The 135,233-nt window shown below is 36.8% G+C and overlaps 3 protein-coding genes and 1 long non-coding RNA gene across 12 annotated transcripts; 2 read left to right on the top strand and 2 right to left on the bottom strand.

Moving 5' to 3' along the window:
- Positions 1-2,171: 2,171 nt before the first annotated feature.
- Ntaq1 (N-terminal glutamine amidase 1) lies at positions 2,172-19,503 on the bottom strand. Of its 3 annotated transcripts, none has more exons than XM_021724360.3 (7): positions 19,186-19,503; positions 14,360-14,459; positions 13,339-13,389; positions 10,400-10,606; positions 7,876-8,024; positions 7,135-7,259; positions 2,172-3,151 (listed from the first exon to the last, which is right to left on the bottom strand). In XM_021724360.3, the coding sequence occupies exons 1-7, from the start codon at positions 19,266-19,268 to the stop codon at positions 3,045-3,047; spliced, it is 822 nt and encodes a 273-aa protein (XP_021580035.1). In that variant the 5' UTR covers positions 19,269-19,503; the 3' UTR covers positions 2,172-3,044. The 3 variants fall into 3 exon arrangements, with proteins under 3 accessions (XP_021580035.1, XP_040149622.1, XP_005316239.1); XM_040293688.2 differs by having other exon boundaries at positions 10,442-10,606; positions 19,186-19,502; XM_005316182.5 differs by lacking the exon at positions 10,400-10,606 and having other exon boundaries at positions 19,186-19,498.
- Positions 19,504-31,477: 11,974 nt separating this feature from the next.
- On the top strand, positions 31,478-89,194 carry Atad2 (ATPase family AAA domain containing 2). 5 transcript variants are annotated; one of them, XM_040293690.2, is made up of 28 exons: positions 31,481-31,785; positions 40,542-40,690; positions 45,169-45,218; positions 46,268-46,433; positions 47,314-47,416; positions 47,926-48,013; positions 48,831-49,004; positions 49,595-49,712; positions 55,965-56,072; positions 59,365-59,473; positions 60,125-60,240; positions 61,129-61,303; positions 62,316-62,404; positions 67,544-67,703; positions 68,708-68,798; positions 69,521-69,835; positions 70,094-70,223; positions 70,531-70,717; positions 72,068-72,253; positions 75,278-75,332; positions 76,545-76,741; positions 77,267-77,426; positions 79,407-79,529; positions 79,626-79,769; positions 82,459-82,851; positions 84,680-84,813; positions 86,866-86,994; positions 87,688-89,194. In XM_040293690.2, the coding sequence occupies exons 1-28, from the start codon at positions 31,618-31,620 to the stop codon at positions 87,730-87,732; spliced, it is 4,062 nt and encodes a 1,353-aa protein (XP_040149624.1). In that variant the 5' UTR covers positions 31,481-31,617; the 3' UTR covers positions 87,733-89,194. The 5 variants fall into 5 exon arrangements, with proteins under 5 accessions (XP_077872858.1, XP_040149624.1, XP_005316240.1 ...); XM_005316183.5 differs by having other exon boundaries at positions 31,482-31,785; positions 75,278-75,413; XM_078016731.1 differs by lacking the exon at positions 31,481-31,785 and adding an exon at positions 32,006-32,366 and having other exon boundaries at positions 75,278-75,413.
- Positions 89,195-102,123: 12,929 nt separating this feature from the next.
- On the bottom strand, positions 102,124-104,577 carry LOC120892903 (uncharacterized). The gene is made up of 2 exons (XR_005737717.2): positions 104,438-104,577; positions 102,124-104,035 (listed from the first exon to the last, which is right to left on the bottom strand). It is a non-coding gene; the product is annotated as an uncharacterized LOC120892903 (long non-coding RNA).
- Positions 104,578-104,657: 80 nt separating this feature from the next.
- Zhx1 (zinc fingers and homeoboxes 1) lies at positions 104,658-128,908 on the top strand. Of its 3 annotated transcripts, none has more exons than XM_013357253.4 (5): positions 104,658-104,796; positions 106,606-106,672; positions 111,919-112,032; positions 121,320-124,169; positions 127,351-128,908. In XM_013357253.4, the coding sequence occupies exon 4, from the start codon at positions 121,545-121,547 to the stop codon at positions 124,164-124,166; it is 2,622 nt and encodes an 873-aa protein (XP_013212707.1). In that variant the 5' UTR covers positions 104,658-104,796; positions 106,606-106,672; positions 111,919-112,032; positions 121,320-121,544; the 3' UTR covers positions 124,167-124,169; positions 127,351-128,908. The 3 variants fall into 3 exon arrangements, with proteins under 3 accessions (XP_013212707.1, XP_077872860.1, XP_077872861.1); XM_078016734.1 differs by having other exon boundaries at positions 111,919-112,028; XM_078016735.1 differs by lacking the exons at positions 106,606-106,672; positions 111,919-112,032 and having other exon boundaries at positions 104,729-104,796.
- Positions 128,909-135,233: the final 6,325 nt, after the last annotated feature.

Genomic DNA, 135,233 nt, shown 5'->3' on the forward strand with positions numbered 1-135,233 from the left:
GGAAATCATAAAATTGGATGGCAAAGAGGAGAGAAAGTTTGCTTTTCACCATTTACTCTTTTATACATTTTTAATTCGTACTATGTATGGGTAACCTCTGTTTTTTAAAGAATTAAAAATTAAACTGAGGGGTTGAGGGTATAGATCAGTGATAGGGTATTTGCCTAATATGGACAAGGCCCTGGGTTCAATGTCCAGGCACCAGAAAAAAATTTTAAAACTGAGAAAAACCACATACAAAAAAAAAAGTTTGCCTTTTTGCTACTATTAAGCAACCCCTCTTTGGAAAGACATAATTTTCTTAAAAGCTACATAGTTTTCAATCAGGAACAACCAGTTCTACTAACTTGAAAGCCATTTTATGTTTTCATGTTTGCTTCCCCATTCTGGGGTATATCAGATTCTCAGAGACACTTTATTTCTCTTGTTTTCAATTTACAAATTCTGTCCCCTGCTTTTCTCAAAAACTCCTCTGTCTAGCACACCTGTAATCCCTGTAGCTCAGGAGGCCAAGGATTACCAAATCAAAATCAGACTCAGCAAAAGTGAGGCACTAAGCAACTCAATGAGATCATGTCTCTAAATAAAATGCAAAATAGGGCTGGGGATGTGGCTCGGTGCCGAGTGCCAACTGAGTTCAATCACCCGTACTCCAAAAAGCAAACAAAAAAATCCTTCTCCTTCCAGACAGTATTTAGCTCTCCTCAACGTCTACTATAAAAGCAAATCTTTCCTCAAAGAAAAATTAGCACAGAAAGATTCAAATAACATTTCCTAAACCTTGTAAAATAAGAACATCAAAGAAAAATCTTCTAAAGGAACTTTGCCTTTCAGTTAAAACTGACAGAAATCCAACTTATATAAGCTGAAGAAGAAGGAATCCACTGGTTCATAGAGTTGGGCAGCTCAGAAGTTGGGCTAGCTTCAAGCACAGATTGATCCAGGGCTCTTGCACCATTGCTGTCAGCTCTGCTTGGTTGCTTGCTGCACTTAGGCCCTTCTGCAGTTTTCACAATGCTCACCAGTAGCCCCAAACCTCTGGGCCTCTAGCTTAGTAATCCCAGTAGAGGGAGAAGTCCTCCCTGAACAGGAAATCCAGAGAACATTCTGATGGATGAGTCTTGAGCTTGTCCAGGGTTGGGACTCAAGCCCGGCCTAGCTCAGACTATATTCTAGTACCACACCAAACAGTGCAAAGAACAGTACCCAGGAGTGCTGGGTAAGAAAGAAATAACAGATGTCCTTTGTCACTTCTAACAAGTTAAAATTACGATCATGGATATTTTAAGAGGCTTGAAACTATAAAACTTTGCTCCCTACAATGTGCAGAGGTGATGGGTTTTCAATTTCAAGGCAAGGTGGCTGGGAAGTTCAAATATCCACACAGACATTACCTAATCTGTTATACTCAACATACTTTTGAATACCAGAGTGGAAATACGCTTATAAAATAGGCCAAAACAAAACAAAACATCCCAAAAATGCAATTTGTAAATCAGATTACAATCCTTTGGTCCCCATGAAACTTTTTGCTCAGGATAAAATATTTCTGTGGTTCGACTTGACAAAATTTATCTTCTTCATTTTAGCCATGAACTTTTTAAGTAATTGTGAAATTCAAAAAATATATCTAAGTGTGGGGTCCATATTTAGTTTTTTGGTTTGTTATTTTTTGGAGGACAAGGATTAAGGACAGAACCCAGGGGCAATATGCCATGAGCCACATCCTAGCCCTTTTTATTTTTCAGAAGCAGGGTCTACTAAGTTGTTTAGGTCCTTACTATGTTGCTGAAGCTGGACTTTTGTTTCTGATCCTCCTATCTCAGCCTCCAGAGTCGCTGTGATGATAGGCCTGTGCCACCATGCCCGGCCACATTTAGCTTTAAATCATAAAATAACCTAAGAAGTTCTATTTGCATTATTTTTACCAAAAGTTCACCTATTCTCTCTCCAAATCTTCCTGGTTGGCTGAACCAAGTGACTTTTCCTTAAACTTACTGATTCTTGAGTAGATGACCAGTTTTACCCTTGAATGCACAACACTCATGTTGAGTAAGTTCCTTAATAAGAAAACTCATCTGAGGACAAGTTTGGAAACCCTTCCATATGAAGTTGTTCATCTTTACAGTAACACAATGAGAACATGAACAAGAGCCAATACTATATGCCAGTGTAATTATAAATACCTTTTATTTGGAATTTTACAATTAAAGCCACATTTCCAAGGCATCTTCAAAAAGGCAGACATGATCAATGTGTTTTAAAGCAATGGTTCTCATCAATGATTAAGACATTCTTAGGTGTTTTGGATCACCAAGAGCAACACAAAATCTTCAAAACAAAACTAGTTTTAAATCTATTTTATTTAAAACAATTTACAAATAGGCCAAATATCACTCAGCCTAAGAGAACTTCAACCTTTTTAACAACATCATAGTCCAAAAAGACTAATACTTACTGCTGATTCAGCTCACAGTATTATCCCTTCCCAGGCAGCAGCACCGTCTCTAGAAATATTTTATGGGCACCTTCTATGGGCATCATATATTTCCACAGCCACAGGCATGGCCCTGCCCACAAGAAGCTTAGTGTAGCCAGAGAGACAGGAAACACCCATATCAGACAAACGGAGCTGGCTCCAGTCCACACCTCTATCTTAACAAGAGCTATCATCCACATAAGTCATCACGTGTTTTAGCAAATAAGCCACAGGAATAACCTAGCAATTACATGCTACATCAAGTTTCAACTTGACATTTTGTTAAAAAAGACTACATTTTATTTTATATTTCTGAGTTGCTGGGGATGGGACCCAAAGTCTCACATATGCTAAGCAAACATTCTACCACTGAGCTACAACTCCAGCCCAAAAAAGGTTTTATTCAGTTCACAGATATTTGTGCTCACTCATGTTTCCCCTCAATTGAATCAAAAGAAAAATGTAACTCCAAGCCAACTGTACCATAATGTTTGCTGTCCTAAACGAAAGAATGGCTTGTCCATGTCCTAGAATTTCTGCACAGTTCCACATCCTGATGTCAAATTCAGTAGTTACTGCTAAACCGATGTACAAATTCAGACAGCGTGTAGACAGCGCCCCATCCTACTTCAGGATCCATGCTGATGAAATCATTCAAGTTCATTTTGGAGTCTAGAAAAATATATGAAAGAAACATCTGATGAAAACATAATTTTGACATAGCAGCAATAAAATCCAGAGACCAAAAAGCAGGAGATATTATTCAAATGGATAAGGGTTCAAGGTCATTTCTGTGGTTCAAGGTCATTTCTATGTTCAAGACCATTTATTCCTGCTTGTCACAGATTGGAGGAGACATGACAACTAAATACTAAGTTTCAAACAAATTGGAAGAAAAAACAATTATGACTTCATGAAATAACTATAAATGTGAAAACAGACTACATAGACATATGATAATTTTCCACATATAATAATGGTATTATGGCCATTTTGTTTTAAAGAAAAGACACCCTTATATTTTAGAGATACACTAAAATAGCCAGAGTTAAATGGACACACTATCTCACTTCAGAGTAATGCAGGTGGCCGAAAGTGGCTGAGATATAAACAAAACCACCAGCCATGAGCTGTTGGTGTTGGAAATCGAATAAACTATTGTGTCTGGTTTTGTATGTGATTTAAATTTTCCACATAAAACGCCTTTTTGGACTAGGGGTATAGCTCAGTGGTTGAGAGTTTTCCTACCATGTGTGGGGCCCTGAGTTTAACCTCTAGCACCCCCACAAAAAAAAAAAAAAACTTTTTAAAATTCATGCAGCTTCCTGCTTCTGTCCCTCAAAGAACTGTTATAGGAACTGCATTTCTATCACAAACCACCAGAAAACTAGACAAAAGATACAAAGGGACTGGACAATGGGCAGTGAGTGAACAATGGTAGCACATAACCATGAATTTCAAGGATCAGACATAAGTAAGGAGAGCTGGGAAAGGACTCACAAACAGCCTAGAAGGGACACACAAACAGCCTGGCAGTCTCCCTGCATGAGAAGACAGAGGCTGAAGTTCAGGAAGGCCCCCAGGAGCTAGGGGTGAGAGCATCACAGCCCAGGGGAGCTGCAGAGGGACCCCCTGTGTCTTTGGACAAGTACTGAGCTTTGGACAAGTACTGAGCTTCTCTTTCATACTGGATGAAACAAGTGAGGACAGGGAGAGAAGCAGCAGGAAGCAGAAAGTCTGACAATTTCCAGAACTTCCACAGTGACAATTCGCATCCCTCAGTTTCCTTACCATGGGGAAAAAAGGCTCTTTTCTTTAAATTCACTAAATGCAAAGTGGGAAATAGTGGTGAACCTCCAGACAGTCAGGTAGCCACTAAAATTTATTAATGCATATGCTTAATCATAGCCTACAACATGTCAAAAATAATAAATTTTCAGTTATAAGAGTCACTTCTGACTGGAGTTATGTAGCTCAGTGGTACAGCACTTGCCTATTGCGGGAGGCACTGGGTTCAATTTTTAGCACCCACATAAAAATCAATAAATAAAATAAAGGTCCATCAACAACTAAAAAAAATCACTTCTTGGGGCTGGGGATGTGGCTCAAGCAGTAGCGCGCTCGCCTGGCATGCGTGCGGCCCAGGTTCGATCCTCAGCACCACATACAAACAAAGATGTTGTGTCCGCCAAAAACTAAAAAATAAATATTAAAAATTCTCTCTCTCTCTCAAAAAAAAAAGCATCACTTCCAAAATTATGTGCAAAAAGCTGCATATAACTACTCTTCTTAATGCATGTGTTTGGACATGCCTTCATGTAAAATTTGACTTCGAGAATAATTTTTTTAAACCTTCTTTATTTTTCACAAAACACCACTCATTAGCTAAAAGTAAATCACATTTATCCTAACTTCTAATATATCCTTTTAAAAAAAATTTTTTTAGATATTGATGGGCCTTTATTTTATTCATTTATTTATATGTGGTGCTGAGAATCACACCCAGTGCCTCACATATGCTAGGCAAGCACTCTACCACTGAGCCACAACCCCAGCCCTCTAATACACCCTTTTGATAAATACAGCATTTGAGGTAATAAATTCACCACATGACAGAACATTATAATTCAGTTACATAATTACATGAGAAACCAACACATTTACCTCATGCTCCACAGATCTCTTTTGTTGGTTTTTATTTCTTTGTTGTTGTTATTGATTTGGTCCTGGGGCTCCAGAGATGCTCTATCACTGAGCTACATCCCCAGCCCTTTTTTTTTTTTCTTTTTGGGGTGCTGGGGTTTGAACCCAGGGCTTTGTTCATGCAAGGCAAGCACTCCACCAACTGAGCTATATCCCCAGCCCCCCAGCCCTTTTTATTTTTTTTTATTTTGAGACATGGTCTTCCTGAGATGCTCAGGAACTCACTAAGTTGCTGAGGCTGGCTTTGAACTTGCAATCCTCCTGCCTCAGTCTCCCAAATTGCTGGGATTACAGGTGTGCGCCACCATGCCCAGCTAGATTTCTTTTTAATTCAATCTCAAATTCAGAAGGCCCCTGATAAGTTAACTACAAATGAAGCCCAAGACTCCTCTTGAAGAAATCCTTTCTCAAGCACTGTGCACTTACCTGTAACCAGCCCTGCTGCTCTCCAGCTGTGTACACTTACACAAAGGGCTGAATCTCATGCACTTCTCTCTATCCATCTAGCCAATGAAGAAATCACACTTGGCTCATTGGGTTTTAGTGAAAATTAAATTGAACTAATATGTTAAGGGGATGGCCAAAGCCTGGCACAAAATGGCACCTAATGAAGAGGAGTCATCTAAACCAAAGAATGGCCCAAAGAGGTCCAGGGATGACCAGGTGGGGTTTACTAATTGTCTGTCATGTGCTAGCCCCTTAGGTGCCCACATCTAAAAGAAAAATGAATAGTTGCTGAAGGCACAGTATGCCCAGACCAGACCCCATGCAGCAGAGAGTAGTCTGCTAACTTAGGAGCCTGCCCAGTTCTAACGCCCAGGCTGGGAAGCAGGTTGGTATACCAATAAGCAATTGCACATTTTTTTTTTTTTTTTTGTACCAGGGATTGAATCCAGGGGCACTTAACCACTGAGCCACATCCCCAGCCCTTGTTATTTTTTATTTTGAGACAGGATTTTGAGACAGGGTCTCACTAAGTTGCTGAGGCTGGCTTTGAATTTGTGATCCTCTGAAAGTCTCCTGAGCCACTGGGATCACAGGCTGTGCACCCAGCACTTTTTCCTTTATTTTTAATTATAAGAGCTTTTTACAGCCTCAAAAGCCAGAGTCTGAACCTTCTTTAAGTGTGCTCTTCCTTCAAACATGACAAATAATTTTTTTAATATTTTTATTAGTTATTGATGGATCTTTATTTATATGTGGTGCTGAGAATCGAACCCAGTGCCACATATGCTAGGCAAGCGCTCTAGCACTGAGCCACAACCCCAGCCCCCAAATAATTTTTTTCCTTTCTTCCTTGATGAACTATTTATATGACTGTCCTGTCTTCCCAGCATCCTGCACAGCTTTCAAGCACTTTCATGCAGACTGTATTAGCCATGTGCTGGGATGATCTCACAAACAAGCAAGAATGTTGTGAATGACTTCCAGTCATAAACAGTGTTTCAAATGCATATGAATGCCAGACAATAACAATAAGGAGAGCAACCCTCCATCTTCTTAAATCTCAGGAAATTATCAACTGGACTGCTGCCTAGAAGCCCATAAATGAAACAAGTGGCACACCACACCCTGCTGGCTCTCACCTCCCTCCAGTTCAGGGTTCATCACAAAGTCACTGAAATGACATTTCACACATGCTGAGGATGCACTGGGGATTTCTTTCACCATAACATGAAACGCTACCATGGCAAATGCTACTCATCCCACTATTAAGTGACACAAATATGCAGACCTTTGGCATCCAGCATCAAACAGTAGGAACATACACTAATCTGGCAGAGTGCACGTGCATGACTCTGCTCCTTAACAGCTTTCCTCTCCCAGGAGTTCTTATGCCTTCCAGACCTGTCCTCTGTGCCTCAACTTCCCAACCTAAGAAACACACAGAACTAGCACTTCCTCTTCCTTCCTCACCACTCAAACCCCTGGGAAAGGCACCCTTGGCTCACCTCCAGTTTCAATGCAGGGGTAGGGTGGAGGAGGCTCTCTCCAGTTCCCACTGGAGTCTTTCATGTGAGATCGGTCAGAAGCAAAGTTCTTCAGGTAGGAATCTGCACGGATCACTCTAAATTTCCTGCAAATCAATCAACAGAACTTTTGTTAGGGAGATGTCACATTGGGAATTCTAACTCAGCTTTTAGATAGCCTCATCTTCTATGACATGCACAAAACTACTCATGCATTTTTATCCTGTTAGTAATATAAAGATTTATTACCTATTAAAATACTCTATGGGAAATGACTGAAGTCTAAAGATATGAAGGTACAGAAATATACCTACCTAGTTGCCTTTATTTACTCAATTGTGATTCAGGCAAAGGGCATGATCTTCTGGAGTTGGCCTCACAGTTCTCTTAATTTTGGCAGCATGAGAATCCCCACCCCTACCCATCAAAGGAGAGTATGAGAGAACCTCCCAGGGTGCCCCCCAAAACATGTTTGAGATCTCATCACAAATTTTTAAGACTGCCAACCTTTAATATGATGTATAACCTTCAAAGCTCTAACATATTGTTTTTACTCTCCTGTGTAGCAAGCACATCATTCTCAAGTATCAACTTACTACTGAGGCCAAGCAAGGTAAGTGATCTTTAGAAAACAAATACAAAAGAAGGGAAGAAAAAAGAAAGAACCTCTGTGCAATTGCCAAGGCCTTATGTCAGACACTAATTCATCCTGAATGTCCTCACCTCCTAAACTGTGGATGAATGTCATCGTCAGACTTAAAGGCCTCTTCTACGTAAGTGTCAAAGGGGCAGGGAAATGGCAAAACAGTATCGAGATCATAAATGAAGCTCTGTCCTCCACTTGACACATGAAGCAAAACAACATGGTAATCCTAGAAGTAAAAATTGCTGATGTTAACCAAGTTACTCTAGGATGACAAATTGCAAGGTCCCATGAGCAATGCACATATATTATCACAAAAACAGATACAAGACGAATACAGCCCTCCTTAAAAACAGCAAAATTTTTAAAAAGCAAACAAAAAGCCCTGAAAATAGACTAAATGTCCACTGATAGGGAAATGGCTAAGAAATAAAGGAAATGTTCATTTATGTTAAATGCATATCCTTCGACCCAATAATACTACCTCTAGTAAACTGTCTTACAGGGAAATGGTCATATGCGGGCAAAGGTATATGTACCAAGAAAACCTCTGCAGCATTGTTAATAACAATGAACATTCTGAAATAGCCCCAAGTCCTTCAATAAAACAGTGGTTAATAAACTATGATACAGCCACATATTAGCATACTATGCAACTACTGAAACAAATAGGCAAATTTATATGGAAAACTGAAAAATATCCATTATCTATTATTACCTACTATTATTAAAACTATATGTATATTAGGACACACATGTGCACTTGGAAGTATATACACATGCATGTGAAGTAGAGGGAAAACTCTACAAGGATACCCTCTGCTACAGTCTGGATATTAAATGCCCCCCAAAATCCCATATGTTAAAGGCTTAGACCCCAGAATGGCACTATGAGGAGGTGATGGAACCTTTAAAGGCAAGACCTAGTGGGAAGTCTTCTGGGCACTGGAGATATGCCTTTCATGGAGACCATGGGACCCCAGCCCTTCTTTTGCTTTCTCCCCTCACCAATGAGGTAAGCAGCTTTGCCCCACCATGCACTCCCGCCTTGACGTGCTGCCTCACCACAGCCCCAAAAGCAACTGATCATGAACCAAAACCTCTAAAACTGAGAGACACAATAAACCTTTGCTCTTTATAAGTTGATTTATCTTAGGTGTTTGTTAAAGTGACAGAAAGCTGACTAACACCCTCCAAATTTTTAACAAAGGGGACTTCTTGAGTTTAGTGTGGAAAGAGTCTAAAGGACTTATATATCCAGTTTTGTACTACTTTTCTAATTAAAACAAAGAAAAAAAGTACTTTAAAAAAAAGTCAGCCATGCCCTCATCTGTAGCCATGAAGGGAGAAGGATAAAAGTTGTGCCACCCAATTTTGTTACAGAGCAGATATTACTTCCTACTCTCACTCCCAGACACAAGGCACTACTAACACCAGCTAATAAGGGCCAAAAGGGTTTCCGGATTATCAGGGGAATATGAGTAGACTGGTGCTTTGGCCCCTCAGGAAAAAAAATGCTCTCCACAGACAACAGCACACCAAAATAAATCTCAATATAACAACATTAGTAATAACATCTTTTATTCCTGCAGTACTTTAGAGTTCACAAGGCACTTATTCCATCTGAGCCCTGCAAAGTCCCTGTGAGGTGGGAAAGTTAATTGAGACTGGAAACATACCATCAGCATGAAAGCTTCCCTTGGCTCCAACTCCATCCCTAGTAGAGCAGAAATAACATCAGAAATGGATGCTTCCTCCCTGCACTCCTTTTATCCTTCAAGATAAATGGACTAAAAGCTTCAGCCCCTTCTGGCCCACCACTTCCTTCCGCTGGGCTTGCTCGTGTTACACATTCCCCCACGGTAGCAGCAACCTTCTCCACCTCTCTCCACCAAACAAGCTCTGGCTCAAAGGCTTTCTCTCTCAGGAATGTGCTTTTCGTCTTTCCTAACCCCTGCCAGAAGTAATCTCTGCCTTACCCAAAATCTATTTCTGTTAACATCTTCAATTCCTATCATTAGTTTTCACAAGGGTGAAAAAAATAAGTCTTACCCTCAGGGGTCAGTAGAGAAATGTAAGGTAATCAGAAGAGAATGGATGCAATACCGTGTGATGAAGAGAAAGAACAGGAGTACACACATCTTGTACGGGGAAGAGCCTGCCCAAAGCTCAGTCCCTCCATTTCCCAGCCTCAGCTTCCTCTTATAAACTGGAGATAACTGGAGTGTCTACCTTGTAGAGTTAATGGGACAGGGAGTATGTCAATGCTCATCCTTTTCTAAAGCCAATCAAGAAACAGAGGGGACTGGGATCCACCTGCCCAGGACAGTATCACTCAAATCCTGCTTGAGAGCTTTCCAGAAAGAAGACAATCTGTGGAAAACCAAGAGCAATGACCAACCACACCCCAGTCAGTCAGGCCCATATTCCTACTCAGCACGTGGCTGCTGGGCTTGGGGGGAAGAGGTCTCACAGTGTATATGTGGAGTCATGAAACAAACAGGTGGTTCAGTGTTTGCCCAGCTGCCAGGAAATAACCCACTGGGCTGGAAGCAGGATACCCCTCTGGGAGGGGATCTGCTCCTGGAGGCTGGATTGCCCTACCTGGTCAGCAAGGCCAACCCATTTCCTATAAGAGGACAGCACCGAGACAAAGATAAATCTGCCAGGCTGTGGGGAGACTTCCTGCAGCAGGACTGTGCACCCTGAGCTGCCATGAGATGTGGTGGAAGGGATGTGTCCACAGGTCCTTTCCCAGGAAGGCTCCACAGACGGGGAGCAGCTGAGCAGTTCAGCAGCAGGGTTGAATTCCTAGAGAAGGTGGACAGCCTGCAATAGGAGTTATGTAGCATTGCCAACAATAGCCACCAAACACCAACTTTAAAAATTTTTTTTTCATATTGAAGATTGCATCCAGGGTGCTTCATCACCAAGCTACATCTCCAGCTCTTTTTATTTTTTTTATTTTGAGATAGGATCTCATTAAGTTACTGAGACTGGTCTCAAGTTTGTGATCCTCCTGCCTCAGCCTCCCAAGTTATTGGGATTACAGGCATGTGCCACCATACCCAGCCCACCTCTTCTTAGGTGTCCTCTATGTTCCCTCATTTAAGCATTACAACCTCACTAACACCAAAGAGACAGGCTATGTAACTAGTCCAAGTCCCACAGACTGGGACTTAAACCCCTGCTCCTAACCACAACAGTGCTAGGTTTGGGCTTTGATGTTGGTATAAAAGATCAAGATAGAGATAGAAATTCTGTGAGTCCCCAAGTTTTAGTCTGCTTTGTGACTGCTATATAAAAGGCACCAAATAACCTAAGTGAAATAAATGGAGACAATTCAAACGATACATCATATCTTGAGTAGGTATGTAGAAATTAGGAGTTTGTTACAATATTATTTATAAAATTCTTCTTTAATTTTTTCTCCATCATTACTAATAAACAATTCCATTTTTCAGGAAGATAGGTTAAAATGACACACAGAGGTATACAGGAAAGAACCCAGGTCTAAGACCCAGTTCTGCCACTGACCTTGAGCTACTCACTCGCTATGCCTTTCTGTGGTTGTTTTATCATCTGAAAAATGAAGACACTGGAGTGGATATCTCTGTGTGGGTGCATGCACTTGTGTTTTGTCTTTTGTTTTAGATCCATGTCTTTCAAATGGAGATGATGTTCAGCCAGGAGTGTATTAAGAACACTATTTATGAATCTCTTTCTAGATGAACCAACCCAGGAATCTATAATTTTAACTACTCTCCAGATAGCTCTAATATGCAGCTGGACTGCATACTGATAAAAGTTCCTTTCAGGGGCTGAGGTTGTAGCTCAGTAGTAGAGCACTTGCCTGGCACATGTGAGGTCCTGGGTTCAATCCTCAGCACCACATAAAAAATAAATAAACAAAATAAAGGTGTTGTGTCCATCTAGAATTTAAATTTTTTTTTTCTAAAGTTCCTTTCAGTGCTAAAAGGATAATTCCAGAAGATCACAAATATGTCTCCTATACTGGCCATTTAAAAATCATTCCTAGAGCTCTCTTCCTGGAAGCAGCCTGAGACAATCTGTGAAAATGGTTTGCTACCCTCTTAACTCAGAAAATCCCACAAAAATCATGCAAATCAAGACGTTCAAATCTTCGTGTTCACTTTATACACATCTGTGAAACTGCCCAGGCCATCACAGGTGTGTGTATCTGAAAAGACGTACATATCTGAAAGATGTCCCTTTAGGGGCTGGGATTGTGGCTCAGCGGTAGAGCACTCGCCTAGCATGGGCGGGACCCAGGTTCAATCCTCAGCACCACATAAAAATAAAAGACATTGTGTTGTGTCCATCTACACCTAAAAAATAAATAAATAGGGGCTGGGGATGTGGCTCAAGTGGTAGAGCGCTCGCCTGGCATGGGTGTGGCCCGGGTTCGATTCTCAGCACCACATACAAACAAAGATGTTGTGTCTGCCAATAACTAAAAAATAAATATTAAAATTAAAAAAAACAAAGATCAACACTATTAAAATTATTTAAAAAATAAAAATAAAAAATAAATAAATAAATATTAAAAAAAAAAAAGATGTCCCTTTAAAGAAGCAAGGTGTACGATTCTAGCATTACAATGATCAAACAGGTAGTTATGCTAAGGCCCAATTGGGTCTGGACACAAGGTCACGGGCCCAAAAAGAGTGCTGAATTTTTGTGCACATGCTTAAAAATGCAGAGAATTATGCTGAACTTAAGGGTTTAGATGTGGATTCTCTGGTCATTGAACATATCTGGGTGAATAAAGCACCCACAATGTTTAACAGCCCCTGGCCAGATGAACCAGCAGGTATGCTTCCTCTGCCACCTGAGGTAATCATTATTAGAAAGAAGAAATTGTTCCTAAACCAGAAGAAGAGGCTGCACCAAAGAAAAAGATATCCCTGAAGAAACAAAATTTATTACGCCAGAATAAATTTAGTATAAAATAAATGCAAATAAAAGCATAAAAAATAAAATCATTCCCATAATAATGCCAAAATAAAAATTAAAATATGCCTGTAGTACTTCTACCTTAGACCAAATAACATCTATTCTCAAAACAGTGAGAATAAATACCATTTATATAAATAAACTTATAAATTTAAAAATACCATTTATATATATATACACACACACACACACACACACACCATTTAATAAATATATAAGTAAATACCATTTATAGCTGGGTGAGGTGGCACACGCCTGTAATCCCAGCGGCTTGAGAGGCTGAGACAGGAGGATCATAAGTTCAAAGCCAGCCTCAGCAAAAGCGAGGTGCTAAGCAACTCAGTGAGACCATGTCTCTAAATAAAATACAAAATAAGGCTGAGGATGTGACTTAGTGGTCAAGTGCCCCTGAGTTCAATCCCCAGTACCCCCCACCAAAAAAAGTCTATTTATTAGAAATTGCCATAGCCTTTCTCTCCTGTCCCTCTCAATTCTGCTTTCCCAAAGTGTACAGACCACTCAGGGGTCACAAGAAACACTGAAGGCTCTCCAAATGGACATCTTACCCAGATCACGGGTCCATTTCCAGGTCTCGCCTGCTGTTTCCAGATAGGTATCTATAAAATATAGTATATCCCATAGTTTCAGTTAAACCACTACTAGATCATTTAAAGCAGTATATAAATAAGAAAAAAAATATTTCTGAGCAACCAAAAATCAAGGTAAAAGAATAAGTTAATGAATAAGAATAAATTCAACTCCTTCTTAGTATCCTCAATAATGAAAGCTCATAAGAGCTCAAGTTATTGTAAAGTCTTCTTTGGAGTGAAAAAGTATCTGGACTAGGACTCAGAACACTTGGCAGAACATGAGCACAGTGGCACAGGCCTGTAATCCCAGCACCTCATGAGGCTGAGATTTAGCAATTTTGCAAGGCCCTAAGCAACTTAGCAAGATCTCATCTCAAAATTTTAAAACAAAGGGCTGGGGATGCAACTCAGTGGTTAAACAGCCAAGTTCAACCTCTGGTACCAAAAAGAACACTTGGCAGGTTCAGATTCAAGTCTTGATTTCCCATTGTATTATTCACAGGACCATTCTGAGTCTTTATTTACCCTCCTCTAAAATGGAGAAAGCTGTCCAAACTTTGCTTCCATTGGCATCTAATGAAATGATGCCTACAAGAGTATGTTATAAAAAGAAGGGTTCACTTTTCTAATACTTTCTATAGGTTCATTATGATTCTCTTCAAAACTCCAGAGACAAATCTTTTCTTCAAACCTAAGAATTATGTGGTTTCCATATAAGCACTTAAAGCTCTAAATTAATACCTAAAGGGATTTAATCTGTGTGAGTGTGCCATAATATACTTACTCCCTCATCTACTATTTAAGTAAGGAACAAAACTTTTCTAACTCAACTGTGTCCTTTAAGAGAAAAAAAAAAAATCTCATTCAAAAACACTTTAAAATGTTCCTGTATTTTATAAAGCACATCTTAGAATAGTACTGACTGAACCCATGCTGCATTCAACTTCTACGCTCATCCTAAATCTCATTTCCTTTCTTCAATCACTAACCAACTTACCATCTTCCTCTCATTTGATATGAAGACAGCATAACACTCTTCCAAAGGATACTGGTTGTGGTTTTTGATGTATTCACAGAGTTTCCAAATATTTTCTTCACTGAAATAAAACAACTGGTTAATCAATATAATTAAAAGCGAACTCTCTTTGTTATTCAAATTTTAATTAAAGACTAATGATGACATAAAAAAATTGGAAGAGACTTTAAACACTTTCTAATCCAACAACTAACATTTAAATCTCCTTCTGTACAGGCACAGTGGCACATACCTGTAATCCCAATGATTTAGGAGACTGAGGCAGGAGGTTGGTAAATTCAAAGCCAGCCTCAGCAACTTAGAGAGACCCTAGGTCACTTCGCAAGACTCTATCTCAAAATAAAAAATAAAAATAAATAAGAACTAGGGATGTGGCTCAGTGGTTAAGCATCCTTGAATTCAATCTCTGGTATGTATGAACACATGTATAAATATATAAATAAATAAATGTCCTCAAAACATCACCAACAAGCTGCTGTCCAACCTGCACTGAGGTGGCACCTCTGCAGACACAGGGATCATTGCCCCATAGCACTACTTGTCTATGGAGAAAGTTTACAACCAATAAAATGCTATGTCACAATTCCATAAGTGTCTGGTTGAGAGACTTGCAATGCAGCTAGAATTCCAACTGAGCCAATTACAAGGTAAGAAGCATTGACTCTCTTGATCTGAGAATCTCCTTTGCTCATCTGTAAAATGCACATAATCATATCATATTGTAAATACTCAATAAATCTTAGTTAACACTGGTTCCTTGCTTGCCTTAAATAAAGGGCAGGTTGGGTGTTTTGGGGAACAAGGCTCCTGGCTGGCAAGGATCAGGAACAGTTCCATGCTAGGTCCAGGAAAGAGTCCCTGTGAGTGGGATTCCCTGAGCCCCTCTAGTAAGGAGGAGGTCTTGACTTTTACAAAGCCCTTACTCATACTGAACTAAAACCCACCTTCCTACATATCTACCCTGGATCAATCTCTCTTCTCTATGACAAGCCATGAGTGATCCGAAACAGTAACCAGAACAACCTAAATAAATTGGTGCCTAGTGCATCAAATAAGCAACTGAACCACACTCCAGAGTAACTAAGCACACACAGGCAGTAACTAAGCCACACTCCCAAGCATGGGCAAATATAGCCGCCGTTCAGCCTCTGAGCTCAGCCTCTTATCTAATGAACCACACAGTACCTTTGCTCAAAATGAGATACACTCATAACTATGTATAACGCAGTAATTAAAAAAACTAGGGAAAAAATGAGCTACACCAACGCTCTGCTCAGAGCACATGACTCAATCTGTCAAGGATGAATTTCTAGTCATCTACACGAAACTACCTGAAAATGAAGCAAGACACAAACAACATTCTCTCCATTTGGTACAAATACACACCCTTTCAATTCACACATCTTGGCCTTGTCTACCTGTCTCAATGCTCCACACAATTTAAAACACCAAAATCTGACATCTGTATTTTTCTCCTGTGGTTTTGTTTTTCTCTAAAATAACAAGGAAATCTTGAGGAGAAAGTGATATTGGTGGTGGCAACAAAAGGAAGCTTGCAATGACTCCTTCAACATGATCTATATAATAGATAACAAAAATTCACTTGACAGTTTCCATACAACAAATGGCATGCAGTAGCTCAAACTTTTCAAATCCAAGTTTTGAGAAGACATTTATCTGTCTGGCCTACAGAAATTTTTGAAGAGTTTAACCAAAACATCTTCAAAAGCCTGTGAGGTACAAAACACTAAATTAAGTGCTTGGAGGATATGATGATAAATTAAAGCTTACATATGCTGAGAGGAGATATAAAGATCAATAAACAGCAAGCAGCACAGAAAGACAAAATGATACATACCAAAAGCCCAGAGGAGGGAGTCATTATTTGGAGAGATATGGGAAGATGCAAGAGATACAGGACAGCAGTTTTTCCTTGTCTGTTCCCCTATCCCTCATCTTACAGGTGGGAACAGAATTCATGAATCGACAAGTACTACTTGTAGACTGAATTTTTTTTTTTTTGAACCAGGGATTGAACCCTGAGGTGCTTAACCACTGAGCCACATCCCCACCCCCTTTTTTTAAATTTAAAGACAGGGTCTTGCTGAGTTGCTAAGTGCCTCACTAAGTTGCTGAGGCTGACTGTGAATTCACAATCCTCCTGCCTCAGCCTCCTGAGCCACTGGGACTACAGGGGTGCACCATAGTGCCCAGCCAGTACTATTAATTTTTAATACAGTGTGAATATTACAGAGAGAAAAAAATTTGAACATAGAGTTTCTGAATTTTATTCATTCTCTTTTTATCATCAGATCATAATATGCAGAAAAATCTCATGAAATTTTTGATGCTAAAATAAAAAAAAGAGGTACTTATATTTGAAAATGCAGGGAACCACAGTTAGAATAGAACAAACAAAAAGGGTGATGATACTGTCCCCAAGCTGTCAAGTGATCATTCTAAAAGACAAAAGCCTAACAAAGCAGCATAAGGACTGAGACTGCAGGGGTTACCCATAATGGGCTGAGGCCAGAGAAGCAAGCTGAGTGGACATTCCTGACACACAGCAGGTACTACACAAATGTTTGGGAAAAAACTAAACAATTAAAACAGAATCAGAAATACCCTAGGGGCTCAGGGTGTAGCTCAGTGGCATGCTGGGCAAGCACAAGGCAGTAGGTTGATCCCTACTGGGGAAATAAATATTGCTGTGCAAACCATATAGTCCCATACAAACAATGGCCACAACTCTTATCATTAAATGGGGTTGTGAAATACAAGTAACATCTGACAGAAACTAACAGAAGAAAAAGTGTTTATTTCAAATTAGAAGAACCTAATAGAGCAGAAGCAAAGTGCACCGATTGATGTGCTCAGACAGGATAGAGCACTGTTTCCCAAGCACAGGTGACCATGTCCCCAAGAGGACATTTAGCAATGTCTGGAGACATATTTGGTTGTCACACAACTAAGAGGAGGTTGCTAATAGCATCTAGTGGGTAGAGGCCAGGGATGCTGCTACACATTCTATTCAAAAAAAAAAAGACCATCTTCTCAGGAGACATTTATCTCTTGCCATTCTCCAACCAGATCACTCTCCCAGAATTGTATCAGTCTCCCTCCTATTTCTCGAATACTGACTGCATGCTTCCTTCTCAGGGCCTTTGCACCTGCTGTTCTCCCTGCATGAAATGATCTTCCCCCATTAGCCACAAAGCACTTGCCCTCTTTTCCATAGATCTCTGTTCAATATCACCTTATCAACAATATCTTCCTTAAGTATCCTAACATAAAAATAATATTAGTCACCAGGCAGGGTGGCACAGACCTGTAATTCCAGCATCTTGGGATGCTGAGGCAGAAGATCACGAGTCCAAAGCTAGCCTCAGCAAAAGCAAGATGCTAAGCAATTCAGTGAGACCCTGTCTCTAAATAAAATGTAAAATAGGGTTGGGGATGTGGCTCAGTGGTGGAGTGTCCCTGAATTTAATCCTTCATTACTTCCCCAAAAATGGTATTAATCATCACCTTTTGCTTTTTCCTATTTTTCTCATAGCATTACCACTACCCAAACATGAATCACTTGTCCTTTTCTGCTTTCCCCCATCAAAATATAAGAACCAGGAGATGTTACCAAGAAAATATCAATTTTGTTCACTGCTACCTCCCCAGTGCCTAGAATCACACATCACATATTCCAAGTGCCTAATAAACATTTATTGAATGAATGAATGAAATAATGAATGTCTGCTAGGAGTGAGAATAGGATTTAGGAGACAGAAATACACTGCTGCAATTGAGAAGCAGGAACTTCAGCATCACACAGAGGTTCCAGGCTCAGTACCATCACTTAGTAGAGGGGTGATCTTGGACAAACAGTCTTTCTGTGGCTCAGAAAGCAAAATGAGGATAATATAATCATAGAATCAATCTCCTAGGCATGGATAGAAACAGTTGGCATTGGGCCTAACTGAATTAATGTTAAACTCTTGGTGGTATTATGGTCCTGAGGTTTCTTGCACGTTGGGGAAGAAATTATTACTGAGGAAAGGCATAGAGGAGTTGAGACCAAGGTAGGTGTGATGCTTCAGCTGCTGAGATAGCCTAGGTAAGATATACAGTGCCTTGACTCCAGAGCCAGACTCCCGCCTGCAAATCCCCATTTTTCACTCAGAAGCTGTAAGAATCAGGCAACTTATTCGCACCCCTCTGTGCTTCACTGTTCTTTGAAATGTAGATCACAACAGTACTAATTCTCTTGGGTTACAATGGGGCTCAAACGAGTTAGTCCACATATCCACCAGTAACAATGCTCGGCATTTGCCAAGCGCGATGCAAATATAATCATTATTATAATGACAGCAATTCCTAGCTGTTAGCTGGGTGACCTTGGAAAAATATTTCAAATTCTCTGTGCCCCCATTCTCTTCCAAATTTAAAATGACCTGCACCTCAGTCTGACACCACACAGGCTTCTGCAGATAACTTCCAAAGCGGCGCTCTACCCTCACTCCCCTTCCGCGCCCCCAACCACTGAGATCTGCTGAGCTTGTCCATCCAAAAAGCGCCAGACAGAGGTAATGCACCATCGAACACACCACTCCCATCCCATCCCACTGCCCACGCTCTGCTCCAGAGGCAGGGCTCGCGTTCCCTCTCCCTCCACCCGGCAAAACAATAGAACCTTCCAATCTAGGCCCCGCGCGCCCAAAGGGGCAGGAAGGAATCGGTGGTCCACGGCGGCGCGCTGGGCCAGACCCCGGGTGCAGTGCCTGCACTCGCCTCACCAATAGCAGCTGCTGTAGACACAGGCGTCCCGCGGGGGGCTGGCTGGCTGGTAGAGGGTGGCGGCGGCGACGTCCCCCTCCATAGCCCCGGCCTGGGGCTCACGAACAGGACCCACCAAAGGAATCCGCCAGTGCGCAGCAGCTGGCGCCAGTAATCGAGCAGAGTGAGAGGAGCCTGGGGCGGCCCAGGCAGTTTCCGGCCAGTGGAACCTGCGGCCAGTGGGCGGGGCCTGGGCGGAACCAGAGGCTCAGAGTCCCAGCGCGCGAAGCCCGGGACAGAGCTGGCGGACCTCTCAGTGTAGGGAGCTGGGAAAAGGAGGTGCTACCAAGGGGGTAGGACTAAGTGGGCGGGACCGGGGTGGGGCTTGCAGCGAGATTTCCCAGTGGGCGGATCTTGGGATGCGAAGGCCTGCGTGGTTCCGGATGGGCTGGGCCCTGGTGCGTGGACTCAGGCGGGGAGGGGCAGAAGCGCGAGCTCTGGTGGGCGGAGCCGGGAACCTTGCGCGTTCCGGGTAGGTGGAGACTGACCGAGTGGGTGGAGCCTAGACGGGGCCAGAAGACCGCGCGCGTTCTCAGGGGCAGGGCCTGAGCCCGGCTGACTGAGCGACGGAGGCTGTAACCGCCAGGACCCGTCAGGTGGGGAGTAGAGCTGTCGCGGGCCGCTGAAGCGCCGGCCTCAGCAACACTTGGGTGAGAGTTCCTGGAGACACCTCCATCCCAGGCTGAGGTTGCCACCTGTGGAAGTGCCAGATTAGACGTTGAAATAAGACGCTTGCGTGTGCAAATCAAACTCTTGGCACTCAGCGTGGAGTCCGCAGGATCCCGGAAGAGGAGGGAGGGAGAGCTTAATTCCCTCATTGAGGGATCGCACCCCAAATTTCACCATATTGTAAATTTTTAAAATTCGGAGATCATCTTATGTTGGCTCAGGAAGATATATTGATTTCTTGATATAATAAAAGAAAAGGTTGTGGTATCTGGTTTTGTATTAACCATATAATTTGCTGGCAATATAAAAGAAAGACGCCAAATATTAGAACAGTGTTTAGCGGGCGCCCTGAGGAACGGCCTGTAATCCCAGCAGCTCCGGAGGCTGAGGCAGAAGACTCGCAAATTCCAGGCCAGCCTCAGCAACTTAACCAGGCCCTGAGCAACTTAGCAAGACCCTGTCTCAAAATAGAAAATAAGAAGAACTGGGCTGGGATCGTAGCTCAGTGGTTAAGCTAACCTGGGTTCAATTCCTGGTACAAAAAAAAAAAAAAAAAACAGAAAACCGTTGTGCATCTCTGGTGAATAAAGGATGTAGAGGACTTTGACTAGTCTGAATTTGCAATGGACATATGTAACTGATCAGGGAACTTCATATTATAAAAAGTGAAATTCCTAGGTTGGTTATAGGCCTAACACGTCAGATTCTCTGACTTTTAAGAGTTCCAAAGCTCATAAATCAAAGTCATAAAGACTTTGAACATAAGTCCTTAATGTCCATTATCAATTTATTGCCTCAGTTCTTTATACTCACTTATTCTGTTATTCTAAATAACAGAATTTCATTAGATCTTTCTCCTTTAAAGTAAGGATAAGGTTCAGTGTTCTAAGCAGAGTGTGGGAGGGACACTGCAGGAGGAAGAAGCTCTCTGCTGTTTGGGGGAAGGACAGAGACCAGAGTTGGGGGTGTGATCATGAGTACCTCAAGTGGAGTGGGCTCCAGCCACAGGCTCATAATGTAGTCCCTCTGTGGCTTTAACAGCTTCACCTCATGATGCTGTAGAGCAGATTAAATCCAGTAATCTACTGGGTTGGGGGGCAGCATAATGCCTGGCACAACATAGATACTGTCAAAGATAAAGTCAGACATAGTTAAAGCAGTAAAATAGGTTTTATTCCGTGAGTACTGAACCTAGGGAACAGAACTGAACTCCATTCTGATTTGTGCTGAGGTGATTTACATCTAAATCAAAAATTAAAAGGGAGAGGGAATGTGGGAGTTCAGTAAAAAGAAGTGAAAATTACCCAGGGTGTAAATCTGTGTCTACTGGCTGGCAGTTATCTAAGTCCGGGTTCTCTCCTCCCACAGAGACTGAGATGGAAGCCCTAGCCTTCCTGATGATTACATTTCAAAGAATGGCTCTCAGATCTTAAAAGATACCTTTGAATTGCTAAAAAGACAAATTGACACTTCTAAGCTCTTTAATGCTCTAAGAAAAAGGAGACCAGGGGCCTATCATTAGGTGTTGGTGAGAACAAACAGTAAATTTCCCTGGCAGGGTTTGGCTTTCTCTTGAAAGCATTTTTAATGGGAGGTGGGGAGGAGCTGAGGTCATCCTAGGGACACAGCCTATGCTGCTAAAAACCTTAGTAATGTGTGCCCAAGTCTCTTAGAACAGAGATTTGGGTGGAGTAGTCCTGTTCGGAGAATTCTCAGCAATCTATGTAATAAAACTGCATAGTTTTGCAGTTATGATCATTAACATTTTATATCTTTGAGCAGTATGCCAGCATTATGACTGGCATAAAAGGTTCTTGAATTAATTATATTTTGTTAGTTAAGATACATATGGTTTTTCCGTAACTAAGAAACCCCAAAATGTAGCAATTTAAATTTGAGATACAAATGTTTTTCTCATAGAACACTCTGAGCACTGATACCTTATCTCTTTAGTCCACTACCCAGGCTCCTGGTATTTTATGCTAAGGGCATGGAGCCTTGCCCTGGTCAGCATGGTTGAGGATGGATCACCATCCCATCTGCTGCAATTACATTCTGGCTAGCAAAACCAGGAAGAAAGGATAAGTGGAAGATTTAAGGACAAAATCACTTCTGCTCACAGTTCACTGGTGAAAAGATACTCATAAAGTCACACCCAGGTGGAAAGGAGATTAGGAAACATGGGTTTTTTCTGGGCAATCCAGCTAACCTGTGAGTTTCTCAAAGAAGAAAGAGGGCATGGATTTGAGAGAGAGCCAGCAGTCTCTGCCATATTGTACTTACTTTCTTTTCTTTTTTTTTTCTTCTAAACTTTCTCACAAGTAGGAGGTTTTTTTTTTTTTAATTGGAAAAAAAATAAATCATAGAAGTCAGTCACAGGCACATATTTATAACCACAATGGCTCAGGAGACTGAGGCAGGAGGATGACGAGTTCAAAGCCAGCCTCAGCAACTTAGCAACGCACTTAGCAACTCAGCAAGACCCTATATCTAAATAAAATATTTAAAAGGGCTGGGATGTGGCTTAGTGGTTAATTACCTCTGGGTTCAATCCTCAGTACCAAAAACAAAAAAAAAATAGATCATAGAAAAATACATGTGATCCTATAGTAGAGACTATAAAAAGGGAAAGAAGACCAGGGATGGGAGGAAAAGAAGGAAAGGGGAGGTACTGGAGAACAAAAACAACCAAATTATATTGTTATACTGTGTGCATGCATGAGTTTATAACAATGAATCCCACTATTATGTAAAATTATCACACACTGCTAATTAAAAAAATGAGGATATGACTTCCAACCAGACTCTGACCACAAACTCCAATAACCCCGATTAGGAAGAAATAAGAGATGCACTCATGGAAGATGACAGCCCATGAAATTAGGATATTAAAGGGCAGGGATTTAGAGGAGGGACATTTGACAAAGGAAAATGTAAGAAAGGCCACAGGCATGGAAAGGAGATTCAGGAAGTCTGCAGCATACAATACTTTAAAAATCAAAAGAGGCTTTTTTTATTGAGAAAGTGTATTTTTAATGCTTAGTATTAAAAGCATGAAGTAAAAGAAAGAGATAATCCCATGGCTTGAGACCATATGGTTTGCTGTGATCAGACAACTGAAAGGAACAGAAATATTCAGTGCCTATTTTGCTTGCATTTTCTCTAACAAGGAAAAATGATCCTTGAGCTATAAAGAATAAGGAAATTAGCACTAAAAGGAAATTAAAGGCCAAGATAGGGACAATGATAGAAAGCACTAAATTATCTTAAGTGGATTGAAAATCTTCAGACCCAGAGTTATATTCCAGAATACTGAAAAAGCTTTAGGTTACACCCTCCTAAGACTCTCTTACAGCTCTTTAAGAAAATATGATGGAGGAGATGACACAAAATTAAATATGAATGTTTGCTGTCTTGAGTTTCATAAAAGGAAAAAGAGATATTCCAGTCATCCCATTACATTGATGAGCTTGATATCTATTCCCATGGTCATTTTTGTCTATTTTGTTTTAAAAGTGAAGGGCATAAATCCTTGTTGAAATAATGATTTTTTAAATAACTGATTATTAGAAAAGCATTGTGGCTTAGAGTATACCTTGAATCCAACAAAGCACCTGGCTCTGCTACACTAGTCCTGATTCATGTCCAGTTCAAAGTCAAGGCTGTTATTATCTCTTGTAACGAGAACAACACTGAAATGGCTCTCAGACACAAAGGATGAGCTACAGGGTCTCAAGGGATGTTAATCAGGATCACATCTCAGCCCTTCTTTCTCCCCATCTCTCTGCTTCTCCAATGCTTGGCTTCATTCTGAGATCAACTTTTCACTTCTGCCCTGTGGCAGCCACTGGCAGCCCAGTATGCATATTTTCCAGGCTCAGCAACCACAGTGGAAAGAGAAAGCTTCTTTTTCATTCTAGCAACCATATGGAATGACTTGTGCCTTCATTTTTTACTTCTGTGCTGCCTGTACTTTTTCCATGTATAACTTTGTAATAAATATTAAAAGTAAAATGCTTCTAAAGAATTAAATTTATGGACATTAATATAAATAACTGTGTGTGGGTAGACTATTGTTCACTTAATTTTCCCTACTATTGGGCATTTAGTTTGTTTTCAGTATAATAGTATACTAATATAAGTAAAGCTGTAATCAACATCTTTGTACATAAATCTAGTCCATACCTATGATTATTACCTTTGACGTGCTAGAAGTGGGATTCCTGATCCAAAGTTTTAAACATTTTTCAGGACTTCTGATGCATGTTGCTTTATTGCTTTCAAGAAATGAGCCCATAGCTGGACGTGGTGGCACACACCTATAATCCTAGAGGATCACAAGTTCAAAGCCAGCCTCAGAAACTTAGCAAGACCTGAGCAACTTACTAAGATCCTGTCTCTAAATAAAATATTAAAAAGGACTGGGGATGTGGCTCAGTGGTTAAGCGCCCTTGGGTTCAATCCCCAGTCACACCCCCCTCCCAAGAAAAAGAAATGGGCCCATCCCCCAACACTACATTGAAGATTTTTATTTAAAAACAAAACAAACAGGGCTGGGGTTGTGACTCAGTGGTAGAGCACTTGCCTATCAAGTGTGATGTGAGGCACTGGGTTCAATTCTCAGCACTGCATATAAATAAGAAAAAAAAATAAAGGTCCATTGACAACTAAAAAGTATTTTTAAAAACAAACAGGCAAAACAAAAAAATTCTGAAATTCCCATTTTATTTTAATTTGAACTTATTTTCTTATCATTTTCCCACCTTAAAGATATAATTTCCATACAAAGCAATAAGAACTAAAATAACAATGTACTGTGTGAAGCTGGCTGCGGGATGGGGTAAGAGGGAACCTCACTATTGGGGTGTGAAGTTGCTGGGGCTAGAGCACAATAGACCTCTCTGACTTATGTTGGGGAGAAGCAGGCACAATCCATGTTTCTCTGCATCAGGCCATACCTATGCTTTAGACTCACTGCTGTGTACCCACATTTTACATGGGAAAATTGACAAATTGAAGTATATTCAAAGGAAGCAAATAAGGGATAAGGCCTGAAAAACCACAAAAGAATATTTCTTCTAGCGGGGCACCACAGTACATGACTGTAATCTCAATCACTCAGAAGGCTGAGGCAGAAGGATTCTGAGTTCAAAGGCAGTAAGACTCTGACTCAAAATAAAAAAAAAAAAATTAAAAGGGGTGGGGGTACTGCCCAGTGGTAGAGGCCTTGGGGTTCAACTCCCAGTACTAAAAAAATAATAAATAAAAACAATTATCTCTATTTAATCTGCTTTGTCAACATAAATAATCTAAATAATATCTGCCCCTGCATCTTTGGACCATTCCTACAAAAGGCAATAAATGTTCCAGATGGTTAAGCCAAAGTCACATGCCTGAACACTAGTTGCCAAATTACCAATGAAACAAAGTACACCTCCCTGCAGGATTTTCTCAGAAGAAGGCTGGGTCCTGCCAAAGCCAAAAACAACTCTAAAAGAAAATCTTCTGGAGAGAAAGGCTATTATTTAAGTAAACTATTTAAATTATTTACATATTTTTTAAATTCAAAGTAAGGGGTTAAGGGTAGAGATCAGTGGTAGTGTTTGCCTAGCAGGTGAGGCCCTAGGTTCACTTCCTAGCACCACAAAAAGTATAAACAAACAAACCAACCTGGCTTGATGGTACATGCCTAAAATCCCAGCTGCTCAGGAGGCTGAGGCAGAAGGATTGCAAGTTCAAGGCCAACCTGGGCAGTTTAGCAAGACTCTTTCTCAAAAATAATAGACTGCTCGCCTAAGCAAGCATGGAGCCCTGGGTTCTCAGAGTAACTTAAAAAAAGAGCAGCTGTCATCTACGAGTCCCATTACCTTCATGTTTCCCTCTTTTGTGGGAGATCAATGAGATTAGCTATTGAATTTAGCTAAGGTCACTTTTACAACACTCCTGAAAGAAAGCCCTGTCTGAATTGATCTTTGTCTTCTAACTTTGCTACCTACCATTGCTACCAGATCTTAGTTCAGCCTCTTTCACGTTACATATCAAGTGAGGACACTTGGACCTTTTTGATGCAGTCATGTGGTGTGGGCAAGATCCTCAGTTTCTATTGCCTCTTGTTTTCCTAAGTCAAGTCACTTCCATCTTAAGTGACTAAGACTAGATAGAAAAGAAAACAAATCTCAGCAACAGAAGACCAATCCCAGACCAGCTATGTTCCTTTTCCACGGGCTGCCAGATGTACCCAAAGACCACACAGTGGTAATAGTTTTAACACACACACACATACATACACTCTTATTCTTTCACAGTCCAGAAGTCAAAGCATGGGCCAGGTTATATTCTTCTGGAGAATCCAAGGAAGAATCTGTCCCTTGCCTCTCTCCCAGCTTTTGGTGGTTGCTGGCATCTTGCAGTTTCTTGGCTTGTAGACACATCACTACAACCTCTGCCTCTATCTTCACCTCACCACTTTCTCCGTGTATCTTTATGTGCCAAATCTCTCTCTTTTGTCTTACAAGAATATCATTGGGTTTAGGGCCTACCCTAAAGCAGGATGATCACATCTCAAGATATTAATACATCTGCAAAGACCTTCTTTCTAAATCAGATCATGTCACAAGTACTGGTGTTTAGATCTTGGATATACATACCTTTTTGTGAGAACAGAGTTCAACCCACTGCACCAAACAAAGGCTATAGCCAGTGTGGTAAATGGTACTGTTTACTACTGTTGGGGGAAAATAAAGGAAGAGAGAAAATCTTTTGCTGTCTCTGTCTTTTGGCATTCTGAAATTTTAAAAGAACCCAAATGACTGCTATAAGTGGAATGGCCAGGCCAAAAATCACATACAACAGAAAACTACTGCAGAGGGCAAGTTGGTCATCTCTAGCAAAATCATAAATGTATATGGTTTTGTAGTGGAAGTCCTTCTTATAACTTTTTATTGCTGTATAATATACACAGAGGAACATGTGAATAGCCAAAAAGTTCAGCTCTATTAACTCTCACAGCTTGAATGCACTTGACAAACCATAATCCAGTTCAAGTTCCCTTCATGTTTTACTACCCCAAGGATAACCAATGACAGAAAAAGTTTTGTCAGTTTTTCTTCTTCAAGAAATTGTACATTTTCCATGTCTGCTTTTCTTTTGCCTGATATTGTTCATAAGATTCATTTATGTTATTGCATGTAGCTGTTGTATGTGATTTTTGGCCTGGCCATTCCACTTCTAGGAATTTATTCAACATACATAATGCCATATGTTTGAAATGGCATTTGGGCCAATTTATTCACAGCAGTTATGCAAGACAATGGAAGCAAATGTTTATCTAGTTAAATAAATTATGGTAGGTCCACAAAATAGACTAGTGTATTACTGCAAAAAGGGAGAGCTGTCATTCTGAACTCAAATGGAAAGATTGCTAGACTTAGTCAGAGATGCAAAAGCACAGTATAGAACAGGATGGACAGTATGTTACCTTACATGTCAATAAGTGGGAAATGAATACACACACACATAAACACACCCTGTAGTATTATAGTATGGATCAAAGATTAAAAACCTGTGATCTACTCCTGTCAGAATGGCAATCATCAAGAATACAGGCAACAGGACTGGGGTTGTAGTGCAGCAGAAGAGCACTTGCCTAGCATGTGCAAGGCACTGAGTTCAATTCTAAGCACTTCATACAAATTAATAAAAAATAAAGATCCATTGATGACTAAAAATATTTTTTAAAAAAGAACATAGGCAACAATAAATGTTGGCGAGGATGTGGGGGAAAAGGTACACTCATACATTGCTGGTGGGACTGCAAATTGGTACAATCACTATGGAAAGCAGTATGGAGATTCCTCAGAAATCTTGGAATGGAACCACCATTTGACGCAGCTATCCCACTCCTTGGTTTATACCCAAAGGACTTAAAATTAGCATACTACAGTAATGCAGCACGTCATTTTTTATAGCAGCTCAATTCACAATTGCTAAACTATGGAACCAATCTAGGTGTCCTTCAATAGATGAACAGATAAAGAAAATGTGGCATATATACTCAACTGAATATTACTCAGCTTCAAAGAAAAGTGAAATTATGGCATTTACCAGTAAATGAATGGAGTTGGAGAATATCATGCTAAGCAAAATAAGCCAATCCCCAAAATACCAAAATGTTTTTTCTAATATGTGTATGCAAATTCACAATAAGGCGGGGAGGGGGCACTAGGGAAGAATAGCATTAGATTAGATAGAGGGAAGAGAAGGGAAGGGAGGAGAGGGGATGTGGGGAAAGGAAAGATAGCAGAATGAAACAGACATTATTACTTTATGTATGTATGTGAATGCATGACCAATATGATTCTACAACATGTACACTCAGAAAAATGAGAAATCATTTCCCATCTATGACATACCAAAGTACATAAAACCTGTGATCTATAGATCAAATACAGTCTACCACCTCTTTTTCTAAACAAAGTTTCATTGGAATACAATCATGTCTCTTATTTCTACATTATGGGTGGCTGCTTTTACTCTACGATGATAGAATTGAGAAGTGGTCCACAAAGCCTAGAAATTAAAAAAAAAAAAAGAAGAAGTTTTCCAGCTTCTACTGTGAGATGTGTTGAATAGCAGCTCCAAGAAGATATGGAGTTAGCCCAGTGGTAGAGAGTGCTTTTAACTGTGCATATGATCTGATTTGGAAATAAGAGTTTTTGCAGATATAAGACGATGTCATACTAGATTGAGGGTATTCCCTAACTAATCCAATGATTGGTGTCCTTACAAGAGAAAAGTTGAGATTTGAGATACAAACAGAAACATACAGGGGGGAAAAAGGACATGTGGAGATAGATGGAAGCAGAGATTGGAATCATATTCCAATAATATTCCAAAAGTCAACTAATACCACAGTTGCCAGCAGACACCAGACACTCAGGGAAGCATGGGACAAATTTTCTCTCAAAACCTCAGAAAAAACTACCAAGGACTTCTGTTGTTTTAAGCCTTCAAGTATATGGTAATTTATGGTGATGGTCTTAGAAAACTAATATTCTTGGCATCAATTATCTGGAAGGATACTCCAGAAACTGATTGCTTTGGTTCAGATGGAAGGGGAACAAGAGGACTGGCAAACCAGAGTGTGAAGGAGGCTTTACCCATATACTCTTCTGGAGTCCAGCGATCATCTAGCTCAGTGGTGAGCACATGATTAGAATGTGTGAGGCCTTGCATTTGATCCCAGTACAAAAAAAAAAACAAAAAAAAACAACTATATGTTCTCTTGTAACTACTGAAATTTGAACCACATGAATATACTACTTCTTGAAAAATAAATAAAATGTAAATAGAAAAATGAATAGCTTAACCCAGCTTCAGGAGTCACTTCTGCTGATGCAGGTATCTAAAACCATCACCAATCATCTGTTGTATTTTTCGTCTACTCTTAGTCAGTTCTGATGAGCTAAACCAGTTCCTTCTGCTGGTGGGCCTGCTGCAGATGAACTCACAAGTTCATGTTGAGGTCAACAGCACACCTAGACCACGTCACTGACCTGAAGCATGAACTGGATTCTTCTGTAGGCTCTGATCCAAGATCTCCAACTGTCCACTCTGCTTGGGTTGCTGCTACCAGTCCAGTGACCATCTTCCTGCATGGACACAGTGCAGAGACCTCTTAACGTTTCCCTCCACATTACTCTTGTAGTAACCTCCTCACTCAACAAGCAGCCAGGTCACGGTACTTTATTGTTTTCCCTCACTTTTGGGCCCTCGCATTGCAACTGTATTAAAGTTAAAGCCAAACTCCCTATTATGTTCATTAAGGCACTGCAATGAATGGCCTGCACCTACCTTTCTAATCTCAACAGGTACTCTTCTATCAGTCCACTCTGCTTACTACATTCCAGCCCAGTGCATCACAAACCATGCTTGTAAAAGAATCACCCAGATACTTGGAAAAACAAACAAACAAACAAAAAAACTGGAAGCTTACAAGCTCTACTTCTTGCCTAGGAAATCAGACTTTTGGGGACAATTATCTGAAACTGTTGTGTACTGCATTTAATAAACTCTGGGAAATTCTCATGATCTCTGAAAATGCTTTAAGCTATTCTGGCCTTTCTACCTCAGTAACTTTGTGCTTGCTTTCCCATTGCTTGAAAAATTCTGCCAAAATATTTGAATGACTGATTCCTTCTCATATTTCATGCCATCCAAAATGTAAATACATACATACATGTGAGTAAGTGTGTGCGTATGTGTGTGTGTGCATGCCCAAACTCCTCTCAGTTTTCCTTCAGACTTCTCTGGGATACCATCTCTTATCACCTTTAAAATTGCACTCTTCCCTTTCTCTACTTCATATTTTAAAGTGTAACACCACTTTAAAACAAATATATCTAGTGTATTAAGCATATTGTCTATACCCACTAGATTTAGATTCTTCAATTAGAATCTAAATACTATGACAGCATTTTTTTTTTTTTGTACTGAGGATTTAACCTGGGTCTCTTTACCACCAAGCTACAATCCCAATCCTTTTTAATTTTTATTTTGAGACAGGGTTTCAATAAATTGCTGAGGCTGGCCTCCAACTTAGGATCATCTTGCCTCAGTCTACCCAGTCACTGGGATTCCAGGCATGGGCCACCGCCTGAGTTTGTGGGGGCATTTTTGATCCTTCGTTCATTGCTGCATCCCAGTGTTTAGGATAATGCTTGGCAAATACTAGGTGCTCAATGAATATTTAACACGTTGAATAATAAACTGTAGTTATCCAGATCAATAAATGGATTTTTTTCTTTCGTAATTGGACTCCTCTTTCATTCTGAACGTCCAGCATGTTATTTATTTCAAAGTTGTCAAGTAATTCTTGTCATCTTACAGAAGCCATTTACTGTAATTCTGTGACTGCAACCAAGATTTATTTAGCACTTAGTACGTGCAGACACAGTAGTAAGACATAATAATAATAATACCTTAGGCTCTCAGGTATTATTATAGTTATTTTCCGCCTGAGGAAATTAGGACCCAGAGGTGAATAATTTGTGACAGAGCCTGCGTCCTTAACTACTGGGCTTTACTGGCTCTTGAAGCTCCTTTCGTTTTTTCTTTTGGTAGTCAGCCTGTGGTTAAGTCGGCAGTAAAGAGCTCTTGAGGCTCAGAGTCGAAAGCTGTCAACGCGGAGGTCTTTATTTCTCAGGGCTCCAGGACCCACATCTTGCGTTTGAATCTTAGATGGCGGGAAACGGCAGGCAGGTGTCGGCAGGGGCGGGGCGGGGCCTCCAGGCGCCGCCAGCCAATGAGAACGGGCGGCGGCCTCCCTTCCCCCTGCGGGCTGCACGCGCCAAAATTCCAAACGGGACTGCGCACCGCTCACGCTGTCTCCCTCCGCCCAGCTCATCGAGCTGGGACTACATAAGGAAAAAAGAAGTCAATCGTCGTCCCGCCAGAATCGACTCAGGTGCTCCTCACCGTCAGTGTGTGTGGCGGTCCACTTGGGCCTCGCCTCCTGTGCTTTTCAGATAGCGGAGTTTCGAGGTTGCGGTTCCACGGAGGCGGAGTGGGCGGGGCAGACGGCGGAGGGGTTCCGGGTGCGCACGCTGCGGCCGCCGGCGCGGGGCTAGTGGCGCCAGAATTCGGAGCGCGGAAGCGCCTGAGCGGCTGCTTTTTCTAGCTCGGACCCTCTACCACAGCGACGCCTGGACCTGCAGGCAGAGACGATGGTGGTTCTCCGCAGCAGTCTAGAGCTGCACAGCCGCTCCACCGCATCGGCCACAGATTCCCTGGACCTGTCCAGCGAGTTCCTTAGCCTGGAGCAGATGGGACGGAGGCGGCTTCGCTCGGCCGGCGCCGCGGAGAAAGCCGCCGTCACTGCGGCCGCTTCGGGCGTGAGTACTGGCCTGGGGTGGGACCGGCCTGGGGCGGGACCCTCGGGCCCGGCCTGGGGGGACTGCCGGCGGCCGGGCCCCAGGAGGAGACCGCGGTGCGCTGCGCTGGTGGGGGTGTCAGTTGGTGGGGGGAGTAGTGTGGTCGAGGACGTGCGAAATGGAAGGGTTCTCGTGATTCGAGCCTCGCGGGGTGCGGGTCGGGTCGCCGCGCTGGAGCTGGCTGGAAGAGTGCCGAACAGTTGGTTACCTCCTACTTTTACGCAAGAGGAAGCCGAAGCCCGCCGGAGCTGAAGTGCAGTGTGGGGCCGAGCCGCGGTGGTTCGCGCCCTCCCCCACCTCCTGGGCCATCCTCCCTGGCTCCTGCCCGGGGTTCGCAACAGTCAGCAGAGAGCAACACGCATGTGCTGACTGCTTGCTGTATGCATGATAAACATTTTAGGGGCCCCAGGGATACACAGTAATTCAGGTTTCCGGACCTCCATTTAGGATTCGGAGGGGTTCCGGAATAAGAGCGTAATGAATATCAGGTTGCATAATGTGTAGGAATGATCTGTGACAGATGAAGAAACAGACTCGAAAAGGTAACCACTAAGTGGCAGATCTAAAATTGGAACTTAGGTTCTTTGCCTCCGTATCTTCCCCTTTTTGTTATATTATGCTGCAGTTACATATCTATAGGGGAGATTTGTAATGTGATGGAGTCCTCTTGAAAGAATTGCTTCTTATAGGTCTCATGTACAAATGAGATTTTTTTTAATGGGCAGAGTTAAAACAGGGAAAGAAACTCGCGTGCACCTCTCACCCCAGCTGCTGAAAGAGGTAGGTGGAAGGGACAGCATTCACAAAAAGATTGGAGAAGCTGAGGAAGCAACACTAAAGTTAAGGCAGCAGGTAGCATACTGGAGTTGGAGTGAGGGTAAGTGTGGAAGTGGGAAAAATAGGAAGGTTAGGAACTTGGAAGTCAGAATGAGAGGCTTAGGGGAAGTGTGTAACCAGAGTGACAAAGCATAATCCTTTTTAGTTCAGACTCAGTCTTGTACTAAGTTTTTTTTTTTTTTTTAGGATCGTCTGTAAGATAACTGTGAAATTAATATCTTTTTATGGATGGCACATATTGGTTGCCCCTCTTCTGAGGGGCATTCCCTTCAGTCTCTGAAATTGAGAAAACAAATAATTTCCTGACTTTCTGTGTTTCTCATTTAAGTGCAAGAATTGGCAGAGATCTGAGGAAGCTGAACATTTCTGAACTGGAAACACTTCTGCACTGAATTCAGGTCACTTGACCTATTAACCTGTGATAGAAAAGCTAATTGTTTCAATAAATATTTATTGAATGTTATTTTCAGGATAATGCTACATTTTGTGACCCTAATGACATTGAATTCTGGTTAGTAATAGGCTCCTTTTTTTTTTTTGTACTGAGGATTGAACTCAGGGGCACTTTTTGATTGAGCTACATCTACAGCCCTTTTATTTTTTATTTTGAAACAGTGTCTTCCTAAGTTGCTGAGGCTGGTCTTGAACTTGTAATCCTCCTGCTCAGTCTCCCAAGTTGCAGGGATTACAGGCATGTGCCACTATACCTGCCATTGTACATAGGTTCTTAAGACAACTATTAGTTTAAAATCACAGCTTACCAAGTTTACTAATAATCGGTTTTATGTACTTGTTAAGTAGGGCGATTACCTACCACATGGGTAGTGATGGGTAGTGTGGATTAAATGTGTTTGTGTATGTGAAGACATTAAAATGAGCTCTTGACATATTGTTAGTTATAAGACCATAGTTGATTTTAGTCAATAGCCACTTCACTTTCCAGTTCCTTAGGCCAAAAACCTTAGGATCACCCTCGACTTTACTCATATTTAATACATTAGCGTATCTGTTGATTTTATTTTTGAAACATTCAGAGTTGGACCATTTCTCAAGTCATTATCTCTTGCCTGGATTATTAAAATAGATTTTAATTTGGTCTCTCTGTTTTCTGCTATTATGCATATTGTGCCTCTCCAACAGTTCTCAGTATAGTGGTTTTTCTAAAAAGTAAAAAATAGTTGTTTACACCTTTGCTCAAAACCCTCTAAGGGACTCCCCACCTGAGATTAAAAGTTTGGAAGCATTTCTGCACCCCATTACCATCTTCCCTTTATAATGATATCCTCTTCCTTCCCTTTACAAAACTCACTCCCTTTCTAGTCACTGGTTTAGCTGCCCCTTGAATACCAAGACCTTTGCCCTTGTTCTGCTTCAACGTGGAGTAACACATAAACCATTCTTTTATCTTCCTTTATATTTTTTTAAACTAAAAATAAATCTCTCAGAGAGCTTCATGTGTTCCAAGATTTGTAGAAATAATAAATTGATCCTCACAACCCTATGAGATGGGTATGATTATCTTTGTTTTGCAGATGAGGCATAAGAGACTTAAATAACTTTCTCAGAGTCACTTTACAGCAAGTTGTAGAACTCTTGATTCAGATTTGGAGTCTGTCTCTCAAGTGTTTGCTAAAATTTCATCTTTTCAAAATAGTGCTTACCCTAAACGCCCTATTCAAAATTACAAACTATTCCCCTTGACATGCCCTTTTTTCCTTTTATGTTCTAAAATCACATTCTGCCATATTCCTTAGTTTCCTATTTTTCTAAGTATTTTTCTCTCCCCAAATCAGAATGTAACTCCATAGGAACTTGGATTTTGACTTGTTATTGAGCAATGTATTTCCAGAACCTAGAACAAAACTTAGCATGTTGTTGATCAGTAATAAATACTGGTTTTTGATTGTCTTTGCTTAAAAGGAACTTAGTCTAGGAGAGGAGACCTAACAGCAGTATACAGAGACTTTGCCATAAATGCCACGTGGTGATTGAGTAATTGGAATGCACTCACCTGAGTGTTATAGGATGGAGGATTTTTCTTTCCAGGCCAGGATTATACATTTTTTAAAAATACTTTTTGGAGACAAGTACCCTTCCCTTTTATAAATCAAGGCACCAAATTATAATCAGAGGTTAATTGGTGTGTATGGAATTAAATTAAAATAAATGGATAGTGTTGAAGGGTGATGAATTTATACTTACAAAAACTCACCAATGTCAAAAATGAAAAATACCTTTGTGGTTGGAAGATATTCTAATTTGGGGGCTTTACATCCAGAACATTTGAGTAGATTATACCTTGCCTTTTTTTTTTTTAGCATCAAGCATGTATTTCAGAGATAGCTCTCTGATCACTCTGCTTATGTTCATACATTTCCTAGTCCCTTCAGCTATATTTTATTGACATTTCTTAGGATAGGTTACTTTTACAGATGGCTAAATTTATTCATACTAATTCAACAATTTGAATTTTTCTTGGTCTATAGAGGCTGACCTTGTCTCCAAGTTGTGAAAGTGTCTACACCTATTTATTAAAATACATTCTACTTTTACATTTTGAATATGGTCTCACTCTATTGAGACTTGTGTTTTGGTTTTTTCTTGTATAAGTTTCCTGAATATTGTATTATTGTTTTGACTCTATTTTTTGAACTTTTATTTTCATCTTACCAACCTTATGAGCTAGAGCCTTGTCTGCAGTTGCTTTTTCCTCCAGAGTCAAGACTGTCCATTGTCTATTTCTGTACTTTCACAAGTCTAAAACACTTTGATTTAGGGTTGTTTTCTATTTTGAAGAGACACTTAAGGATGGATAGTGTGTCGGGGGTGATGATTGGGATGTATTTACCTACACTTTCACCCTTCAATATGTTGTTAGATAAAACATGTTGCAGCATGTAGAAAGTACTATTTTTCTTAAATGTATATTTATTTGAAGTCTGGAAAGATATTCCGAACTTAGCACTAGTCTGTGTACAACATATGGGAAATTTTTAACTTGAAGCATAACAACATAGGAAAATGAAAGTATGCAACTCAATGAAGTATCCACAAAGCATGGATAGGGAGATTTTGATATGGGACAGTGGGTAGTTCTCCCTGGAGTTGGATGACATGGCAGCTTTGCATTCATGCATAAGCTTGAAAGACTCTTGATTTTAGATTTAGAAGTTCCTTTATTTAGGAAGCAGTAGGGAACTAGAAAAGGGATCTTGTGCAATAGAGTTTAACATGGATTATAGTCAGTAAATGAGAGTTAAAAGATTATGATGGTAAGCTACCACTTGGATTATAGTTGCTTTGGGCTAGGCATAATACCCAATATATACAAATAGGCTCAGATACCTTGTAAAGATTTATACATCTGTAAATGACATGCAAAGAATCAAATGTAGGTACTCTCCAGAGTTTGGTCCTTAATACACCATTATTGCACTAGACCAAAACAGAAAACTAGAATTTAATTTAAGGTGGTAATAGAACTGGAGAGGAAATGCCAAATAATACAACACAGGGACCAAGAGTTGTTAGGACACAGGAAGGGGGAAGACTTATTTCCAGTAGAAGAGGTGAAAGGTAGACCTTGGGAATATTAGTGCCAGGGTCTGAGAAAAGGTTAGGATTACATATCCTTGAGAATAAATAAAAAACAGCAAAACAAAAAGAAGTGTGAGCAATGGGTATATTTTAAAGGTAAGACGAGGTTGAACTTTGTAACCAAGCATTTTCTATAAATCAAGAGAGCAAAGCATTTAAAGAAGGGCCAGAGTAACTCCAAAGAAGCCAGTGAGGTAGAGAAAAAGCCATTGAACTCAGCTATTAGGAGATAGTTGTGCATTCACGGTAAGTGGTGTAGAAGCAAAAACCAAATTGCTGGAGTTTGTGAATGGTGAGGAATTGATCCATTCTTATTTATTTAGGTACAGGGGATTGAACTCAGAAGTGTTTAACCCACTGAACTACATCTCCATCTCCCACCTACTCCCTCCCTCCCCCCACCTCCAGACAGGGTCTAACTAAGTTGCTGAGGCTGGCTTTAAACTTGCAATCCTCCTGCCTCAGTCTCTGGGATTACAGGTATGCACCACCACATGCAGCCCATTCTTACTTGATATTCTCGTTTGCTTCATTTGGTATAATAGGAATACCATTGTGGTTTAGAATATGCTGCTATTCAGGCTTTCAAGGAAAGTTAGGATGAGATGTTTTATGTCAGTATTGCAAATGACTTTAAAATCTGTTTAAGCCTCATTTATTGAATTTACATTTGATTTGGCCCCTCCCACTTTTGGCACGAATTGAAAGTGTTAATCAACTTGATCTTGTGAAAAATAACAATATTTCTAGTGTGCAGTTAGGTCTACTTTAGGGAAATTTTTTGTTATTCTACAAGGTCATAATAGACTTAATTTAAACAAAATATATTTTCTTCTTTTTTTTTTTTTTTTTTTGGTGTTGGGGATTGAACCTAGGGGCACTCAACCACTGAGTCACATCTCTAGCCCATTTTTGTATTTTATTTAGAGACAGGGTCTCACTGAGTTGCCTAGAACCTTGCTAAGTTGCTGAGGCTGGCTTTGAACTCATGATCCTCTTGTCTCAGCCTCCTGAGCCTCTGAGATTACGGGTGTACAATACCATGCCCTGCTCTTCTGTCTCTTAAAACTTCGCTTTTGGGCTCAGAATGTAGCTCAGTGGTAGAGTGTTTGCCTAGCATCTGTGAGGCCCTGAATTCAATCATCAGTACCACTGGGGGGGAAAAATGCTGGTAACGTTTAAACACAAAGAATTTTGTTTAAAGAGCTATCAGTGCTTGCCGGACGTGGTCATGCTTGCCATTATGGTCGCGCACACCTGTGATCTCAGCGGCTTGGGAGGCTGTGGCAGGAGGATCATGAGTACAAAGCCAGCCTCAGCAAAAGCAAGGCGCTAAGCAACTCAGTGAGACCCTGTCTAAATAAAATACAAAATAGGGCTGGGGATGCTGCTCAGTGGTTGAGTGCCCTGAAGTCAATCCCTGGTACCCCCCCAAAAAAGAAAAAAAAATATCAGTGTTCTCAACATCTAAGTAGATTTCAGCAAAAGAATAAAAAAGGACATCCGGTTTAGTTTTCAGATTGCTTTCTCTGTTTGAACTTTTTAGAAATTTTTTCTAGTAATACATGCTGTAAAGTAGAAAGTGAAAGTCCCCATTTCTGACATCTAGTGTTAATAACTCTTAACAGTTGATGTTTAACTTATCTCTTAGGAATTAGTTTAATTAACCATATTAAACTATGATTTTTTATTTAATAACTGCTAATTTCCCTTTAAAGATCAGCTGTACACAGTTATTCATTTAGAGGCATTTATTACATCAAAAATTACAATAATAGGGCTGGAGTTGTGGCTCAGTGGTAGAGCACTTGCCTAGCATGTGTGAAGCACTTTGTTCAAGTCTCAGCACCACGAATAAATAAAATAAAGGTTCACTGACAACTAAAAGAACTTTTTTTAAAAAATTGGGGCTGGGGTTGTGGCTTAGCAGTAGAGCGCTCGCCTAGCATGTTGGAACTGAGATATTTTGAGATAGGGACTTGCTAAGTTGCTCAGGGCTTCATTAAATTGCTGATGCTGGCCTTGAACTTGAGATCCTCCTGCTTTCCTTCACTTCCCAAGTGGTGAGGATTACAGGCATGTGCCACCATATCCAGCTAGGAGTTCTTAATATATTCTAGTTATCAACTCCTTATTAGATAGGTGTTGCACATATTTTCTCCTATTCTGTAGGTTACTTTTTCATTCTGTTGATAGTATCCTTTGATGCACAAAAAGTTTTAGTTTTGATGTCTCTGGTTTGGATATCATTTCTGAGAAATCATTGCCAAATTTAAAGTTGAGAAGCTTTCCAAATCCTGTTTTCTTTCGAGAATTCCTAAATTTTTTTTTTAGCTCTTAGTCTTTTGTACAGTTTTAAGTTACCATTTGTGCTATATTTACTGGAATCTGAGAACCATAATTATTTGATGTATCATGAAATGTTTAAAAAAATGATACACAAACAAGCTCTTTTAGCAAACAGAAAATTTACTTTGATTCTTTTTGCCCTTTAATTTGCATTTTTAGTCTATTTGACCCACCAAATTCTATCTTGATATGTTATGCTTGAAAGTTATTTATCAGCCAGCTTTTCATTTTTTTAAAACAGAATTTGAAAATTTTCCCTATTTTTCTATGACTGTAGGCTCCAAGAAATAAAACTTGTAGGTCAAGTTAGCATAATTAATAATAATAAATTAAAAAACAAAAACATCTGTTTTGATTAGAAAGGACTAAAGCTAGAAAATAAAATTTTATTAGTCTCATATGAAGTCTCCCTACGTATCCAGCTAACTCATGTATTTGTTATTGATGAAGACAGTGTTCAATTCTGTTTCTTATAAATATAAGCAATGAGAAAACATTGTACATATAACTAAGTAGATATTAATGAAAGGAGTTTTGTTTGATAGTGTCACTCAGTTTTTCTGGCTTAATATTTCAAAAATCACTTTCAAAAATTTATTTTTGTCTCTTAGCTTTATTAGGTCTCTTGTCAATTTTGTTGAAAGCAAGTATTAGAAACTTTCTAACAAAAAGCTAGGTGTGGTGGTACACACCTGTAATCCCAGCAACTAGGGAGGCTGAGACAGAAGAATCATAAGTTCAAAGCCAGCCTCAGCAACTTAACAAGACCCTGTCTCAAAATAAAAAGGACTGGTCTGGGGATGTGGCTTAAGTGGTAGCACACTCGCCTGGCATGTGTGCGGCCCAGGTTCGATCCTCAGCACCACATACAAACAAAGATGTTGTGTCCGCCGAAAACTAAAAAATAAATATTAAAATTCTCTCTTAAAAATAAATAATAAAATAAAAAGGACTGAGGGTGTGACTCAGTGGTTAAGTGCCCCTAGGTTCAATCCCTGGCACCAAAAAGAAAAAAAAAAAAGGAAAAAACTACCTAACAAGTGAAAGGATTTGCCAGGTGGCTTGCTACTCACTCACTCAGTTTCCAAACACCTTACCTTAGTATTTTTTTTTCCTTTGGCTTTATGAAAGTTTTTAATGCCTTGAGGCAGTCCTGAATCTGAATGAGGTGGATTCTGAATGGGTGAGTGATAGGACTTTATTTTGTAAAGTGGAAGAAAGACAAATGAATGGGGTGCCTTGTGCAAATTGTTTTTAAGAAAAAGTACATAGGGAAGTTGAGAATCTGGAAATAGATTCCCTGAAGATATTCCATGGAAGGTCTTAGAGCTAAAGTTATAGGTAATAACAGCCACCTGTAGAAGAGCCACGTGATGCGATATCTTGTCTTGCTGTTTAAGTGAAGGTTTGGAACACTTGATGAAGGTGTAGATATTCTTTTTTCAAATATCCTTAAAATGAGCACACTGATAACGGTGCTAACAAATCATATGAATCATTTAATATTTTACGAACTCCAGGCTAATTTTTAGATAAATTCTTGTGGCATAAAAATCCTTACTTTAGTTGTGAACCAACAAAATATTTCTGCCCCAAACCAAATTAAATGCCCTGATAAAATTTAACAGCAGAGTAAAGCTGGGAAGGGAGTGGGGCAGGGGCTCATTTGAAAAAAAAAAAAAATCAGTTGTGGAACTCCACTATCTGGACTACTTGTTATGAAATAGAACCATAAGTCAGGAATAAATCTTATATTAACTATTTCATAGACATTGCTGATATTTGTTTATCAGGAATTTTTTAGTTTAGATATGAAAGTGATCCTGCACTGACAGTAGTCGTAACAGTTGTAATCGGAAAAAATGCTTCAGAAATTGAATTGGGGATTTTGCCTAAAGAAAAACTTAGATGGCTTTCTTAATTTTTTTTTAAAGGATGGGTCTTCGGTTAAGGAAGTTGAAACCTACCACCGGACGCGTGCTTTAAAGTCGTTGAGAAAAAATGCCCAGACTTCTTCAGATTCTAGTTTTGATAAGAATATGGAAATAACAGAGAAGCATGCTAATGGCAGGCATTTTACAAGGTAATACAAAATGATTGACTAGTAATTCAAAATAGTTTTAAAGTAGTAATTAAAGATTTACATTTAATTTTTAAAATGTTTTTGACCAGTTATCAATATTCCAGCATAATTTATTTAAAATGAAATTGCCACAAGTGAATGTTAATGAACTAAAAGTTGATTATACACACAGTTTTATTTTTTGTTTTCTTGCTCAAAAATGGCATTTGTGATATATGAGTGAAGCTGACAAGTAGTTAAAACTTAGTGATTATAACTTGCTCATGATTTGTAGTTCTGCTTCAGTCCAAACAAAGCCTTCATTGAAAATAGTTCTATTTCTGATTGCTTGCTATCAAGTTTTTCATCAGTTGTACATTTCTGTATGTTTGTGTGTTTATTTCTCTAAAACCCTGAGTAGTTGGCATAAATCCCATCTTCAGGAATCAATTTCAGTGAATTAGGTAGTGTGGTGAAGTTTGTGGAATCAGAGTGAATTTGGTTCAGGGAATTTAAAGCTTAGTTTAGTTTAGAAAATTTACTTAAAAAAATGTTTTGATGGGGTTAACATAAATGGGGGGGGATCCTCCAAAAAATTTGTTTAATGAGATGCTTGTTTTTACATGGTCTTCTCATAATTAATTTCTAATGATTTACAAAACATGAATCCTCCTGCTCTGAAATCAAATTTTCTAATTTTAAAGCTTCATTTTAAACTTTTTTAGTTGTAGGTGGACACAGTACTTTTATTTTATTCATTTTTATGTGGTACTGGGGCTGGAACCCAGTGCCTCACCTGTAAGCACACTACCACTAACCATAGTTCCAGCCTGGAATTTTCTTATTTTATGTAATATATTTTTCAGATAAATGATGTTATGCTTTTTTGAGTCTTTGAGCTTTTGTTATTTTTCCACTTAATTGTGTATTTTAAAATTTGCTTTATTTCGTTCATTATTTGTGGAGTGTTTACTACTGTATTTATGGAATCCACATTATCAGCCATACATACAATCAGTTGTAAAACACATTCCAGTTTCAGAGATATTAAAATGGAGAGAAGGAGTTGGTATACATCTATTATCTCAGCAACTTAGCAAGACCATGCCTCAAAATGGAATGTAGCTTACGTGCCCTGGGTTCAAACCCAAGTACCTAAAAGGTAAAATAAAATAGGGAAAGGGAATTGCAACTTTTAGAATCCATAAAATATACTATAAAGCCCATTATTTCTGAGTCTTGAAATCTTCTATTCTTAAAGCTGATGAAGTGGTCTATGAATTCTCTTTGAGTAATTATTTTTTATAATCTCAAGAAAAATATAAACATTCTGCATTGTTGAAAGTTCTCATACAGAGAATGGCCATAAAATCCTAGGCCCTGTATTTGTGTTTTATAGTAAGTTGGCATCAAATACTACTGCCTTAGTTATCTCAGATTTATGAGTTAAGAGTCTGACCTTAATATCATAAATGATTCATTTGCTTCCAAGGAAGACCACCTGATATGGTGTCATGACATGATATGTAAATGAACATTTGGAGCACTTCAAGTAGAGCAGTGGATGACTTGAGTCATCAGGACCCACAGCAGAACATAACAAACGTGATACAGAATAAAATAAAACAGAAACTAGGAGAGGAAATATTAGCATGAGCATATTATGTTAATATTTTTTTGTTAGTAGTTGGTTTTACAGATTTTATGTACATAAAACAAAAATAAGCTTTATTTGGCTTTACAAAGTCATATAAAAATTTTAGTGTTGAAGTTGTCAAAAGTTTTTACCTTTAAGACAATCCGTTTATTATTCAGGAAATCTATTAAGGGAATGTATTCAATTAATTGCTTTTTTAAATCTGAATTTAAAGGTGAATATGTTAGTATTTTTAAATTAGATTTCTTCTAAAATATCTTTTTTTAATATTTATTTATTAGTTTTAGGTGGACACAATATCTTTCATTTTTATGTGGTGCTGAGAATCAAACTCAGTGCCCCACACATGCTAGGCAAGCACACTACCACTTGAGCCACATCCCTAGCCCCTTCTAAAATATCTTGAAACCCTATTTTAAAAATTGTTATTGAGATATAGTTCACATACCAGAAAATTAATGATTGTAAAGTATGAAAACTGTGGTTTTAGTACACTGACAATAGTATGCAATTATCATTATCTAATTTCAGAACATTTCATCAACCCCAAAAGACATTTTGTGTCTATTAGACCCCCTTAACCCCTGCCTGTCTCATCTCTTTGGAAGCATGATCTACTTTCTCTGTAGATTGACTGTTCTGGTCATTTATATAAATGGGATTATACAATATGACCTTTTATGTCTAGCTTCTTTCGTTTGGTATAGTGTTTTCATATATGTGGAATTTATCTGTATTTAATGTTTTCAGTTGCTGAACAAGATCCCATTGTATGCATATATGCCATGTTTTTGTTTATTCATTCACCAGTTAATGGGCATCGATTTATTTCCATTTTTGGCTGTTTTGAATAATGATATAAATATTGATATACCAATTTTGGGATCCATATAGGTTATCAATTCTTCTGAGACTATATCTGGAAATGGGACTTCTGGGTCAAATGGTAATCCTAACATTTTGAGGAACTGCTTAACTATATTCCAAGGCAGCTGTGCCAATAATATTTGAGGGTTCCTGTTTCTCTATCATTGCCAATGCTTATCATAATCTGTCTTTGGTGTTAAGCTGTTCTTGGGGTTCTGATTTGGATTTTCCTGGTGGCTAAATAACATTGAAGTGTTTGTTTATTGTCCATTTACATGTCTTCTGTTAAGAATTCCTATATATTGGTCATCTTTCGTCTCCCTATATTCAGATCGTTATTACAAATATTGTTTATTGAGTTCTCCTCTTGTACTTTTCCAGTTTCTTACCCTTTTTACTTTTGCCAATATTCTACACTCTGCTTATCTATTCCCTTCCTTCCTTCCCCCTTGCCCCAAAGATCAGAGAACCAAGATGGTTAGAAAAATACAGAAAGATTTGAATAACTATACCATGAAAATGGGATCTATATATTTCTTTGATCCTAAGGTTCTTAACTAGAGTCCAGTGATCCATGGCTTTCATCAGATTTGCAGGAGTTGACAAAGTCCAACCACTTGACTTTGTAAATAATTCATTGGAACACAGCTGTGCCTGTTCATCTTATCTATGGCTGCTTTCCTGCTATAATGTCAAGTAGTTGTGACAGACTGTGTGGCTAGTAAGCCAAAAATATTACTATCTCACAATGTAACAAAACGTTCACCAGTTCCTACAAGGATAGAAGCATTTCCCTTCCCTGTAGGCCAACAGAAAAAAGAAAAAGTTAATATACTGCTTTAATCATTGTGCTTCCAGCTTCTTATATGAAATGGAGGGAGGGGCTCCTTTAGGAGAAAAGTCCATGAGCCTATGAATGAACTAAGCCTTTGAATTGCCCCAGAGTATTTTGGTTTTGGTTCTTACCTGTGTTCAAGAGAGGTACGGAATTAATGATGATTTACATTGTTATGAAAATATATGAATTGACTCATAGGGATAAGATGATTTCATTTTTATCTTAAAGTATAATATTTAAAATTCCACATGTATAAACTTAGCCCACTTGCCAATAGCTTGATATATCGGATGATTAACAAATACATCCTGTCCATGTATAGAAAATTGAGTCACCAAAAATAGGTTAATAAGATATGGTATTTCATTTGCTCAGTGAATTTTTTAAAAAAGATAAAGATGAATACTATTTTTATTATTATTATTTTTTTTTAATTTGGAAAGTTGGGCAGGGGTTGTGGCTCAGTGGTAGAGTCCTTGCCTACTAAGTGTGAGGCACTGGGTTCAATCCTCAGCGCTACATAAAATAAATAAATAAAAGATATTGTGTCCATCTACAACTTAAAAAAAAAATTGGAAAATATTCATTCCAGTTCAGTACATTCTGCCAGCCATTTTACAGGTGTGATATCTGATTCACAAATGGAACTTTTTCTACATGTGAATGACAATAATGGATGTTGTGTAAAGACAGTAGTCACCAAATGTTCTTGGAAAGCAGTCGATATGTCACTAGGAGCATTAGTTCTATTTATATTTATAAATTCCTCAAAGATATGGGACTAGTATATCCCTGTGGTATAAAACACATGGTATTGTTTTTGCACAGTGCATAGTTCACCTAGTTAAATACTTGACAAAGGATTTCAATTCTTGTTTCAAGTAAGTAACTTTGCTTTGAATAATTCTGTTTAAAAGCTAATGCATTTATCGTTGAATTTAAAAACGGGATTGTTAGATGTTGTTTAGCCATAACTTACATAAGCATAGGTATTTTCAAACTTTTTTTTTTGAGATTTTACATATCTGAATATTTACTCTGCAGGCAGATTTAACTTCTCATTTTATAGTGCTACAGAATATAGAACTCACAGTTATGTCAACTGTTTTGAATTATTTCATATATTTTTTCATATAGACAGTTGGCCAGACAGCAGGCTAATAAAAAAAAAGAAGAGTGCAAAGAAGGTAAGTAATGTTAATGACATTTCAGATTTTTAAAATATGTAATTAATATTTTGTTTACAGGCTTATTGAGTTATGTACAATAACGTGTACATATTTAAAATGTACAGTGTGTTAGGTTTTGAGTATATGCATGAAGCCTTCACCACAATAAGATAATGAAGATAACATGACCTCCCAAGAAGTGTTTTCAGGACCCTCTTTCTTTCAGTTCCTGTCTTCATAACCCACCCCCTATTCCAAAGCAGCTTTTTGTCACTATAAATCTGCTTTCTGTCACTATTGATTAGTTTGTATAATTTAGAGTTTTATAGAAATGGAGTCATACAGCATGTATTCTTTTGTATTTGGTTTCTTTGTGGATTATTTTATTTTGTTTTGGAATTGGGAATTAAACCCAGAGGTGCTTCGCCACTGAACTATATCCCCACCCTTTAAACATTTTTTTTTTTTTTTTTTTAATTTTGAGGCAGGTCTCACAAAGTTGCAAAGGGCCTTGCTAAATTGCTAAGGCTGGCTTCAAACCTTCAATCCTCCTGCCTTAGCCCCACAGCCATTGGAATTATAGGTCTACGTGACCATGTCTTGCTATTTGATTTCTTTCACTCAACATAATTACTTTGAGTAGCACCCCATGTTTTTGCTTTTTCTTGCTGGGTATAGTAAATTATATACATATACCATAATTTATCTTTGCATCTTTTTATGAGCTTGAGTTGTTTCCAGTTTGTGGGCTATTACAAATTGTCGCATCTCTTTCTTCTCTTGGGAATGGAAGGACTGCATTACATAGTTGATATGTGTTGTAACTTTACTTTTGTTTTCTGATATTTTTAAGAATGGTAAGTTTAAGATACTATAATTTGGGGCTGGGGATATAGCTCAGTTGGTAGAGTGCTTGCCTCACACAAGGCCTTGGGTTCAATCCCCAGCACCACAAAAAAGAAAAGATACTATAATTTGCCAGATGCAAGTTTAGTTATTCTGTTGATTTATTTTAAATACTTTTTTTAAGTTAGAATCTTTCTATTTATTTTTATGCATATGTGAAGACAAAGTGATTCCAGTTACTCGTTCATTGAGGACTAGAAACATTGTTCAAACTACAGAACATTTGCACGAAGAGAATGGTGATGTTGAAGTTCGTCGAAGTTGTAGGATTAGAAGTCGTTATAGCACTGTGAACCAGTCTGTGCTATTTGACAAACTTATAACAAAGTAAGTGGAAATTCCTCAAGTCGAGGTGATTTATCAGGCAAAAACTTTTTATTAAAATTTGTTTTTGCTTCTCTACCCTTAAGTGTCCATCAAAAGCTCTGTTGTGCTTCTTATCAGCCTTTCTCAGAATCAGCACATGCTACTCAGGGAAAGAGTGGTCTGAAAAGCCATACTCATCTCTCCACCTTATTAATATTTAGATACACTAAATACATATCTTTTATGTTTTATCCAGTTTTTCTAATTTTTCAGTTGGGGTTTAAATCCAAATTACTTTACCTAACATGATCAAAACTCGAACTCCTTCAGAAATAGATTTAATGTACTTAATATTTTAAGGGGTATAGAAGTGCTGTTTTTCCCATTTCCCTCCATTATGGGATAGACCCACACAGAATTTTTGCTTCTAAAATATACATTCTCGGGCTGGGGGTATGGCTCAAGCGGTAGCGAGCTCACCTGGCATGCATGCGACCCGGGTTCGATCCTCAGCACCACATACCAACAAAGATGTGTCCGCCGAGAACTAAAAAATAAATATTAAAAATTCTCTCTCTCTCTCTCTCTCTCTCTCTCTCTCTCTCTCTCTCTCTCTTTAAAAAAATAAATAAAATAAAATATACATTCTCCAAAATGTTTGAAGGTGACATGCATTTTCAAATAAAATGGTAACACCTTGTTAAACTCTAAAAAAGAAACTTTTTATTAAAGAAAGATCGTGAATTTTTGTCATCCTAAACATTTAATACCTTTGGTTTTTATAAAGCATAAAGGAGATTGGATATTAGAGGCCTTTGTAATAACTCTATATGTATTTAAAAATGTTTTTATGCAAGTGATTTGTTTTTTTATTGAAATATGTTTATTAAAATTTTTAAAGCACTGCTGAAGCTGTACTTCAAAAAATGGATGACATGAAGAAGATGCGTAGACAGCGAATGAGAGAACTTGAAGACTTGGGAGTTTTTAATGAGACGGAAAAAGTAAACATATTTTCATTAAGGGTGTGACTTAATCGCCTATTTAATTTTTTTTCTCTAGTATATAATCCATTTATGGTTAAAATTAGTCATCATTTTATATAGCATTTGTTTGATCAGTCACTTATGACTAGAGGTCTAAGAGTTTATAGCTCTAAATATCTTATAAATAAATAAAATAAAGGTCCATCTAAACGAAGAAAATATTTAAAAATAAGAAAGAAAAATTGGGTGCCGGTATAGTGGTGCACACCTATAATTCTAGTGACTCAGGAGGCTGAGGCAGGAGAATCACAGGTTAAAGTCCAGCCTCAGCTACTTAGGCCCTAAGGAACTTAGTGAGACACTGTCTCAAAATTAAAAAAAAAGGGGGGGGGGCTGTGAGTGTAGCTCAATGGTACAACACCCCTGGGTTTAATCCCTACTACCAAAAAAGAAAGAAAGATTGGGGAAGTCTTAATGAATTTTTTATAAATGTTTTACATTAATGGCTTTCATTTAAACTTTTGTAGGGCAATCTTAATATGTACACGAGAGGAAAACAAAAAGGTATTCAAAGAACTGATGAAGAAACAACTGATAATCAAGAAGGCAGTGTGGGTTAGTTTTTTCTCTTATTCCATTTTCTGGGTTTGAATTTAAGTACTTTTTATTTAGTAGGAAATAGCCCTTTTATTCAGAAACTGACATTTATGGTAGTTCCTGAGGGTCATAGGATTGGTTGTAACTTAAAAGAAGTAGGGACAAGGGAGAGCTTAAAAGGAGAGTATGTTTTGTTTCAGAAAGTAACTGAAAGCAATAATTCTAAGACAATGTTATTTTGCTTTCATAATATATTTATAGACAACACATATCTATTTTAATTAAAAGATGATAAAAGTTAAGTTTTGCAATTCCATTTAGAACTTACTAGCATAATCTGTATTTTTTAATGAGTGTACTCCAGTTTTCTGAAATGCATTTTAAATTTTGCTGAGGATGTTTTATCATTATCATAAGTAAATTATTTGATTTGTGCTACATGTAATTCAGTGACAGCCAGGAGGGCTAGACAGAATATCAAATTTAAGTTTTAAAGGCAAAAGTAAGTGAGGAGATGTTAAGACTAGTCAATTGCTACATTATCTTGGAAGCTTAAGTATAATTGCCTATGTTAATAAAATTTGCAATAACATTGTAAACTTCAATTTGGTGCTTATTAATAGAAGTCTTCACACTTTTTTCCCTTCCTCTGATGATTTTAATTCTAGAATTTTTTACTTCCTTAAAAAGAAATCTTTAATGTTGCAAAAGAATCACAGGTTCTTTCTATGATCAGTCTCAGTGTAGATAATTTTTAGAAGGGTATCTCCTAACTTGCTATGTTAAAACTTAACACATTGGTGAGTATCCTTCTAGAAGTGTTTCTTAATTATAGAATCATCTGAAGAGGGTGAAGACCAAGAAGATGAAGATGATGGTGAAGATGAAGATGATGATGATGAAGATGAAGAGGATGATGAAGATGAAGAGGATGGAGAAGAAGATAATCAGAAACGATATTATCTTAGACAGAGAAAAGCAACTGTTTACTACCAGGCTCCATTGGAAAGTTAGTGTCATTCATACATACTTTTTGCAGGAGATGATTTGTATCAGCTTTTTCTTTACTGTTCCTTATTTGTTTTTGTATTTTCCATATTTTCATTTTGCTAAATATTCATGACTGTTATGTTAAACTATCCTAATTTTTTAAGAAATCATTTTTTTCCAAAGAAAGTTAATTTTAGCCTTGCATGAAGCAAATAATTGAGCTATTTTGAATTTTCATATCTTTCAGATTCATACCTTTCTTCTTAATTTGTCAGTTTATTTAACCTTAGTATTTTGTAAGTGTTCATGGGCAGTGCTGATGATTACCTGTTATGTATCTGCATAACAATGGCTGTTTATGGCCATTATTTGTTTTAGTTGGTTGGTGTCTGTGTTATGCATATTTTCAGCAGCAACCCTGCAGACATAAATGATATAAGATGTATATTCCATAGTAGATATTTGTTAGTATTTTCATAGAAAACAGCACCTTTGTAAGTATTTTAATGAAGAGTAAAGTTATCTTCATTTATATGTATATTATATTTATATATATATATAATATATATACACACACACTCTTTTAATTTTAATTTTATTTTCCCCCAGAACCTCGTCACCAGAGAAAGCCCAACATATTTTATAGTGGCCCAGCTTCTCCTGCAAGACCAAGATACAGATTATCTTCTGCAGGACCAAGAAGTCCTTACTGTAAACGAATGAACAGGTGTGGTTCTGAAATAATCAACAATTAATGATAATGTGATTGTTAGGGTAGGATTCTAGAGTCTTTGGATTGAGTGTATTAGAAAAGAATTCTAGAACTGCATATTTGGAATAGTACTTTTTAGCACTCTACTCCCTAGTACCACTGACTAGTTTTTATTTTTGCTTCCACTAATGGGAAGTGTTAATGGTCATCTTGATAAGGTATTCTATACCACTGTTCTGTACTTGAATAAGAAGTTACCATTATATTCCCAGCTATGTTAAGCATTTTATATAGATTGTTTTATTTAATCTTCACATTTAGAGGATAGGTTTAATCTTCACATAGTATTACAGATATATTTTCCCACCATGAAAATGTTCTAAGTTATATATCTTCTAGACTTATTATGTTTTTTTTCTGGGTGTATTTGTTTCCCTTGTATTTTAAGAAACATTTATTTTCTTTAATTATTAAAATTATTTGCGTGTTTCTTTTTCTTCCGCATTTAAATAATTGTTGCTAATCTATCAAATTTAAGTCCAAAGAGGCTATGAGAGGTTTCATTCTTCTAAGAAATGAGCGTTCCCTGATGGATTGGAACAATTGGGATTATAGTAGCATTATGGTGGTTCATCAATGAGAGAAAAAACTAAAATGGTGGCGGGTGAAAGTTGGTGTAGAGGGGCTGGGATTGTAGCTCAGTAGTAGAGCTTGCCTCTCACATATAAAGACTGGGTTTTGATCCTTAGCACCATGTAAAAATGAAGGTATTGTGTCTATCTACAACTAAAAAAAAAAATGTAAAGTTGGTACTTTTCCTTCATTAAATGGAACATTAATTTATTCCAAAGTAAGACTGAAATCTTTGTAGATTTCAACTATTTGAACAGTTCTGAGAAGTCTCATCAAAACAAATTGACTGTTTTGGTCATGGAAGATAGCAAGCACCTTAGTAAGTACTGAAGAGACATCTTTTAGGAAAAATAAGAAATATACTTGTGTCTGAGACATTTCAATTCATTACCAGAATCACAAGCATACATTTTACATTTTTAGATTTCTTTTTCCATCATCCCTTTTGCCTGATTAGAGCTCAGAAGGATAGAGGATCAGGAAGGCAAACTCAACCTGTCGGTTTCTTATGATAATTGTACTTGAAGGGAGGCTTCATTTCCTTATCTTGATGGGCCCCCAAGAATATTGTTGAAGACTCGTTTTGATAGTGAAATATAATGGTCATTAGGAAAAGAGAAGGTATAATATTTACTGGAATCCCTACCACCACAAAGCTTCGGGGTTAGGATAGCAACTATCCAACTCAAGGGGCAGGCCTGTACTTGATCCAGCAGAAGAACAAGACTAGCAGTTACCTTGAGATTCAATTTCTTCTCATGTTTTGAATGGATTTATGATTCTGGAAGTAACATTTATTGATAAATTATCTCTACAGTTAACACCTATAGTGTATTTTAGAGAAAGTTTATATATATATTAGTTGGACACAATACCTTTATTTTTTCGTGGTGCTGAAGATCAAACCCATGGCCTCACATGTGTTAGGCGAGTGCTCTACCACTGAGCTACAACCCAGCCACAAGAAAGTTTTTTTGTTTTGTTTTGTTTTTTTAAAACATTTGGTCTCATGTGCTTCCTTATTTGGTTCCTGGGGTCTGGTCTTTGCCTGTGAAAAATGTTTTATATTGTTGAGTAGTTCCTTGCTATAGATATATTCTTCCTCTCCAATTATTTAACGAATGTTTGAGTGCTATCTGGTGCCAAGCAAAACAGTAAAAATGACTTAGGCAGAATTCCTGCCTATGGCTCTCATAGACTAATGGAGGATTCTTAAACATTTAAGTTAGAGCATGAACTTAATAGAGTTAAGCTGTCTTGAGTCACATTAGTTGACTTGCTGACTTTCTTGGTGGTTTCAATAACCTCTTTAAACTTATTTTTGTATATGTTCAGAGTTGTGCATCTGTCACCAGTCTGTTTTTAAAACATTTTCATCACTTCAAAAAGATCACTTTAATGATCACCTCCAGTCTCTCCATTCCCCCCAGCCCTAAGCAACCACAAATCTAATTTCTATCTCTATAGTTTTGCTAGTTTTATGTATTTCTCATAAGTGGAATATCTTGTCACTAGCTTCTTTCACATGGTTTAACCTTTTCAAGGTTCATCCATGTTTCTCCATGTATCAATATTTCATTCTTTATTTTAATGTCAAGTAAGATTTCATTATATGGACATAGCATGTTTTGTTTATCCTTTATCGGTTGATAAATGTGTATTTCACTTTGGCTATCACGAATAATGCTATTATAAACATTCACATGCAAGTTTTTGTGTGAACATATGTTTTCACTTTTTTGGTATATAATTCCATTGGAGTGGAATTGCTGAGTCAAATGCTAACTATATTTAATGTTTGAGGAACTGCTACATTGTTCTCCAAAGTGGCTACTCCATTTTATATTCCCACAAGCAGTTTAGGAGGGTTCCAAATTTTCTATATTGAATGTAGCCCTTTAAACTTTTTCTTTCCTTTAACTTTCTTGTTAAGCTGATGTAAGGATCTCATATCTTCTAACAGCCTTGATGATGTGTAGTCATTTTGCTCATCCTTTTTACTTGAAGATACTAGCTTGTTTATAGCTCATGTACTACTTCAGCTACTGAGGCATAAAAGTAAAGCACATCTCCAAAGCAGCATTTGAACATTGCTGTTAGTATCTACGAGTTGTTAAGAAACCTTGCAGCACCAGAAGAAATTATACTTCAAACCATCTTTTTTAAACTTACTTATTTATTCTAATTTGTTATACATGACAGCAGAATGCATTTCAATTCATAGTACACATGTAGAGCACAATTTTTCATTTCTCTGGTGGTATGCAAAGTGGAGTCACACCATTCGTGTCCTCATACATATACTTAGGGTAATGATGTTTATCTCATTTCACCATCCTTCCTGCTCTCAGGCCCCCTCCCTTTCCCTCTCTCCCTTTGCCCTATCTAAATTTCCTCCATTCCTTCCATGTTTCCCCTCCACCCCCATTATGGATCAGCATCCACATATCAGAGAATACATTTAGCCTTTGCTTTTTTGAGATTGGCTTACTTCACTTAGCATGATATTCTCCAAGTCCATCCATTTACCTACAGATGCCATGATTTTATTCTTTTAATGCTGAGTAATACCCCATTGTGTATATATACCAAAGTTTCTTTATCAATTCATCTTTGAAGAGCATCTAGGTTGGTTCCACAATTTAGCTCTTGTGAATTGTGCTGCTATCAACATGGATATGCTATCAATTGTGCTGTGTCACTGTAGTATGCTGCATTTCTTAATGAACATTTGATGGTCAGCTCTACCATAGCCTCTTTTCTTCCCTTTTTCAGCTATCCAAGTCTTTTATTACCTTCAAATATTCAGTGTGTCAAAATGCATTCTACTGTCATGTGTAACTAATTAGAACAAATTAAAAGAAGAAAACAAACCTTATAGCCATAATGCAGAATCTTCCAAGGGTCTCTAGGTACACTTGCCATAGTGGAGCTTTAAGAATGCTGCCTTGAAGCAGAATTCTCTTCCTTATGAGCGTTAACATCTAGTAATTTAAGTTTTATTTTTTTCACTCTAGATTCTGGAACAAAGCTCACCCCTTAGAATCATAAGGTAGCATAATAGCCAGTTGCTTCGTGAGTATTTCAAAATCATACTTATCTGTTAAAGAACTAGAACTGGCAAGAAGTCGAAGCTCTGGCTAGGTTCAAAGTGCTGGTCTAGTACTTGTCTATGCCAGGTTTTTCCATGTTTTTTGTAGGGTGGTGGAAAAAAATAAGTGGATATGGGTATTTGTGTTTCACATATTTTTAAAATTGAAATAATGGTCTTTCTACAATATAGAATGATCACTAAGAACCTGCACTTGTAACTAGGACTGTCTGGGTTTGGAGCTGAGCTCTACCACTTGTTAGTGACCTTTGTCAAGTTATTTAACCTCTCTATGATTCTGTTTTTTGATCTGAAGAATGGGGACAATAGCACCTATCCCATAGTATTGTAAGAATTAGAATTAATACACACAAAGCCTTTAAAATAGTGTGGCATTTATTAAGTGCTTTATTGGTTTGCTATTTTAACTTTTATGTTTCTTTTGTTTTTGTGGATTTTGTTTTGTTTCATTTTGTTTTTCTATTGGGAATTATAAACAAGGTCTGGATAGTTGCTTAGGACTTACTAAGTTGCTGAGTCTGGCTTCAAACTTGATCCTCTTCCCTCAGACTCCAGAATTGCTGGATTACAGGTGCACTTCCCTGCACTTAGCCTGATGTTTAAAATTAATTTCTACTTTGCAAATCAAACATTGAAAACCTTATGTTGAGCCATAAGATTTTTTGTTGTTTGCTTCTAACTACTGGTTTGTGAAAAAACTAGAATTCACCAGTGTATTGTTTACAATGTGGATTTTTGAAATAGACATAGTTTTGAATTCTGGCACCGTAATTTATTCTATGAGCCATGTTGACCCCAACTGTAAAATGATGTGCTTGTCCAAAAATTTAATTAAGATTGAATGAGATAACTTGTCAAGCAGGAACAGAAAGGAGTTAGTAAATATATGCTTTTAATAGTCTTAATGTGGATGATTGGAGAATTATTTTCTCATTTATTTCTGGGTTTTCATAGATCCTTATGAAAAAACGTTGGAACCATTTGTGTTTCAGAATTCAGATTTTGGGGGTGTATTTACAGCATACAACATATGTAGTATGTAACATTAACATCTCTAGAGGTGTCTGAGCCAGCACTGCATATAATTACTGCATTACTATATAATTCTGTAGTAATAAAATTTTAAATAATGGTGGCAACTGGGACAAATTGAGACTATAAATTGCCTGGTGTTAGTTCAGGTCATATATTCTAGAGCTAAGTAGATAGTTTACAGATTTTTTTTTTTTTTTGTATGGAAGATTTTGGACATGCATTATGAAGGTAATAGATGAAGATACCTACTTTCCATGATTGTTTTCTTGATTCAGGAAAAAATTCTAGACCTAAGTCAATGGAATAATTAAAGAATATGTAGCCAGAGGGTTTTTTGTTTTGTTTTGTTTTTTAATTTTGAGACAGGGTCTCCCTAAGTTGCTTAGGCAAGTTGCCCAGCCTGGCCTCAAACTTGCAATTCTCTTGTCTCAGCCTCCCCAGTTGCTGGGGTTTCAGATGTGCACCACTATGCTTGGCTAGATTCTTTGTGGGTGTTTTTGGTTTTGTTTTTGTTTTTTATGTGAGTCTTTTGCAACTGTCCAAAGGTAAAAGTGATTAAAATATATTTTGTATATTTGTAGCATTTGGCATCTTATTTGTTCTTACCAACCAGCCTAAGAATTTGATAGTATTTTTATCTTATTTTTCTTGAAAACTCATATGGACTTGGTAGCTTATCTGTATACACAGTTGTTAAGTGATTGAGTTGTGAATTTACGTTGATGGTATACTATAGATAAAAGGCCATGTTATTCATTATAGCTTTTTAGTTTTTGTTTTGGGCAGTGTTGGGGATTAAATGGAGAACCTCATGCATGGTAGACAAGTGCTCTATCACTGAGCCGTACCTCTAGCCCTCCCAGTTTTTTTTATCTACATAAAGAAAAAACTTTTCAGTGTTACTTGATCTCTCGAAATAGGTGATTTTCTCCCTAATGGGAAATTATATATAATATACTATTGAAAATGCCTTTTCAAATTACAATCATACTCTATCTCATCTTTCTTTTTAAAATAACTGACTATATCAACACTAAGATGTCGGGCTGGGGTTGTGGCTCAGAGGTATAGCATTTGCCTAGCTGAGGCCCTGGGTTCGATCCTCAGCACTATGTAAAATAAAATAAAGATACTGTGTCCACCTATAGCTAAAAAATAAATTTAAAAAAAAAAAAAAAGTCACTTTGCCCAAACCATCTCTTAATGAACATTTGATGGTCAGTTCAACCATAGCCTCTTTTTCTTTTTTTCCCCTTCTTCAGTTATCCAAGTCTTTTATTACCTTCAAATATTAATCAACAACGCTTATTACTTCAGTGGTTCAGCAAATATTTTATGATAAACCTTTTTGGTTCATTGGGTATTTCTAGGCAGGTATCTTACCACTGAGCTATATCCTCAGCTCCATAAGGTGTTTCTGATGCTAAAATCCTATGCCTTTTCCCCTGCCCTACTTATTATGATATCACGTTTCCTCTTTACTTAAGGAGAAGACATGCAATCCATAGTAGTGACTCTACTTCATCTTCCTCTTCTGAAGATGAACAACACTTTGAGAGGAGAAGAAAAAGGAGCCGTAATAGAGCCATCAATAGGTGAGTTGCCATATTGATGACTTTTTGAACTGCCTGATGTTTTTTTCAAGAAGTAGAATTTGGGAGTGGGTATATCTTAGTTGATTAAAAACTTGCATCACATCTTAATGTATATAAACCAGAATACTGTCTTAGAATCATCTATAATTGAATCAAATAATAAGAACATGGAGTTATGATTTTTTTTTTTTTTTTTTTTGCTGAACTGTTAGGTAGCCCATAGTGGTACTTGGTGAACAGTCACTTGAGGGAATATTCTTTTTTTTTTTTTGCTTACAGTACATTCTTATTTGAAACTCTTAAGGAAAATTGGAAGATTTATTCATTACATAACTCTGTAGTATAACTCCACCAGCTTATTTGACTTTCACACTAATTATATGAAGTAGAAAGGTCAAGGATTATTCTCATTTTACAGATCTGGTTGGATAAATGAGAATGTACTGCTTGGACTCCAGTAGTAAAATACCATTAGAGTAGAAAATAATGCTAAACAAAATAATCTGAGTATAATAACAGGAGGGGCATACAAAACAACCATTTATTTTATTTTACTTTATTTTATTTTTATTTTTTTAATTTAGAGCCAAAGTCTCGCTAAATTGGTGAGGATGACTGACTTTGAACTTGTGATACTCCTGCCTCAGCCTCCTGGGACACTGGGATTACTGGCATGTGCCATTGCATCCAGCATTCTTTGTATTCTTTTTTTTTTCTTTTTTTAACTGTGGATTATTTTAACATAATTATTTTATTATGTGGTGCTGAGGATCAAACCCAGTGTCTCATATGCAAAATACTCTACCACTGAGCCACAAGTAACCATTCTTGCTAACCTCAAAACTCCATGAGATACTTATCTTTATATATTATTTTTGTATTCTTTATTCTTTTTTTTTTTTTTTTTAAGAGAGAGAATTTTTTAATATTTTTAGTTTTCGGCGGACACAACATCTTTGTTTGTATGTGTTGCTGAGGATCAAACCCGGGCCGCATGTATGCCAGGCGAGCGCACTACCGCTTGAGCCACATCCCCAGCCCTATATTCTTTATTCTTTATAGCTTACTCTCTCAGTTAGATCTGCCATGTCTAATACAGTAGACACTTGTCACATGTGGCGGAGCACTTGAAATGTGGTTTGTCTAAATGGGACAGAGTTCATGTTTTTATAAAATATATGCTTAGATTTCAAAGACTTAATACAAAAAGTGTAACATCTCAGTTTTTAAAATGATTGTAGAAATAATATTTTGGATATATAAGGATAAATAAGATATATTATTAAAATTACTTGCATTGTTTCCTTTAAAAATATTTTTTAGTTTTGTTTTGTTTAATAGTTGGGCACAGTACTTTTGTTTTATTTATTTGTTTTTATGTGCCTGAGGATTGAACTTGGTGCCTTGCGGGTGCTAGGCAAGCGCTCTACTGCTGAGCCACAACCCCAGCCCCAGCACTTTTTTTCTTTGTTTAGTAAGATTAACAGAAAATTTAAAAGTGTAGTGGGTGGCTTGCATTTCATGTCAGTTGGACAGCAATGAGTTGGATCATTCGAAAACTATATTTGACTACTTGAATTTTTCTTTGCTTTCATTCATGGAAATGCTAATTGAATCCTCTATGTTTTGTATTATGCTAGTAATATGTTTTTTTAAAAAAAACCTTTTAGCTGGGCACAGTGGCGTACGCCTATAATCCTGGCAACTCAGGAGACTGAGACAGGAAGATCATGAGTTCAAAGCCAGCCTCAGGAACTTAGCGAGCTCTTATCTTCAAATAAAATATGAAAAAAGGCTGGGGATGTGACTCAGTGGTTAAGCCAATGAGTTCAATCTCCAGCACATCCTCCCCCACAAAAAAATACACCCTTTTTTAAAGTTGGGAGTAGGGAGACAGGTATAAGACCTCATGAATATAGAAAGGAGACCATTAGTAGAGAGGAAAGGAATGGGGAAGGACAAAGGGATTTCTTAGGGAATTAAATTAATCATGTACAAATATGCTAAAATGAAACTCACTATTCTGTATAATTAATATGTACCAATTAAAAACAAAAAGAAATATTCTTTAAAAAGCTACAATTGAAAATTTGTTTATCTTAGATTTCACAGTGTAAATTCCTATGGCACTGTTCTCTTGTATAGTTCTGTTGAAGGTAGTTAACAATGTTATATTGACTATTTTGAAATAGCTAGAAAAGAGGATTTTGAATGTTCTTACCACAAAGAAATGATAAATGCATGAGGTGATGAATTTTCTGAATACCTTGGTTTGAAAATTACATATGTACCAAAACTTCACACTATACCACATGAACATGTAATTATTATGTGTCATTTAAAAATGATAAAAAAATAAGTTCTTTAGGGAGTTGAGCTTAACAAGAACTGTCACTTGGAGTGAATCTGGTATGCTTGATGTAGGTTAATTCTCATGTAAGTATCTTCCTTTTACATAAGCAATCTTCATTTTTTAATCTATAAAATGAGCAGGGTTCTTATATTAAACTAGTGATATTATCTTGCTTGAGAAGATTGATATGAATCCACGTGCTGGTTGACTATGAATATTTTGCTGAGAGGTATTATAGTACAGCAGAGTTATTATAGATCTATAGATTAATAGACTGCTTGCATTTGATTCTTGGCTTTACCATTTACTAGTTGGACGACTTTGGGCAAATTAATTACCCTTTCTATGCCTCAGTTTTTTTCTAAAATGAGGAAAATAATAATAGTCTACCTCATTAGAATGTTTCAAGGATTTAATGTAAAGCACCTAAAACAGTATCTGGTAAATGGTAAATACTGTGTATGTTAGACCCAGCCACTATAATGTATATTGTTACTTTCTAAATTCTCCACCATGAATTACTTTGAGGTTCTATGACCTCTTGATTACTTAATGTTTTTCATTAGGTCATATGTCTTTAATAATAAAACTTTGGATACAAATGTTTCTAACTTAAGTTCTATGTGTTTAAAGAAAATGAGGAATTTGAAATACTTGTTAGATTTTTTCAGTTGAATTTTTTTTTTTTTTTAGTACTGGGCATTGAACCCACTAAGCCACATCCCAATCCTTTTTATTTTTTACTTTTTGAGACAGGATCTCACTAAGTTGCCATGGCTGGCCCCAAACTTTCAATCCTCCTGTCTCAAGTCTCCCGAATTGCTGTGATTACAGGTGTGGGTCACCGCAAATATTAAGAAAAATGATAATATTCTAACATTGTTTATGGGGAGAAGAGAGAATTGATAGGTTTGTACTTTTTAAAATCTTTTTTCATAGGTGCCTCCCACTAAATTTTCGAAAAGATGAATTAAGGGGAATTTATAAAGATCGAATGAAAATTGGAGCTAGCCTTGCTGATGTTGATCCAATGCAACTAGATTCTTCAGTGAGTACTATATTTTGAAATGTATACTCGACTTGAACTATAATGTTGTTCTTTAATATAGTTTTTAAGTTTTGTTCGCAGTGCTGAGGATTGAACCAAGAGCACATAGTAGGCAAGCATTCTACCACCAAGTTACAGCTACAGCCCTTCACATTTCCCCCCAGACAGGTTCTCGCTAAGTTGCTGAGGCTTACCTCAAATTTGTGATGCTTCTGCCTTAGTCTCCTGAGAGGCTGAGATTAAAGGCATGCACCACTATGCTCCAGTATTGTAGATTAGTTTTAAAGTTAAGAAAAAAAAAATCTTTATTTTTTTTCATCAGAAATTTTAATCTTTATATACATTTAAAAAGAAAATCTTTCAGTCACAATTAAGATACTGTTACTGGGGCGAGGGATGTGGCTCAAGCAGAAGCACGCTCGCCTGGCATGCGAGCGACCTGGGTTCGATCCTCAGCACCACATACAAAAACAAAGATGTTGTGTCTGCCGAAAACTAAAAAATAAATATTAAAAAAAAAATCTCTCTCTCTTTAAAAAAAAAAAAAGATACTGTTACTGAGTTGACTGTGCAGGTAGGAGGGATATTAGGGGCAACATTTTAATTTTGACTCTTAAGTCTAAAATTGTCACTTTTCTCTTCCATTGCCAGGTACGATTTGATAGTGTTGGTGGCCTGTCCAAACATATTGCAGCTCTAAAAGAGATGGTGGTGTTTCCATTACTTTATCCAGAGGTCTTTGAAAAATTCAAAATTCAACCCCCAAGGTAATTAAATTATGCTTTTGATTTTAGACGTAATCTGCTAAATACTATTATTGTTTAATTTTTACACCTTTACTTAATTTTAAACACTGGTTCCTGATTTTTTTTTTCTTATGTAACGTTTCTTCTTGAATAACCCAGTATAGAAAGTTCAGTGTATGTTTTTTTTTTCCCCCTAGTAATGTATAATAAATCAATCAGTTAAACATTGGTGCATTTTAAAGTAAATTTTATAGTTTAAGAAATTAAAAGCTGGGCACAGTAACGTGCATCTCTAATTCCAGAGATTCAGGAGGCTGAGGCAGGAGGATTACTACTTCAATGCCAGCTTCAGTAACTTAAGTGAGACACTGTCTAAAAACAAAAAGGTTGGGGATGTAGCTTAGTGGTAGTGCATCCCTCAGTTCAATCCCCAATACTTCCTACCAAAAAAAATTTAGAAGCTATTAAACAATAACAATGACTTCTTAGAGGACATTTTGGAAGTGCCTAGTTAAGTAATTGAGTGAATTCAAAAAGAAACAACAAACAACTCAACTTTTCTCTATATCTCGCCTATCTTAAAATATACATTTGAACATACATTTAAATTGTATGACTGCAATTGAAGGTAAGAGAATATGATGAACATCTTCCAACTACAGAAAATCATGAATGAATGAAATGAAATGTTTCAAATAAAGGGCTTTATTTTTATTGTCTGTATGTATTTTTATAGTATCAATAATAACTCCCAGGTTTTAAATTGTGCTTTGTGGATTGAAACTATATTACATTTATCTTATATTGTTTTATTCACTAATTATGGACTCATGAACTTGGTTCCTAATTTTTGTTTTAATAGTCTACTTTTTAATGTAGTACTTAAATGTTTAACATATTATTTTACAGAGGTTGTTTGTTTTATGGTCCACCTGGAACTGGAAAAACTCTGGTTGCTAGAGCACTTGCCAATGAATGCAGTCAAGGGGATAAAAGAGTAGCATTTTTCATGAGGAAAGGTGCTGATTGTTTGAGTAAATGGGTAGGGGAATCTGAAAGACAGCTACGATTGCTATTTGATCAGGTATGATATTGAAATTTGCCTACATAGTTCTAATCTATGCAGATGTAATAAGTTTAAGGATTAGATAAACTTTTTGTTTAATCACTCAGAAGAATTATTCCCAATATATAATCCTTCTAGATTAATTTTCTTTGATGTGTTAAGATTACACTGACCTGTAATTAATAGTTTTATAGTTACAGGAGAAATGAATAATTGGATCTAAGTTCTTTGGAGGCCTAGGTCTTACACCTAGTGAGAGTGGTAATCTCATATTTAGAGACTGTAGTATTGAGGTATGTATGAGTACAGGATGTGAAGACAGTTCTGCCCTAGAGTGACTTTTCAGTTTCATACTTCAGAGTGTATCAAAAGCACATTGTGAGATAATATTTTCTGCTCTGAGACATGGCTACAAACTTTTTAAAATCTTGATTTTTTTTTTTTTTTTTAAGTCTCTAAGGGGACTGGGGTATGGCTCAGTGATAGAGCGCCTGCCTGGCATGTGTGAGGCACTGGTTCAATCCTCAGCACCACAAATATAAAGAAAGCAAGCTATTGTGTCTACCTATAATTACAAAGAAAAAAAGTTTTTTTTCTTTATCTTTACTGAAGTTGATTTTTTAAATGGTGACATCTTACTAAATAATGTTTTTCTATTCTGTTTTTCCTCCTAACATGGAGGAAGACTATGTCACTGTCCTCTATTCTGCCTCAACAATTAGTCTTTAATAGATATTTTTATGTGTGTTCCAGTAACTACAGCTTTCTGAAATCTAAGATATATAACCAGTGGTGAATGTATTTCAATTGTTTCCAGTTGAAAACACCAATATAATTAAACTGTTATTATGATTTAGGCTGAGTCCTTGAAACATAGTCCTTGGAAATTGCATTTAGACTTAGAAATTATAAGTAATTATAAATAAATTCTGGTGAATACATTTGAATGTAATGAATTAAAATGCTTTATATTAAATCTACGTATTTGAGGCTTTTTATGGTAACATGTGACCACTGGACCTACTTTTAGGCCTATCAGATGCGTCCATCAATTATTTTCTTTGATGAGATCGATGGTCTGGCTCCAGTTCGGTCAAGTAGGCAAGATCAAATTCACAGGTAAAAGTTTCTTGATGACATTTCTACTTTTCTTACTATATTCTGAGTTGTATTGATGTGATATGAGAAAGAGAATGTTAATGATAAGGAACTTTAAGATCAATAATTTCCCTTTTTGGTAATAAAACCCTAATATATAGTACAAAGAAAGTAAACCTGTTCTGAGTGTCAGAGTGTTCTAATTACAGTATATAAGTCATAGCTACAAAAGATTTAACTCATGATATAGGCCAGTAAAATAAGGTGCATGAAGCGAGATTGGCTAGAGGTAAGATTCTGACTATGTTGGGAAATGTGGTTGAATGTTGAGCACAAGAACATAACCACTTATTTTTAGCTCCAACCTAATTGGTTTGTAGTATTTGAGACTTGAGAAATAGATTTTCTTTCTTTAACTTTACATTAAAAATTTTAAACATCTTAAAATGTTGCCAATTAATTCAGCTGCTTTTAAGACACTGCCTGGGCCAAACAAAATATGTCTTAGGGCATTATTACTTGTTCAAGATTCTAATACATCATTTTAAAGATGAGAAAACTGGACCTTTTCCCCCATGATTAGGTGCTTATCTAAAAGAATACTTTTCCTAAAGCCACAGCCCCACCTTGAATCTAAATTAGTCCCAATTTATTTTTAGTTTTTCAGAGCTTCTTTTCAAATGATCTCATGCTTAAATTGGGTTATCCTAAAGAACATATTGGCATATATTCAAATATGCCAGTGTTTTACATACATAATAGAGAAGATGAACAAGACATAGTAATGTGTTGATAGGTAGGTTTTGTCTTTGTTTTACTTTACTAACATCAAAAATATGTATTCTATTCTGATGGCCTTATACTTTCTTGATGATAGACAATTTCATTTATTGTTGAGTAGATTAAAATGTCTAATAGCATGTTAAAAATAGTTACCTGCCAAGTGCAGTCAGTTGTACATGTCAATAATCCCAGCTACTTGGGAGGCTAGGGCTGGAGAATTGCAAGTTCGAGGAAAGCTTGGGCAGTTTAGTGAGACCCTGTCTCAAAATTAAAAAGGGGGCGGGAGGGCATTAGGATGTAGTTCAGTAGCAGAGTGCCCCTGGATTAAACCTCCCAGTACTGGAGGAAGGAAGTAGAATAAAGTTTTATCTATTCATGTCCTTTAGTAATCAATAAATCTTTTTATATATGATACATTTCATTATCAACCATACTATCTTCGTTGTGTTAATAGGGAGAAACATTTTAAAATGCTACCATCATTTTACAATCAAGTAGATGGACTGTGTGCTATATTTTGGGACAGTTCTAAAGGAATTTTAGCAAGCAAAAACATGCTTTTTTTAGTTGTCGATGAACCTTTATTTCATTTATTTATGATGCTGAGTATCAAGCCCAGTGCCTCACATGTGCTAGGCAAGCATTCTATCACTGAGCTACAACCCTAGCCCAAAAAACATGCTTTTAAGGGAAAATTTCTCATTTTAAGAGAAATTTAGTTGACATTTGCCGGTAAATCGATGGAACTAGAGACTCTTATGCTAATGAAATAAGCCAATCCCAAAAAACCAAAGTTGAATGTTCTCTCTGATATGTGGATGCTGACATGCAATTAAGGAGTGGAGGGAGAGGGAATAGAAGTTCATTGGAGTGGACAAAGGAGAATGAAGGGAAGGATGGGGGATTAGAATAGGAAAGATAGTAGATTGAATTGGATATAACTTTCCTATGTTCATATATGAATACGTGACTAAAGAAATGTCACATTATGTACAAAATGAAAGAATGGATTCCTAATTAGGATAAGTTATACTCCATGTATGTATAATATGTGAAAATACTGTCTGGCTGGGGTTGTGGCTCAGCGGTAGAGCGCTCGCTTAGCACACGTGAGACCCTGCATTAGATTCTCAGCACCACATAAAAAATAAATAAATAAAATAAAGAAATTGTATCCAACTACAACTAAAAAATAAAATATTTTTAAAAATACTGTCAAATATATCTTTAAAAGAACAAATAAATTAAAAATTTTTTAAAGAAATTTAGTATACTTTTTTCATGAAGATTTAAAATATAGAGTAAATGTTTTTGTTAAATTAAGCTTTTTTTTAGAATTTAGCACATTAAAGATAGTTAAGTTATATTTTATATCTCAGTGATGATTTTGTAGAGTAACTCTACTTTGTAATTATGTGAATGTCATTAGAAAGTAAGATCAGCCTAACAGAGAGAATACTTTAGACAGGGTCTTACTAAGTTGCCCAGACTGGGCAACTTAGTAAGCTGTAATCCTCTTGTCTCTGCTTCCTGAGTAGTTGGTTAGGGGTATGCACACCATGCCAGGCATAAGATGAACTCTTTAAAAAAATATTTCTAGCTGTAAGTGTACACAATACCTTTGTTTATTTACCTTTTCAGTTAGTTGTACATGAGTATAGAATGCATTTTTACGCATTGTACATAAATGGAGCACAACTTCTTCCTCTGGCTGAATGTGGTGTAGTGTAATCATACATGAATATAGGATAATGATATCTATCTCATTCCACTGTCCTTCTCCTCCCCATATCCCCTCCCTTCCCCTCATCCCCTCTGCACAATCCAAAGTTTTATTTATTTTTATGTGGTACTGAGGATCAAACCCAATGCCTCACAAAAGCTGGGTAAGCACTATAGCACTGAGTTATAACCACAGCCCAAGATAAGCATTTTTTAATAAAAAGGAGGCCTAGAAGCAATCACAGTTCAGTATCAATTAAGTATCTCTAAATACTAGGACTCAGAAGAGGTAGCAGATTACAGTACTGAACCAGGAAATAACCTAGAACATCTTGTAATCCCTAAAATTCAAGAAAACAATTGAAGAATATTTAGATCATATAAGAATGATATAGTAATCAATTTTGTAGGATCTCTAATTTGCCAAACATGGGACAATTTGAGTATCAAGAGTAATAACTATGGGCTGGGTTGTGGCTCATTGGCAGAGTGCTTGCCTCCCACATGTGAGGCACTGGGTTCGATTCTCAGCACTACATATAAATATAAATAAAGGTCCATCAACAACTTAAAAAATATTTTAAAAATAACTATAACAGATTGAAACACATCAACTACAGAAAATCATTAATTTTTAATGATCAATTTTCCTCTGAAAATTGATAAAGGTAAACATTTTTCCTGTCCTATGCAGATCATAATTCAAGATAATTTAATAGTTAGCAAAGTAACAAGTTTTTTTAATAGGAAAGTCACAGCTAATAAATGGGAAAGGAATAATTAAATTAGAAAATCATCATTTTGCTGCTGCTTATAAAATAGTGCATTCAGACCTGTGATTTTTTTAACTAGGGGGAATCTTTTTTTTCTTCCCTTTCTAGAGAACAAATGTCTGGAGACATTTTTTTTATTATCATAGTTGGTTGGGGTTGATTACTAGCATCTAGTAGCTGAAGACGAAAGATGCTGTTAAAAATTCTACAGTTTGGGGCTGGAGTTGTGGCTCAGTGGTAGAGCGCTTGCCTCATACATGCGAGACCCTGGGTTTGAGCCTCAGCACCACATAAAAATAAATAAGTGAAATAAAAGTATTGTGTTCAGCTACAACTAAAAAATAAATTAAAAAAAAATTATACAGTTTACAGAACAGCTCTCCATAGCTAATAATTTTGTGGCTGAAAACGTCAGTAGTACTAAGGTTGAGAAATCTTGATCTACACAATAATTATTAACTGCTAGAAGGATAATAATTGATAAAAAAAAGTTGCTAGGAAAAATTATATTGGATAGAGGAAGCTAGTAACAACTCATCTAATAATCAAATTCACTGGTTGATCATAGGTGGGAAGCTGGTATCATGTGCCTCCCACAGTGATTTGATAGAAATCACATGAAATCTTCCTATGAAATATGTTCTCACATACAGTTTAACCTCAATGTATTAATCTTCCAAATATAACTATACAGTTTACAAAAAATATGAAAATCAAAAAGACAAGTTAAATGACCCCTTCAGGAAGCAATTGGCCCAATCCAGAATTTGGGAAGGAAATTCTGCAAGACACATGACCTGGTGTCTTCAACAACTAAATGTCTTAGAGGGGAAAAAAGGTGAGGGTATAATGGAAACTATTAAGGATTTGAGGGTCTAATAATGGAATGTTTGTAGATCCTGTGTTAAATAAATCAAAAAGAAAAAGATACTTAGGAGGGGCTGAGGTAGATCAGTGGTACTTTCCTAACATTCACCTGGCCTTGGATTTCCCCAGCACCACAAAAAAAGAGATACTTAACTGAGATAATTTGAGAAAATTGAATATTAGATGATATTAAAGAATTATTGTCATTTAATTTTAGAGTAATGATATTGTGGGGTGTTTTAAGTTTTTATCTCTTGGTGGGTTTTTTTGTTTTTGTTTTGTTTGCAATACTGGGGATCAAACTCAGTGGGCTCTACTACAAGCTACATTGCCAACCCTTTTTATATTTTATTTTGAGACATATCCAGACTGGCCTCGAACTTGTGATCCTCCTACCTCAGCCTCCTGAGTTATTGAAATTATAGGCATGCAGCCGGCAGATATTTTTTTCTTTTTTAAAACCTCTTAGGTGGAGATAAGGAATACTGGTGGTTATTGTTCATGCTGGAAGGTGAAGATATGGCGATTATTGTGTTAACATCTTATGTTCTTATGCTTTTTTTTCTATATTCTCCTTTATTTTGGTGTCTTTTGATCATGTGTGTGTGTGTAAAAGGGTATGTTTTTAGATAATATTTGTTCTGCATGGAATAACTAGTACTCTCAAGTTCTTTGGTGAAATTAGGCTTCATGAAATGACTTCTAGGATTCATTTGTAGTGCTCTAAAGACCATCTGTTTTATATTAATTTCAGTTCCTTTGTGCCATTTATTATGTTATTTTACAGGTATAGCTCAGTTGGTATAGTGCTTGCCTTGCATGTATAAGGCCCTGAGTTCAATCCCCATCACCCCCCCCAAAAAAAGAAAGAAAGAAAAGAAAAAAGTAACTAGGTGCCCTGTGAAAATTTGTTACTGTTTAATGCATTAAGTCTTATCAAAAGAAGAAATATTATTGAACGATATATATTCTGTGTTCATAATATTGATATCTTCTCTCTTATTTTTAAATTTAGTTCAATTGTTTCCACCCTGCTAGCTCTTATGGATGGTTTGGACAGCAGAGGAGAAATTGTAGTCATTGGTGCTACCAACAGACTAGATTCCATAGACCCAGCTTTACGAAGACCTGGTCGCTTTGACAGAGAATTTCTTTTTAGCCTACCTGATAAAGATGTAAGAGTTTAAGTCACTCAAATTTTGACAAAATATGTTACTTTTTAACTGTTGACAAATTCAGATACAGTAAAAATCTGAAGGTTCCTGAGTTGCATATCATGATATTATCAAATGATATTTTAAAAGAACTCAAGTGGGGATAATTTTTTTCTTTTAAGTATAACGTGGACCCTCTAAAAATCTTATGAAAGGGGGCTGGAAATGTGGCTCAGGCGGTAGTGCACTCGTCTGGCATGCATGCGGCCCGGGTTCGATCCCCAGCACCACATACCAACAAAGATGTTGTGTCCGCCGAGAACTAAGAAATAAATATTAAAAAATTTCTCTCTCTCTCTCTCTCTCCTCTCTCACTCTCTCTTTAAAAAAATAAAAATCTTATGAAAATTTTTTAAATTTAGGGCTGGGAATGTAGCTCAGTTGGTAGAGTGCTTGCTTTGCATTCACAAGGCCCTGGGTTCAGTCCTCAGCACCAATAAATAAATAAACAAACAAACAAACAAATAATTTTCAGTTTAGCATCACCTTTGGGTGTGGTTTTGTTTCATTGGCTTAATGAGCTGTTGTCTTAATTCATTAACCTTGGCTTTTTCTGGAACACTATCATATAATTGGAATCCTAGCCAGTTATTTGAAAGCCACTGAAACCTTTTAAGACCACATAAGAAAATATGGGTAGAGCTCTCAGTGCTCTCAAAGACAGTTCTTAATGTGTACTAAGGTCAACAATACTTTGGTACTTATTTAATTTCTCTCATTTACATTTGTGATGACTATAACTTGGGCACTATGTATGCCTATCTGTTTAACAAAGAAACTGATTTCTTAAACTCTTAAAAATGCATCTTTTTTCTCACTTTCACTGTTTCATATATCTGTTTATACCAAGTAGTGATTGCTTTAAAGTTTTTGATAAGTAAAAGGGGATTTAGATTGAAATTATTTTAACCTGAATAGCAATTCATTATTATATTTGTAGATAATTAAACTATTCTTATTCATAGGCTCGAAAAGAGATTCTAAAGATTCACACAAGGGATTGGAATCCCAAACCACTGGACGTATTTCTAGAAGAATTAGCAGAAAACTGTGTTGGTAAACATTGTTTTAAGCTGTTACAAGAAATGTTACATTCATTAAAAGGATGGAACAAGTTGTGGTCTTGCAAAGTTATATTTTTAAAAAACAAAGTTGTGTTTGTTCCTCATCTCGTTTGTGGCATGTTTTCATCTCTAAGGTCCTGAATAATACTTCACAAATGGACCTTGGGGAAGTTTGAGAGTGAAGTTGACAATAATAATAGCTGCCCTTTACTGACCATTTACATTTTCTATTCATCCTGTTAAGCACGCGCGCGAGCACGCTCTCTCTCTCTCTTTCTCTCTCTCTCTCTCTCTCTTTCATCTCCACACACATTGTATATTTTTATATATATAAAATTTTATGTAATTTCCACATTAGTCCTGTGAATAAAGAAGTATTGTCTTCATTTTACAGATGAAAAATATTTGCAGAGCATGATTTTTCAAAGATCACACAGCTAGTAAATAATAAAAGTAGAATTTGAACCTAGTCTGATTTTAAGATTCTTTAACTCTTAGCTTTACTTAGTGCATGTATATTTCACTCAGAAGTTGATTGATTTGTTGATGGTTATTACCGCCATATAAGGTCACTGCATGAATGAGCAATTTTAGTCTTATTACTCTTAAATAGTTTGCTGGTATATGCCTAGCCTGATTTTTAATTCTCTTTTAACCATGACCGTGCTAATAGAGTTTTTTGAGTTTGTTTGCTTTCTTGATTGTTTTGAATAGGATACTGTGGTGCAGATATTAAGTCCGTGTGTGCTGAAGCTGCTTTAAGTGCTCTAAGACGACGCTACCCACAGATTTATACCACTAGTGAGAAGTTGCAGTTGGATCTCTCTTCCATTAATATCTCAGCTAAGGATTTTGAGGTAGCTATGCAAAAGATGATACCAGCCTCCCAGAGAGCTGTGACATCACCTGGACAGGCACTGTCTGCCATTGTGAAACCACTCCTTCAAAGTACTGTTCAAAAGATCTTAGAAGCCCTACAGAGAGTATTTCCACATGTGGACATGAGAACAAATAAAGCATTAGATTCAGGTATAAAACTTGGTTGACCATTAAAAGTTAGTTTTCATAATCAGTAAAATTAATGTATTTTGTACATCCCATAAATGTCTCTTTGTAAGAGTCTTGAAAAAAATTTGGTCGAACTTTACCTATTTGAAGAAAATTTACTTCACAGATTAACCTATTTTAAGTTTATAGTGCATTTTTATTTACTTGAAGTTATGCTGATTTACTAACTGTAGCATTATGTAGTGAAAATTTACTAACATCCAGGTTTTTGTTTTATAGATATTTCTTGTCCTCTGCTAGAAAGTGACTTGACATACAGTGATGATGACATTCCATCAGTATATGAAAATGGACTTTCTCAAAAATCTAATAAGGCAAAAGAAAATTTTAATTTTCTACATTTGAATAGGTATATTTTCCTTTCAAGTCAATATTTTTATATGAATTCTCTAAAAATAAGTTAGATTTAGTTGACAAAAGATACTAACTATAGTCTGTTTTTTATTTAAGTTAAAATATCAGAAGTTTTTTTGTTGCTACCTCTGTCACTATATTCCTAAAAATCTATGATTTGGTTGTTATCAGAAACTGTATGAAGCATGTACTGGAGATTGGACATATTGGCAACACTTGTGAAAGTTTATAATTGGTATATTGGGGGAAATATTTAAACTTTTGTTTTTTTCTGAAACACAGCTTATTAATCATTCTTTCAGAAATGCTTGTTACCAACCTATGTCTTTTCGACCAAGAATATTGATAGTGGGAGAACCAGGATTTGGGCAGGGTTCTCACTTAGCACCAGCTGTCATCCATGCTTTGGAAAAATTTACTGTATATACATTAGACATTCCTGTTCTTTTTGGAGTCAGTGCTACATCCCCTGAAGAAACATGTGCACAGGTAATTTGTTGTTGCCCAAGCAAATAAGCTATAAAGATAAAGCAGTCTTCTAGAAACAAAATTTAGAATTACTCATTCTTTTTGCTTTGTGGGGTTTCTTTTTTCTTTTTTTTTTTTAAAGAAAGAGAGATTTTTTAAAATATTTTTTTTAAGTCTCAGCGGACACAACCTCTTTGTTTATATGTGTTGCTGAGGATCAAACCCGGGCCTCACGCATGCCATGCGAGCATGCCACCGCTTGAGCCACATCCCCAGCCCGGGTTTCTTTTTTCTTTTTCATCTCTCTGATTTCTATCTTTATGTTTATGAAATAAAATTGTGCCTGTTGCTCAGTTATTAAAGAATATAGGTTTAAATATCAGTTTTACCATTTATTATCTTTGTGATCTTAGAAAAGTAATTAGCTCTTTTTGCCTTGTTTTCCCCATTTGGAGAATTATGAAACTTCAATTAATATTGTGAAAATAAAGTAATTACAAAATATTAAAAATAATGACTGTTTCTTAGTAAGTTCTTCTATTCTGAAGTTTTTGCTATTTTTATTTATTCATTGTTTAAATATTTTTTTAGTTGTAGATGGACATAATCTTTATCTTTATTTTTATGTGGTGCTGAGGATTGAACCCAGGGCCTCACACCTGCTAGGCAAGTGCTCTGCCACTGAGCTACAGCCTCAGCCCCTATATTTAACTTTTTAATATAAAAGTATTTTATGTTGTGGGGCACAGTGGTACTCACACTCTGAAGGCTGAGGCAGAAGGATTGCAACTTCCAGACCTGACTTGACAACTTAGGAGACCCTGTCTCAAAAACTAAAAAGGGCAAGGAAAGGAAAAGGGATGAGAGGAAGCAGGGAGAGTACTAGGTACTGAATTATAATAAATTATATTCCATGCTTTTGTAATTAAGTCAAAATTAATTCTGTTGTCATGTATACCTAAAAAGAATCAATTAAAAAAACAGATAAAATATAGAAAATATGCATGTGGATGAGAAAAAAAGGGTGGAATCTGGGGGTATACCTCAGTATATCCTGTACTCAATCCCTGTGCTGAATCCCTAATGGGGTGTGGTATTTTATATTCTTTGTTTAACCTTCATTACCGTAAGAGAAAAGACTTAAAAGATATCTTGCTGTTTTATAGTTGCTTGAAGCAATTGTTTCCAAAATATGAGACTTTTTTTGTAAAATACTTAGAAACAAGATTGTAAGATTTAGGAGATGAAGCATTTTAAAACTTTTGAGTTTTTATATGCTGATTCTGGGAAGTTTAACATTGTTTCAGGCTAATGGAGCTAGCATTGCTAATGTGCCAACTCTAATACTGAATACAATTTTTCTCCTATTAGATGATTCGTGAAGCTAAGAGAACAGCACCAAGTATAATATATGTACCACATATTCACCTGTGGTGGGAAATAGTTGGACCAACACTTAAAGCCACATTTACCACATTATTACAGAATATCCCTTCATTTGCTCCAGTTTTACTGCTTGCAACTTCTGACAAATCCCATTCTGATCTACCAGAAGAGGTAATTTGGGGAAAAGAATTATCCTTTAAAAGAGAGTTGTTTGTACCAAATAATAATTTATTGTAAAATTCCAAGTGCTATAGAAGTAAATGAAATGATAAGAAAAAATTTTCTGTTTGGCCTCTGTACTAATAGGATGGAATGGTATGTGTGTGTAATAAGGAAACATTATAAATTTGTTCTCTTACAAAAATGTTACATGATCATAATACTCTGCTTTATTCATCTATCAGTATAATTTCTATATTTAATACTTAAGCCTTTCTCTTACTGCACCCCTCACCCCATAGCAGGGATTGAACCCAGGGCCTTTTCATACTAAGCTAGACAAGTGTTCTATCACTGAGCTACACCCCCAGTCCTTTTTTATTTTTATTTACTTTTTTTTTTTTTTTTTTTGTAGTTGTAGACAGAACGACTTTATTTTACTTGTTTTTATTTGGTGCTAAGGATTGAACCCAGTGTGTCACCCATGCTAGAGAAGTGCTCTGCCATTGAGCTACAGCCCCAGCCTCCTTTTTTTTCTTACCCTCTTTTAGGGTTTGTTTGTTTGTTTGGTGGTGATGGTAGAAATCATACCCAGAGCCTCACTCATGCCACACACTCAGCTGCTGAGCTACATGCCTAATCTTGAGTTTTATTTATTTGATACCAGTGATTGAACTCAGGGACACTCAACCACTGAGCCAAATCCCCAGCCCTGTTTTGTATTTTATTTAGAGACAGGGTCTCACTGAGTTACTTAGCACCTTTGCTATTGCTGACGCTGGCTTTGAAATCGCAATACTCCTATTTAAGACTCCCGATCCATGCATCACTGTGCCTGACAGGTTTTATTTTAAGATCAGGTCTTGCTACATCTCAGACTGGACTTGAACTTGTGATCCTGCTGCCTCAGCCTCCTTATAACTGGGATTATGGGGCTGGACACAATGAGTAACGCACATCTGTAATCATAGCTAAGGCAGGAGGATCATAAATTCAAAGCATACCTCAACAATTTAGCCAGGCCCTAAGCAACTTAGTGAGAGCCTGTCTCAAAAAAATTAAAAGGCTGGAGCTGGGGCTCAGTGATAGAGCGCTCGCCTGGCATGCATGAGGCACTGGTTTTGGTCCTTAGCATCACGTAAAAATAACAAAATAAAGGTATTTTGTTCACATAAAACTAAAATATATATGTGTATGTATACATAAAAATAAAAAGGGCTGAGATATATCTCAGTGGGTAAAAAGTATCCCTGGGTTAAATCCCTTATCCGTCTTCTACCCGCAAAAAAGCTGCATAGCTTTTTCATTTTCTTGATGTACTATGGCATATTAATCTAGATTCCTGTTGATAGGTATTTTGACTAATATCTGGAGTTTTTTAAATTTAACTTTGTGTGAATATTCTTGCATTTTAATTTGCATGAGCATTACTATGTGGAATTTTGTTTGTTTGTTTTTAGGATCAATTCCTAGAAGTGGAATAATTATGGCTAAGTGAAAGTATTTACACTTAAAATTTTTTACAGTACCAAATTATCCTCCATGTATATGCCAATTGGAACACTCACATAGTGAACAAAATACATGATTTTTCTGCCTAGAATATTCTCCTATTTGCATGATATGGTCCTTTATTTTTCTCAGGTCTCTGCTTAAATATCATCTCTGAAATTTCTGAAGTCTTCCTTGATCAGGCTTCCTCAATTATAGTAATAGTTTCTCTGCATATTATTCACTTTTCTATTTCCCTGCTTTATTTTTATCCTTATCTGCCATTAAATTTTAATCTGTATGACTATCCTACTAGACATTACAGCACATTTAGGTCAGGGACTTTTTTCTACCTGTATATCTACAGAGCATATAATATGTTATAGGTGTCTGTATTTATTTTTAAGTAATGCTAGCATTTTCCTCTTTTATGTTATTTATTTATATTTAAAAATGGAACTCATTGTGTTGCCCAGGTGAGCCCCAAACTTGGTTCAAACAATCCTCCTGTCTCAGCCTCCCAGATAGCTGGAACTATGGGCATGTGCCACCATGCCTGGCTTGTATTTTTTTTTTCTTTAATGAATTTACTAAGTATTTTTTTCCATACCTTTGACAAAATTGGTTTGCATGGTGTTTAAAACATTAGAATAATGATAAGTTCACATACTTGGTAATTTCTCATCATCTCAAGTAGAAACCATTCCTTTTAAAGTCCTCATTCCTTCCTTTCTGTACCCCTGGTAACTTGTTATACTTTCTGCCTCTACTTTTCTCATACTTTATTTATTTATTCTAGGTAGTTTATATAAGTAGAATATCAAATACAATATTTATCTGTTTCTGTCTTAATTCACTTAGTATAATGTTTTCAAGGTTTGTCTATGTTGTACCATGTGTCCAAATTATTAAGGATGAATAATTTACATTGTATATATTCTGTTATTCCATTTATCTGATGGTGGATATTTTGGGTTATCTTCACCTCTTGGTTTTACAGATGATAATGCTCTTATGATTATTGGTGTACAAATGTCTGTTGGAATATATATCTCCCTAGGGGAATTGTTGGGTCATATCATAATTCTGTTGTAAATTTATGAGAAACTATCATATTCTTCTCCATAGTGGTTATACCATTTGTATCCTTCAATACATAAGGTTTTTAGTTTCCATGTCCTCACCAACACTTGTTATTTTTTAGCCTTTATTCTTAGTAAACAACCACTCAATTCTTAGTTCTCACTTTGAGTTGTGAAAGTAAATTAATTGATTTCACTAGAACTTTTAAAATATTATCATGGAGGTACTATATAAATTGTAGTTTGGATTCTTGAATTTTAAAGAAGATCCTGTGTTTCTGTGTTCCTAATCTGTTGCAAACACGATTTATACATAAATTCAGTATAATTGGAATGACTTGTTTTAAAAAATCATTTTTATATTTAAGTTTTAACTAAAATGGGTGTTAAACAATCATTACGTGCATTGTATATGGTGCATATATGTATATTTTGTATATATTGCTTTTATTTTCTTTTTAAGGTGCAAGAATTATTTATCCATGATTATGGAGAGATTTTTAATGTCCAGTTACCAGGTAAAGAAGAACGGACAGCATTTTTTGAAGATTTAATCTTAAAACAAGCTGCTAAGCCTCCTATATCAAAAAAGAAAGCAGGTTAGAGTTAATTTATAATTTTGAGAAAGTGGGAATAAAATATCAATTAATGGTCATTGATGTATATCTAATAGCTCCAGCTCAAAATCTCAGTCATGAAATTGATGGATCCACTGCTTAAAAACCTATTTTTAGCCAGGTGAGGTGGCACACACCTGTAATCCCAGCCACTTGAGAGGCTGAGGCAGGAGGATCTCAAATTCAAAGCCAGCCTCAGCAGAAATGAGGTTCTAAGCAACTCAGACCCTGTCTCTAAATAAAATACAAAATAGGGCTGGGGATGTGGCTCTGTGGTCAAGTGCCCCTGAGTTCAATTCCTGGTACAAAAAAAAAAAAATCTACCTGCTAAAATGAACTAAAGTTCTTAAGCCTCCAGGGTGTTCCATAGTATATACACCCCAGTCTGCTTCAAAGTTCATTTCTGGTACTAATGTTCCTCCCCACATATACCACTCCCTCTTCTTGTTATAAAACATCTTGTCTTGAAACTGTACACAAAATATATTCCTGCCTATTCAATATTTCACTCATGCTTAATGTTAGTAATGCTTCTGTCTCATTTCAGTCTAAAGAGCTACATGTTGTTGTTATTAGACCTTCCCTAATTTATCTAGGCAAAATTAATTGTTCTTTTTTATACCACTAATACAACATTACAATAATGTAATTATGTCTCTTACTTCTTTAATAAATTGCCAGCTTATTGGGGGCAAACCTTTTTTTTTTTTAAATCCCAAGTATTCATTGTTTACCTGTTTAAACTTTTGTTATATATGAAATATTTCATAAGTTCAAAATTTAACTTATTAATATTAGAAGCTAATCAGATTTTCTTACAGTTAGAATATTATTCTTGGGAAATAATGCATTTTCAAAGTTCATTTAACAGCCTCTTAAATGATCTTCAAATGGAACAGAGATAATGACTTTTACAAATTAGCATTGCAAATTATCAGTTATTCTAAAGAATATATAGTAGAGATTATGGCATACTTTTGTATTCCAAATTCCCAGATTCCTGACAGATGTAAGAAAGATAACTCCCCAAAGCCTGGCACCACTTGCACTGAATCATTTGTCACCATCAATATTATAAAGGAGTAGTAACTAAAATCTTCCATTCCTGTGAAGTTTTGCAGGCCTTGGAGGTACTCCCAGTAGCACCACCACCTGAGCCAAGACCATTGACAGCAGATGAAGTGAAACGACTTGAAGAACAAGAAGAAGATACATTTAGAGAACTGAGAATTTTCTTAAGAAACGTTACACATAGGCTTGCTATTGATAAACGATTCCGAGTATTTACTAAGCCTGTTGACCCTGATGAGGTATTAGTTGGATCTTTGGACCAAATGTTTTCTACTCTATAATGCTTCATTGTGTGGCATTCATTTAGTCTCCTGCTACACCCTGTACTTGTCATCTCTATTTGGAAACATGTACTAAGTATTATAAGCACAGAGACTTTAAAGGCCTGTTATACATTTTTCTGCAGAAAACAGGCAGTTAACTTTTTTCATCCAACCCAAATGTTCTGAAAACAATTTGAAAAATGTCTTAATGCCAACTATTGCTGTGACCTACAAGGGTGAAAGTGAACTGAAGAGTAAGATCTTAAGTTGTCATTGAAGTATGAATGATGGTTGGATGAATAAAGAGGTATAGGGTGTTACTGGGGAATATCATTGCCTGAGAATAGGAGTAAGTACAAACACAAACAGCCTTAGAGTCAAAGGTTTCATCACATTACTGTATTATTCTTATGTCTTATTTTCTGTCCCCTGTATCACCTTGCTGAGAAAAAACTATGTTTAGAGTTAATTTAGTGATTTCTTCATTTGCTTGAATTTTAGGTTCCTGATTATATCACAGTAATTAAGCAACCAATGGACCTTTCATCTGTAATCAGTAAAATCGATCTACACAAGTATCTGACCGTGAAGGACTATTTGAGAGATATTGATTTAATCTGTAGTAATGCTTTAGAATATAATCCAGATAGAGATCCTGGAGGTGAGCATTAGTGAATTCTTTTTAAGAGGGTGGTATGGGGGCTACTAACAGTTACCAAGAGTTGTCAGGTGCTATTTATATTTATTTACTTATTTGGTTTTTGGTACTGGGAATTGAACCCAGGTGTGTTAAATTGCTGAGGCTGGCTTTGAACTTGGGATCCTCCTTCCTTTGCCTCCTGAGCTGCCACCATATTATAAATTTTTTACATTCACAATGCCATTTAATCCTCACCATAAATTTATACCATTCTATAATTGAAGAAGGTGAGGTTTAGAAAAGTTAAAAACATTGCTCAAGGTCACAACTGCCAGAAAGAGCAGAGATAGATTGAGGGAGTTTCTTTGCTGTGCTGGGATTGACTGGGGCTTTGTGCCTGCTAGGCAAACATTTTACCACTGAACTATATCCCCAGCCCCCCACACAGAATTTGAATGCACTTAATAATTACCTGCTATATATCCTCTAATGAGACAACAAAATTGCCTTTTTATTTTTTGCATCAGTTTTCTTTCTCAAAGTAGAAAAATACTTTAGAATAAAATAGATTTCAAAATATCTTTTTAAAGCTCTTTTAATTTTTATTTGAAAAGTAGCATGGTATAATACTTATTGACAGTAATATTTTTAAAAACCTAAGCCCCATGTTTTCTTTATCCAAATGTGTCAATACTGTAGATGTCTGTCAGAATTCTAATTGGTGCTCATAATAAATTCTTTGGTATAGGAAACTACTAATAATTCCCTATACAATTGGAAAGCTCACTCTTCTTCCTCTTCCAATCATCTACCCTGCCATCCTTAGGCTTTTCCTTGTAGTTCAGATCTTGGAGGTAAGTAGTGAGGACCAAGCTAGCAAGCTGGGAAACCCCCAATTGTAGGAAGAAGTTACGCTGGAGGTGGGGGGGCTTTTCTTTCACTGCAGTCATATTGCTGCTGCTTTTGCCTCTCTTGTAGCAATCTAAAAATTATTTTAGACCAGTATTGTTCAAACTTTAGTGGACATCACAGTCTGCTAAACGACTTCTTAACATACAGATTGATGGGTACCTTCACCTGAGTGGTTTTTGATTATTTAAGTATATATAGGATATGGGCCTAAGTGTTTGCATTTCTAACAAGTTACAGTGTGATGATGATGATGGGTACAGAAACCATAATTTGGGAAGCACTGCACAGACTGCCCTTTTTTCAGGCCCAAAAGCCACATTAGAAGGCTGAGACAATATTCTTTATAATGTTATTCCTATCATTCATAAAGGGAATAGTGTAGCCTATTGCCCTGGGAGAAATTTTGATCTTGGCAGTTCAAGTCAAGTACCTTGTATTCTGCTTTCTGCCTTCTGCCTCAAAGCTTTATCAAGTTTATGGTGTTTATACTCTGAGCTTAGAATGTTTCAGTGTTTCCCGAGTTAGAGTTGCTATTTCATTGTTTATTTAGTTTCTCTGTCCTGTAGTAACATCCTCTGTATCTCTGCCAAATTTCTTTCACATTCCTGGTTCACAAATGATACTGACAGTCTTCCTTCTGGTTTTGTCATCATTGTTTAGTGTTGTTATTGACTTATTTTTCTGATATTTCAGAGAGAACTGAATAAGGCAGAACAATAAAGTTTTTTTAGGTTTAGTCTGCTGTATTAAATTAGATGTCAGACCAGGAGCCATGGTGTATACCCCTCCCAAAGCTGAGGTGGGTAGCCTCAGCAACTTAGTGAGAACTTATCTCAAAGTAAAAAGAACTAGGGATGTAACTCAATGGTAATGTGTCCCTAGATTTAATCACCAGTACAAAAAAAATTTTTTTAAACCTACAAAAACAACAGTACCAGAAACAAACTAACTCAATTCTAATAACTTGTATTATTTGTGGTAAAAAATAAAAAGGAATTATAATGGGTCCTAAGCCAAAAATGTTGAGATTTTTGTTTTGCTTTTTTTTTTTTAATTGGAAAATTTAAGAATTTGTTATTCAATTCTCAGATCGTCTTATTAGGCATAGAGCCTGTGCTTTAAGAGATACTGCCTATGCAATCATTAAAGAAGAACTTGATGAAGACTTTGAGCAGCTTTGTGAAGAAATTCAAGAATCTAGAAAGAAAAGAGGTAGGAAAATGATTTGGCACCAGAAAAAGACGTTTAATTAATCCTTCATGTAATTTCGAAATCTGGAAATCTTTTGAAATTTCATTTGTTTATAAGGTTGTAGCTCCTCCAAATATGCTCCATCTTACTACCACGTGATGCCAAAGCAAAATTCCACTCTTGCTGGTGATAAAAGATCTGATCTAGAGCAAAATGAAAAGCTAAAGGCATCCAGTATTCCTGTGGCTTGCAGCACACCTGGTAAGTACTCTCAGGTAATTTTCATTTATGCAATTGAAACCTTTATAAGCTTCTAAAGCTGTTTACTTTCTCCTTGGTTTTATTTATTAATACAGGAAATTATATTGGTTTTACTAATATTAAGGCAACTTCACATTCTTGTTTTAAATCCAGTTTTACAATATACTACTTAAAATCCCATTTCACCATCTCCTTGTGAATTAACTTGATTTGCAACTGATTTACTATTAATCTGGTCTGTTTTCTGTTTTTGTTCCCTCTTATTCTTGGACTGTAACTCCATAGGACACCAACCAGAAGCCTGTGAGGTTTTTTTGAGGCTCACCTCTTTGACTGGCTTTTAACTCCACTTTTTGTTCATTAAGCCCTATGAATGTCAGGCCCTGCTTAGTTTTTTAGCCTCTCTCTATATCATTTGCTTTCCCAGAGTTCGACCTCATAATTTCTTGTTAGATCTCACGTGTGCACACCTGTGTTTTACTGGAGTTAGGACCTTCTCTTATTGTGTTGAGGGTTTGTCCACCAGAGGGAAATTGATTTGAAATACAGAGTAAGCTCTTCTTTGTTAAATGGTTGGCAATGGGAAAGAGAATAAAAATGGAGTATCAGCAAGATTCTTCCACTATCAGAAGGCTCTCAGTCATCTCTACTTTAAGCAAGTCATTTTATAGAAATTGAAGGCATGGAAATTGGCTCCCTTCCCTTAAAGTGGTCAATCCCTAGTGTGTATCCCATAGGATTATGTATGTTACTTCTACCAAAGATACAGGAATGTTCAAAGAAGCAATCCTAGAAATAACTCAAATGCCTATCTACAGGATAATGAAAATATATGGATTATTATGTAACAAAATGATTAAACCTCAACTGTTTCAACAGTACAGATGACTCTCCTAAACTTTTAGATACAGATTTTAAGAAACATATATATTCATATTCAGAAATGGACAAAATTAGCTCATTGTGTTAGGACTCAAGATACTATTTACCCTAGGGTGCTTTAACTAAAATAGTATAACTGGAATGGTGACACATATTCTGTTAATTGATCCGAGTGCTAGTTACGTGGATATGTTTCTTCTTTTTTGGTTCCAGGAATTGAACCCAAGGGCAGTTAACCACTAAAGCACATCCCCAGACCCCTCACACACACCCTTTTTAAATTTATTTTTTAGTTTTAGGTAGACACAATATCTTTTATTTATATTTATGTGGTGTTGAGGATCGAATCCAGTGCCTCATGCATGCTAGGCAAGCACTCCACCACTGAGCCACAACCCCAGCCCCCAGCCCCCTAGCCCTTTTTATTTTATATTTTGAGACAGGGTCTCACTAAATAAGTCTTGCTAAATTGCTAAGATTGGGTTCAGACCTGTGATCCTTCTGCCTTGAGCCACTGGGATTGCAGGCACCAGTCACATGGGTTTCTTCTGTTTGTGGATATTTGAGTACTTTATGTATGCATGTTATATGTTAGAAGCTCAATCTAAACAAACCTGTGTAGCCCTTATAAATTTGCTTTTCTAAACTTGATGTGGTATACATGTATCCAATTCTGGACTCCTTATCACCTACTTCCATCTAAAATGTAAATAATCCTATCTTCTTTTCCATATAAATTTTGGTGAATATGTTATCACTGGACAACATTTACCCTTGGGGTTGTTTTTTTTTTTTGTTTTGTTTTGTTTGGATTTTCTTTTCTCTTTTTTTTAAAGAGATTTATTAAACTAATTTTTTTAAATACTTTTTTTTTTTTTTTTTTTTTTAAGGTTTAGATGAGCACAACACAATGCCTTTATTTTTATGTTGTGCTGAGAATCGAACCCGGGTCCCACCCATGTTAGGCGAGTGCTCTACCGCTGAGCCACAATCCCAGCCCTTGTTTGGATTTTCTTTTTTATTGTTGTTGTTTTTTGTTTTTGTTTTTGGCTATTGGGATTTAACCCAGTTTTGCTTAACCACTGTGCACGTCCTGAGCCCTTTTTATTTTTTAATAAGAGACAAGATCTTACCAAGTTGCTTAGAGTCTTGCTAAGTTGCTGAAACTGGTCTTGAACTTGGATCCTCCTGTCTCATCCCACCCTCACCCCACCCCTGTCACTGGGCATGTGCTACTATACCCAGTTCTGTGGGTCACTTAATTCCTGCATCTTTATTGCCTCCCAACATTTGATAACGTTTAAGTCCTAGGAAATCTACTTCCCTAATACCTTTCAAATTTATTCTCCATTTTTCCTTTATCATTTCTACTACCTAATTTTTATCTCTTCTCCCCTGGACAATTACAGTGTGATTATACTGCGTCTAGTCTAGAAAAATACTTAACCTTTCTGTACTTCAGCTTCTTCATCTGTAAATTTGTAGCAAACTTCATTGAGTTAAAGTGAAATTTCAATGAATTTATATATATATAAAAAATATCAGAGAGTCATGTCATTGCCCTCCTTAAAGTTATTCAAGATTCTTAATAGATACAGGATAAAATCTAAACTTCTTAGACTTTCTGACAGGTCACTTTATGATTAGGTCTTGTACACTTCTCCACCTTATCACGGTACTCCACTTTTTATAGACCATACAACATCTCAGTGGGTTTGTTGTTGTTGTTGTTTTCTCTTCATTTCTTAAAATTAGGAAATTTTTTAAATGCTCTTTTATCTTTTTTTATTATTATTATTCTTTGAAGCTCAATTAAAGAGAAAAATTCGCAAAAAGTCAAAGTGGTACCTAGGCACTATAACAAAGAGAAGGAAGATTTCTCAGGCAAAGGATGATAGCCACAATGCTATAGATGACAAAATTGAGAGTGATATAGAGGAAACTCAAGATACAAGTGTAGATCATAACGAGACTGGAAACACAGGAGAGTCTTCTATAGAAGAAAATGAGAAACAACAAAGTGCCTCTGAAAGCAAAAGAGAATTGGGAAATAATTCAAGTACTTACAATATTGAGAAAGAACTTGAAGAATCTAAGAATGCTACACCATCTACAGAATTGAGAAAAGATAAGGTTGTTTGCAATGGAGATCCTTCTAACTCTCAGATAATAGGCATTTCTGATGAAAATGAGGGAAAAGGTAAGTCTCAATTAATAGATGTTTCACCCAAAGTTCCTACTCAGACGGTTACATATCAATTGCTTTTTTTGTTTGTCTTTCATAGTACAGGTATTAAGCTAGTTAGAAAAATGCTGTCTTTACTTGCCTTTGAGCTGCTAAATCACTGTTATCATAACTGCACTTTGACAGCAAACAGATATGGATTTGAGCCTCCAGTTTATTACCTATAGGGTAGCTTTGACATGGAACAGCATACTTTTTTGTTTATCTTATTGCTTATCTGCAAAATTGGGGTAGATAATTGCTAGGTAGCAAGATATTTTGAGGATCAAAAAAATTCAGGGGCTGGGGTTGTAGCTCAGCCATAGAACACTTGCATAGCACCTGTGAGGCCTTGGGTTCGATCCTCAGCATCACATAAAAATAAGTAAATAAAATAAAGGCATTGTGTGGGGGCTGGGGTTGTGGCTTAGTGGTAGAACGCTCGCCTAGCATGCACAAGGCACTGGGTTCGAACTTCAGCACCACATAAATGTAAAAATAAAGATATTGTATCCACCTAAAACTAAAAAATAAATATTTTTTAAAAAATAAAGGCATTGTGCCCAACTATACCTTAAAAATAAGATTCTTGGGCTGGGGATGTGGCTCAAGCGTAGTGCGCTCGCCTGGCATGCGTGCGGCCCGGGTTCGATCCTCAGCACCACATACAAACAAAGATGTTGTCCACAGAAAATTTTAAAAATAAATATTTTTTAAAAATAATTTTAAAAAAAGATTCTTTCAGAGTGTTATAAAATAACTCTTATCCACACTCATCATTTTCTATCTTATTGTAAAGACCAAGATTATTTATATTCTGATGGTTCTTCCCAAATTTTCCATTTAGAATTATCTTCACTTGAATCTTCTTGAGCTTTTGGTAGTAGATTTGTTTGATTTTTTTTGGAAACCTAAATATTTAGTGATACAAAACCAAAATTTGTTAAGGGTCAAAATTTATTTTGGTCAAAAACAAGAATTGACTAAGGTAATAGGATTAGGGTTTTTATTAGTGACTTATACACAGAAGGTTATTACTTTTGAAGAGCTTCCTCAGTATGAGTTCTAATATGAGTAATCATAGAAACAGTGGACAAGGATATTTTTTTGTATGTGGTGCTGGGATCAAACCCAGGGCTTTTTATGTGCTAGCCAACTCCTCTACCCTGAGCTATATCCCCCATCCCTAATATGAGTACTTTAAATGTTAAATCTTTGGGTTATATAATTTAATATTTTGCTTTGGGTCAAAGTTGTTTTCTTTTTCTAACATCTTTTTTTAAAAGGCCACTATTCATAGGAAAAGGTACTTGCTTATATATCAGGACATCTAGGTCTTGTGCTAACTTTTAAAATAATTAGGTATATGGCCTAAAAAAAAAAAAAAAGTCTTTTCATGAAACTCTCTTGATCTCATTTTTCTTATCTATCAATGAGTATGTTTTTCTGGATCAAGGATCAGCAAACTTTTAAAGAGCCAGATACCAGTTAATAAATACTTTATAGGCTATGTAGAGATCTCTTGATCTCTGGGTCACAACTGTTCAACTCTTCTGGGAAAATGACATTGATAGTAGGAAAAAATGGGCATGGCTTTGGCTTAATATACTTTTATTTACAGTGGCAGGCTAAATTTGACCCACGAGTAGTAGTTTAAAATCCCTGTTTTAGATTATTGAGGTCCCTCCCAGTTCTTAAATATCTGTGCCCAAGCAGAAGATAGTGTATTTACTCTATCCAGTATTTATCTAAGGCATTATTATGTCTGTGGATCAAATAATAGTTGTTTACTTTTTCATTCTAGAAATGTGTGTTCTGCGAATGACTCGAGCTAGACGTTCCCAAGTAGAGCAACAGCAGCTCATCAGTGTTGAAAAGGCTTTGGCAATTCTCTCTCAGCCTACCCCCACTCTTGTTGTGGACCATGATCGATTAAAAGTATGTAATCCTTTCATTGTGCATAATAATCCCCAAATGCTAAATTGTAGACTAGTATCTGGCTAATAGGAATTGCATGGGAAACTAAAACCTTTTCTTTTTTGGATACAGGGGATTGAAATCAGGAACACTCGGCCACTGGGCCATATCCTCAGCCCTATTTTGTATTTTATTTAGAAACAGGCGTGCAGCACAGCCCCAGCCACTAAAACCTTTTCTTTGATTTAGCTACAGCTCTTTTCCTTCCCAACCACCAAATTCTGATATAATTTCAGGTTATTCATTGCTGTTTCTTTTGCCCTATCTATTCCCCTCAATTGGATTTTCATCTTCACTGCCCTAATAAAATCACATCCTCATGGTGAATAATATTTGTTATTGTTAAATTGAATTCTTCCTACCCATCTGTAACATTTGATGCCATTGATAACCCTCTTTCCTTTACTGTGTGTCCTTAAACTACCCTTACCTTCAGCTTCTTTATGAGTTTTTCAGAGTTTACCTTTACTGTTGTCCCTACCTTTATGTACTCTTGGATAGCCATCACTTTTTTCTATATCTTTATTTTTATTTATTTTTATGTGGTGCTGAGGATCAAACCCAGTAACCCAGTACCTCACATGTGCTAGGCAAGCACTCCACCACTGAGCTACAACCTCAGCCCCTAACCATCACTTTTGTAAGAGTGATCATCTCTCTCAAATGCTTTATCTTGACATTCCAAAACAGCAGTCCTACCTCCCCAACTAACAACTGGGTGGGTTGCAGTTGCCTTAACATCTGAAATAAGGCTAGTTTATTGCTCTTTCCCTTCAAAAGACAAAAAAAAAAAAAAAAAGCATTCCAGTTTCATCTTAATGTATTATTTTGGCCACATTTCAAGTCTGAGGACATTGAGATTTTATATTGTATTAAACTATATGCATGTATCATAGATGCTGTAAGTACAAGGTGAATCTGCGGGTAATAATTAGCTCAGGAAAGCCCTTTTGAGTATAGCAAACCTTCTAAGAACTTGATTTCTCTACTTATTAGAGAAGGAAGCAGTGATACATTCCTGGAGCCCTTTCTCCAAGGAAAATCTTGTCTGTATTAAAAATATCTTTAAAAATATGTGAAATTAAAGCATTTCTAAATCTCATGTACATGAAAATAGGAATTTTGTATAGTTCACCATGTTGTTTGGGGTTATGGGTAGCAATTATTGTTCTAGTTAATTTTTATAAATTTTATAAAAACTGTTCTATTCAGCATATAGGTATATCATTTAGACTCAATTGCAGACAACCATTTATTGGGATTACTTCAATTCATACTTTTTTTGGTAACATAACTCCACCAAAAGGATTGTTTGATAATGCAGTGTATCTATTAGACATGCCATAAATGATGACCTTTTATGAGAAATAAATTTACTATAGAATATTTTGCATGAAAACATTGGTTGAAGATGACTAATGTGTTGATTTATAGTTTTGTGGGGGTTTTTTTTATATATACTTATCTACATCATTGTTCCCGTGCCTTGTTGTTATGACCATTACTTAAGACCTTTTCAGTTAGTTTTTATTTACTTAATTATAACGGCATAGCCTGGTAGGACCACACTTGAAGAATTAAAGAAATCCAGTGAGTCTACCATTTCAGTCCCCCAAAGTGTTCAGACAATCACCATTTATATAGGTTGTTTGTTTAGGTTCTCTCAATGGAATTAATTATGATATACTGCCATAAAATACGCTGCAAAAATGTTACCTTTTTCCCTATTATTAATTTGAGGTAATTTTAAAATTTGTCTGTAGAGGTTTATGACTAGAATTGAAATTGGTAGCCTTAGCTATAATTTTTAGAATAAGAGTTGTCCAGGGTAAAGGTCAGAACCACAAATTGTGATAGTTATACAGCCAAATTTCAGTGCCAGAGGCTGCCTTCTCTCAAAAGCCTTGATCTGCCTTCTCTGTGTTGTATGATAACAATTCCCAAAATCTTCAGAATTAAGTATCTCATCTCAGAATTTGTCTTCTATATGTAAACACTTATATTTTTATTTAGAATCTTTTGAAGACTGTCGTTAAAAAAAGTAAAGAATACAATATATTGCAACTGGAAAATTTGTATGCAGTAATCAGCCAGTGTATTTATCAGCATCGCAGAGACTATGATAAAACAACACTTATCCAGGTAAACTATTGAGTCAAAGTTCTTTTTGATGCCCTTTTGTTATATAATCCATATATAAGATGGCTAAAGATTTGAGGCTGGGGATGTGGCTCAAGCCGTAGCGCACTCGCCTGGCATGCGTGCGGCCCAGGTTCGATCCTCAGCACCACATACAAACAAAGATGTTTTGTCCACCGAAAACTAAAAAATAAATATTAAAATTCTCTCTTAAGTAAAATCTTTAGCCATCTTTTTTTTTTAACAGTTGTAAGAATTTAACTATTTTTAATATGTGGATAATGAATTTTTTATCTGTAACTTCTTTAATAAACAATAAATAATAAACAATGAATTTAGTATCAGTAAAACTGAAAATTCCATTTTGTTGTATTTTAATGAAGTTATGTGGCTCCTTTTAAGATATTTAAAGATAGACTTACTTGTCTCAATCTTATAGTACTTACATGTAAGTTTTTGAATATAATGTCAAATGAACTTGTCTTAGACTCATTTCAAAGGCATTTATTTAAATAATGAAGTCCAATCCATGAAAATAGTTTGTGATAGTTTTATATACTAAATTAAGTTTTTATTAACACTATCAGATATTACATGGTTATTAATATCTCAAGAGTTTGAAAATAATAACAATGAAATTGTTTTAGCTTTTTTCATATTGAAACTTACTGTTTTTCCTTCCTACCCTTTATATAGAAAATGGAGCAAGAGGTAGAAAACTTCAGTTGTTCCAGATCATGATGTCATCATATCAAGTATTTTTTTATATTCAGTTCTTATTTAATAGACTTTTGACATATCTGCATGTCCAGATGCAAGATTTCATTTTGCATCTTTAAGAAAAAGATTAAAATAGTTAAATATTTAATTTTCCTATTTATGTACATGTGTAAGATAACCAATGAATATTGGAAGTTTGTTTGAACAAAGCACTGTAATAATAGTAATAGTTGAAGTTTGGCCAACTCTTAATAAAGTTATTTTGATACATTTTATGGCACTTAAAATAGTGACATGGAATTTTTTTGTTAAGCACTTTTACCTTTCCTAAAAAATAGTTTATTGTAGCAGACTAGAAAAGTATCCATTGTTTCTTTGCTTCTTGTTATATTTGTTTTTATGTTTTCCCTTCTCTACCTTTAGCTTCCTTTTGCCCAATTGTTCATTTAGCTCAAGTCATTGTTTGCAAGGAGGCTGCTCCACAATTCTGTACTTGACTATCAAAATTATTGTTTTTTAGATAAGCATTTTGATAATTCTAATTTGGGTTAATAAAGATTTTAAATATTTTTGTTTAGTTTTATGATTATATACACAACAAATGTATTAATAACTACCTGATGAACATTTTTTTTGATAGCATAAAGTTTTTATATTTGAAATCTTTATATATTTCTACAATTGCATTTAGGTTATATTCTATAGATACCTTTTATGTACAAATATATGAATATAAATATAAATTTTATATTTCTGATACCAAAAAATACATTTCTTTCTTAAAGCTAAAACTATTTACCTCCATACATATTCTTTTTTTGGAAGATGAGTTTTCTAGTATTAGTTTATAAAATAGTTTCTGTTAAACCCTGTTCAATGGGAGAAAAGAAGAGTAATCTTCCAATTAGAGATGTTAGATTTTTGGTGGTGGTGGTGGGTGGTACTGGATGAATCCAGGCCGTTGTGCATTTCTGGCATAAGTTCTACCACTGAGCTATGTTCCCAGCCCAAGATTCTGAATTTTAGTACAGTTCAAAATTGAGCTGCCTCTTGTTAACTGTTTTCTAGATATTTAAAGTACTCTAAAGTAAGTTAGCCAGGCATGGTGGCACACAACTGTAATCCCATCTATTTGGGAGGCCAAGACAGGAGGATTGAAATTGGGGGCCAACCTGGGCAACCTGATGAGAACCTAAGTCAAATAAAAGTTTTAAAGAAGGGTTGGAGATATAGTTCAGTCGTAGATGGCCCCTGAGTTCAACCCCAGAGCGTAGGGCAGAAAAGCTTTTGTTAGATTCTTTAATTAGTAGATAAAGAAATGCTAATCACTGAGAATAAATGTGTGTGTGTTGCTGGAGATACACATATACTCATTTTTATTGAAGTTTATTGTAACTTTTCCAGGTTCATCTTTTAGTTCTAGGATTTCATTTTGTGTGTATAGTTTGTGCAATAAATTAAAAAGTGAAAAGTCCTTGCCAAATCTGTCTGTTTCTTCAGTATTTTAAAATATTAAAGATAATTCAGTACTAAACACAAAGAAAGCTATTCTTTCATATATTACTGTGCATAATTTAAAATACTGTTGATCTGTCCAAAATGGTGGCACCTGCCTGTAGCACCAGCTACTCAGGAAGCTGAGGTAAGAGGATCACGTAAGCCTGTGAGTTGGAGAGAAACCTGGGCAACACAGTGAGATCCTGTGACAATCAATCAATAAAATGCTGTTGAATCTGGAATGTTAATATGTTGTGTGTTCTTTAGAAAAACTAATGCTTATTGTTCTTGTTTTTTTCATGACATACTGTTTGCAGATTCTGAAAGTGATAGTTCTACATGCCTATGTAGAGTTTGAAAACCCTGATGAAATTGCAAGGTTAGGTATATTTTTTAATATATGTGTGTGTGTATATATATTAGTTGTAGTTGGACACAATACCTTTATTTTTATGTGGTGGTGAGGATGGAACCCAGGGTCTCGCATATGTTAGGTGAGTACCCTACCGCTGAGTCACATCCCCAGCCCCGGATTTTTTCTTTTTTTTTAAATAATTACTTTTTAGTTGTAGTAGGACACAATACCTTTGTTTGATCTATTTTCTATGTGGTGCTAAGGATTGAACCCAGGGCCTCGAACGAGCTAGGCGAGTACTCTACTGCTGAGCCACAACCCCAGCCAGCCCTACAAGGTTAGAGTTTTGGTTTTGGTTTTACTTAAAAGTACTGTCCATCTGCAGCATTTAAATTTAAAGGAGGGAGGAGGACAGTCATCCAAATTGGAAAGGAAAAAGTGGAAATATCTATAGTCAAAAATTACATCTTATGTATAGAAAATTCTAAAGAATCCCCAAAAAAGCTGTTAGGCTGTGGAGCCTATAAGTAAATTCAACAAAATATTTTTAGGATTAAAAAAATCGGTTATATTTGTATATATCAACAATAACAAAAGTCCAAAAAGGAAATTAAGCAATTTCGTTTGTATTAACACCTACAAATAAATTAAGCCCAGGAGGTCCCAGCCTGTGTACATTGATAACTACAAAATTGCTGAAAGAACGAAGACCTACATAAACAAAGACACCCTGTATTCATGGAGCAGAAGATATGCTGTTTGTAGCTATCAGTAATCCAAAGCAATCAACATATTCAGTGTGATCTTTATCAAAATCCTAGTTGCCTTATTTGAAAAATAGATATCTGAGTCACTCCTAGAATTCATATGAAATTTCAAGGTACTCCACATGAGGTGAACTTTATTTAAAAAACAACAACAACAACAACAAAAACTCTTGCTGCTTTTGAAACAACACAAAACTACACTCTAAAGCAGTGTGGTACATGCATAATGACAGCTCCCTCCAGTAGAACTGAAAGTCCAGAAATAAGCCTATATATCAAAAGAATGAAGCTGGATCCTCTCATTTTATACTATATTATAAAAATTAACAAAATGAGTCAAAGAAACTTATCCATTAGAATTTTTAAAAAAGATTTGACTTGGTCAAAATTTTAAAATCTTGGAGCTGGGGATATGGCTCAAGTAGTAGCGTGATCGCTTGGCATGTGTGAGGCACTGGGTTCGAGCCTCAGCACCACATAAAAATAAAGTAAGGATATTATGTCCACCTGAAGTTAAAAATAAATATTAAAAAAATTTAAATCTTGTGCTTCAAAGTTTAAAAACTGCTGTACCATATAGGATTCTTAAAAAGAACTCAATGGATATGGATATTTTTGCTCATCATTAATAGTTTTTAGGAATACTGGTCAAGTAGTTTGAAAGATGCCCCTCTTTAAATCATTATTATTATATATTTCTTGTAAATAGACCAGAATTATAGGATTTGTAGAGGAAGATTGCAGGTAAAATGTTCATGTGATGGTTGCATACTATCAAATTTGATTTGGGGTTGTTGATTAACCTTAATTACTGGCTGATGTGTTTCCCAGGATTTTTCCACTGAAAAATCCCAATTTTTGAGCAACAGAATACTCTGCGTATTGTGTGTGTGATGGAGCAAAGACAGAAGCTTGGAATAAGCCTAATCCCACAGTGCATGCTTATAGATAGCCCTGATGGAATTAAAGCAAAAGGCAAAGCTAGTGCACATTCCCCACTCGTTAAAAGTGGGTTATGAGGCCTGGGGATACAGCTCAGTTGTTAGAGTGCTTGCCTTGCATGCACAAAGCCCTGGGTTCAATACTCAGTACCAGAAACAAAACAAACAAAATTAGGTTATGCCTTGACTTCTAGAGAAGAGCATGGGGAAAGGGAGTAATTTCTGCTTCCTGCTGGATATTGTGGACATAAAAATTCATTAGGTCTGCTGTCATGTATAACTAATTAGAACAAATTTTTAAAAAACTCATGAGAAATATTGTCAATATTGTGTTCAGTTACAACTAAAAATAAATATTTTTTAAAAAAGAAATATTGCCAGTTGGCCTCCTGAAATACCCATTTTTTTTCCTCCATTGTTCCCTGTAACAATGCTGAGTAATGTTTTCGCCTGGAAATTTGAAATATTTCTTCCATTGCAAAAAATGTGGCCTCATGACAGGGCTGGCCAATGAAGTACAAAAGGAAGTGTGCTCAGTTTCTAGGAAAGCTCTTTGGATGGTAAAGGGTGAGTGCATCTCTGCCTTCTGTGTTTCCTTTTCCTGCTATCTGGAGGACAGATAGCATGTGTGATATCTACATCACACATACACACATACATAATGGCTTGTACTCCTGAAACTGTCTTGGACTATGGGGTATCCTGATCTACTTCATGAAATCAGAAAGAGGACCCGTGCTTATGATAATTTCAGGGGATTGCTGTTCAAACCCTTAACTGCATCTGGACCTCTTGAAAGGAGTAACTTGGGTGGGTCTCTGTTATTGATAGTGGAATGCAATTCTTAACCAGTAAAGGCATAAAGAGAAGAGATAACAAGCCCCAAGTTACAAGCTGTCACTCTCCTATACCCATAATCTTCCCTTGAATTATCCTATTGTAAGTGCTTTTCCCTAATTCCCAAGTAGAACTGTGTAACATATGACAGACACAAGAATATTTTAAGTGGCAGTGTTTACAATCATCAAAACCTGGAACAGTTTACTTGCCCATTAACAGTAAGATGCTCAACTAGAAATAAAGTGAAGATATTTCTAGTTTTTAAAATTAAATTCATGCTTTAATGACTCATTTGCCACAGAATCAATTGTTTATTCTTAGTAGTAACATACAATTAAATATTTGCATAAAAATGTCATATTTTCCAATGTTGATACGGTTTCCTCTAAAATTATTAGTTTTATAGATTTTTATGGCAACACTATTTTATTGTCATGAAATATACAAGTGTTTGGCTTTTCTCTTGCTATATGTTAAATATGCTTTTATTTTTAAATCATCAATTGAACCCAGTACTAGGCAAGCACTGTACCACTGAGCCACAACCCCAGGGCTCCCTGGCCCTATTTTTAATTTGATTATGGCGCTCTCATATACCTTTAGCCTTCATGTGGTCTGGAGCTTAGCCTAGGTTCTCTTCTGTTCTCTTTACATTTATTGTTCCTTATTTGCAAGACTTTAAATGTCATCTGTATTCCAAATTTCTATCTCCAGGTCACGCACTGTTCTAAACTATAGACTGATTTTTTTCCCTGAAACCTTCCACCCCCATGAAGTTCCTTCTGTCAATAAATGCCACCACCATCCCTTGAAATGCTGAAGCCAGAAACCTAAAACCTTCTCCCTCAACTTCGGGTCAATCACCATGTCCTGACTATTCTGCCTCCAACATGCCCCCCTCCATTCTCTCCATTTCCTCCACCTCGCTCTCTCCACCCACTATCATCACATGTCTAGACAAACTGCAGGAAACTTCTCTTTTGTCTCTTTTGCCCACTCCCCTCCATTCTTCACCCAGTAGCCAAAATATTTTTAATATTTGTCACCATAAGATCATTGCCTCTTTAAGGTTAGGAGTTAAGTTTATTTGTTTTACAATTATAGATCCAGCAACTACCATAATAGGTTTATAGTAGACATTAAATGTCAGTTCGCTTAAGGAGAGAAGATTAAGAGTAAAAATAGGGAGCTGGCATGGGGGTAAGAAAGATGGTGGACGGAGAAGGACATTACATTACCCTAGGTACATGTATGATTGCACAAATGGTAGGACTCTACATTGTGTACATCCAGAGAAATGAAAAGTTGTGCTCCATTTATGTACAACAAAATGAAATGCATCATACTGTCATGTAGAACTAATTAGAACAAATTTTTTAAAAATTAAAAGTACAAAAGTAAGACATGATTAATAAGAAATGGGGGCTCTGTGAAAGGAAGCCCAAACTTTAGAGAAGCAGAGTAGGATTTAGGTAATAATATCTAGTTTTAAAATAGATACAGGATTATCTTTATTATATTTTTAGAAGCTGCTTCCGTTAGATTTAAGGCTGTGAAAGAACAAAATTTTAGTTGGTTTCCTTATAGTTAATTTTTTACATGTTGGGCATCCTCAGGAGACTGAAACCCATCTAAGTAATTATGTAGTCGAAAATTTGCACAGTCTCTTAACAAAGTGACTAGAAGGTTGTTAGAGTTTTGTTTGTTTTGGTTTTTACTAACTGGGAACAAGTACAAAATACCAAGAAATACTATGTTTATATGTAAATAGTGATGAAGGAAGAGAGCAGTCATCAGTTAAATTGTTGAATTAACAAATGTGGGGCTAAAGCTGTAGCTCAGTGATAAAGTGCTTGCCTCAGATGTATGAGACCCAGGGTTCAATCCTCAGCACCACATAAAAAACAAATGAAAACAGATACTGTGTGTTCATCTACAACTAAATAAATATTTTTTAAAAAACCAAATGGGTTTTATTTGGCTAAGATTTTTTGGGTTGCAAGTAACAGAAAATCTCTCTTACTAACATAAGAAAAACAGTGCATTTTTCAAAGAACATAAATTACCTTGTGGATGGTCGGAAAACCCAAAACTCAGTGAAAGAAAACTAGAGCTGCACCAAGCCCTTGGCAAGAGTTCTCAAAATTGTTGCCATTAATGTGACTCAGCAAAGCCAAATCATCCAGGCTCAGTGATTCTCTGTCCTAAAATTCAACGACTCCCCTCCCCAGAAAAAGAATTGGACTAGTCCTAATGTCCACAGAGCTCTGGCCAGGAACCAGAGTCACATAATTTGGACAATGATGTGAAATTTACATTATAAGGAGGTGCAAGCCCAGCAGCCTGTCATGAGGTTAACAAAACCATAATCCACCAACATAACCTAATGTGCATTTGTGCCAGTTCTTTGATACACATGATGAACCCTCTTGCCTTGTGTACAGTTTATTACTGTATCTTGTTTAATCCTCCCAATGGCTCCAGAAGGCCTAGAAGGTAGGTTTTGTATTATTTTTATTTTACACTTAAACTGAGGGCTCAGGTTGAGTCATTTATTCAATGTCATATGTTAAGTGGCAGAAGCAGGACTTAGGTCTATATGATTCAGAACCCATGATTGTGTGTGTGCTTCAGGGAGTACTAGGGATTGAACCCAGGGCCTCATGCAAGCACTCTACCAATTAGCTACATCTCCCACAGATCTGAAACAAAATCTGTGGTCAATCTCTTGCTGAGGCTAGCCTGGAACTTGCCATCCTCCTGCTTCATCTTCCCCGGTAGATGGGATTATGTGTGTGCACCACCACACCTGGCAAAACCCAGGCTTTTAACCACATTCCTGGAACAGACATTGTAGATCCTGACTCATCTCCCTGTGGCTTTGAGCATTCCAGTATGAGCCTATGGCAACTTCCTGTAAGCATCTATAACCTCCACCTGGGGTTTGCTCATGGTTCCACTGGAGGTGGGCTGGGGCGACAGAGTTAACACCCTTGTGAGTAGCAGAGGCCAATTTCCTTGTCCCTTTGGTACAACTCTGTGGTGTGCTCTGCATGGTAGGTTCTCCATTGGGGTTGAGGCGCAGGACCCATAGCATTGCTTTGCTTGAAGCTGTCCCCTTTGTTAGTTTCTTTCCCTTTCTAACCCCCACTCCAATTCCCTCCAAGCACCTTATAGTATCACCTACCAAATAAACCACTCCCTGTCATATCTCTTAGGGTATACTTTAGGGGGAACCCAACCTAAGATACTCACTCTCTTGTAAAATAAAAGAAAAATATAAAATGCTCCAACAATAACTAATTTTTTTTATACTAGGGATGGAACCCAGGGGCGCTTAGCCACTGAACCCATCCCCAGCCCTTTTTAAAAAAAAAAAAAAACAAACTTTTTTTTTTGAGAGAGAGAATTTTAATATTTATTTTTTAGTTTTCGGCGGACACATCATCTTTGTTTGTATGTGGTGCTGAGGATCGAACCCTGGCCGCACACATGCCAGGCAAGCGCGCTACTGCTTGAGCCACATCCGCAGCACCCCCCCCAGCCCTTTTTTATATTTAATTTTGAGACTGGGTCTCATTAAGTTGCTTATAGCCTCTCTAAATTGTTGAAGCTGGCTTTGAACTTCTAGTTTGCCTTATCCCCCTTAGCTACTGGGATTACAGGCATGCAATACTATGCAAGATTTCTCAGCTATCGATCCTCATAAACCAGCATTAATTTCCTCAACAGTTTATTGTGACAGCATCACAATTTATTTTCCATTTTTTCCCATTTTAAAGATTGTTTTATTTTGTAGCGATGCTATGTTTTTCTTCTGTTTTTAAGAGGAGAAAGTGTTTAGGCTGTGTAATTTTAGTGCACAAAGGTTGGAAATGAAATCACTACATTTGAGCAATCCAGTCTGCCAACATCCCAGCTCTGGCTGGGAGTCAGAGAACAGCACTTAACATGCAGTGAGAGGGCTCTTGGAATACTTCTATCTTCAGAACACATGTCGAATCAAAATTATTTAAATGTCCAAAAGATATGAGACTAAAACACTTAGTAGATCAAAGAGACCCAGACATGGTTACTCTGGGCATAAAGACATTGTGAGCTACAAGTATTGATTTAAAGGATCATTGTGAAACTTTGAACTGGCTTGGAGATTGACTTGGGGGAGGAAAAAAAAGGGGCTCATTGCAATAGATAATGTATTCATGAAATAATTTGGAAACTGATTACGTGTGATGAATCCCAATTATAGCTATTTACTGTGGTGAATATTTAGGAAAATCAGACAAGCTTTTTTTTTTCGCTTTAATTATTTTGGAAGAAAAATAAATTATCTCCAATCTTATGTTCTGTAAATTTTTTTTCATTCAGTTTACATGTTTTATATTTAGGGCCACAGCATATGTGTCTTTTCTGTTTCTTCCTTAAATTTTTCTGAAGATCTTTCCCCACCCCACTAGGAAGAAAATGTAAATTACCACCGTCACTCAAACAAATTCCCTTGTTTCTTCTGAACCTTCACCTCACAGCTGTGGCATGAAATATAATCACCAAAATCCTAGCTAAAAGAAAATGTCTATCCAAAAAGTTTCCTAATATTCTCAGCCCAAATAACCTTGAAGGAGAAGAAGCAGAGATAACCTAACATTTTCTTTCATCTAAAAATAGCTAATCTGCAAATACACTAAAATTTTAATGGTAGTGAGGAAGGGAAAAACATGGATGAATTTGTTTCAATTTTTTTGGTTTTTTGTTTGTTTCTGCAGTGATTATATTCCTTTGGTAATAAAAATATTTTTATGAAAGTCACTTTTAGTAGTTGTGTAAAAACATCTAAAGTACTCAAAAAAAGACAAAAAAAATTAAAATCCTTGTATATCCAAACTGAAAATTATGTATTTCTTATATTTTTATATTGTTGCTTAACTGTCTTTGGGGAAATGTTGGTTGGTTGGTTGGTTGGTGTTGGTGATTGAACCCAGGGGCACTTCAAAACTGATCTCCATTCCCAGGTTTTTTTATTTCAAGACAGGGTCTTGCTAAAGTGCAGAGATTGGCCTGGATCTTGCAATCCTCCTGCATCAACCTCCTGAATAGCTGGCATCACAGGCATGCACCAACACACCTGGCCAGGGTAAGTATTTTTAAAGAAAGTTGTTAAAAGTCTGCAAATCTAGCTGTATGATCAAGAAGGAAGGGGTTCAACCACAGGTACAGGTGTAATATAAGCATAGCATTACTTTGCTGACTGGGATCTGCTTGCCTCTCATCCAGCTGTGACACAGAGGGGAAAAAATGTGTAAGTGGATTCCAAACTGAGAAAGTAACTCAATGAGAAGTCCAAATTAACCGGTCCATATTTGCAATTTATATAAATTCATAATTTTAAAATGAGATTATGGTAGCTAAACCATATTATAAATGACAAGACCCAACATAAGTTATTATTGGTGTACTTTAATTACAGTCACAAGATTAGGGACTACGTCTGTCTTTTTCAATAAATACTTGCTGAATTTATGTGTATATGGACATATGTACTATTATTGAAGACTTAATTGTTTGCAACACATAAGGAGAGATACAAATAGGAATGAAATTTGGTCTCTGCCTCTCCCTAAGGAGTTTATAATACAATAAAAATACATCAAATTGCATCTAAATCTACACATACCTGTAAATATTCATTGTCTCAAACCTTAGTTATTATTCAAGGCACAGAAAAGTGGACTAATCTTCACCATGTCGTGGAAAAGGTGGTCCTCTAGAGTCAAACATGGGTTTCAATCTTTTTGGACACATTCTACAAAAACGCATTTTGGTCAAAGTAACATGGCAAAGACATTTACTTCCACGAAAATGTCCATTTGTTCACCCATGTTTCCTGTGTGTGGCTCAAAAGAGGAAGCAACCTGGATCCCTGAGTCACCACTTGAAAGGGGGTTGCCCTGGAGAGTCACTGAGTGCTCCAAGAAGCCTTGGCAAAAGACAAGCAAATCATATGTTCAGCCTTGGATATGTAGGGTTTGTTACAGCGTAACCTGTTCTCCTCTCACAAGAACAGATGATACATTCATATGATGGTTGTTGACCCTGTGATAGAAAGTTGGTGGGAAGGCAAGACTGAGATTCATTTAAAAAGATGGTCAAAAATTGGTGTGTCCTTTTTCTGTGCCACCTCCCTCTACAAACAATGGAAAAGTCCCGTTCAACGCCCAGCTTCGCCCAGGCTTCTGCCACCCAGTATTTGAACTTGATCAAGCCAAGTTTCTTGAGTCTCAGTTTTCTATCAATGGGGGATGAGTATAACTACTCATATATCAAAGCCTGACCTCAGAGCCTGGCAGGTAGAGCTGCTTCATAAGAGCTGCTTCATTGCCCTCTCCTTTATCTGAGGCCAGTGGTTCCACAACTGACTGCATTTTAGATCATTTGGAAAGCTCTAAAACAAAACAAAACCCCACAGTGTCTGTGTCCCATCCTAAACCAAATAAATGAGAACATTTCATTTATTTGGAGATGGAACTGAGGTATAAATATTTTTTCAAAGCATCAGGTGATTCTATTGTCTAACCAGGGTTGAAAACCCACACCCTTAAGGAATATGAAAACAGATAAAATGCTATTTGATTATACATTATTTAAAATAAAATTTTCATAATATAAAAAGCTTTCAAAAGTAGTATGACTAGCTAGCTATTCATGGGTGCAGAGCTTTAAGAAAGGTTTATGAATAAATTACAGACAGAGTCAATAAGTAGTACTGGATACTCTCAGGGACTGAAGGCTGCTCCCACAAGCAGACTGAAGATAAGCTCAGTGATGCTGCCCTGTGGAAAGAACAGGCTCAGAACGCCCAGTATTGTTTATAGAGAAGACTGACTTCCTGTTCTGTGCTGTGTCTCCCCACCCACACTGCCCCCAGAATTCTACGTTGATTTCCTAACTCCCAGGACCTTAGCATGTGACTATGTTTGGAGATAGGGTCTTAGCAGACACAATTAGTTCAAAAGACGTCATTACGGGGGACTCTAATCCTATGTGACTGGTATCCTTAGAAGAAGAAATTTGAACACAGAACTAGAAGGGAGATAATGTGAAGGTCCAGAAGATGGCCATCTACAAGTCAGAGAAAGAGGCCTGGAATAGATCCTTCCCTTACAGCCTTCAAAGGAGCCAACCCTGCTAACACCTTGATCTCAGACTTTCAGTCTCCATGACTAGGAGAAAAAGAAATGTCTGTGGTTAAGCCATCCAGCCTGTGGCATTTTTAATGTGAAAACTAAAGCATCAGGTGGGTATTTGGTAAGAGAAAAAGACACCTTGCCCCATTTTATCAAGAAATAGTCAGAGGGAAGATGGGTATTTGTTTATAAGGTCCTTGAAGCTGAGTAATTTGACATTATTGGAAAGGTAATTTCAAATATGAGAGAAGACTCCGGGAGAGGTGTATCAGCCTTCTGAATGAGCTGCCCTTCCTCACAGCTTCTGCTATCCTTTCTTTACAGGGCTGCCCTGCTCTCCCCTGCTGCCCCAGTAGCTTGGTCCAAACTTTTTTTTTTTTCTTTTGGTGGGGGGGGGGGGGTGGAGGGGGCGGGGGGGCGGTGGAGGGGGCGGGGTGTGTGTGGAGGGGACGGGGGGGGGGGATGGAGGGGCGGGGGGGGGGCCCGGGGGGTGGTATTGATTCCAGGGTCTCATGCATACCAGAGCTAAAGAACTGCTTAGTCTTTTAAGCTGCTAAATTTTGGTGGGCTGTGTTAGGAATTGAACCCAGGGCCTCATGCATGCTAGATAAGCACCCTACCACTGAACCACATTTCTAACTCATTTTAGTGGGTTTGTTATGCTTGATACTGTTAACAAGTGGCAGAGGATCCGGGACTTGAACAGTAACCATTTGATCATTTGATTTCAATGCCAGTGAATATTTTATTAAGGGAAAATAAGTTTTTCCTTGATTATATGATCTATTTATATAGATATTTCTCAAAGTGAGGCCTGCAGTTTGCTTACATGAAGATTACCAGGGGGCCAGGGCTGTGGCTCAATGGAAAAGAGTCTTTGCCTGGCATGTGTGGAGCAAGGTTCAATCCTCAGCAGTAGCACATAAAAATAAATAAAATACCTGTAATCCCAGTGGCTGGGAAGGAGGAGGCAGAGGATAATGAGTTCAAAGCTGCCTCAGCAAAAGCAAAAGGCTAAGCAACACAGTCAGACTGTGTCTCTAAATAAAATACAAAATAGGGTTGAGGATGTGGCTCAGTGGTTGAGTGCCTCTGAGTTTAATCCCCAGTACCAACCCCCCAAATATAAATAAACAAGTATTCTATCTATCTATACCAACAAAAACAACAACAACAAAAATTTAAAAAAAGATTATCAGCTGTTGGGGCTGCCATTATAGCTCAGTGGTAGAGCACTTGTCTAGCACATGTGAGCATCACATAAAAATAAATAAATAAAGGTATTGTGTCCATCTACAACTAAAAAAAAAAAATAACTTTAAAAAAGATTATCAGCTGCATGTCAATTGTGGATTCACCATCTTATCCCAGACTCACTGAATTTGACTCTTCCAGGGGTGGAGTCTCAGAATTATTCTTAAACAAAATTCCCTAGTGATTTTCATGGATGTTAAAATGAAGGATTACTACTTCTGTTCCTCAGCTAAAATTTTCAACACAATGAATCATATTTTCTCACTGTAGTAATGTTTTCTAGTTGTGTGTTCTTCTAGGGTTATTTATGACCTAAGATTTTGCCAAAAAATATATACTGCCACCTTTTTTTCAGACCTGCATGGTGTTGACACGTCCACTAAATGTCTGGTAGAAAGAGTTACCTAGCAATGAGTGAATGAATTGAGATAACAGGATGGTGAAATAGTGTATCAGAAGCTGGGTACAGTGGCTCATGCCTGTAACCCAGATGCTCAGGAGCCTGAGGCAGGAGGATTGCAAGTTCAAAGTCACCCTCAGCAAGCCTCAGTCAGCCTTAGCGAGGCTCTAAAAACTAAGCCAAACCCTGTCTCAAAATAAAATATTAAAAGGACTGGGGATATGATTCAGTGGTTAAGCACCCCTGGGTTCAATCCCTGTTATTTTATATATATATATAAACACATACATACACACACATACATATACACACATATACATACGTATACATACATATACGTACATGGAGAGAGAGGAGAGCGAATATGAATCAGAGTGTTACTCCTTGGATTAAAACTGGGAAATGACTTTTTTCTCTGTATTTTTCTTGTTCTATAGTTCTATATGTAGCCCAATGTCAGATGTAGAAAAAGGGGAGAAGTGGAATAGGGAGGGCATTTCACAAGTAGCAGAATATAGACTTGTTTTTTACTGTTGTTACCAAGAACATTGTTATTTTTACAGAGCAAGTACTAAGAGGAACAGGAAAGGACTTGACCCGAGATTGACTTTTAAAGCTTGTTCAGCCTGAACTACCCTTAGCAGGAACATTTTTGTTCATCTTCTGAAGTAGCCATTAGAGAAAATGGTAGGACCACTTCACTAGGGATGAAGTCTCAAGTTCATCTAACTATAGTTAAAAGTTTAAAGTGTCTTAGTTTGATGTCTTTTTGACTGGTCTGTTTCATGGCATTCTTTATATATATAATTTTTTTCACAAAAGGTAGAAAAGGAAAAATAATAACAGAAGGAAACTACTACAAAAAGTGCTGCTGGAAGCCTGTTCTTCAGATGATACCAGCACTTAGAACTTTTTATTCAAAGCTCTTTATTTCCTATAAACATATATTTTTTTTTCACTGTTCCAAAGGTAGAAGAGGCACTAAAGAGCAAAGTGCTGTGCTTTTTAAAACCTGCTGATCGACTTCTCATCTCTAACAGTACTGAAGTTTTGCCAGACCGGTTTATGTATGACAAACCACAAAACATATGCATAAGAAATGCAAACTCTTTTAACTGAGCTAATCCCAGGGTAAAAACTTACTTCTGGAGCAACGCAGCTGTTAAAATCAGTCATATTTACAATTTTTATAAATGAGTTTATTTTAATAAAAACAAGTCACTCAGTGAGCATGATCTTTAAACAGATTTATGTGGGCTGGCACAATCTGCTATGCTAAACATATATGCATATTGCTTAAGTCTGCAACTGGATTTTTCAAGTGGTAACAGTCTTGCTTTGTACAAGGATACTAAGTAATTGGCAGCACTCCAGCTAAGGACACTGTTCTCAGCACTGTGCTATTGAAATAGTTTTCCTGGACAGAATTGCCCTGTGGCAATTGGGAGGATTCTGGGTTGCTGGCATTGAGCAGTGAACCAGGCAGACAGCTTATAGAGAGTAGGAGACCATAAACTCTATAAAGAGGAGGAAAAGTAGAAGAAGAAAAGGATGGGAAGAGAGCAGGAAGGGAAGGAAAAGAGAAAAGTGAAGCTGATTTTCATCAGGCCTATCTAAAGGGTTTCTTTATCTTTGCTGGATCTCTTCTCACCTTTCACACTTTCATGCTCACGTGTTTTGCTCAGCTACTAGATTATAAGCTCTTGGAAAACAGGAATACAGTCATCTTTCCAATTTCATTGGCTTCATATCTGTGATTCAACCAATCACAATCCAGAAAAAGAAAAGGGCATCTGTACTGAACATTCCCAATTTTCTTCTTGTCATTATTGCCCAAATGATATAGTCTATTTGCATAGAATTTTCATTGTACTAGATATTATAAATAACCTAGAGATGATTTAAAGCATGGTGAGGATCTGGGTGGATCATATGCAAATACCATGCCATTTTACATAAGGCACTTGAGCATTGTTGAGATTTTGATCTCTTCAAAGGTTGTAGAACTAATCTCCTGCTAAACTGAGCTTTACTCTCCCACAGTACCTGACATACATGATGCTAAAATCTGAGTGGCTAATTGCATAAATAAAAGAAAAAATTTATGTATTTGAAGTGTTTTCTTATCTTACCTCAGAGTAAGCCCTAAGTATAGGTTATGGGGTGCAGTACTGTCTCTAAGGGGTGTACTGAAATTTTGTGGGGGCAGTTTTTGTCTTTGTAGTTCTCTTATCTGGTGCCCAAAGCATTTACATTACGAAAAACCTATTATTGAGTTATTTTTTTTAAATTGATATCAGTACAGCATTTTACTAAAAACTACTTTGGTTTTTTTGTCTTTATATGATTAGAACATTATACTGATTTCTTAAAATTATTTGTATAAGTAGTTTATATTATGAATTTAATTCCAGGAGAGTGAAGTGGTGTTAAAATTCAAAATTCTTTTTAAGTACAGGGCTTAGCAGGGCAGGATTGAGCTCTTCTGACTAAAAGATCATTAAGCTCTAGCATACGAAGTTTTTAGGATTCTAAGATGCAACCTACAAGAAGCTGGTGTACATTGATTTCAACAATCAGGCTTTCACTTTAAGTAACTGCATATTTGAGGATTAATGTGGCTCAGTGGAGCGCTGCTGTCAAAGCACAAAGGGTCCACGACTGGGATGGGGGTGGGGAAGAACATCGAGGCGCCAAAGAGCTCTCACGCGTCCGGACCGTGAATGTGCGCGTGAATGTGCGCCGAGTTGCCTGGAGGGTGAGTCGTTTCTTTTTGCTTTGGTTTGTATTCTTCATTTTAACAATGATGGGGTGGGGGGAAGGCTGAAGGGAAGGGGAGGGGCGGTGACGCCGTCCGGTTTTCCCGAAAGCCTGGGTCCTCAGCTGGTCCGCTGCGGGGCTGGTTCACACTGAGGCAGTGGGATTTGAAGACCAGGGCTTGGGCAGAACCCTCCAGAAGAGCTCATGAGGGGTAGCAGTGCTTTTGAGGTGCAGAAGGAGCAGAGAAAGACTTCGTCTCGCAGGACGATTTAAAGTGAGGTTGGACTGAACTTTTGGCGTCAACGGTTGCAGCTGCGGCTCATGGTGGACTGGGGGCGAGAAGAGGTGGAGCTGCAGCTGACCCGGGGCGCGGGACTATTGATAGCGGGTAGGGCGTGCGGCTGGAATCTAGACGGGCCCCAGAAAGGCGGGGTTTCTAGTGACAGTAGGCGGGGCTTCTGCAGAAGGGCGTGGCTTGGTATTCCGGCCACCAGGACAGGGTGTTTGCAGTGACAGGGGCATTTCAGAGGAAGACAGCGTGCCCACCGGTCTCATGGCCTGACCATCGCCTTAGGAGGGCGGAGCGCCCCGAAGGCAGGGCTGCCTTCTGGCCCGAGAAGGCACCGGCTTCTGACGATAGCGGGCGGAGCTAGCGCCGGCAAGGGGCGGGGCCGCTTTGAAAGCGGGGAAGGCGGGGCTTATGTTGACAGGGGGGCGGGGCAGTTCCCTACCTCCAGCGGCTCTTCTATGCTGGAGAGTGGCCGGGGTCGGATCCCAGGGGAGCCGCAGGGTCCAGGCGTGGGCAGCCTGGCTCAGCGCGGGGTTGGGGCGCACGGAGGGCCCCGCCTCGGCCAGCTCACTCCCCTTCCCTCCGCCCCGGCTAGCCACTGGGGCGCGCGTCTCTCCTGGCACCCCTACCCCGGGTCCCCGCTCTCTGCTTGGCCGCCGAGCTCCGAGGCCCCTGTACGGGACCGCGGAGTGGTTCCGGGTTTAGGGTTCACAGGTCAGAGTTGACTCCCTGAAAAGTGCAGCCGGTTTGAAATGCAAGATGGCGGCGGCGGGGTTCTGAGAGGCGCGGCGGCCCCTGCAGGTAGCTGCGCGAGCCGGCTCCGCGACGCGGGCCCTGACGCCCCGGTCTGCGAGTGGCAAGGGAGCGCCGAGCCCGCGGCCCGCAGGCAAAGAGGAGCGGCGCGGGGGCCGGCCGGAGGAGGGCAGCCCCGGGGCAGAGACTCGGGGCTGAGCCCGCCCGAGGCAGCTGGTGGCGGGGCGGCCCCGACGCGGGGCGTCTGAGGGGGAGGGACCTGGCCTGCCCTGCGGCTGGGGAGCTGCGGCGGAGGGACAGACCCAGAGCTCCTTCGCGCTCGGGATTTCTGCAGCGGGGAAGGAGCTTGGGGGCGGGGGCGCTGGGAAGGAAAAATCTCAGCCCCTTCCTTGGGAGAGGTCTGAACAACTTGGGGTTGTTGAGGAGAGTGGGGATTGGGTCCGCCTGCTCGAGGACGCTGGCAGTTTTGCGGGTCCTGGGGTGGGGGTTTCAGGAGTGCTGCCCTCGGGGACGTGTGGCCACCTCGTGGGGACCCAGCTTCCCTGAAAGTAAAGAGATTCTCCTGCTGGAACTGAGCGCACTGGCTTTGGGGTGGGATCCCCAGGAGACCCTTGGAAGGAAGGCTGGGCACCCATTTCGGGGCCAGGCCGCGCCCCCACTTCGGAAAGGACTCGGAGCTGAGTCCTTAACAACTATATTACCATTTTGAGGAAACCCTGAGATTTAGGAGATAAGTTAATTAAAGAGCATGGAAATGCCATCTATCCCTATCAGCCGGCGTATGAGGGGATGGGGCGCAGACCCAGAGGAGTCTCTCAATCTTTGAGGCCTAAAGGGAACGACCTGGTGATTGCGTGAGGGGGACCTGAAGACTGGGAAGGGGAAATTAGAGGAACTGCGTCTAGTAGCCGGAAAGTAGAGTCTGGCAGATGCCCTTTCCCCATGTATTTACACCAAAGGTCCAAGGGGACTTGAAATTCTTTGTTTCAGTATGTTTCCCCCTCTTCTTCCCTCCCTGGACAGCGGTAAGGAAAGAGCAAAAAGCCCGGAGAAAGAAAAGATTCCGTTTGATATGTTTAGCTTAGTTTAGCGAGCAATCAAGCCTCTGGGAAGGCATCAGCGAGACCCAGGGCAGGGGAATTAGGAAGTGAGAACGGGGACGGTAGGATAGGAATGCAGGGAAGAGGTTGGGTAGAGCAGAAATTCCACAGCAAGTTTCGGTCATCAGCCCAGCTTTCTAAAAAGACAGACAGATGAGAAGAGCTTCACGTTCAGAGAAAAATGTTAAAAAGGCTGATAGGGAACTTGTGATGTGATCAAGTTGAGGTTTAATGTAACTTGATAAATTCTCTTGGAGGGTAATATTATAGAAAAAAAAAAGGAAAATCACAAGATGAAATGTACAGTAGTTCACAGTTAGGATGAAGCAGCCCCCCCCCCATCCCAGGAATAGTGACTGTTTTGGACTGGAATTTGTGTGTGTGTGTGTGTGTGTGTGTAAGTGTACCTTTACATTTGTTGATGTTGGTCATTATTTCTATCTTTGTCTAAAAGCTTTTAGTTTTGTTATATGGTGCTATATGAATTATCTTTGTTTCTGAAAAAATTGCCCTCAAAAAGTCATTTGTTTGGGGGGCTGGGGCTTTAGCTCAGTGGCAGAGCACTTGCCTAGGACGGATGAGGCATTGGATTCGATACCCAGCACCACATAAAAAAAGAATAAATAAAATAAAGTCATAAAAACATATATTTTAAAAAAGTCATTTCTTTTTAAGCTTGTAGTGAAAATTAAAAAGTTGGTTTTAACGGGGATATTGGCACTAGAATATTCATAGATTATTTTAATTTCTAAAATAGCAATTGTGACTCCTGATCTTAAGCAAAAGAATTGAGAATGCTGCCAACGACAATACAGCAGTAACAGGTCAGAAAAAGAAAGGCTTTCATGATATTTTTTTCCTTTTAGTTTTTCTCTCCTTCCTCTAAGCATTTTAGGGTTATGCAGACTAATTTTAAGCAAATAAAATGTCTAACCTTGAATCCTTTCAATATAAAAATGATTGCATTGATGATTTTTTATAGAAGTATGTCTTCACATGATTTATTTAACAGTTGTAATTAAAATGAGAAAAAAATTAAAGTAAGACTTGGGTAACTGATGATAGAGTTATGATTCATACAGATTTCTTGAGCCATTCTTGCATTTTCAAAAGAGCTTTAATGTCTTTAATGGAAATGTTTTAAAGATACAGTATAAACTAGTTCTGAGCTTCACATTTGGAACATTAGTATACATGTGTGCTGTTCTTTGGTTTCCCCAAAGTGCATGTAACTCTAGTTTTATATTCAATTCTGAACAGATTAGCCTGGGTGAACCAGAGAGGCACTGATGCCAGATGGTTTGAAAATATGCTAAGGCTGAAAACATAACAGTGCCTGTGTGGTAGATGCTCGTTAGTAGATTTATTCCCCTTATAGCTGAGCTTATTATTTCACTAAATTTGGAGGGTAGGTCATGAATGAGGTAGCAGTGATTTTACCTTTAATGGTCCTTGTAAGTTCTTTTTTTCAATAAACATGAATAATATTTTACAGTTATTAATGAAATTAATAGCATGTGTGTGGTGGTAAATCTTGCATAGTTTCTCCTTTTTATATTTCACAGTAAATTGAAAAGGTATGATATATTATATATTTTCTTTCTTACATTGAGCATAAAATGTGATATTTGGACTTAGCTTGCCATAAATTCTGGCTTAATATTTAAAGTACTTTTAAAATAATGAAATCGATCACAAATGTAGTTGAAAAGTAACCTTTTTATTTATGTTGCAGCATTATGGATTTGGGCTCAAAAGACCATTATTTTAATTTTAACACTATTGAAAGTTAAATACCTAAGCAAGTTTTTAATCTAGTATAGTCAATGCAATCATTCAGAGAGCTGTCTAGAATTAACTATTGTACTGCTCATAGTAATAGCCCATATTGCCTATTTTTAAGACATCTGTTTACTCATTTATATTATGGCAAGCATATTTAATTTGAAGTCTAAATTTTGTAACAAAATTCTTTTAAATTATACTATATATGTCAAAAGTAATTTAAATTTATTTTAGAAAACTGATTATTACCCTTTGAATAACAGCCAGTGTTTCTGTAATATCACTGAAATGTATTATTGGATCTTTGTTGCTCTGGTATATCTATAGTTGTGAGTAACCATATTTGCATAATGAAGTTGGTGATTTAGATTACTAGTCAGGATATTAATTTGAGTTGACATTTTGGAGATAGGCATTTTATACAATTTATTTTAAAAGTAAATTTTTTTACCAGCTTTTGGGCTTAAAAGATACTTAATCTTGGCATTTTATATAAGCAGTATTTTTTTAATTTTTTATTTTTGGTGCTGGGGATTGAACCCAGGTCCTTATGCCTGTGAGGTAAGCACTCTACCAATTGAGCTATATCTCCAGCCCTCCATAATGAATTTAAGAAGCACAAAGATATGCACACACACATTAAGCTATATAATCGATGCATATATATCTTTGGCCTACACAAATACAATGATAAACTTTGGAAAAGCATACATAAGCAATTTCAGAATAAAATTTATTTAAGGGAGTCAACTGAATAAATCTTTTTTGAGGGGCAATATTGAATTGAATATCAAACCTAAGGGTACTCTACCACTGAAATTACATCCTCAGTTCTTTTTATTTTTTGAGACAAGGGCTCACTAAGTTGCTGAGGCTGATCTCGAACTTGTGATCCTCCTGCTTTAACCTCTCAAATTGCTGGGATTAAAGGCATGTGCTACCATGCCTAACTTAATAAGTCATTTTTTTTAAGAGAGAGTGAGAGAGAGAGGGGGACAGAGAGAGAGAGAATTTTAACATTTATTTATTTTTTCTTAGTTCTCGGCGGACACATCTTCGTTTGTATGTGGTGCTGAGGATCGAACCCGGGCCCCATGCACATTAGGCAAGCACGCTACCACTTGAGCCACATCCCCAGCCCCAATAAGTCATTTTTAATGCAGGATTTTTATGAAGTTTTTAGATTTAAAAAATTTTTATCTACCAAAATTAAAATATTGTCATAGCCATATCATATGCATTTATCATTTTGAGTAAAATATCTGTCATTACATTTTGGTGATTTTTTCTTCTTCCTAGAGATCTTTCCCGTTTCTATTTGTTGTGAGAAATGAAAAGAAATGGGAGGTTTGATGTTTCTGAGCACTTCATTTAGAATTATGTTTTTCTTCTATTCCGGTGTCTTCCCTTTTACAGCCAAGTAGAAGCCAAGTAGAAGTTTGTTAGAACTTCACTGGGCATGGGCTTGGGAGTATGAGGGTTGATGAGAAAAGAACAATTTCTCTTCATTACTATAAGATTATTTATATCAGAGATTTGTTTTAAGAAATACCTGTTAAAATGGTTCAAAATTGTTCATTTTGAAACTAAGGTGTGTGTGTGTGTGTGTGTGTGTGTGTGAAAGAGAGAGAGAGAGAGAGAGTGGGGAGAGAGAAGATATTAAATTATCATTGATTAATGTCTACCTGTTAAAGCTAACTTGTTCCAGAATTATTTAATATGCTCAAAGGTATGAAATGGAAAACAAAATGTATTGGTTGATATTTACTCAGATTTTAAAATATTTTACAGTTTGTCAACACTTGGCAAATTTTTAACAAAGAATTCCTTTGTTATGTAACTTGAAGTTAAAACCTTAAATAAAATCAGAAAAATCTAACACTTGTTTTTGTTCTTACTAAGTACCAGGAAATATTCTAAAAACTTTACATGTGTTATTTCTTTCAATCCTCACAAAGCTTTATTAACTAAATAAAGCTATTTGGGATGGGGTTGTGGCTCAGCAGTAGAACGCTTGCCTAACACAGGGGAAGCCCTGGGTTCAATCCTCAGCACCACATAAAATAAATAAATAAACTATTATTTGCCCCATTTTATAAATGAGAGGCTTGAGGCACAGATAGGCTAAGTCTCTTTTCTAGAGCTGCACAGCTAGTGACAGTGCTGATATTTGAACCCGGTCTGTTCCAGAGCCCAGGCATTTTTTTTTTTTTTTAATCTATCTGCTGCCAGATCAGCTTTTTGTGTTTGCTTGCTGAGGCATGGTAGCACATGCCTATAATCTCAGCAATTTGAGAGGTTGAAATAGGAGGATCACAAGTTAGAGATCAGCCTAAGCAACTATAAGATATATATAAATATAAGATATATGGTTGAGATGATTCCTTAATTTTTGAAATCTACTCATGCTATATTTTAAAAAATATTTTGAAGTAGAAATATTCTAAAGTAATAGGATTTAATTCAGAAGTATCAAAGAGCTCATTCATTCTCTGGTTGCCTTGCACCTTTATATGTCTTGGTAGCTCTTCTTAAGAGACTTTGGGTCCACAAAACATCTTGCTTTTTCTGTTTGATTTAAGAATGGATTGAAATAGGTTACTAATATCCTACAGTATTAATAATTCATTTCGGAAAATAACCTCTCCTCTTTGGCAGCTGTTTCCTATCTTCTTTTCTAGTCCACATCCTGTATAGATGGATAGCTAAAGAGTGGCTGAATAAGGAGATAGCAGGAAATGAAATTGTAGAATCCCAGGCTAGAGAGATAACAAGATGCTCCACTGGGTCCAGCAGGAAAATGCTCTTGCTTTTCATAAAAATAATGTACTTATTTAGCTTAAACATTAATTCAAAAGTATTTTACTAGACAAAGTTTTTGTATATTTGTTATTTCTTTACTTAATAGGATTCTTCATAAACTTGTATAATGTTAGCAGGAATAAAAGATAAGCTATTTGGGCTGGGGTTGTGGCTCAGCGGTAGAGCGCTTGCCTAACATGTTCGAAGCCCTGGGTTCATTCCTCAGCACCACATAAAATAAGTAAATAAATAAATAAAGGTATTGTGTCCAACTATGACTAAAAAATAAATATTAAAAAATAAGCTATTTTAGGAAAATCATTTTTCTTGCTACCCATTTACTGGGATATATGGAGTATCTGCTTCAAGAACAATAAAAATTCTTTCACCTTCAAAAGCACTATTTAGGGGCTGGGGCTGTAACTAAGTGGTAGAGCACTTGCCTCGCAGGTGTGAGACCCTAGGTTCGATCCTCAGGACCACATAAAAACAAATAAGTAAATAAATAAAGATATTGTGCCCATCTACAACTAAAAAAAAAAAAAAGCACTATTTATTGTTATTCTCATAGGAGAGGCAATTATAGTTTTTATTAAAATTTCCTGATTGGTTTAACTACTCTGGGTACTATACAAAACCTTTTTTTGTATATTAATCTGAATTTTCAGAGAAAGATTTTCAGTTTTTTTGATTATTCAGTACCAGTGCTTACAACACAGTAATTATAGTACCATTTGATGGTAACTTTCTAATAAAAACTAAATGGTTAAACTCTAGCCATTTTGTCAGACTTATGGTTAGGGTAGAATAGCATTAATCAAGTCTTTGTTGGTTGGTTTGGCCAGCATTAATATTTCTTTCATTCCAGTTAATACATATTTAGGATGCAGATATCCTAACTTAGGTGTATGTGCAAACAGAAACATATATATATACCTACTCCCAATTCTTTCTTTGGCTAAGTTATCTTTCATAACCTTTATGTACTAATTTTAAAGAATTCCCAATTTTGACATCCTTATTTTTACATTAAAGACTGCATCTATTCACATTTTGAAATGTTAATGAACTAGTCTGCTACTTGGCTGTTCTATATAAGTAAAACTGTTAATGTGTAGTTATGAATTTTGTGTTTTCTATCAATATTTGAGTTGGCATTTAGATAATTTTAAAAATTTTCAGTTTTTTTTTCAAAATTGCATTTATTTTTAGCTGCACACAGTGGTGCACACCTCAGGAGACTGAGGCCAGAGGATTGCAAGTTTGAGGGCGGCCTCTGCAACTTAGTGAGACCTTGTCTCAAAATAAAAAACAAAAAGGACTGGGCATGTAGTTCAGTGATAAAGCACCTCTGTGTTCAATCCCCAGTACCACATACAAAAAAAAAATTGCATTTATTTTTAAAAAGTCATAGCATGAACTGTAAAATTTCCTAAGACTAGGATCATGTTTTGAATAATAAAAGGATAATTTTTTTTTATAGGAGAAGACTGATAAGTACTTTGGACCTGTTGGTAATGATGGCCTGAGCTACACACCTAATTTGAAGGGTTACCCTTCTGTTTCAAAGAACAGGATGCTGAGGAAGCTATGGCAAGTATGTGTTTAACTGTTTGGGGATGTAAAGCTAAGATGCCAATGTACTCACTTTATATTCCATGATACTTTATTTAACTAATGTTGTAAAAGCTCTTCTTAAAAAACTTATGCTTAATACTTTTTAAAAATATGTGCTTTTAAACTTTAACTACTTTAAATTGACTACTTTAAATTTATCTACTTTTAATTGACTAATTTCAAAGGAAACAGTATCACACTTCTTAATAAATCTTATGTGGTTTATTTATAATTGATTTTTCAATTAATATTTGCCAAAATCAGCAGAGCATCAGACATCATTCCAGGTACTGTGATAACAGAAGTAAATAAGACAAATAAAATCACAGGGACAGTACCTTTAGTGTGGGGAAATTGATCTAGAAATTTTACTAGTTTTTTCTTTCTATCCAAAAAAGGATTCAAGACTTACAAGAACATATTTTGGGGGTGGAGTGGGATACTAAGGATCTAACCAAGGGGTGTTTTGCCGCTGAGCTACATCCCTAACCCTTTTAATTTTTTATTTTGAGACAGTCTTACTAAGTTGCTGAGGGTCTCATTAAGTTGCTAGGCTGGCCTCGAATTTGAGATCCTTCTAAGTCTCCCAAATCCCACTGTGCCCAGCTACAAGAACAATTTCTAAAAATATATTTTTAATGTATAGGCTATTAGAAATAGTTCATGATAGTTATGAAAATTATGATACTCACAAATATTTTTATTAGTCATACCAATATTTAAATGCTTGACTGTAAGTATAGGCAAATACATACTTTTATATTTTAAATAAATTTTTAAAAAATACATACTTGTATATTTTAAATAAATAGTATACTTTTCACATACTATTTAGATTACATACCATGTGTTTGAAATATTTATATTTTAGTATAATTGTTATTTAAATGAGTCTAGAGTATTAGGAAAGATTCAACAAACATTAATGTGATGATCGTTTATATTTTAAAAAATTATAAAGGTCATACAAGTTGATACTACCAATACTAATCATTACTTTCTTTCAAAGTTGAAAGAAAGTAATGATTAGTATTTTTTAAAATTTTTTAAAAAATTGAATGAATATATCCTCAGTGAAGTATGTAATAGTTGCTTTGTTTCATAAATAGGGACTATAATGGACAAGAATGGTCTCATAGAAAATCTCTCTTGGAACTAAGAATGGCATTCTTGTGTTAGACTGGCTGTGAAAGATGTACCACCTCCTTCAGAAAAGTAGAGAAATTTCTTTTCAGAAGAAAATTACTTTTGTAATAGTCACAAACTATTAATCAGCTAGAAAATTTTACAGTAGTGCTAGTTTACATATCGCTCAGTGAATTATGTGCCTACCTACATTACAGCAGGGCTAAGAAAATTAGGATGTTAATGTCCTAGAACCTCTCAAAATTTTTCTCTGCTCCTAAAACCTGGGATTAGAGATTGCCAGGAGAAATCTGCTTTTGTGTGTGTGTGTGTGTGTGTGTGTGTGTGTCTGTGTGTGTGTGTGTGTGTGTGTATGGTACTGGGGCCTTTGCATGGTAGGCATGTACTCTACCAACTGAGCTACATCCCCAGCCCCACCAGGAGAAATCTGTAGATCTTAAGTTTCTTCTTTTAATCTTTAGTATCATTTCTTAGGTGGACAAAAACAAATAGGGCTGGGTGCCTGCTGAAAGCCTATAAACCCAGAGGCAAAACCCAGAGGCCAGAGGATTCTGAGTTCAAAGCCAGCTTCATTAACAGTGAGGTGCTAAGCAACTCAGTGAGACCCTGTCTCTAAGTAAAATACAAAAAAGGGCTGGGATATCATTCAGTGGTTGAGTACCCCTGAGTTCAATCCCTGATCCCCCCACCCCACCCTCGCAGCAAAAAACAAAAAAGAGAAGATAGTTTCTTTACCCTTCAGCATTAATTAGCATTAATAAAAGGATCCTCTGAAATTAGATTATCTTTAACCACAGTTTCTTAGATGCTTTCACTTTTATTATATTCAGTCCAGTCTATATTCACTACATTTAAAAAAGAAATTTTAAGTGTTTTTATTTTTCCAAATTCACTTTAATACTTGATTTGTTATTGTCTTGTCCATTTTTAACAATTTTCTCAAGATTTGTCTCAAGATTTAATATTTAAAAGAACTTAAATATGATTTTTAAATATGTCAGATTTTAAATTGAATGTCTTAAGTTTGGAAAGTCTACTTTATTTTTCTCTCTCTCTCTAAACACAGTGGGTACCCTTTATTTTAATTTGACCACATTATTCTTTGTTCCTACTTTATTTCAGGCATTCTATGATTTTGGTAGATTGTTAACTTTTAGTTTGAATACAAACATGTGATAATAAGTATTTTCAGCTGGCTAAACAGAACTCTGAGAGAGAATTGAAACTAAATTGAATACAAAGCCTAAGAATTCTCAGGGAATATATATGAATGCAGATTCCTAAGAATTCTCAATGTGTGTATTTTTGGTTTGTAAACTGTTTTGTTTAGTTGATGCTAGATCAAAATTAACACAAACCTTAAAAACTGTAGTGCCTTCTAAAATTTTCTTATTTGATCAAGAATTGGTGTAGAAAACAAAGTTTGTTTTCGTTCACTTAAAATCTTAACTAAAATAACATGCTTTTGTGACTAACTAGGCCAACATGACGTTATCCATTAATCATTTAATTTAAAGTACAAGACAGTCAAGAAAGAAAGAAAGAGAAGCTAACAAATTCAGTGCAGTTATAGCTACTTAATTATACATTTTTTAGTACTAAGTAGAATTTAAAACCATCTACTAGCTTTTTTTGGTACTGTATTATATTGATACCTTACTTTTTAATTTTAAAAAAGGTCATAGAACACCATTAAAATATAGTTTTCTCATGGGACAGAGAAGTAGCGATTCTAAATATGAATTTGTATTTACTGTCTTTTTAAGATCTATATCCTTTTTTCCTGATTTTCCTGTAGGAATAATTCTTTGAATGTTTTTATCTACCTTGTTTCACTCTTAGATATATACTGTTCATACATAAAACTGATTTCTTACAAGCAAATTTTAGATGTTAGCAAATGTTTATTGAATGTCACTGGAGTTTGTAGAATGTTCACTACTTTAGTGAATTGAATGCTTTAGAACACAGAGTATTTTAATATTGTAATGACTAAGGTAATTTTTTATCTGTAAGGATTTTACCATCACAAATAATCTGTAAAGCAAACATGGTTGTATTTAATTCCTTTATAAATAAGTGTTTAATGAAATAAAATGCATATTATAATACACAGGATGTATATGTATATTTTTTTCAAGTTTTTTTTTCAGCAGATATTATTGGAGCCCTAATATGCACTTTGTTGGGCCCTAGGGATATAATGGAAAACTAAGCAGACATTCCTCTGACCATAAAATAACTTGTATAAGAATTGCCAGAATTTTTATAGTATCATGAGTAAATTTTGCTTTCATTAAGTCCTTTTCTGTAGAGAAACTTTGTTGTAATTATTTTGATTATATCAGAATCATGAGCTAATGGAGGAGCATCCTCCTCTCAGGAGAGGAACCAGGATGAAGATGGATCCCTAGAAATTAGCTTGGCCAGGTTTATACCCTAGAGAATATGGGTGATTTTGAGGGTTCTTAGAACCAGCTTGATTCCTTGGAATGTGGAGCAGCCCCTCCAAAAAAATACCTGGAATATACCTGGCCCCTCCAAAAAAATTCCTGGAATATACCTGAAGGCTATACATACCGAGACATGCCTGCTCCTGGTGGAAAAACCTTTGTAGAACACATGGTTTTGGCCTTAAAAATAGAAAGGAAACTTTGTTTCCAGCTTGAGGCAAATGACCATAGGAATATTTTAGTCTATTTGCAATTTTAAGGACTTGTAACTGTTTTTGTTGTATTTTATAATAAAGCAGAGTTATAACAATATTAAAGAAACTGTGTAAATGTCACACATAAAAATCCCATCTATAAACTCATATAAAAATCTCACTGTCTATAAAATTTTGCTCATCAAATCTTTGTCCATGTACATATTTCCTCCCAGTTATTATAATTAATACAAAAAATTTGTTCCAATTTGAAAAAGTATAGGTAAATATGTTTTCACCTTTTGGTTAGCATTTTTAAAAATAACAAAATCAATTGTATAACAATTGATTTAATTTAAAAATTTTTAAATGTATTTCTCCAAGGAAAGGTTAACTAAAAATAGTTTTTATGAGTAATTGTATTTACAGTGCTGGATGAATTTATGTGATATTTTTATTGTGTTTTAATTGCAAAATCACCTAACCACTCAGTTGTGCAACTGACCTCTAACCCCTTTTTTACAGGTGAATAGTGCAAGGTCCCCCAAATTGATTTTGAGCCCTGTTTTGAGTTGACCTTCAACTAGAGGATAAGATGCCTGTCAGCTAATAGTGATTTCTGTATGACAGTTTTCCTGTCCTGGCCCCATTGCACATTAATGAAAAAGAGAGATTAATTGGAACAACATCATAGCAATTCTTACTCTATATTTTTTCTTCTGCTTTTTCATTCAATTTGTATGTCTTGTCAGCTGATTAATTTACTTAAAAAAAATAAGGTGGTAAAGTGTATAATATTTAATAGATGGTATTTTTATTCTCTCAAAAGAATATTTTAAAGACTGGAAGATAACATTAATTCTGATAACACATATTGTGTATCAGAATGGGTGAAGGAAGTATTCTTATTTGTACAGCCTCTGGGCAAGATACCACTATTCCTGTTTTCCCCAGGGAAACCTTCTCTTCTCTTTCTAGAAGCGACCTGCACTGTGCTACTTGTTTCTCTCATTGCTTTGGTCATAGTTATTCTAATTGTTGGCTGCCTATCTTCCTTGCTCCCTTGCTAATACCTGATAGAGCAGTCTGTCTTGATCATCAGTGCCTCCCTAGTCTCTTGGCACATGGTCGACATTCAACAAGTCGTTGTTCATTGAATTTGATGAAGAATTTTGGTTTCATAGGTGAGGAATCTCAGGTTGAAACTGAGTGGCTTTACCAGATATCTGACAGAAGGGAACCTAGCCCCTGTAGTTTAGCCCCTCTAAGAATTAATTACTTTCGGCCGGGTTTCTTCTTCCACAGAACAGGCTAATTGTTCTAAGGTCCTTATTTCCTCCAAAATTATGACTTTATAACAAGAACCCTGAACATTCCTTTTTCCCTCTTTGGTCTTTTTTAGACTATGTGTATTATGCAGAATTAAGCCATTGGGCCAAATCTTGCAGCTCTTTAGAGAATATCGTATTTCCTTTAGGAGCATGTTAACTAATACTCTGACTCTGGTTTTGTTAGCAGTCATGGAGAACTTGAAGGTAGGTCATGGTGAGCAAAAGTTTTAGAAGAGGAAAGAATAATATTTTGGGGGTCTATGTATTGGATATAGAAGTAACCAGATGTTGAGGCAATCTGAAACACCCAGGTGTTCAGCTTTTCAATTACTGAAGTCTTTTTTTAAAATCATCTCTTAAGTAACTTTATTTAAAACTTGACTATATGGCCAAGACCAGTATTTTCAGAGGAAAAAGCACAATTTTTGATATCTATTACAAGATCATAATATAGAATATGAGTATATTATGCTTTTCATGACTTTAGCAAAAAAAATAAGCTTTTAAAATTCACTTATATCTGCTTAAATTTTTATCAACTGAGCAATCTGAACTAGTGAACTAGGATGAAGAGAAATAAAAATAATAGTTTGGTATCATATTACTGTTTATATGCCAGATAAAACATAAAATGCTTAACCTTGAGAGCTGGAAAGCCAAAAGAATAAAGAGATTGGGGCTGCTCCCTTTTTCCTCTGTGTCCTTTTATTTCTGCTGGCTACTTTGCTCTATCCTGAAGCCCTGGCCTGCCTTGTCCAGTGAAGGCACATTCAGTTTACTGTGTATTAGTTGTAAAATTCCATTGAAAATTTTAGCAGTGCCAGGGTGAGAAGGGTTTTTGGAATTTATATAGTGTCTTGAAAGTATTTAAGTTTTTAAGACAGTCTTTCAAACACATCTTGGAACTCCTCGGAGATGTAAATGGGGTTGTGGCATCCATAGGACTCAGGGAATAGTTCAGCCTCTACCCTCTCTGACCAGATACCTACTCTTCTATATTTTGGAGTTCTCTGGAGCTGGTGTTTCTCATAGTATTTTATTTTAAAGTCTCCCTTGCTTAAAACAAATTGTTAAACTATCACTTATAGGTTGTTTCAGGAAAAAATTCATCTTCCTTTTTTTTTTTTTTTTGAGGATGGAGAGACACTGAGGATTGAATCCAGAGGCACTTTATCATTGAGTTACATCCCTAACCCTTTTTTATTATTTATTTTAAGATGAGGTATCATTAAGTTGCTTAGGGCCACACTAAGTTGCTGAGCCTGGCCTCAAACTGCAATCCTCCTGCCTCAGCCTCCAGAGCTGTTGGGGTTACAAGTGTGTGTAACTGGCAAGTGCCCAGAAACCCTCTATCTGGCTCTTAGCTTCCCCCAAATAAATATGGTATGTCTCTAATTTCAGGAGAATGAGTCAAGACAGCTAACTCTCCTGCCTTTCAACAGTTTTTCTTTGTTATCCACATTGTGGATGATGCTCATTTATTATTCTTCTATCCATTTAGAGCTATTTGGGGAATTCCCTTTTTTTCTTTCTTATTTATTTGTGTGTGTATGTGTGTGTGGGTGTGCGTATGTGTGTGTAGGGGATTGAATGCAGGGCCTTACCTTTACCACAGAGCTACATTCCTAGGAATTTCCTGTTCAAATATAGATCTAACAGAAATGTTGATTCTTAAAAGAAAAAAAAGTGATGACCTCTATTTGATTAGAAGATGACATTATCTTAGTTTATAACATTTAGTTATAAAATAGTTTTACATTTCCCTATAATCTTTTAGAAATTAAAAGGAATTTTGTAGGAAAAAAAAGTAGGACAACTTTAAGAGTAGGGGTTTGGACTGTCAATATTAGTATTACTAAGCTGAGCACTTTTTGTTTTGTAATTTGGGAAATCAGGGAAATAGGGACATTTAGTCCAGCTCTTCCATCTGCTGCTTGAATCTATCAAATGGATCTGTAGTCTGTACTTGAGGAATTGTAGTGCGGGGGATCTTACCACCTTCAAGTTAAGGCATTTTCTCTTTGCACAGCTATCTCCTAAAAATGTATCTCCCTTTACTGAGTCTGTATATCTTCTCATAGGGGCCAGACTTTGCTTGATAATTCTTTTTTAGTTGTAGATGAACCCAGTGCCTCATGTATGTGACGAACCACTGAGCTGCAACTCCAGCCCACTTTATACTCTTTTAAGCAAACTTTTTGTTTTGTTTTGTTACTATTGGGGATTTAACCCGGTGGCACTATACCACTGAGCTACATCCCCACCCCTTTTTAAATTTTTTATTCTGAGAAAGTGTTTCACTAAGTTGCTGAAACACTTGTGATCCCCCTGCCTCAGCCTCCCCAGTTGCTAGAATTACAGGCATGTGATATCATGTTCATCTAGCAAACTCTTTTCTCTTTACTTCATCTGTAATAAGGATGGTGCTAGTAATGCAAAGATTCTAAATTACAGTGGCAAATATGTGAGACCCCTTATTCATTTTATTCATTGTCATTTGGTTTAGATTTCAGAGACATGTAAACCTTAATTTAGCATCTTATTTTTATTTGAAATATTTTGATTGCAAAATTTATTAAAATGAATCTGTATATTTCATATTTTATTGATATTCAAACTCAGTCTTGTGAATTTTGGCCTCTGTTCTCTGTGGTGATGCCCTCAGGCTCCATTGAGTTTTGTGGGACTATTTTCCTATTCATATTAATTCAAATTAATAAACATTTAGCGATTACCTACTCGAGTACAGGCTTCTTGGGTGCACTAGAGATGCAAATATGAATGAGATATCAACCAAAATAGCTCATCTGGGAATGCGTTTGAGATATAAAGGTTCTTTGCTTAAAGGGGAAGTACAGGGGATGAAATAGACCAAATTATGATGTGTGCAGGTATGAATAAATCACACTGAAGGCTACTATTATGTATAATTATAATTCACCAATAAAAATATTTTTAAAAAGAACTGCTGTTACAAGCTCTCTTAGCAAAGAGCATGTTGGCTTCTTCTGAGCACTGAACACAGAATGAAAAAAGGAAAAAAAAAAAGCTCCTGCTTGTTTGTTCAATCTAGAGTTTTGGAGACTTTGTTTTATTGCAATAAAGCTGATACTTAAAAAAGAATGGGATACATTATATATAATATAAAGACCACAGATGTAGATGGGGAGTGGGAACAGAAATGTTGCTGCCTCTGCTATATGGTAAGTTGTAGACTAGAAAAAAAAAAAAACAAGAGAAAAAAGTAACCTATGGTACAGAGAGATCATCATAGCAGATACACAGACAAGTGTCCTAACATCAGGAATGGCATGGACAAAGGTCTGAAAGTGTACTGAGTGTCCCTGGAATGGCAGTCATTTCTGGTGTGTGGAAAGCATAAGGAAATTGGAAGAAGGAGAAAGATGGATGGCAGAGATGAGGGAGAAAAGCAAGGTTGGGGCCACAGTGAGGGGAATTATGTACCTTATGGGGCTCAAACTTATTCTTCCAGCATTGGGGACCCATATTAGCAGATTTAGATGATTAGATATATTTAATAAATCCTGATAGCGTTTTATAGAATGATTAAGAATAATTGTTTATGAAACTTTGATCATTCATCTTTCATCTTTACCATTTTTTGCCATGTGTGAACTTCCTTTTTGGGCTAATGAGACAGACATGTAGGAGAAAGAGGACATAATTGATGGATGTAATGGTGATCATTTTTGAGTAACTGTGATTGCTTTTTATAGTTTTGGGTTTGTTTTTTGCCACACTGAGAATTGAACCCAGCAAATTTCATAGCTAAGCAAGCACTCTACCACTGAGCTACACCCCCAGCCATACCTTGTTAAGAGATTGACATTTTACACTGATAGTAGCATGTTTACAAAAGCAGGCCCACTCTTCATTCTCTTATAAGATTCAAATGGCTATAAGATTGAAATTAAAAAGTTTGGATCTGACGATGAGTATAGTACATAACTTTCAATGAGTTGGCTTGGAGGTATCTATTTTCATCTTTAGAGGACTTTTTTTTCCCCCTGATTCTTACCTTATTCTAGATCTTTATAATGGAGCTATGCAGCAATATAAGTGAAATATAACTAATTTGCTTAAAAGATCATAGTCACTCATTTTAAATTTATTTTAATGTAGGTGATTGGAGTTGTGCTTCAAAAATTTCAGCAGTTCAGCGGTATTTTATCTGCCAACAATAAGCTCTTTACTTGATTGAACCATGAAAAAGCTGCTAATGAGACTTGTTGAGCACAAAAGTGGACTTGCAGAACCAAAAGCCATTGTTTTCAAATGAATAATCCTGAACAGTTTTAAGCTTCAATGCTTTTTAATCACCACTGAAATTTTCCCTGTAACATCAGCATGGCAAGCAGGAGAAAATCAACAATACCTTGCATGGTCCTCGCCAGTGAACAGGATCCAGACCTTGAGTTAATATCAGATCTAGATGAAGGTCCTCCTGTACTTACGCCCATAGAAAACACCAGGGCAGAGAGTATCTCAAGTGATGAAGAAGTTCATGAATCTGTGGATTCTGACAATCAGCAAAATAAAAAAGTTGAAGGTGGCTATGAATGTAAATATTGTACTTTTCAAACTCCAGATCTAAATATGTTTACTTTCCATGTGGATTCAGAACATCCCAATGTAGTGCTAAATTCATCCTATGTTTGTGTTGAATGCAACTTTCTTACCAAAAGGTATGATGCACTTTCTGAACATAATCTGAAATATCACCCAGGAGAAGAGAATTTCAAGTTGACTATGGTGAAACGGAACAACCAGACAATCTTTGAGCAAACAATAAACGATCTGACTTTTGATGGTAGTTTTGTTAAAGAGGAGAATGCAGAGCAAGCAGAATCCATAGAAGTTTCTTCTTCAGGTATCTCTATCAGTAAAACTCCTATCATGAAAATGATGAAAAATAAAGTAGAAAACAAACGGATCACAGTCCATCATAACTCAGCTGAGGATGTTCCTGAAGAGAAAGAGAATGAAATCAAGCCAGACCGTGAAGAAAATGTGGAAAATGCAAATTCTTCAGCTTCAGAATCTAATACAAGTACTTCTGTTGTAAACAGAATGCACCCCAATACTGCCAGCACAGTAGTGACCCCCGCGGCTGTTCTTCCTGGACTAGCACAGGTGATAACTGCAGTGTCTGCTCAGCAGAACTCTAACTTGATTCCCAAAGTCTTAATCCCTGTTAGTAGCATTCCCACCTACAATGCTGCGTTGGATAACAATCCCCTTTTACTTAACACCTACAACAAATTCCCTTATCCAACAATGTCAGAAATTACAGTTCTTTCTGCTCAAGCAAAATATACAGAGGAACAGATCAAGATATGGTTTTCAGCCCAACGTCTTAAACATGGTGTTAGCTGGACTCCTGAGGAAGTAGAAGAGGCAAGAAGGAAACAATTCAATGGGACAGTACATACTGTACCTCAGACCATAACTGTCATTCCTACACACATTTCCACGGGGAGTAATGGTTTACCATCTATTTTACAGACATGCCAAATAGTTGGTCAGCCGGGTCTGGTTCTCACTCAAGTAGCCGGAACAAACACTTTGCCAGTAACAGCACCTATAGCCTTGACCGTGGCAGGGGTTCCAAACCAAACAAATGTACAGAAAAATCAGGGGCCTGCTGCTCCGCCTGTTGCAGAAACAAAGCCAGCAACAGCAGCAGTTCCCCCTTCTCAAAATGTCAAACATGAAACTGCACTGATAAACCCTGATTCATTTGGCATTCGAGCAAAAAAGACTAAGGAGCAACTGGCAGAATTAAAAGTTAGCTACCTTAAAAATCAGTTTCCCCATGACTCTGAAATTATCAGACTTATGAAAATAACAGGCCTGACAAAAGGTGAGATTAAAAAATGGTTTAGTGACACAAGGTACAACCAGAGAAATTCAAAGAGTAATCAGTGCTTACATCTCAACAATGATTCCGCTACCACTATCATTATAGACTCCAGTGACGAAACCACTGAATCCCCAACTGTGATTACTTCACAGCATAAGCCATCCTGGAATCCTTTTCCTGACTTCACTCCCCAGAAGTTTAAAGAGAAAACTGCCGAGCAACTTCGTGTCCTTCAGGCCAGTTTTCTCAATAGCTCCGTACTTACGGAGGAAGAATTGAATAGGTTAAGAGCGCAAACCAAACTTACTAGAAGGGAAATTGATGCATGGTTTACAGAGAAGAAGAAATCAAAAGCTTTAAAGGAAGAGAAAATAGAAGTAGATGAAAGCAATGCAGGTAGTTCCAAAGAAGAAGCTGGAGAAACTTCTCCTGGAGATGAATCTGCCCCACCTAAATCCGGGAATACAGGCAAGATTTGTAAAAAGACACCTGAGCAGCTGCACATGCTTAAAAGTGCGTTTGTCAGAACACAGTGGCCATCACCAGAAGAGTATGATAAGTTGGCTGAAGAAAGTGGGCTTGCTAGGACAGACATAGTTAGTTGGTTTGGGGACACCCGTTATGCTTGGAAGAATGGAAACTTGAAATGGTACTACTACTATCAAAGCGCCAATTCGAGCAGTATGAATGGTCTGTCATCCCTTAGGAAAAGAGGAAGAGGGAGACCCAAAGGACGGGGCCGAGGAAGACCTCGTGGACGGCCTAGAGGAGGCAAACGAATCAACAACTGGGACAGGCCACCATCACTCATAAAATTTAAAACTGGAACTGCAATACTGAAGGATTATTACCTGAAGCACAAGTTTCTTAATGAGCAAGACCTTGATGAACTTGTCAACAGATCACATATGGGTTATGAGCAGGTCAGAGAGTGGTTTGCAGAAAGACAGAGAAGATCTGAGTTAGGAATAGAATTATTTGAAGAAAATGAAGAGGAAGAGGAAGTCATTGATGATCAGGAAGAAGATGAAGAAGAAACAGATGATAGTGATACTTGGGAACCCCCACGACATGTGAAGAGGAAGCTTTCTAAATCAGATGACTGAAATGTAAGTTTTTAACCTGGTAGTTTTTCCATCAGCCACTTGCATTTCTAACAACCATCTTGTATCAGTCATCTCCACTTTTGATAATTCTTTTTCCAAAACACTTCTTTTTCCCCAATAAGACTAGGTACCACTAATAGAGTCAAAATGTAGATGACTAATGTGTATTGTTTGATTATTATGATTATTATGTAGAATTTAATGTTGCTTTATTTTTTGTATGAAATATTTTTATAATATTTATTTTTTTAGTTGTAGATGGACAGCATGTCTTTATTCCACTTATTTATTTTTATGTGGTGCTGAGGATCGTACCCTGTGCCTCAAGTATACAAGGCGAGTGTACTACCACTTGAGCCACATTCCTAGTCCCTGTATGAAATATTTTTAAGTTTCTTTCCAAGGAAAGATACCTTTTCTGTCAGACCAGGGGAAGAGGAGATTCATACACACACACACACACACACACACACACACACACAGTAAAGATGAGGAAAATGCTTCTCCTGCAACCCTCCTTCACTAAAACCTCATTTTTTTCTTTTTGCCTATTCAAAGAAATAATTAAAAAACTAAAACTAAAAAGAAGGGGGCAAAGTATACCAAAGGGAAGACTTACCACAGAGTGAGGATTATTCAGTTTTAGGAAACTAAGTAAAAACTGATTTTTATCATATTGCTTTCTAAATTTAGTAGATTTTTAGCTAGAGTTTAAGGTGCTTTCTGTATTAAAATCATTCAGTACCTTTTTTGTCTGCGCGTACTAGGGATTGAACCCAGGGGCATTTTACCACTGAGCTATATCTCCAGCCTTTTTTAAAAATTTTTTTTATTTTGAGACAGAGTTTTACTAATTTGCTGAAGCTGCCCTCGAACTTGTGATCCTCAACCTCCTGAGTTGCTGGGATTACAGGCATGTGCCACCACCCCCAGCTTCCAGTATCTTTTTCTATTAAAAGCCAAAGTTCTATTCTCAACCCTATATAAATTTCATGTTTGCCTAGGTGGCATCTGTTTTTGGAAACCGTGATGTAAATTATTTCTGTTTTAGAGATCAAAAGGCAAATAACATATTTGATATTAAATTAGCTCAGTCATTTAAAATATCTTTTTGATATAAAACAAATCTACCAGCACAAGTACTGTGTTTGATTAAAATATAAATCTTTATAGTCTTAAGAGTACAAATAAATGTGGATTAAATTTGAAAGATTTTGACATGCTCTTTAAATCTTTATTCTTTATCAATTAGATTAATTAAAATTTTGCTTTTATTACAAATCATTTACCTGATTCAGAGTTGGGACCTCAAGTTTTACTACTCTGCAATTCAGCAACGTGGATTTATTATTTTCTGTATTCTGTTTTGGAGTGTTCCAGTATAAAAGTACATTGTTTTCAGAAAATATTGTAGTTGTCATGAAATATCTGTCTGTAGTACAAATAGCATCTCCTATCAGAAATCATTGCAGTGTTCTTAAACAGTAAAGGAGGAAATGAGACATACAGCGTCATTATTATTTTATATATGAACATGCTTGCCTGTTTCCATAGCTTTTTACATCCCTAACCCAGGCTTTACTTTTATGCCCTCTTACTTTCTCTCTCTTTCTCATAATTTCCTTAATTTTCCCATATTTTCTCTCTCATTTATTTATTTTAGCAATTATTTTTGAGACCTCAGTATATGCAAGATGCTGTCCTTATTTCTTAGCAATTTTTTATCAGGTTTTATTTTCATTAACATTTTTTAAGGCAGAAAAGCAGATGAACTGAAAATATTGATGCTTTTACAAAGCTGTACGAATCTCATTCCAGGTTAGAGAGCACATTTTAAGTCACTAGAAGCTCAAGAATTTTGTACAACTTTGCCCTGAAGTGTAGCCCTCCACTTCCTCCTGTTGGAAAGCTTCAGGACAGACTTTGTTCTGACCTAGATGCATAAAATATTTTTAACAGTCACTTTTTTTTATTGCTAAACACAAGAATGCACACTCAGCCAAGATTAAATCAACAAATTTGTTGCTGCCGTGAATTGTTGTTGCAGCCTCTGCAGCAACTTTCTGGGGAGTTATAATCTTCTAAAAATAATGTGAACTTTTCTGTATGATTTACTTTAACCATACGTTAAATTTGTGTGGAAAATTCTTATATATTCACACTGGTATTATGGTAAGAAAATTCACATAAAGCCAGTTTTAAAAAATTTGTATTGCAACTTTGTTATGTGCACTTTTATGGTATGTATAGAAGAATGCCTTTCTTTTCAAATGCACAAAAGTCTACAATTATAAAACCTTAATTTTGGTTATTATTTTAATAAAATAATTGTTCATTTATAAGAGAAGTCACTCTAGGTTTCCTTTAAAAAGTTGTGTGTTGCATGCCTGTGACCCTAGCTACTCTGGAGACTGAGGCTGGAAGACAGCCAGATTTGAGGGCAGCCTGGGCATCTTAACAAAAACCCTGTCTTAAAATAAGATAAAAATGGCTGAAGGGCTGGGATTGTAGCTCAGTATTTCAGTGGTGGAGCATTTGCCTAGCATGTGTGACATACTGGGTTTGATCCTCAGCACCACATAAAAATAAATAAATAAAATAAAGGTATTGTGTCCATATACAACTAAAATTATATTTTTAAAAAAGGGCAAGAGATATAGCTCAAATATACTAAAATGTTCCTTGATTCACTCTGCAGTATCTCTCTCTCTCTCTCTCTCTCTCTCTCTCTCTCTCTCTCTCTCAGTTTTATTGCATTTAAATATGGTTCAGTTTACAAAAAAAAAGTCACTCAAACTTTTTCTAACAGTTTTTGCAAAAAGTGAAGTACACATATAACATTTGTACCTGCCAACTTTGTATATAAACAGAAAAATATAGGTCTTTAGATTTCACAGCTTGTTTGTTATAGATACTGATAATGATATATACACTTCCTATTCATAATTTTTATAAATGACTAGAGAGAGGTGATAAATGTCTATAAGCAAATCTGGCATATGAAGACTATAGCTATATGAGGTACGAACAAGGTATAGTGCATTATATGATATGTGTGTGGTAAGCTCAGTGTTAGGGCACAGAGGATGTATTTTCATGGTTAATAGTCATTTTGATCTAAAAGTCGAAAAATTAAAGTTTGGTTTTCCTTAAAGTTTCAGTTTTTTATGTTTTTCTTTTATAGCTGCTTAAAATGTTGAAGGAGAATCAATTCTTCAACTCAAGATGTCTGGTTTACTGTGAAGGGGCCCAATCTTTGATGACACTGAAAATGTTTTGGGGCTCTCAAAAAACAGGATCCAATATCCAAAAGAAATGGAACTTAATATTGTGCCAAAGTTAAACTACTGCAGTTGGTGGAAGTTCTGCAATGTAAATAGAACACTAATTAAAAAACGACTTGTAAAAATTCAGATTTTAATACAGTACATTTTTATTCTGATATGATAGAGACATTCTGAATTTTGGACTTTCTGAGGGAGTTTAATGACCACTAGAGCTTGTCCTCATATTTAGTCCAGCTTACTACTACTGTGTGTCTGGTAAGAAGGGCTGGATTGCCTGTATTCTTTGATATGTGATTAAGCTTATAGCTTTGAGTGACCAAACATTTTACAGAGTAAAAATTGTTAGGAATGGGAAAACAGAAAAACCAAACCTGTTTTATTTTGTGTCTTATTTATCAGGCCCTGCGCCAAGATTAAAAGTTGTATGTGGGCTTATACAACTTCAAGTATTAAAATAGCCTCTATACACATGTTGAAACAATAAGTTTTGTGGTATCGCTGGCCCTTAATGATCGGATCTTTAATTAAACACACTCAAGGATGCCATAATCTCTACTTGTAATATTTCTGTTACTTTTCTCATTAGAAGCCAATTTGCTTTTTATTAAATAGATAATGCCGAAGAAGGAAAAGAAACTGGTAAGAAGTTGAATAAATGTTGTACCAAAAAAATGTGAAAAAGAATCATGTAAAATATATGTAGTGTTTTCTTACAATCATGTGGGAATCAGAAATGTTCATACAGATGTCAGATCAGAATTTTCATTATCTTTCAGTGAAATTCTACATTGTGTAACAATTTCGTTGACTAGAGAAAAAATTCTGAACTGATCCTAATGAGTTAAGAGTTAGCTTTTCACTTATGAATCATGGGAATGTTAACTGTTAACTCTTATCATACCAGGAGACTGAAAGTTCATACTGATTTATAAACTTTGTAAAGACCGGTGCTGTTCATTCATGTTGAGGACCCTTTATTTTGTGATCATAGGACCATTTTTCAAAATGTGGTTTCTTCATAGAAGAAATGTTCAGTTTAATTAGCTTTGGATATTAAAATGTTTTTCTGAATGATCACATGTAGTGGGCTTGGCCAGTTTATTTTATCTAATTTAATGAATAATAAATATTAAGCTCTTGGTTAAATGTGTCAGCTAATGGAAATGTTATGAAAAAGCCTTGAATATGCATGCTGCTTTCATTTTTATAAACTGTTTATTTTTTAACTATAGCTTTATTAGTAATTCCAAAATGCTGCAATTTAGCTGATTTCTTCGCTCAGACAGCTGGCTTTGTGGGTGGCTTTTTTCATACTACTGTTAACATTTTTTAAAAAGAAGCAATGTAAAGACTGTAACAATTGAATGCACTAAACTGTTTTTTTTCTTTTACACGTTTAAAACTTCTTAAAGCACTCTGTATTATAATGATTAAATTGCTCCCTTTTTTAAACCATTGCTAATGTGGTCTGAGTTTTGTTCAATAGTAATTTTAATGTTTTCAAAATTTGAAATGTCAAGTATTGGAAATGAAGCCTTTGAATATATTTATATTATGTTTCCCTTGCAATATGTTAACTCTGTATATAGTTGTAAATAATTATTAATAAAAATTTCCCATCTCTTTTATAGGCTTGATAAAATTCTGCTCTGATGTTTGCTAGCTTTTAAATATATTTATTTGACAGAGCAAAAGAACTCTTCTCTCCTGGTTGATTGTGTCCTTGAATACAAATAAAAGTTAGCAGTGATTAGTAGTTTTCAGTGACTTTTTTTCCATTTTAACAACATCAGTTTTTAAAAAAAATATGGATAAAATTTGCCATTATGCCCACATTTAAGTGTACAATTCAGTTTCATTGAATTATCTTCACAGTGTTGCACAATGATTACCACTATTTCCAATATTTTTTCATGAACCTAAACAGAAACTTGTAACCATTAAGCAATAACTCCTAATTCCCCCTGGCTCCTATAACCTCTGAGAAGTAGTCTTAGTAGACTATAGTAAGTAATGTGTCTCCATAGATTTGCCTATTTTTGATATTTCAGATAAATGTAATTGTCCAATATTTGTCCTTTTGTGTCTGGCTTATTTCCCTTAGCATAATGTTTTCAAGGTTATCCATAGTTGTAGCATATACCAGAACTTTGTTCCTTTCTTTGGCTGAATTATATATTTCTTTCTCTCTCTCTCTCTCTCTCTCTCTCTCTCTCTCACACACACACACACACACACACACACACACACACACACACACACATTTTGCACACATATTTTGGCTGTTCACACTCTGTTGATGGACACTGAGGTTGTTTCCACCCTTTGGCTGTTGTAAATAATGCTTCAGTGAACTTTGGCACAGAAGTATCTGAATTCCTGTTTTCATTTCTTTTGGATATATATCTAAGAGTGGAACTCTTTAACCCTATGGTAATTTTGCTTAACTTTTGGAGGAACTACTAAACTCTTTCCCACAGTGCCAAAATGTTTTCCACAGCATCTCTATATTTTACATTTTACCATCAGTGTTCAGAGATTCCAGTTTCTCTGCATCCTTGCCCACACCTTTTATTTTCAGTTTAAATAAATGATTACATTGTGTAGTAAACATAGGGGGATGGAGAGGAGGGGACAAAAACTTACAGTAACCTCAGTAAGTGTGAAGTGGTATCTCATTGTGGTTTTGATTTGCATTGCTCTAAGGATACTGTCTGTCATGCAGTTACTGACCATTTGATCATCCTTCGTGGAGAAATGTCTCTGAGAGTCCTTTGCTCAGTTTTGGGTTGCCTCTTTGTTGTTAAGTTATAGGAGTGCTTTCTATATTCTATATGTTACAGCCTTATTGGATACATGATTGGCAAATATAATCCATCTTCATTATTCATGGATTCAGCATATGCAAATTTTCCTACTCACTAGAATTTATTTGTAAGCTTAAAATTAGTACAAATGGTACCTTCTTGGTCATTCTTGCACATGTACAGAATGGAAAAAAATTTTGATTGTGGCCAATGCCCACAATCCTAGCTGAGGTCAACCAAAGAAATCTCTGCCTTTTTGTTTCTCAAATTGTGAAGAAACATCCTTTTAACTTTCTATTTGGTGTTATGTTTCCCATATTTTTGTGCTTTTTGCTGGTGATTTCACTGTTTAAAATAGTCCTTAAGTTTTGTACTAAATTGCTGCCTAGTATTGCTAAAAGCAAGAAGACTATTGTTTGTCCTATGGAGAAAATGCATGATTAGATAAGCTTCATTCAGGCAGGAGTTATAATGCTGTTCAATGTTAATTAATCAATAGTATATATGAAATAAAATGTCTATAAACATAAATGCATAAAGCAAGATTACATATTGATTGATGAAAATATTGTGACCAGAGGCTTCTAGGACCCTGACCCTAGGAGCATTTGGGCCTTTATAGGGCAGAATTACTATGAATAATGACAATTGGTTGCATTTTATCTATTGTATAAGTTGTATTTTCACTTTCTTGATAATGTGCTTCAGTGCACAAAAATTTTAATTTTGCTTAGGTCCAATATATGTTTTCTTTTGTTGTTTATGCTTTTGGTATCATATCTAAGAGGCTATTTCCAAATCCAAGGTCTTGAAGATTAACCCATATATTTACTTCTAAGTGTTTTGTGGATTTAACTGAGATTTAGTTCATCAATCCATTTCAAGTTAATTTTTGTATATGGTATGAGGTAGGGGGTCCAGCTTCATTCTTTCGAATGTGATAATCCAGTTGTCCCACCACCAATTGTTGAAGCAACTGTTTCCCCCTTATTGAATGAATTTGGCATCCTTGCCAGAATCTGTTCACTAAGTGAACTCAATTCTGTTCCATTGGTCTATATTTCTATCTTTATGCTAGCATAAGAATTTTTATAGCTTTGTAAAAAATTCTGAAATTGGGAGTGTGAGTTCTTAACCTTCTTCTTTTTCAAGTATTTTTTTGGGGATTTTGTTTGGTTCACTTTATGATTCTGTATGAATTTGAGAATTGACTTGTCCATTAAAAAATAAACACTGCTCAAAGTTTTATAGGGATTATGTTGAATTTGCAGTTTGCTTTGCATAATACTGACATCTTAACAATATTAATTCTTATTATTCATGAGCACAAGATGTCTCATTCCAAGTATTTAGTATTTAGGTCTTATTTAATTTAATTTATTTTTTAATAATTATTTTTTAGTTTTAGGTGGACACAATATCTTGATTTTATTTTTATGTGGTGCTGAGAATCGAACCCAGTGCCTCATGCATGCTAGGCAAGCATGCTACCACTTGAGGCCTCATCCCCAGCCCCTAATTTAATTTCTTTAAGCAATATTTTGTAGTTTTCTTCTGCAAATCTTTCACTTTTTTTTTTTTTTTAAGTTTTACTGCTTTGCCAGCAAAGGAGAAAAATGGGACTCCTATCCTAGATGCTGTGATTCTGCCCATTAGGAGGAACAAGGGGATTTTAAAGAGGTGATTCAAAGGCTACATTCCAGGTGTTCTCTATCCAGAGTTGTAATTTACTTGTTAATTTGGGAGATGGTAACTTTTTAGATCTTCTGATGCTTTCCCAGAAGTCTTGAATTAGTTCATTCCTGTGGACTTTCACCTTCTTTGTTTATTTTTTTCCTAGACATTTTATTCTTTTAGATACTATTGTTAATGGAATGGCTTTTTAATTTCCTTTTTGATTGCTCATTGTTAGTATATAGAAACTCTACTGACTTGACTTTGCTGAATTCATTTATTAGCTCTAGTAGCTTTCTTGTGGAATCTTTGGGATTTTTTAATACATAGAATCATGTCACCTGTGCATAGATATCCTTTCCAACTTGGATGTCTTTTATTTATTTATTTTTTTCTTGCCTAACTGCTTTGACTAGAACTTCTAATACTATGTTGAAAACAAAAAGAAAAGAGAGGGAAAATAAGATGAACACTTCTCCCAGTTCTTGACCATTGGCTCTGTGCTGGAGATCTCAACATTTAGCTAGGCTTGCTCCGAGCCTAGGGATTAGCCCAAGATGAAAGCTTAGGGTCCTTCTGAGCTTTTCTGTGTAAGCATCTTTCCCTGGGCATGTGTGTGGCTTTCTAAAATTTCCCCCGACCACAGGAATTTTTGAATGTCTTAATGTCCCAAAGAATCTCCCCCAGTCTTTCCTCCCAGGCCTTCACAGTGTGTTGCATGTCCCCTGTAATCATTTACTAGAGGAATCTGTAGATAATAGGTTCACCTTGCAGTGTTTTTGTGCAATACCCACTGCTTTTTAGTCCCAGTTCTGAGTGATGCAAAATGGAAATGAGCATCTTCTGTTTAATCTTTTAGGCAGCCCCCAGACAGGTGAGAACTCAATAATTCTCAAATAAGGTCTTTCCTGTTTCCTCTGGAATCAGAGCATAGGGCCTCACAATGGCACATGGATTGTTTATCATTTATCTCCACACTATAACTTAAGTTCCATAAAAGCCAGACGTGGTGATAGAGGCCTATATCCTAGTGACTTAGGAGGCAGAGGCAAGAGAATTGCAAGTTCAAGGCCAGCCATGGCAAGTTTGAGGCCAGCTTCAGCTACTTAGCAAAAGCCTGTCTCAAAAAGGGCTTGGAATGTAATTTAGTGATAAAGTGGCCCTGGGTTCAAATCCCAGTACCCAAAAAGTTAAGAAATTAAGTTCCATGAGAACAACAGTCTTATCTGTCTTACTTATTCACTGTAATCATTCACTATGAACACTGTGCCTGGCTTATAGCAGATACTCAACAAATTTTAATTGAATCAATGAATGTATCCACTATAAAATTTACATAATATGGGAAATATAATTGAACTCAAAATGTTAAATGTAAGTTGGTAAATATCCATGAGAATTATTGGGATGGTTCTTATACCAGCAATTGAAGAATATGTTTTGCTCAAAATAACAGAAAAAGGTGAAAAAGGAAAAAAAAAAAAAAACATTTTACACATATCCAGGGAAGTTGAGAAGTGTAGCTCAGAGGAATACTGCTTAGGTAAGAAAGGGAAAGGAAGAGAGATAATTTCATTGTGGAAGGTGTTTTTAGACTACCAAGCCCTGTGATTCTCTATCCTGGTACATTACCACAGTTTGTAATTAAATAATTTGCTTGCTTACATGTTTATAAAATCTCTTACCCACTTTATTGTGTGCTCCATGAAAGTAGAAATCCTGATTGGTACGTCCTTAGCTCCTGGCACAGAGTTGGGCCTCAAATAGATAAAATTATGCCCACAATGCATAAATGAATAATGTGTGCTAAAAACATGGCTTTGCCTGGTATGATGGTGCGTACCTGTAATCCCAGTGATTTGGGAGGCTGAGGCAAGAGCATCACAAGTTCAAGGCCAGCCTCAGCAATTTAGTAAGGCCTTAAGCAAGTTAGTGAAACCCTGTCTCTAAATAAAAAATAAGAAGGGCTGGGGATGTAACTTACTGGCTAAGCATCCCTGGGTTCAATTTCTGGTACTAAAAACCCCTAAAAAACATGGCCTTACAAGAACATTCAGTATAGATTAATCATTTAACAAATATTGAGGACCTGCTGAGTGCTAAGTACTGTGTTTGATGCTAGACAGAGATGAGTAACCCAGTCCCTGCCTAGAAAGAGCTTGTGATCTACTGGGGTGATGAACAAGTAAGCATGGGTCACAGCTACAGGAGATGCAAGGTGCCCTGGTAGAGAGAAGCACACCTGCTATGTGAACCAGACAAGGGTCAAATGAGTGTATGTGGGGGGGGGGCAGTCAGCCAGATGAAGGGCATAGGGTGGGGGAGGGGGAAATTTGACAAAGGAAATGATGAGCTGGGCAGGGCAGGGAAGTTTGCAGGAGAGAAAGACTCTGGTGGTAGATTGTGGGAGGTCTGTTGAGGAGAGCAGCTATCAAGAGCAGGACTAGGTAAGGACATGGAGTGGAGGAGGGACACATCCCTCATCACGTTGCGGGGGTCAGAGGGAAACATCGGTTCCTGTGGTTGCCAACTCACAATAGGGAGCCCTTGAAATGAGAAGTGTTCCTCCTGTTGTTTCCTGGTACTCCTCTTTCATCCATTCAATGGCCATTGATTGAGTTGCTCTGGGCCAACCCTGTTGGGACGGAGTTTACAAAAGTAAAAATGATGCCATCTCTAAACTGCCACAGTCCACAGAGTGCTAAATGCCACAGTGGATGAAAGCATGGGGGAATTCTAGGATAGAGGAAAACGGGCTGCCTATTGGAGGTAATGTCTAACTTGGGATGGGTAATTCAACCAGGCACTTCAAATCAAAAAATAGATTTTGGGGGCTGAGCTCAGTGACAGAGCACTTGCCTAGCATGTGTGAGGCACTGGGTTCAATCTTCAGCACCAGTAAAAAATAAATAAAGATGTTGTATTCATCTATATCTAAAAAATATTTTTAAGAATCATATTTTTATAGATAAAAATGTATAAGGTTGGGTGCTATGTTGCTGGTAATCCCAACTACCTGGAATGCTGAGGTAGGAGGATAAAATTCAAGGCCTGCCTGGTTAACTTAGCAAGACTCTGTCTTCAAGTAAAAGGGACTGGTGGTGCATGCCTGTAACCTCAGCATCTTGGGAGACTGAAACAGGAGGATACCATATTCACCACCAGCCTCAGCAACTCAGCAAGGCCCTAAGCAACTTAGAGCCTGTATAAAAATAAATTTTAAAAAGGACTGGAAATGTAACTCAATGGTAAAGTGCCTCTGGATTAAATCCCCAGTGCCAAAAAAAAAGGGAAGGGGG

This window comes from Ictidomys tridecemlineatus, chromosome 7 (genome assembly GCF_052094955.1).
Source record: "Ictidomys tridecemlineatus isolate mIctTri1 chromosome 7, mIctTri1.hap1, whole genome shotgun sequence".
Lineage (NCBI taxonomy): Eukaryota > Metazoa > Chordata > Mammalia > Rodentia > Sciuridae > Ictidomys > Ictidomys tridecemlineatus.

Bases quoted from the DNA above. Each gene is read 5' to 3' on its own strand.
- Atad2 (XM_005316183.5), top strand. From the start codon at position 31,618: ATGGTGGTTCTCCGCAGCAGTCTAGAGCTGCACAGCCGCTCCACCGCA. The intron at 49,005-49,594 runs GTTAGTGTCATT...ATTTTCCCCCAG, and splicing joins CTACCAGGCTCCATTGGAAA to AACCTCGTCACCAGAGAAAG. The intron at 76,742-77,266 runs GTATTAGTTGGA...CTTGAATTTTAG, and splicing joins AGCCTGTTGACCCTGATGAG to GTTCCTGATTATATCACAGT.
- Zhx1 (XM_013357253.4), top strand. From the start codon at position 121,545: ATGGCAAGCAGGAGAAAATCAACAATACCTTGCATGGTCCTCGCCAGT.
- Ntaq1 (XM_021724360.3), bottom strand. From the start codon at position 19,268: ATGGAGGGGGACGTCGCCGCCGCCACCCTCTACCAGCCAGCCAGCCCC. The intron at 8,025-10,399 runs GTAGGGCAATCC...TTTTACTTCTAG, and splicing joins GGGTTGGCCTTGCTGACCAG to GATTACCATGTTGTTTTGCT. The intron at 7,260-7,875 runs GTGAGGACATTC...ATTGATTTGCAG, and splicing joins ATTCATCCACAGTTTAGGAG to GAAATTTAGAGTGATCCGTG.